Source organism: Molossus molossus, unplaced genomic scaffold (genome assembly GCF_014108415.1).
Source record: "Molossus molossus isolate mMolMol1 unplaced genomic scaffold, mMolMol1.p scaffold_m16_p_8, whole genome shotgun sequence".
Classification (NCBI taxonomy): domain Eukaryota; kingdom Metazoa; phylum Chordata; class Mammalia; order Chiroptera; family Molossidae; genus Molossus; species Molossus molossus.
In genome coordinates, this window is record NW_023425402.1 from 3,191,724 (window position 1) to 3,335,902 (window position 144,179).

Sequence of the window (144,179 nt, forward strand, 5' to 3'; positions counted from 1 at the left end):
TTGCCAAATTGTTTATTAAATCTAGCAGATTTGTGATGGAGTCTTTCGGGTTTTCTATGTACAATATCATGTCATCTGTAAATAAGGACAGCTTGGCTTCCTCCTTTCTAATTTGTATCCCTTTTATTTTTTCTTCGTGTCTGCTTGCTGTGGCTAAGCCTTCCAGTACTATGTTAAATAAGAGTGGCGAAAGTGGGCATCCCTGTGTTGTTCCTGTTCTTAAGAGAAATGCGTTTAGTTTTTGTCCATTGAGTATGATGTTGGCTGTAGGTTTTTCATATGTGGCCTTTAATATGTTGAGATATGATTCCTTTATTCCCATATTGCTGAGTATTTTTTATCAGAAATGGGTGCTGGATTTTGTTGAATGCTTTTTCAGCATGTATTGATATGATCATATGGTTTTCATCTTTCATTTTGTTTATGTGGTGTATCACATTTATTGATTTGTGAATATTGTACCAGCCTTGCATCCCTGGGATGAATCCCACTTGGTTATGGTGAAAATATTTTTAATGTATTGCTGGATTCGCTTTGCTAGTATTTTGTTCAGGATTTTGGCATCTATGTTCATCAGGGATATATTGGCCTGTAGTTTTCTTTCTTTGTAGTATCTTTATCTGGTTTTGGAATTAGAATTATGCTGGCCTCATAAAACAAGTTTGGAAGTCTTCCTTCTTGAACTTTTGGGAATGGTTTAGGAGAATGGGTGTTAGTTCTTCTCTGAATGATCAGTATAACTCCCTCGTGAAACCATCCAGGCCTGGGCTTTTGTTTGCTGGGAGAGTCTTGATTACATCTTCAATTTCCTTAGTTGTTATTGGTCTGTTCAAGTTTTCTATCTCTTCCCAGTTCAGTTTTGGGTGACTGTATGTTTCTAGAAATTTGTGCATTTTGCTTAGATTGTCCAATTTGTTGCCATATAATTGTCCAAAGTATTTGTTAACGATTCTTTGTATTGCTGTGGTGTCAGTTTTCACTTCTTCTCTTTCATTTCTGATTTTGTGTATTTGGGGTCTCTCTCTTTGTTTCTTGTTGAGTCTAGGTAAGGGTCTATCAATCTCATTTATCTTTTCAAAGAACCAGCTCTTTGTCTCATTGATCTTTTGAATTGTTTTTTTTTTTTTTTTGGTCTCTATGTCATTTACTTCTGCTTTGATCTTTACTATTTCTTTCCTTCTACTTGCTCTGGGGTTTTCATTTTGTTTGCTTTCTAGTTCTTTAAGTTGTGAGGTTAGATAGTCTATTAGAAATTTTTCTTGTTTCTTGAGGTAGGCCTGTAGTGCTATGAACTTTCCTCTCAGAACTGCTTTCGCTCCATCCCATAGATTTTGTGTTGTTGTGTGTTCATTTTCATTGTTTTCAAGGAAGTTTTTAATTTCTTCCTTGATCTCCTTTGGAGCCCATTTATTGTTTAATAACATGCTATTTAGTCTCTATGTGTTCAAATGTCTTTGCATGTAATTGTTGTAATTGATTTTTAGTTTCATGCCATTGTGATCTGGGAAGATGCTTGATATGATTTCAATCTTCTTGAACTTTTAGAGGCTTAGTTTGTGTCCTAACATGTGGTTTATCTTTGAGAATGTCCCACATGTACTTGAGAGGAATTTGAATTCTGCAGTTTTGGGATGTAATTCTGTGTAGATATCTATTAAACCCATTTGGGCTAGTGCATCATTTAGAGTCTCTGTTTCCTTGCTAATTTTTTGTCTAGAGGATCTATCCAGTGATGTCAGTGGGGTTTTGAAGTCCCCTGCTATGATTGTTATCACTGTCGATTTCTAATTTGAAGTCCTCTAGAAGATTTAAAATATATTTTGGTGCTCCTATATTGGGTGCATATATGTTTACCAAGGTTATATCCCCTGTTGGATAGATCCTTTCAATACTATGTAGTGGTGTTCTTTGTCTCTAGTTATGACCTTCATTTTGAAGTCGATTTGATCAGATATGGGTATTGCTACCACAGCCTTTTTTCCCTTTTCGTTTGCTTGGAAGATTTTTTTTCTTTCCTTCACTTTAACCCTATGTGAGTCTTCTATTGTGAGGTGAGTCTCTTGTAAACAACATATATATGAGTCATGCTTTCTTATCCAATCAGCTACTCTGTGTCTTTTTATCAGAGCATTTAGCCCATTTACATTTAAGGTAAAACTTGATATGCACTCATTTATTGCCATTTTTGTTTAGTGTGGATATATATTTTTTTCTATTTCTCCTGCTAATTACAGCAGTCCTTTTAACATTTCTTGCAGTGCTGGTTTATTACCTTAGCCTTATTTTTTGTCTGGGAAGCTCTTTATTTGACCTTCTATTTTGAATGCTAGCCTTGCTGGATAGAGTAGTCTTGGATTCAGATCCTTATTTTTCATGACCTTGATTACCTCATGCCACTCCCTTCTGGCCTGTAGTTTTTCTGTTGAGAGGTCAGCTGAGAGCCTTATGGGGGTTCCTTTGTAGGTAACCTGTTGCTTATCTCTTGCTGCCTTATTATTCTCTCTTTGTCTTTAATTTTTGGCATTTTATTTACTACGTGTCTTGATGTGGGCCTGTTTGGGTTCTTCTTACTTGGGGCTCTCTGTGCTTCTTGAACTTGAATGCCTTCTTCCTTCACCAAGTTAGGAAAGTTTTCTGTCACTATTTCTTCAAATGTATTCTCTAACACTTCCTCATTTTCTTCTTCTTCTGGAAGTCCTATGCTGCAAATGTTATTATGTTTTCAGTTGTCCCATAGTTCTCTTTAGCTGTCTTCCTGTTTTTCAATTGTTTTTTGCTTTTGGTTTTCTGATTGGTTGATTTTTTCTACCCTGTCTTCTAATTCACTGATCCAGTGCTCAGCTTCTTCTACTCTGCTGGTTATTCCTTACAATGTGTTTTTTATTTCTGCTATGTCTATTTTCATTTTCACTTGGTTGGTTTTCAATGTTTCTGTATCTTTACCCATGGTGTTGAGCTCCTTACTCATGTTGTTGAGTTTTCTCAAGGTCATGGCTCTGAACTCTACCTCTGATAACTTGCCTAACTGCATTTCATTTATCTCATCTTCAGTAGAGTTCTCTTGTTCTTTCATTTGGGATTTGCTTTTTTGTTTCACCATTTTGGCAATCTCAATGGGTTTTGGAGCCTCCCAAATTTTCCCTGTAGGTTTTGGTGTTCTGCTGTTTGTGGCTTCCTCTGCTGGGTTTAGATGAGTGTGGGAGGATCCACATTAAACACCACTGTCAAGTCTTACTTTTCTGGGTAGATTTGCAAGCTCAGGAAAGGTTCAGTCATCCTCTATTTGCCTGGTGGCTGTTAGTCTCTGTTACTTGATGAGCCTTGAGTTGTAGTCCCTAGTTGAATGAAAAATTCGCTCAGGTGTTCAGCATAAGAGGATTTCCAGAGGGTGGGGCAGATACTGGTTGTTAGTGAACCTCAACTTCCATTCCTCTGGCCCAGCTGGTTGGAGTCAAATCTTTGAGGGAGGAGCTACTGCTTCTCCCCAGGGCTCAGGGAAGGGGCTCTCAGAGCACGATGGTTCCTGTCCTGTGCATCTTTGACTCAGCAAAAACTCTCAGCATCCTCCAAATCTTGAGTCTCCCGACACAGTTCTAGTCCAGTCTGCCCTCCCTCTCCCAGAGCCCAAGGTGAGTGGCTATAGCTAATTTAGTGCTCTGTCCCAGCCCTCTGTGCTGTGGAGCTGGCTTGAAATTTTAACCTTGAGGGAGCTGCTCACAGCTAAAACAGCTGCTGTTCATGGGCTCCCACCCCACCCGTTCTCACCTCCGCAGACCTACCAGGCTCAATTCAGTGTTCTTTTTTCCTGTCCCTCATTAGATGGGTCCTCCCCAGCTGCTTTTCTGTTGCTTTTTCCTGACAATTTTTCTTTATTTTAGTTGTAATTTTGGTTTGGTTCTGGGAGATGGTCTGTGTAGCTTGCATTCACTCTGCTGCCATTTTGGAATTTGGGTCCATCAATCTTATTTATCCTTTCAAAGAACCATCTTTTTGTTTCATTGATCTTTTGAATTGTTTTTTTATAGTTCTTATGTTATTTATTTCTGCTCTAACCTTTTCTAGTTCTTTCCTTCTACTTGCTCTGGGTTTTTCTTTTTGTTTACTTTCTAGTTTTTTAAGTTATAGGGTTAGAAAGTCAATTGGGAATTTATCTTGTTTCTTGAGATAGGCCTGTAGTGCTTTGAATTTCCCTCTCAGGACTGTTTTTGCTGCAAACCCATAGATTTTGTGTTGTTGTGTGTTAATTTTCATTGGTTTCCAGGAAGGTGTTAAATTTCTTCCTTGATCTCCTTGGTAACTCAATCATTGTTTAATAACATGCTATTTAGCCTTGAAGTGTTTGAATTTTTTTTTTGCGTGTATTTGTTGTAATTGATTTCTAGTTTCATGCCATTGTGATCTGAGAAGATGCTTGATATGAGTTTAATCTTCTTGAATTTGTGAAGAGTTTGTATCCTAACATGTGGTCTATCTTTGAGAATTTCCTGTGTGCACTTGAGAAGAATGTATATTTTGCAGCTTTGGGATGAAATGTTCATAAATATCAATTAAGTCCAACTGACCTAGTTCATCATTTAAGGACTGTGTGTCCCTGTTAATTTTTTGTTTAGAAGATCTATCCAGTGGTGTCAGGCTTGATGCTTGGACTGGGAGCACCCTAGGCTGAGGCGGGGGGTGCAGAGCCTCAGCAATTCTCTTTGTCTCACCTAAAGCTGAATCAGACATTCTGTAACTGTGTAGCTCTGTAGCTCTGTAGCTCTGTAATTCTCTAATGAGAAGCCTCTCTTGTTTGTTGCCTGTCTTCTGGTGTGAGCCTGATAAGCTCCTGGTTGCAGGTGACCTCTCATGGTCCTCGCCTGGTCTTTGAATCCGAGCCTGATCAGTTTAGGGTCGAGGCATTGCTCTACATGCCACAGGGCATCCTATCTGACATTTTGTTTAGCTGTACAAGCAAAAGGGCACGGTAAGCCACAAACGTTTGTCTGTTTGTTGTGCATACTTGTAAATATTGTATACCAGGGTGGTTTTGTTTTATCTTGTGTAACTTTGCCTGTAATGTTGCTTAATTGGTTTAAAGGTGGGAGCATATACTTCTTAGCGAGGGGCCTCAGCTGCTTGTGGTGAGCTGATTCTGTGGCAGGGATTGCAGGCTCTTCCAAGCAGCTGCTGAGAGGTTTTTTTTTTTCTATCTTGGGGACTATCTCTGCTCTTCCTTTCAAGGCATCAGCCCCCACAAAACACTTAGCCAAAAAAAGAAAATAGGTCTGTTCTGTTTAAGAGCTAGTAAGAGTTTTTGTCTGTCTGTAACATAACTTTGGTTTTGGATGTTCTTTGCTCGCTTTCTTATCTGTTGGAGACTTAGTTTGGCCTTCGCTCTTTTATGAGCACAGGGAATCAAGCCTCTGTCTCTACTGTTTGGACCTTGTGCCACGTAGAGGGCCATTGTGCTGTGCTGGCTGGTGTGAGATGATTGTCTGAAACCAGTGTCCCGGCCCTTTCTTCTGAGAGCACTCATTTATTTACTTTATTGTTTCTGTTTCTGTTCGGAGGTAGAATCTCTTCTTACATGCAAGATTTCATGTTTTACATCATAAGTATTCTTCAGAAAGATCTAAATTGATGCTTCAAAGAAGGGGAAAAGGTCTCACTCACAGAGAATAAAAGAAAAATGTGATGAAATAAATCTTTTAAATACTCTAGATCCTCCTCCTGGAGGTCTGGGAGCTACAGTGGTTCCGGGAAGGATGAGGAAATTAACATCACCCCCAAACCCTGTGCAGGCTGTGGAAGCAGCAGGGGCCAGTGCCCCACCTCAGTGTGAGGGGGAAAAAAGATACTTTAAAATTCAAGCTGCTGGAGGCCTGGGAGCTGCTGTAGCCCCTGGAACAAGCCACGGGGCCTGTTATCTCACCCAGTTCTCTAGCCTCCTAGAAGCAGCCAAGGACACGAGATAAGAAAGCTTTTCAGTAATAATTATATATCTCTAAACATAGTTTTCCAAAGTCTTTGGTAACTTAAATTTGGAGGTTTACTGGGCTAAATGATTAAAATGTCAAATATCTAGGTTTTAAAAATAGCAGGATACTAAAATATTCATCTGAGTTTGCCTACTTTTGGCTGCTTATTACAGGAAGCTGAAGGATGGATTTAGATCTGTCAATGAATATCTTACATAAAAAAAAGTCTCTTGAAAATGTAAATGTATTTTTCAATGGGGAGAAAATCCTGTTTCTGAAAGTTACTAAGTGGGCTCATATATTTGCCAGTTCTTTTTTCTCTTTCAATCTCACTCTCGTGTGTGTGTGTGTGTGTGTGTGTGTGTATTTAAATGATGGAAGAAATTACATCCACATTTAACAGTGGGCAGGGGAGATACAATAGATCTCCCTTCTCCACAGATGCCTATATTTTAAGTATTACTCTCATATGCTAACGACATTTAAAGGTCATTACAAATGATTTCCCAAATGAGTGCATTTGCTTCTATGAGTAAAATTCTGTGGTGAACACACCAGAGAGTTTTCTTTTGGGAGCAAGTTTACTGGTACTTGCTTACTTCTCCCATTTCCTGCCCCACAGATTGGGAGCTGGCTTCAGGGCACTGCCTGCAAACCTGTTTCGATGAGCATCTCTTCTTGGCGCTGCCTTGTCAAACACCCATGGACCAGCCCTGCAGCCTTCAGGAAGGACACTTGGTGTGGGGTTCCCAGCGGACAGGGCTTCTTAGCCTAACAGTTGTCAGATCTAGCAAAGACGAGGAGGAGGAGGGTGGCCAGCCAGAGTCAGAGGCTGCTGCCGGAATAACCGTCCTTCTGACCCCTGCTTCTGGAGGAAGGAGTGGCCTGCAGCACCCCGCGGTCCAGGGGAAAGAGAGCATCGGAACCCCGCCCTGAGGAAACTCGCTGGAAAGCACCGGAGTGAAAAGGATCTGGGCGTTTGCCGGTCTCCGCTGGTCTCCAAGACCCGACTCTGAGAACGCACATCTTGTGGGATGTTAGAGCATTATCTCTAAAACTGAGACTCCACAGTCTTTGCTGTATTGTGGGAGAAAGCAAATCCCAAACATTGCTCTAGTCCTAAAAAAGGCAATTTTTATTATACTTCGTACTTGTGATAACTGGGTTCGTTTCATTTTGTCAAAATGTACTGACCACTAATATTTTAAATGTATGAGACAGCTTAGTCCTCACACTGGCCCTGTGAGTAGTACAGTTATATCCATTTTTCTTTTTATCCTCACCTGAGGACATTCTTTGCATTTATCTTCAGACAGAGTGGGAGGGAGAGAGGGGGGAAGAGAGAGAGAGAGAGAAACATCAATGTGAGAGAGTCACATCGATCGGCTGCCACCCACACGACCCCAACCGGGGCCAGGGCCAGGGACAGACTGCAACCGAGGTACATGCCCCTAGCGGGAACTGAACCAGGTCTCTCTGGTCCGCTAGCTGATGCTCTAACCGCTGAGCCAAACTGGCCAGGGCTTATTATGTTCATTTTTAACAGATGAAGAAGCGAGCAAAGAGGTTGAGTAACTTGCATGAGGTCCAATAACTGGAATAGGCAGACAGACCCATGGTTTTGTATTGATCTGGGAGAGTCTGGCTCCAGGGCTCTTAAGCAGGACATGGTCACTGCCTCTTGGTAAAGTTATTTTCTTACCTCAGGGTATCCTGCCATTAGGCAGGAATATATGATTATATTCTTTAAAAATCTAAAATTATGCCTCCCGTAAATTTTCTAAGTGTAGCCATTCCGTTCTTGAAGCTTTCGCAGCAACATGTTTATATATTCTATCGTGTTATCTGTTCTATAGTAACATTCATTATGTGTCTGCACACATCTCTCTCCCCACTAGCCTGTGTACTCTGTAGAGATGGGGACCAAACACCGTTTTTCTCAAGCTTCATTGCCTAGAACATAGTAGGTTCACCATCAATATTTGATGAAGAAATGAAAGCAGATGCTACATGGACAGTGATGCCTTTGGTGCTGGGCCTGGATCCCTCGGTCCACCTTGGAGGTCACCTGCAGGCAGCTCCTGTCCACCCTGAGGGTTTCCCACTTCTCTCTACCAGAAAGTGTCCCCTGGCTGCTGGGGAATGCCTGGCCAAATGCAGGGCAGGTAGACTTTACCCGGAGATCAATTCCCAGGGGCAACCTGCAGCCAGTGCGGGATTGAAGGTGGTGGACAGATGCTCTGCTTCCCTGCTGGGCTAAGTCCAAGGTGTGTTCTGCAGAGTCTCTCTGGTATTTGCTAATTCTCTGTCACAGGGCCAGAGGTGTGGCTCCAGAAGCTATTTAAGCTCTCCAAATCCTTTCACCTCCCCCCCAAACCTTCCAAATGCTTATAGATAATTGGCTTTATGAAACCAAGGTCTTAGAGGAAGCGTCAAGAAATCTTATCTGAGGCATCTTTTCAAATGTAAGTTTCTAGGAGGTAATTCTTATAGAAAGGAAAAACCTTAGCTAGCTGAGATCAGTTTACTTATTTCAGCTGTTAAACATTGATTGCTACACAAGTCTTAAGTAAACCTACTTTTGGCCTTTTATTACAAAAAGCTAGAAAATAGATACCAAAGTGGAATGGTCCAGGGAGCTCTCTGTTTGACTCTCCCCAACGGAACCCCAAGGTACAATTGAGAGTGGGGAACAAAATTAATAGATCTCTTATTCTGATATACTTTTATTCATAATTTGAGTGTTATCTTAAATGTTGTTACAAGATAAGCAAGTTTCTTTGTCAACTGTATTATAATAAAATCTATAACCATGTCATTGTAAGTTTTTTCGTCATTTACCAACAGTCACTGTTTTTGTTATAGTGCATTTGCAAAGATGTTACATCTTTTGAAAGATCTGACTTATTTTATTTTTTTCTTTTTAAACTTATCTTTATTGTTGTATGTATTAGAGACATTGCCCCTTTTTTTCTTCCATTGACCCCCTCTTCCTCATTCCTGCCTCCTCCTGCCTTCCCCACACTATTGTCTGCGTCCACTGGTTATGCATATGTGCATGTAAATTCTTTGGTTTATCTCATCCCGCCCTCCCTCCCCCACTTCCCTTTGAGGTTCATCAGTCTAATAACCAATTAGATTCAATTGCTGATAGATATGTATTAATTGCCATTTTATTGTTTATATTTTTCTTTTTATTCTCCTTCAAAATTTCTTATAATACTGGTTTATTGGTGATGAACTCTATCTAACTTTTTTTTTGTCTGGGAAACTCTTGATATAGATATCGATTCTAAATGATAGCTTTGCAGGATAGAGTAATCTTGGTTGTAGACGGTTGCTTTTCATCACTTTGAATATCTCTTGCCACTCTCTTCTGGCCTGCAAGGTTTCTTTTTAATTCTCACCTAGGGACATTTTTGCATTTATCTTCAGATAGAGCAGGAGAGAGAGAGGGGGGAAGAGAGATAGAGAAACACTGATGTGAGACAGTGGCCACCACCCAGAAAACCCCAACCAGGGCCGGGGACAAGCTGCAGCCGAAGTAGTGCCCTTATCAGGAACTGGACCTGAAACTCTGGTCCTTGGGCCGATGCTCTAACCGCTGAGCCAAACTGGCAGGGCCAAAGTTTCTTCTGAGAAATCAGCTGACAGACTTATGGGAGCTCACTTGTTGATAACTAACTGCTTTTCTCTTGCAGCTTTAAGATTCTCTCTTTGTCTTGAACCTTTTGCATTTTGATGCTGATGTGTCTTGGTGTGGACCTCTTTGGGTTTATCTTGTTTGGGACTCTCTGTGCTTCCTGGACATGTATGTCTGTTTCCTTCACCAAGATATGGAAGTTTTCTGTCATTATTTTTTCATTCTGGTTTTCAATTTCTTGCTCTCTCTCTTCTCCTTCTGGCACCCCCATGCTGTGAATGTTGGTATGCTTCAAGTTGTCCCAGAGGCTCTAAAAGGTCCGAGTTGGCGGGAGATCACATCCACAACACAAGGCCAATGTAGAGAAAATGGCTTTATTGCATGCACCTGGGAGCAGGTGGGCTGAGCTAAAAAGGGTTCAGCCTCAAATTAGGGTTGGGGTGTCGGTTATATACCCTGCTTTTAGTTTCTGGCAGTTCCTGCTGATGTACTTTGTCTGGCCCATTGTCCATCTTGCAGTAGGGCTGGTCTGGCATCTGCTGGGTTATCCATTGCCTTGCAGATGATCCAGATAAACCTTATCCATGCTCAACAGAAGGCTGAGCAAAGGTCATGCAAGCGACATAATTTCCACAGTTTCCGCCTTTGCACACTTTTACCTTTACCCTTTAAAACATTACTAACCCTTTTTATTCCCACCTTATAATGATGATAAAAAAGGAAAAAGGGGTGAAGTTTCTCTTTGTCTACTTCCTAAAAAGAATTTGTTAGATAACTTCCTGGGGAATGGTGTGAGAGGGTCCTTTTACCTGTGCTGGAACAAATTGTCTACTGTCTGGTTGACTAAAATTTGCAGTCGATTTTGTACAAACCTAGTAATCAAGCGCAAGAGGCAGGGACCGAAAAGCAATAATAAGAAGGCTACCACTAGGCGCCCTATGAAGGGGAGTAGCCAGGTTAGTGTAGGCAAGGCTGCTTCTACACTTGTCCAGGTAGATTGGGCTGGGTGATCCTGACTGAATTCCTTTAGCCACTGGGCATTGTCTAGAATTCGTGTGTCCTCTGCTTGACCTGTCCAGTTGAGTTAACATAGAAGCAACAAGATGTATTTGCTATCACGTGTATGCCCCCTTCTTTAGCTAGTAAATAGTCTAGTGCAATGTGATTATCTATTACCATAGAGGCAAGAGAGTCAAGGGTGTTAGCTCTAACTTCCATATTACTGCCCCGAGCCTCTTAAATCTTTTACTTTCATATTGATGCCCTAAGCCTCTCATTCCAGGAAACCAAAACCCATCACTCCAGTCAGGAGGAACAGAATGACAGAAGCACCCTAACCCACCCAAAACTGCAAATGGTCGCTCAACAAGAAAAACAAGTTTCAGGAGACCCCAGCCCTGACCAATCAAGGACGACCATGACTCTTTGGCTGAACGGCCACCTACCCTAGCCCACCCCAGCCCACCCCAGCCCTAAGTTTAAAAATCCTTAGTCTGGACCAGCCGGTTGCTATGTTCTCCTTAGAGGTAGCCTGGCAGGTCTTTCCCTCAATAAACCTGCACCCTTCTGGTTACTCAGCATCACCTCGTTCTTACAGAGGGATTTTGAAAGAAGCTTAAATTTTCACCTGCATCTCTACCTGTATTTGCCATGGTGGCCGTTATGTGTGTGCTGCTCCCGCATCATAAGTGATCCTCCCGCATCATAAGTGATCCTCCCGCGAGGCCGCAGTGGTGATTGCAGCTGTCCTCCTGCTATGCGGAGTCCGACTCCCCTTTTCGCTCGGTGATGGCCTCTGGGCTCAGGGCCTGATGAGGCTGAATGAGGGATGAAGGAAGGGATTAGGGTATTGGCTGAGGCGACATATCCTACTGCCCATAAGCCGCCCTGTTTTGCTGGGTTTAGACACTGAATAGCAATCCCTCTCCTGGGGGCAGAAATGTCTAGTGCCCCTAAAAACATCATTCCCTCTGGTAGGCAAAGCAGCCCAGTCATATTTGGGCCCAGGGAGGTGTTTGATAGACCCACAGTAAGGCTCGAATGATCAAACCTGATGGGGGGTGGGGGGCTAGTGCCACCAGAGGAACTGCTCCCTGGATAGTGACCAATTTCCCTGGTGTGATTTTTTGTTATTGCATCAAGTCCCTCTGAGCTTGCACATACAAACTCCCATTGCAGGGGTCAGACACATCATGAATAGTTGGATTACAGGTGCCCCTAGTGAGGCTATAGTGAGAGATATTATACGTGGTGCCTGCTTTCACGGTCTGTGTTCGTACTGAGAATCAAGATCAAGGGAGCTTTTGCCCTTCTGCTGCATGGGAGGTTTCTGTCCTCCCTGAGCTCGCCTCAGGACACCTGCGATAGGGACTGACAGGTGTACCGCCCCAGTCAAACTCCCCACCTGGCACTGTCCCCAGAACAGGTGTTGCCCAGCTGGCCCAGTGGAGCACTTGGCGCCAGAAGCGAGAGTCCCTCAGAGCCCCCCCCCCCCCCCACCTCACTGAGTCAGTGAAAAATCAGAGTAGTGGTATAGCCCCCGCCGGTTTGGCTCAGCAGTTATAGTGTTGGCCTGCGGTCCAGAGAGACCCGGGTTTAGTTCCTGCTAAGGGCACGTACCTCGGTTGCAGTTTGTCCCCGGCCCTGGTGGTTGGTCATGCGAGTGGCAGCCACTCGATGTGTCCCTTCACATCGATGTTTCTCTCTCTCTTCTTCTCCCTCCCTCCCACTCTATCTGAACAAAAAATGGAAAAATCCTCGGGTGAAGATTAAAAAAAAAATAGTAGTAGTATTTCACCAGAGGCCAGCAAGGTGAGCAGACCCTGCCCTGCCCCCTTGAGGGGATGGAGGGGTGCGGGAGGTTTATGTTAGGAGAGGAAGCAGATTCTTGGAGGAGACAAAGTAGAGAATGAGAGCGGTTGGTGGGGAGAGAAGGAGGAAAGGGTAAAGCACATGGAGTTTGGACAGCATGTCCCGCCCTAACCAGGGAGTGGGGCAGGCTGGTAATGCAAGAGGAGAGTGGAGAACGATACGGGGGCCTAAAGAGCAAGTGGGTGTCTGCTTGCCCTGGGTTGCGATATTTGGCCGTCAATCCCCACAACTGAAACCCCAGAGCGGTGAAGAGGTCCCCTGAACTCGGGGAGGGCAGAGTAGGTTACCCCGGTATCAATTAAAAATGAAATGGGCCTACCTGCTGCCATCAGAGTTACCGAGGTTCGGAGTTCGAGATGACGGTCGGGGCGTCCGGTCCTGGGCACCCTCAGTCTTCAGCCGCCAGGCCAATCAGACCCAGGCCTGGACTGCCTGTTCCGCCAGCCCAGGGAGGGAGGAGGACCGGCTCTGCGCAGTCCGTCCGCAGGCCGACTCCCAGTGGGGCCTCCGCATGGAGGACACGGGTTAGGCGGTGGTGGGGGTTGGGGCATTGTCTCGCCCAATGGCCAGTCTGATCACACTTAAAGCAGGGACCTGGGGGTCCACTCTGCTGACCCTGGTGGGTGCCCTTCTTCTGTCCCCTGAAGGGGTTTGCTGACCGCTTTGATTAATAGGCTCTGATGGCAGAGGCAGGCATCTGGGTTCTGCTATTTTTTGCTGTTTAGCCTCTTCATCGCGATTATTGAACCCTTAAAGGCTAGATTTAGAAGTTCCTGTTGAGGGTTTGAGGGCCATCTTCCAGTTTTTGTAATTTTCTCCTGATGCCTGGGGCTGACTGAGAGATGGATCTCAGGTTTACAATGACAGTCCCTTCTGGGCTGGTGGGACCTGAGTTGTTACATCTTCTCGCGGCCTGTGTAAGGGGGACGGAAAGGCTGCAGGGTGTTCACTCCTTTCCTGGATTATTTCGCAGTGAAGGATCCTAGTCTTTTATTTATTTGGGACAAATGTGAGAGAGAGAAGGGGACATGAACTCTGACAGTCCCTTCAGCTCCCGCTGCTTCCCTCAGGGGTCGTTCTAAAATGGGGGCCAACATAGGGGATGGGTAGGGACCAGAGATGGTTCCAGATTGCATGTGTGAGGGAGTCATCTGTGGGGGTAGAGGAGTCGGAGCCGGAGTAGGCGTTCAGGGTAGGGTGGGGGCCACAGAAGGGGCTGGAGGAGGAGGCTCAGGGTAGGGTGGGGGCCCCAGAAGGGGCTGAAGGAGGAGGCTCAGGGTAGGGTGGGGCTGCAGAAAGGGCTGGAGGAGGAGGCTCAGGGTAGGGTGGGGGCCACAGAAGGGGCTGGAGGAGGAGGCTCAGGGCAGGGTGGGGGCCGCAGAAGGGGCTGGAGGAGGAGGCTCAGGGCAGGGTGGGGGCCGCAGAAAGGGCTGGAGGAGGAGGCTCAGGGTAGGGTGGGGCCGCAGAAGGGGCTGGAGGAGGAGGCTCAGGGTAGGGTGGGGCCGCAGAAGGGGCTGGAGGAGGAGGCTCAGGGTAGGGTGGGGCCGCAGAAGGGCTGGAGGAGGAGGCTCAGGGTAGGGTTGGGCTGCAGAAAGGGCTGGAGGAGGAGGCTCAGGGTAGGTGGGGGCCACAGAAGGGGCTGGAGGAGGAAGCTCAGGGTAAGGGTGGGCTGCAGAGAGGGGCTGGAGGAGGAGGCTCAGGGTAGGGCGGGGGCCACAGAGGGGGCTGGAGGAGGAGGCTCAGGGTAGGGTGGGGGCCGCAGAAGGGGCTGGAGGAGGAGGCTCAGGGTAGGGTAGGGTGGGGGCCGCAGAAGGGGCTGGAGGAGGAGGCTCAGGGTAGGGTGGGGGCCTGCAGAAGGGGCTGGAGGAGGAGGCTCAGGGTAGAGTGGGGGCCGCAGAAGGGCTGGAGGAGGAGGCTCAGGGTAGGGTGGGGGCCGCAGAAGGGGCTGGAGGAGGAGGCTCAGGGTAGGGTGGGGGCCGCAGAAGGGGCTGGAGGAGGAGGCTCAGGGTAGGGTGGGGGCCGCAGAAGGGGCTGGAGGAGGAGGCTCAGGGTAGGGTGGGGGCCGCAGAAGGGGCTGGAGGAGGAGGCTCAGGGTAGGGCGGGGGCTGCAGAAGGGGCTGGAGGAGGAGGCTCAGGGTAGGGTGGGGGCCGCAGAAGGGGCTGGAGGAGGAGGCTCAGGGTAGGGTGGGGGCCACAGAGGGGGCTGGGGGAGGAGGCCCTGCTGGAGGGGCTGAGGGAGGAGGTGGAGCGAGATCACTGGGGCAAAGGAGGAAACAGGAGCAGGTAGGCGCTGTCTTCAGGAGTTCTGGAGGGTTAGAGCGCAGCAGGAAGATCTGGGAGGGGGAGCAAGAGTCGCATAAAGAGGGGTGTGATCTGAGTGCAAAGGGGCCTGGATGTAAGGAACCTCAGACCATTTTTCTTGCCTTTGACAGAAATTGTCTAGGTTGGTAGAATGTCGAAAGTGCCATTTCAGGCTATTGTGACCCATTGTATTGAGGCCACTCAGTGTTGCAGTAAAAAATGAGTCATTTGGGACGTAAGTCCTGAGCACGACCTAGGGTCTGTAGATTTTTAGGAGACATCGTAGGGGTGTTGTCCATGTTGTGGTGTGAGATGTCATGGCCTAGCGGTTAGGCAGATACACTAGAGGAAGAAGAAGGTGTCCCCGCTCCTCCCCTAGAGTAGAGAGATGTGCAACTCACCTGTACCAGGTGTCCCTCAATATATGATAAGCTGAGAGAACCTGGTTCCCGAGGAGCATGTCCTAACCAGCACTGAGTTTTTAGAAGAACAATCACACGTGTGTGACTGAGAGACCTGGCTCTCATGTCCCGGACAGGGGATAACGAGATAGCTCGGAGAATCAGACTGGTAGACAAAAAACACCCACCAGTGAATTAGTGTCCAGTGTTGATGCTGGATCGGCAGGAAAGGTTGGAGGTTCAGTATCTGGCTAAGGGTGTGATCCATCCCGGTCTGACAGGAGACCCAGAGGACTCCAGGGGCCACCGCTGCCCCCTGTGTGAAATCCTCACAGACCTCTCAGGTTTTGGCACCAAATAAAAGGTCTGAGCTGGCGGAGATCACACCCACAATGCAAGGCCAGTGTAGAGAAAAATGGCTTTATTGCATGAGTCTGGGTGCAGGCGGGCTTAGTCGAGGAGAGTTCAGCCTCAAATTAAGGTTGGAGTGTGGGTTATATACCCTACTTTTAGCTTCCAGCAGTTCTGCTGATGTACTTTGGCCCATTGTCCACTTTGCTGTAGGGCTGGTCTGGTATCTCGTCCGGCATCTGCTGGGTTATCCATTGCCTTTTGGATAATCCAGATAAACCTTATCCATACTCAACAAAAGGCTGAGCCCAGGTCATTCAAGCAACACAATTTTCACAGTTTCTGCCTTTTGCAAACTTTTACCTTTACCCTTTAAAACATTACTAACCCTTTCAGGCTACTTACACTATCTTCATTGTTTTGGATTCTTTTTTTTGCTTATATTTTAAATAGATGGTTTGCTTCTTAGCATCACCCACTCTACTACTGATTCCCTGTAAATTATTTTATATTTTCGTTATTGCACCTTTCATTTCTGACTGGTCCTTTTTTATGCTCTTGAAGTTCTCACCAAGTTCCTTGACATTCTCACTAAGTTCCTTGAAATTCTAAGTTCACTGAGCATTTTTATAACCAGTGTTTTGAACTCTGCATCTGTTAGATTGCTTCTCTGTTTTGCTTAGTTCTTTCCCTTCTGAGCTCTAGTTTATATCTATAATTACATTTATTTTCAAACTGAACAAACAACATATGATCTTTCTCTAGGTTTTCCTTCTATAAAAGGTGATTTCATTTATCAGTTGCCATGTGTCAACTGAGTCATCTGAGTTTCTCTATGTCACACACATTCTGTAAGTTCATTTCTCTTTCAAAATGATTCTCACATCTGTTCCTTTCATTTTATTCTCATTGCCTCCAAATTAGTTTCGGCTCTTGCCTTTTTATGGCTATATCAGTACAAAGTTTTCTAACTGACCTTTTAGCCTCCTTTCACTTGTGTAAAACACCAGATTACTGTTTCCGAAAGAGAACCCACTTTATATCTCTGCTGCTTATCAAATAAATAAAATAAAAGCTCAAGACTCCAGAACCCTGTTTTTTTTTTTTTAATTTCAAACTTATTTTCTTTTAATACCCTCAGTGTTTGGCAAAGTTAAACTATTCAGATACCACCATTTGTCATAATTTTTGCCATATCGAAATACAACCTGTATTATTTTTTACTTAATATTCTTCTTTAAATTGACTCACCTTTTTACTTAGTCTTATAATAGCTGAAATATAATGTACTTGAAGAGCTAAATACACTTTTTAATCTACTTCACATAAAAGTAAATATTAAATGTCACTATTAAAATGTTTACTTGGGTACCACTTGAAATCACCTTACGCATCAGTGGTTGTCTGGACACTGCACATGAGGGAACCTGGCTGCACACAGATCCTCTTCTCTGCTGTTGTTACAATACATTTTCCATGCTCCTGCCTTGTTTTTGGTTCCCTCATTTTTTATCCCAGTAAACTAAATTTAGTAAATTTTGTGGTAGGCAACAAGGATGGAGAATGATAAAATACCGATCTTCCTTCAAGGAGTTTGTAGTCCAGTAGAAGAATTAATAATCCAGGGGCCTCAAACAATACATATATCTTACCTGTCTTTTTCTAATGTCCAGTTTAAACTCTACTGCTTATAAATGTCCTATATAGATTATCTCTAACCAAAGAGATTTTTCTCTTCTGAAATTTTCTCTGTATTTACTGCTCTGAATCATTTTTGATGTTCAGATTTTTAATATTGTTTTAGTGTTCTCATTTATATTTATCTTCTTGATGAAGATATTTTTGCACTCTTCTTTGGATATTGCATTTAGTAGGGACTGAAAATACTTGTTTGGTTAAGTAGGTGTATGCTGTACATCTTTGAAAAAAAAAAAGAACTCTACATTTCTGTAATCAGGGTTTTATTTGAGAAAAATTGTATTTCCTGACAAGACATATCATGAACATACATTTTGAAAAACTCACATTTGGAAGCTGAAATTTGAGACTAATAGATCTAAAAGAATGACACTTTTGAAGGGTCTTTGGCCAGATTGCAAGCAAAGAAACAGGAACTTTGTGACTAAAGATAATGTAAAGAGGCTAGCATTTTAACTATACCACAAAGACTGGGAGCTGGTTTTGAAGTTGATGTGTTGGAGGAAAATTATTCAGTTCTATTTTGTTAGTTTGTAAAATCTGGTGCTATTTTTCTTTAATGTGACCTTATTTATTTTCCTTTTTCTCCCCAGCACCTCCACTTTGCGCTATGCCCTTGTCCACCTTTACTTCATCACTTTTTCCCATAGAAACTTCTTTTGTGTCCTTGCTCTCCTTTTTGTCTTTGTCTCCTTTTTTGTCATCACCTCCCTTCTTGTCCTTGTCCCCAACACCCTTCTTGTCCTTGTTTTCTTTCTTGTTCTCAACATCCTTCTTGTCCTTAACATCCTTCTTTTCCTTGTCCCCTGTCTTGTCCTTAACATCTTTCTTGTCCTTGTCCCCTGTCTTGTCCTTATCTCCCTTCTTGTCCTTCTCCCCTTTCTTGTCCTTGTCCCCTGTCTTGTCCTCAACACCCTTCTTGTCTTTGTCCCCTTTCTTGTCCTTGACACTCCCCTCATCTCTCTTCTTGACACTCCCCTCATCTCTCTTCTTGACACTACCCTCATCTCTCTTCTTGACACTACTCTCATCTCTCTTTATGACACTCCCCTCATCTCTCTTTATGACACTACCCTCATCTCTCTTCTTGACACTACCCTCATCTCTCTTTATGACACTCCCCTCATCTCTCTTCTTGACACTACTCTCATCTCTCTTTATGACACTCCCCTCATCTCTCTTCTTGACACTACCCTCATCTCTCTTTATGACACTACTCTCATCTCTCTTTATGACACTACCCTCATCTCTCTTCTTGACACTACCCTCATCTCTCTTTATGACACTACCCTCATCTCTCTTCTTGACACTACCCTCATCTCTCTTTATGACACTACTCTCATCTCTCTTTATGACACTACCCTCATCTCTCTTCTTGACACTACCCTCATCTCTCTTTATGACACTACCCTCATCTCTCTTCTTGACACTACTCTCATCTCTCTTTATGACACTACTCTCATCTCTCTTTATGACACTACCCTCATCTCTCTTTATGACACTACCCTCATCTCTCTTCTTGACACTACCCTCATCTCTCTTTATGACACTACTCTCATCTCTCTTCTTGACACTACCCTCATCTCTCTTTATGACACTACTCTCATCTCTCTTTATGACACTACCCTCATCTTTCTTCTTGACACTACTCTCATCTCTCTTTATGACACTACCCTTATCTCTCTTCTTGACACTACCCTCATTTTTGTCCATTTTCTTCTCCTTGTATTTTTTCTCTTTCATGTTCTTGTCCTCCTTTTTGTCTTTATCTCCCTTCCTGTCTTTATCCTCATTCTTATCTTTATCCTTCTCCTCATCTTTCTTTTTTTCTATGCTCACCCTTTTTTCACCTTTATCATTTTCACCATCTCCTTTCTTTGACTTGTCTTTATCTGTTTTCTTTTCCATGTCCACCTCTTTCCCAGTATCTTTAGTTTTGTCTTCTTTTTCACTCTTCTTTTTCTTAATCTGACGTGTCTCAGGAAACTCTTCAACATTCACTCCAGTTTCCTGTTTTTGTCCCTTTTCATAGGTTTCGTCAGGGCCACTTGGTTTTCCCTTGTGCATGTATTTAGGACCACTTAGGCCATTTTGTGATGGGACTGCCTGTTTTGGTGTAGTTTTCTTTGCTTCTATAGTGACACTTTTTGCCTCTGTCTTTGGACTTTCTCCCAGATTATCTGAAAATATAACAAAGCATATGATAAAAGTGCATAATTCATAATTTTATAATTTTTTCCGTTGTCATTTTTTATCAGACACGTTTACTTTGAATTGTTTGAGGCAATAATTTTACCCCCAATAATATAAAATTTGTGAAGCTGTATACACACAACAGATTAGATAAGAGGCCCTTGAAATACAGAGTCTTCAGGAATTGAACTGAGAAAAGGGAAAAATACAACATGTAGGAATTGGTAACTCAATATAAAATGACTAGAGTGTATGATTAAAATTAACAGAGCTATAGATTAAATAGGAGAACTTTTTCTGAGAAAAAATTATTAAAATATAAATTGATCTTAAATGTCTGCTTATATCATGTTTTAATGCCCTTTCCTAATTTAATCTAGAGCAAATAGTATCATGAGTTACTAAAGTTGACTAGGAACATACCCTAAGAAGCCTGAAACACCAATCAGAAAGAATATATGTACCCCCATGCTCGTAGCAGCACTATTTACAATAGCTAAGATCTGGTAACAGCCCAATTGTCCATCAGTAGATAAATGGATAAAAAAGCTGTGGTACATATACACAATGGAGTACTATGCAGTTGTAAGAAAGAAAGATCTCTTATTCTTTGAGACGACATGGAGGGACCTAGAAAGTATTATCCTAAGTGAAACAAGCCAAACAGAGAAAGACAAATATCATACGATCCCACTTATTTGTGGAATATAATGAACATAATAGTCTGAGGAATGGGGTAGTCCCAGAGACATGGAAGTGGGGTACAGACTGACAATCCCCAGGAGAGGGGATGGTGGGGGAGAGATAAACCACAGAACTTATATGCATGTATGCATGAACAATGGACATGGACAACAAAGCTGGGGACAGGGCGGAGAGGGAGTGGGAAGGGGGAATCAGTAAGGGAAAAAGGAGAAACATCTGTAACAAAAATAAATAAATTATTGAACAAAAAAAGAAAAAAAAAGTTACTAAAATTGAAAAAAATTATTTAAGCATGTAATGAGAGTTAAGATTCTCCCCAAATTGGGAGTGGGTCAAAAGTTTATCGAGAGCTCATGTTGGGCATTATAGTGGTACCCCTTGAACAAAGTCCCAGAAACCTGACACTGGACACTCAGATTTATTCAATTGGCTCTACCCACAGGTAGATGATAATTATTTTGTAATTGCATCTTCCCTTTGGCTGGAGTCTAGGTGGTTGTTTTGTGTTGGGTGTTGCAGTACCTGTAATGGGCACACTTATCCCTATTTCTCTCATCTATAGAATATTCTCAAAGAAAAGTTAACATGAAGATGGTGGAGGGCAGGACCGGAGGGAGGGTGAGTGTGTGAGAGAGTGAGCAAGTGTGTGAGAGAATGTCAGTGGACTTGAAGGTGGATGACCAAACCCAAGAAGTGCAGAGCCGCAGAGCAGAAAGTTCCTGTGCTTTGGACGGGAGCAGCCAGCTACCATGGTAAGTGGCCCTTCAGGGCACTTCTCCCTATGCCACAGGGACTTGCCACCATTTTGGAAGATCCTCGGTCTTTCCTGGGAGGAGGCAGTGGGAGTGGCTAGGGTTTAGCAACCTGAGCCCACCAGCACACCTGGCACCATCAGACCAGTGAACACTCTGTCAACACAAACCAGTGCACTGTAGTGGAGCTCCCAAAGTGCCGGTTGCAGAAGCCACAGACAGCTCGGAGCCCAGCACCATCCCCCATAGCAGCAGCCTAATCAGAGTCGAGATATACCCCCAGCAAGAGAGGCTGGGAAGCAGACATCCATCCCTAGACAACAGAAGCACAGACCAGCAGCTGAGACTCATCCCCAAAAACTACAGCCAAGGCTGAGCAGGAGTTGAGCCCCATGGGGCAGCAGCACTCCTCAGCCACCATCGGTGGGACCTGGGGCTCCACAAAGATCTGTGTGGTCCAGTAGCTTACAAGAGCAATGGGAAGCTGGGACCCAGAGAGACTGGTGTGATCCAGCTGCCCACCCTCGCAACCTGCAGGGTGCGGGGGCATTAGAAAGGCCTGTGTGACCCAGTAGGGACTGTGCAATCCAGTTACCTGCGGGACCTGTGGAGTGCTTAAGCACCAGAGAGGACTGTGTGACCCAGCAGGAACTGTGCAATTCAATTAGCTGCAGGACCTGCGGGGTGCTGAAGCACCAGAAAGGACTGAGAGACCCAGCAGGGACTGCACTATCTAGTTACCCACAGGGCCTGTGGTATGCTGAAGCACCAGAGAGGCCTGTGCGACCCAGTAGCTCATAACATAGGCATAGAGCCTGATCCCCCGAAGAGACTCTGCGATCTAGTTACCTGCAAGACCTATAGGGATCAGGGGCACCAGAAAGGCCTGTGTGACCCAGATGCACACAAGATAGGTGTAGAGGATGTGAAAATGGAGGCAGAGTGAATAGAAGCTATGCAGACGATCTCCCAGGACCAAACAAGAATTACAACTAAAATAAAAACAAATTCTTGGAAAAAAGCAACAGAAAAGCAGCAGGAAGGGACCATATAACCAGGGACACTGGTAGGATATGCAGAGGCGCGAGAGGGTGGCAGGCTGGAAGCCAACAGATAGCAGCAGTCTTAGCTGTGAGGAGCACCCTTAGGGAATAAAGACCAAGCCCGCTCCACAGCACAGAAAGAAAGGACAGAGTGCTAAAATACCCACAGCCACTCACCTGGGGGCTATGGCAGAGGGAGAGCACACTGGGCTCAAACTCTGTGGGGCCCCCCAGTATTTGGAGGGCACTCAGTTTTTGCTGAGTTTCGGCCACAAAGGACGGTGGCCAGTGTGCTCCTTCCCAGAGCTGTGGGGAAAAGCAGCGGCCCCATCTCTCAGAGATTCAGCCTTTCCCAGGTGAGGCAAAGAAATGCAAATTGAGGCTCATTAATAACCAGCATCTATCCCACCCTCTGGAAATCCTCTTATGCAGAACACCAGGGCTACATTCCAAGGCACTGAGTAACTGTGACTACTAGTCACCAGGAAAAAGCTAGAAGATAACTGAACCTTTTTAGGGCTTGCAAATCTACCCAGGAAAGTAAGACTTGACAGTGGTGTTTAATGTGGGCCCACCCAGGCTCATCTGAACCCAGTAGAGGGAGCTACAAACAGCAGAACACCAACACCCACAGGGAGTATTTGGCAGGCTCCAAAACCCACTGAGATACCCAAAACAGTGAAACAAAGAAACAAATCTGAAATGAAAAAACAAGAGAACTCTATCGAAGATGAGATCAATGAAATACAGCTAAGCAAGTTACCAAAGGTAGAGTTCAGAGCCATGATCATGAGGAAGCTCAGCAGCATGAGTAAGGACATCAGCACCATGAGTAAAGATATAGAAACACTGAAAACCAACCAAGTGGAAATGAAAAATGACATGGCAGAAATTAAGAACACACTGGAAGACCTAACCAGAAGAGTAAAGAAAGTTGAAAATCTGATCAGTGATTAGAAGATAGGGTAGAAAAAAATCAACCAATCAGATAACCAAGAAAAAAAACAATTAAAAAACAGGAAGATAGCTTAAGAGAACTGTGGGACAACTGGAAATGTAATAACATTAGCATCATAGAAGTTCCCAAAGAGGAAGATAATGGGTAAGGGTTAGAGAATATATTTGAAGAAATAGTGATAGAAAACTTTCCTAACTTGGTGAAGGAAGAAGGCATTCAAGTTCAAGAAGCACAGAGAGCCCCAAGTAAGAAGAACCCAAACAGGCCCACACCAAGACATAGTAATCAAAATGCCAAAAATTAAAGACAAAGAGAGAATGCTAAAAGTAGCAAGAGATAAGCAAGAGGTTACCCACAAAGGAACCCACATAAGGCTCTCAGCTGACTTTTCAACAGAAACACTACAGTCCAGAAGAGAGTGGCATGAAGTAATCAAGGTCATAAAAAATAAGGATCTGAATCCAAGACAACTTATTCAGCAAGGCTAGCATTCAAAATTGAAGGTCAAATATAAAGCTTTTCAGACAAAAAAAGGCTAAGGGAATATATTAACACCAAACCAGCACTTCAAGATATGCTAAAAGGACTGCTGTAATTAGTAGAAGAAATAGGAAAAAAAAAAAATAACCACACTAAACAAAAATGGCAATAAACAAGTACATATCAATTATCACCTTAAATGTGAATGGATTAAATTCTCCGATAAAAAGACACAGAGTAGCTGACTGTATAAGGAAGCATGACTCACATATATGTTGTTTACAAGAGACCCACCTCACAACAAAAGACTCACATAGGTTGAAAGTGAAGAGATGAAAAAAATCTTCCAAGCAAACGGAAAGCAAAAAAAGCTGGGGTAGCAATACTTATATCTGATAAAGTAGATTTCAAAATGAAGGCCATAACTAGAGACAAAGATAGCCACTACACAATATTGAAAGAATTTATCCAACAGGAAGATATAACCTTGGTAAACATATATGCACCCCATATAGGAGCACCAACATATATTAAAAATCTTCTGGAGGACTTCAAAGGAGAAATTGATAGCAATATAATCATAGCAGGGGACTTCAACATCCCGCTGACATCACTGAATAAATCTAGACAAAAGTTAACAAGGAAACAGAGGCTCTAAATGAAGCACTAGACCAAATAGATTTAATAGATATCTACAGAGAATTACACCCCAAAACTGCAGAATACACATTCTTCTCAAGTGCACATGGGACATTCTCAAAGATAGACCACATGTTAGGGCACAAACTAAGTCTCTACAAGTTCAAGAAGACTGAAATCATATCCAGCATCTTCCCAGATTACAGTGGCATGCAACTAGAAATCAATTGCAACAAGAACATGCAAAGACATTTCAACACATGGAGGCTAAATAGCATGTTATTGAACAATGAATGAGTTACCATGGAGATCAAGAAAGAAATTAAAAACTTCCTGGAAACCAATGAAAATGAACACACAACAACACAAAATCTATGGGATGCAGTGAAAGCAGTCTGAGAGGGAAATTCATAGCACTACAGGCCTACCTCAAGAAACAAGAAAAATTTCTAATAGACTATCTAACCTCACAACTTAAAGAACTAGAAAGCAAACAAAAAGAAAAACCCCAGAGCAAGTAGAAGGAAGGAAATAGTAAAGATCAGAGCAGAAATAAATGACATGGAGACGAAAAAACAATTCAAAGGATCAATGAAACAAAGAGCTGGTTCTTTGAAAAGATATTCTTTGAAAAGATGTACAAGATTGACGGACCCTTAGCTAGACTCACCAAGAAACAAAGAGAGAGAACCCAAATGCACAAAATCAGAAATGAAAGAGGAGAAATAATAACTGACACTACAGAAATACAAAGGATCGTGAACAAATATTATGAACAATTATATGGCAACAAATTCAACAATCTAAGTGAAATGAACAAATTTCTAGAAACACCTAGTCTGCCAAAACTGGAGCGGGAAGAGATAGAAAACTTGAACAGACCAATAACAACAAAAGAAATTGAAGATGTAATCAAGACTCTCCCAGCAAACAAAAGCCCTGGCCCGGAAGGCTTCACAGGGGAATTTTACCAAACATTTAAAGAAGAAGTAATACCCATTCTCCTCAAACTATTTCAAAAAACTCAAGAAAAAGGAAGACTTTCAAACTTGTTTTATGAGGCCAGCATAATTCTAATTCCAAAACCAGAAAAAGACACTACAAAGAAAGAAAACTATAGGCCAATATCCCTGATGAACATAGATGCCAAAATCCTGAACAAAATACTAGCAAATTGAACCCAGGAATACATCAAAAAAATTATTCACCATTAACCAGTGGGATTCATTCCAGGGATGCAAGCCTGGTACAATATTTGCAAATCAATAAATGTAATACACCACATAAACAAAATGAAAGATAAAAATAATATGATCATATCAATAGACGCTGAAAAAGCATTTGACGAAATCCAGCACCCATTTCTGATAAAATGCTCAGCAATGTGGGAGTAGAAGACATAATAAAGGCCATATACAAAGACCTACAGCCAACATTATACTCAGTGGTCAACAACTAAAAACATTTCCCCTAAGAACAGGAAGAAGACAAGGAAGCCTACTTTCACCACTCTTATTTAACATAGTACTGGAAGTCTTAGCCACAGCAATCAGACAGGAAGAAAAAATAAAAGAGATCCAAATTGGAAAGGAGGAAGTGAAACTGTCATTATTCTCAGAGGACATATTATTATACATAGAAAACCCCAAAGACTCCATCAAAAATCTACTACACTTAATAAATAAATTTGGCCAAGTGGCAGGATACAAAATTAACGTCAAGAAATCGATGGCATTCTTATACACCAATGATGAGCTCACCGAAAGAGAAACTATAAAAACAATCTCATTTACCATCATGACAAAAAAAATTAAGATACCTAGGAATAAACTTAACCAAAGAAATAAAGGACCTATTCACAGAAAACTACAGGTCATTGAAAAAAGAAATAGAAAAGGATATAAAAAAAAGTGAAAGTACATACCTTGTTCATGGATTGAAAGAATCAACATCATTAAAATGTCCATACTACCCAAAGCAATCTATAGATTCAATGCAATCCCCATCAAAATACCAACAACATATTTCACAGAACTAGAACAAATATTTCAAAAGTTCATATGGAACCAAAAAAGACCCCAAATAGCCACAGCAATCTTGAAAAAGAAGGACAAAGTAGGAGGGACCACATTACCAGATTTCAGGTTATATTACAAAGCCACGGTAATCAAAACAGCCTGGTACTGGCACAAGAACAGGCATATAGACCAGTGGAACAGAACAGAGAACCCAGAAATGGACCCAAGGCAATATGCTCAATTAATATTTGACAGAGGTGGCAAGAGCATACAGTGGAGTAAAGAAGCCTCTTTAATAAATGGTGCTGGGAAAATTGGACAGCTACATGCAAAAAAATGAAACTAGACCATCAGCTTACACCATTCATAGGAATAAACTCAACATGGATAAAAGACTGAAATGTGACTCATGAATCCATAAAAATCCTAGAAGAAACTGTAGGCAACAAAATTTCAGACATCATATGCAACAGAATTTTCACTGATACATCACTTAAGGCAACAGAAACAAAGAAGAAAATGAACACATGGGACTACGTCAATCTCAAAAGCTTCTGCACAGCAAAAGATACAATCATCAAAATGGAAAGGCAACCCACTGTATGGGAGAGCATAATTGCCAATGATATATCAGATAAGGGGTTTATTTCCAATATATACAGAGTGTTCATACAACCCACCAAAGGAAGACAAAGAACCCAATTAAAAAATGGGCAGAGGAGCTGAATAGACACCTCTCCAAGCAGGACATACAAATGGCTAAGAGATATGAAGAAATGCTCAACATCACTAATCATCAGGGAGCTGCAAATTAAAAGTAACAATGAGGTATCACCTCACACCTGTCAGAATTGCTGCCATCAACAAGCCATCTAACAAGTGTTGGTGAGGGTGTGGAGAAAAGGTTACTGTAGTACACTTCTGGTGGGAATGCAGACAAGTGCAGCCACTATGGAAAGAAATACGATGTTACCTCGAAAAATTAAAAATTGAACTTCCATTTGACCCAGTGATCCCACTTTTAGGAATATACCCTAACAAGCCTGAAACACCAATCAGAAAGAATATATGTACCCCCATGTTTGTAGCAGCACTATTTACAATAGCTAAGATCTGGTAACAGCCCAAATGTCCATCAGTAGATGAATGTATAAAAAAGCTGTGGTACATATACACAATGAAGTACTATGCAGCTGTAAGAAAGAAAGATCTCTTATCCTTTGAGACGACATGGAGTGTCTTGGAGAGTATTATCCTAAGCGAAACAAGCCAAACAGAGAAGGAGAAGTATCATATGATCTCCCTCATTAGTGGAATATAATAAACATAACAGTCTGAGGAATGGGGCAGTCCCAGAGATGTGGAAGTGGGGTACAGACTGACAATCCCCAGAAGAGGGGGTTGTGAAGGATAGGTAAACCACAGAACCTATGTGCATGTGTGCATGAACAATGGACATGGCCAGTAAAGCTGGGGACAGGGCAGGAAGGGAGGGGGAGGGGGGAATCAGTGTGGGGGGGGAGAGAAACATCTGTAACAAAAATAAATTTAAAAAATTTGAAATGCTTCAAGGACAAAAATATCACCCATATTCTCATCACTCAAGGCCTGCCCTTTTTTTTTTTTTTTTTACTTATTTTATTCTATGTTTAGATCCTTAGATTTTATTTTCAATTTTACTTTAAAAAATAATTTTTATTTATTGATTTTATTTAGAGAGAGAGACAGAGAAAAGAGAGAGAGACATTGATTTGTTGTTACACTTATTTATGCATTCATTAGTTGATTTTTGTATGTGCCCTGACTGGAGATTGAACCCACAACCTCGGCATATTGGGACAACACTCTAACCAACTACTAGGTAATTCTAATGTTACTTATTTTATTTTTTATAGTTGCGACCTAAGTATAATTATACTCTAAACAACTTCATGCCAGGTTTTAGTTAACATTATGAGTCTTTCTCCATATAATTACAAACTCTATGTAAAGAATTTTAAAGGTGCTATGATATTAATTTACATAGTAAATATATCATAATATTTTAGGTTTATATTTTTTAGAAGGAAAGAGTGTACCTACGTGGTAACTGAGTGTAAAAATTCAGTAACTACTTTGTCTATCTAGACATATTTGCAGTGTGTTTATGAGGCCCAGTTTTATATATACGCTAAGAAAAAATATAAAATTGAACTGGTATTAAACTGAGTGTCTGAGGGAAGCATTTTAGTGAGGCAATCTCTGTCTCAGGCATCTGTCCTGACTTGAAGTCATTTGTTTCTTTTATTCATTTAAGGGCTATATAAAGGCACATCTTACTATAGGAAATTTTATTTCAATTATAAAATTTCTATAACGTCATAATGAAGTGATTGCCCTAGTTGAAATCTCATTTATTATCTTTCAGGAATCTTTTTAATAAAATTGATATTATAGTTGACATGTAACACTGTGTAAATTTAAGGCATTGATTTGATACATTTATATATTGCAATTTGATTACCCCTGTAGTGTTTGCTAACACCTTTATTACTTCACATAATTATCATTTTTTTTGGTGTTGGAAACAATTAAGATCTAGTCCCTGAACAATTTGAAGTTTATAATACAGTATTGGTATAATCACTATGTTATGCATTAGACCTCCAGGACTTACATATTTGCAGGTTGCAAATTTGTACCTTCAAACATCTCTCCATTTCCCTTATCACTTAGCCCCTGGTAACCACCATTTTATCCTGTTTTTACACGTTTGGCTCTTTGATGTTCCACATATAAGTGATATTCCACAATATTTGTCATTCTCTTGAATGCATGTGTTTTTCAACAAATTATAAATACTGTGTATTATGGTCAATCCGAAATGCCCCCCATGCCCAGGGGGGAGATTGAGCCATGTGATTATCAGTATACCTTCATTCGGGGCTCTGCACTGAACTGTTAATACATTTAAATTAGATAAAATATTTCTTAATTTATAAAGCTGCCTTTCCATTCAACTTAGATAATTCTAAGGCATTTAGAATTTTAAGGCTTGACAGGGTGTTATGGTGGTCAAGGAATTGAAACAAGCACCATTCACCATCATTCAGATTTAATTTATATATATATCCTCACCCGAGGACAGTTTTGCATTTATCTTCAGATAGGGTGAGAGGGAATGAGGGGGGAAGAAAGAGAGAGAAACATCGATGTGAGAGAGATATATTGACTGGTCACCACCCAAACGACCCCAACTGGGGCCGGGGACAAACTGCAAGTGAGGTACCTGCCCTTAGCAGGAACCAAACCCAGGACTCTCTGGTCCTTGGGCCAATGCTCTAACCTCTGAGCCAAACTGGCCAGGGCTATTATTCATATTTTTAATCTCTCTTCCCCCTCCTCCTCCTCCTTCTCTTTCTCTTTCTTCTTCTGGGAGACCCTTTAACATTTCACGTAATATGGATTTGGTGGTAATGAACTCCTTTAGCTTTTTCTTGTCTGGGGAGCTCTCTTTTTACTTTTTTATTAATTAAAAATTTTTTTCTTTATTGATTTCAGAGAGAGAGGAAGGGAGAGGGAGAGAGAACATTGATTGACCACCTCCTGCATGCCCCGCACTGGGGATCGGGCCCACAACCTGGGCATATGCCCTGACTGGGAATTGAACCAGTGACCTATTGGTGCATGGGTTGACGCTCAACTGTTGAGCCACACCAAATGGGCTGAGGAGTTTTTTTTTTTTAAAAAAAATATTTTATTTACTTTTTAAATTTAATTAACTAATTTTTGTTCCAGATGGTTTTCCCTTTTCCCCCATTGACACCCTCCTCCTGTTCTGTACACCCCGCAGCATTGTTGTCTATGTCCATTGGTTATGCTGATATGCATAAGTTCTTTGGTTTAATCTCTTCTCTCTCTCCCGCCCCCTTCTCTGAAGTTTGTCAGTCTGGGGAGCTCTTTATCTCTTCTTCAATTCTAAATGATAGCTTTGCTGGGTAGAGTAATCTGGGTTGTAGGTCCTTGCTTTTCATCCCTTTGAATATTTCTTAACACTCCCTTCTGGCCTGCAAAGCTTCTGTTGAGAAACCAACTGACAGTTTTATGGGAGCTCCCTTGTAGGTAACTAACTGCTTTTCTTTTGCTGCTTTTAAGATTCTCTCTGTCTTTAACCTTTTATATTTTAATTATGATGTATCTTGGTGTAGGCCTATATGGGTTCATCTTGTTTGGGACTCTGGGCTTCTTGGACTTGTATATTTGTTTGCTTCACCAGGTTAGGAAAGTTTTCTATCATTATTATTATTTTTACATAGGTTTCTAATTTCTTGCTCTGTCTTCTCCTTTTTAAAATTTTTTTAGTTCTTTTTTTTTAAAATCCTCACCCAAGGATATTTTTACATTAATCTTCAGATAGAGCTGGACGGAGGGAGGGAGGGAGGGAGGGAGGGGAGAGAGAGAGAGAGAGAGAGAGAGAGAGAGAGAGAGAGAGAGAGAAACATCAATGTGAGAGAGACACATCGATTGGTTGCCACCCACACAACCCCAACTGGGGCCGGGGATGAACCACAACTGAAATACCTGCCCTTGGCCAGAATCAAACCTGGGACTCTTTGGTCTGTGGGTGACACTCTTAGTGCTGAGCCATACTGGCTAGGGCTCTAGTTCCATTTTTATATTTCCTATCTCTTTGTTGAAGTTCTCATAAGTTCATCTACTCTTCCCTTAAGTTTACTGAGCAATATTATAACCAGTGTTTTGAACTCTGCATCTAATAGATTGCTTGTCTCCATTTTGTTTATATTTTTTCCCCTAGACTTTTGTTCTGTTCTTTCATTTGGGACATGTTTGTATCCTCATTTTGGCAGCTTCCCTGAGGTTGTTCTATGTATTAGGTAGAGCTGCTATATCTTCCAGGCTTGGTAGAGTGACCTAATATATTTGTCCTGTAAGGTCCAGTGGCACAGCCTCCTTTTCACTTGAGTTGGGAACTTCAGGTGCACACCCCATGTGGTTGTATACACTCTTCTGTTGTAGTTGGGTCTTGATGGCTGTTGGCATGTCAATGGGAGGGATTTAGCCCCAGCTGATCAGCTGCAAGGACTGGCTACAATAACCATGGAGGATCACCTGTGCAGGGGCCTAATGCATGGAGCAAGATTTACTTCAGTGGGGCTCTGGTGTCTTCTGAGTCCACCCCTTAAGTGAGTCAGTCATGAAAGTGATTGGATGGGGCTCCAGCATGGGCTGAAGCTATCCACCAGGTGCGTTGGCTTTGAGATCTCCTGGGAAATGAAGATCAAGTTCAGCCACCACCCGTGTTCTGCCAAGGGCTTCCTGGCATGAGCTACAAGGTGATCAGCAGATGGCTTATACTTGTGCTGGGCTTGGAGGTTCCTAGGAGAGGCCAAGCTGTGAACCAAGGCTGGCTATCACTAGTGCCAGGCCTGGGGCCACTTAAGAGATATGGGGCATGCTGAGGCCAGATGCTGCTTGTTTGAGAGATTTTAAGAAAGTGAAGCATTAGCCAAGACAGGCCATTTGCATGGACAAACCACTGGAAGCAGCTTGTGTGTGCCTGCAAGTTGTGTGGGGTGGGGTCTCAGGGAATCACCAAGGTAAATAGTATTAGCCAGGTTGATGAAGATTCATAAATGGCACCTGCATATAGGCTATACTGGGGGATAGATCAGAAAAGGAACAATGACCTCTGTAGTACTTCTGTCTGAGAGAAAGTTGCCCCTCCAGGTCTCACCCCAATGCCAGACAATTCAGTTCCTCCCTCAAAAGGAACCAATGTCCCGGTTCCTTTTGAGCTGCTGCCTCAGTGTTGAGCTTGGAGCCAGTGAGTCTGAGTAAGCCTGTGTGTGGGTCCTTTAAGAGGAATTCCTGGGATTCTAGAAGTACTCTGTCTCACTCAACCACAATCCCCACTGGTTTTGACAAGAAGTTTTGGGGACTTCTCTTCCTGGCACTGTCATCTTGGGCTGGGGAGCTTGGTGTGGGGCTGGGACTCCTTGCTCCTCAGGGGTGCCTCTAGAGCCAAGCTATTTGTCCTGATTTCTATCTGCTACACGTGGATGTGGGACCAGCCTGTTCCATGTCTCAACCCCTCCTACCCATCTTGATGTGGCTTCTTCTTTATATCCTTACTTGTAGGACTTCTATTCATCTAGATTTCAGGTGGTTCTAAACTACGGTTGTTCTGTAGTTTAGTTGTAATTTTGATGTGGTTGTGGGAGGATATGAGTACAGCATTTACCTACCCTGCCATCTGACTGGAAGCCCAGATTTTTGCTTTTATAACTTGTACTTTTGGTGTCATTCCAAAAATCATTGCCCAATCTAATTTAATGTCAGGGAGTTTCTTCTCTATGTTTTTTTTTTTTTTTTTTTTTTTTGGAGTGTTATGGTATCAGTTCTTATGTTTAAGTCTTTTTTTCTTCTGGTCTTCAAACTTTTATTTGCATGTTAAAAATTGTACATTCCAGTAATTAAAGCCAGACATGGTTGCAGAGGAAGTGGAGCAAATGAGAGGAGTTAAATTTGCTCGGTGATCACAGCCAAGTCTATGTTTAAGTCTTTAACTCATTTCAAGTTAAATTTTGTGAGTGGGATAGGATAAGGATTCAATTTAATCTTTCTGCATGTGTTTATTCAGTTTTCCAACACTACTTATTTTTTAGGTAATATTCATCTGAGGATATTTTTCCATTAATTTTTTAGACAGAGGACAGAGTGGAAATGAGGGTGAGGATAAAAAAAAAAAAAAGAGACACATCAATTGGTTGCCTCCTGCACTACCCCGACTGGGGCCAGAGACTGCACCTGCAACCCAGGCACATACCCTTGCCTGGGAATCAAACCCGTGACCCTTTGGTCCGCAGGTTGACACTCTAACTGCTGAGCCAAACCGGCCAGGGCTCCAACACTATTTTTTGAAGAGATTAACGTTTACCCATTGAGTATTCTTGGCTACCTTGTCAAATAGTAGTTGACTGGATATGTGGGTTTTTATTTCTGTGCTCTCTGTTCTGTTCCATTGGTCTATGTGTCTATTTTTGTGCCAGTACTATATTCTTTTAATTACTATAGCTTTGTAGTACAGTGTGAAATGAGGAAGTGTGATGCCTCTGACTTTGTTCTTCTCTTTCATGATTGCTTTGGCTATTTGGGGTCTTCTGTGGTTTCACACACATTTTGGACTTTTTTTCTATTTCTGTGAAAGTGCTATTGGAATTTTGATAGGACCTGACCAAATATAGCAGGCTAATTTTTAAGTTAATAATTTTGTAGGACCCTTGAATGATGTTATAGATATCCAAGTAGCCCTTGTCAGTAAAAAGGTTCCCACCCCTGGTAGAGAAATGCAGCTGATTTCTGTATATTGATATTATATCTTGCACCATTGCTGAGTTTGTTGAATAGTTCCAACACTTTTTTTTTTTTGTTGAGTCTTTAGGACTTTCTAAATATAGTTTCATGCCATCTGCCACAGAGGCAATGTACTATTTCCTTTCTTCTTTGAATGTTTTTTATTTCTTTGTCTTGCCTAATTGTTTTAGCTAGAATTATAGAGTGATGAGGATAGGCACACTTTTCTTTTTCCTGACCTTAGAAGAAAAGCTTTCAATTTTTTACTGTTAAGCATAATGTTATCTGTGGGCTTACTGTATATACCTTTTATTATGTTAGGTATGTTCCATGTATAACCAATTTGTTGAGGGTTTTAATTATAAAAGTATGTTGTATTTTGTCAAATTTTTTTTCTGTATCAATTGAGATAATCATATGATTTTAACTTTCAGCTTATAAAGTGGTGTATAACATTTATTGATTTGTATGTGTTGAGCCATTCTTACTTCCCAGGTGTAAATCCCACTTAATTATGATGTAATGATGTATAGTTCCTTTACTGAATTTGGTTTGCTAACCTTTTGGGCATTAATGCTTCTTTAAATATTTGATATAATTAACCAGTACAGTAAACCCATGATTTTGCGGACCTCAATTTAACAGACAAAATTCCTGTCTGTATGTACCCTGTTAATTTTAAAATGCTTTTTACTACCCTGGCCAGTTTTTCTCAGCCTGCGGACCAAAGAGTTGCAGGTTTGATTCTGGTCAAGGGCACGTACCTTGGTTGCACTTTGTCCCTGGACCTGGTCAGGGTCGTACGGGAAGCAACCAGTCGATGTGTCTCTCTCACATAGATGTTTCTCTCTCTCTCTCTCTCCCCCTTTCTCCCTCCCTCCCACTCTATCTGAAGATAAATAAAAAAGTGTCCTCAGGTGAGGATTAAAAAAAAAATTAAAATGCTTTTAACAGATTTGCTTATAATTAGATTAACAGGTTATTTTTTGTTATTAATTCACTGTTATTTTTTTAAAACTCATCTTTATTGTTGACTGTATTACGGATATTCCCCCCTTTTACCCCATTGACACTCTCCTCCTCAGTCCCGCTCCCCTCCAGCCTTCCCCACACTATTGTTTGTATACATTGGTTTTGCATATATGCAAAGAAGTTCTTTGGTTTATCTCATCCTGCTCACCCTCCCCCCTTCCCTTTGAGGTTAATCAGTCTAACAACCAATTTGTACTTCTTAATTCCTTCCTCTTTTTCATCCATCTCTCCAAGCAACAAAAAGTTCTCAGTATCTATGAGTCTGTTTCTGTTCTGCTTACTTGTTTTGTTTGTAGATTCAATTGTTGATAGATACATATTAATTGCCATTTTATTGTTCATATTTTTATTCTCCTTCAAGAAGACCCTTCAACATTTCATATGATACTGGTTTAGTGGTGATGAACTCCTTTAGCTTTTTCTTGTCTGGGAAACTCTTGATATGGTCATCAATTCTAAATGATAGCTTTGCAGGATAGAGTAATCTTAGTTGAAGGTCGTTGCTTTTCATCACCTTGAATATCTCTTGCCACTCCTTTCTGGCAAAGTTTTGAGGAGTCAGCTGACAGTCTTATGGGAGCTCCTTTGTAGGTAATGAACTGCTTTTCTCTTGTTGCTTTTAAGATTCTCTCTCTGTATTTAACCTTTGGCATTTTGATGATGATGTGTCTTGGTGTAGTCCTCTTTGGGTTCATCTTGTTTGGGGCTCTCTGTACTTCCTGGACTTGTATGTCTGTTTCCTTCACCAAGTTAGGGAAGTTTTCTGTTATTATTTTTTCAAATAGGTTTTCAATTTCTTGTTTTCTCTCTTCTCCTTCTGGCACCCCTATGATGTGAATGTTGGCATGCTTGAAGTTGTCCCAGAGGCTCCTTACACTATCCTCTTTTTTTTGGATTTTTTTTTTGCTGTTCTGATTGGGTGTTTTTTGCTTTCTTATATTCCAAATAGATGGTTTGCTTCTTGGCTTCACCTACTCTACTATTGATTTCCTGTAAATTATTCATTATTTCAGTTAGTTATTCCTCATCTGTGACTGGTCCTTTTTTATGTTGTTGATGTTCTCACTAAGTTCCATGGAGGTCTCCTTAAGTTCTTTGAAGGTCTCACTAAGTCCCTTGAATGTCTCACCAAGTTCCTTGAGCAACCTTATAACCAGTATTTTGAACTCTGCATCTGATTGATTGCTTATCTCCATTTTGTTTAATTATTTTCCTGGAGTTTTTTTCTTCTTCTTTCATTTGGAACATGTTTCTTTGTCTCCTTGTTTTGGCTGCTTCACTGTGATTGTTTCTATGAGTTAGGTAGAGTTGCTATGTCTCCTAGGCTTTGTAGGGTGGACTATTGTTGTAGTTGTCCTGTAGCATCCAGTGGCACAGCCTCCCTGATCACTCCAGCCGGGCCCTCAAGGTGCACCCCTAGTGTGGACTGTCCACCCTTCTGTTGTAATTGAGTCTTGATTGCTGTTGGCACACCAATGGGAGAGATTTACTCAGGCTAATCAGCTGCAAGGACTGGCTGTGCCCACTGACCACTGACTATGTTGGAGGATCAGCTGTGCAGGGCCCACCACACAGAGCAAGATTTACTTCAGTAGGGCTCACTGAGTCCACTCCTTGAGTGTGTCACTTGTGGAAGTAGTTGGGTGGTGGTGTTTCAGTGTGGTCTGAAGCTGTCCACTGGGTGTGCTGGCTCTGGGGCAAGGTCAGCCACAGCCTGTGCTCTATCCAGGGCCACCCGGCATAAGCTACAAAGTGATCTGCAGATCTCTTTGTAGCTGCTGCTTCTTGTGCTGGGCTTGGAGGTGCCCAGGAAAAGCCAAGTTGTGAACCAAGGCTGGCTGCTTCTAGTGCCAGGCCTGGGGCCACTTAATAAGAAGTATGGGGCTTGCTGAGATCAGATGCTGTTTGCTTGAGAGATTTTAAGAAATTCTGATACAGGATTCAGGACAGGCCTACCCTATGGTAGAGCCTTTGGAAACAGCTTGGGTGGGTTGGAAAGTTGGGTGGGGCAGGGCCTCAGGGAACCACCAGGATGGGGCAAATAGTGTGAGCCAGGTTGCTGTAGTCCCAGATATGGTGGCTGTCTGCCACCCCAGAAAAGGGCTCAACAAAGGAACATCAGCCTCTGCCAGCACATCTGTCCAGGACAGAGCCACCTCTTCAGCCCTCATCCTGAGGCCAAACAGCTCTGTTCTTTTCTGTATGTCTCTGGCACCCCTCAAACTGCCTCCCCTCCAAGCTCAGAGGGAGCAAGTCAGAATAAATTCATGTGCAGGCCCTTTAAGAGGAACTCCCTGGGGCTCCAGCAGCCACAGCCTCCCTCAACCTCAGTTTCTGCTGGTTATTACAGCTGGAAATGATGGGGACTCCTCCTCCTGACACTGGAACCATGAGCTGGGCACCTGGGATGGGGACCCCTCACTCCTCAGGGAGAATGTTCCCAGCTCCTGATTTTTATCCGGCACACGGGTGTGGGATCAGCCTGTCCGTGCCTCTGCCCTTCCTACCAGTTTTGATGTGGCTTCTTTAATTTTGTAGTTGTAGGACTTCCATTCAGCTCGATTTCAGGCATTTCTGAATGATGGTTCTGTGGTAGTTGAGATGTAATTTTGATGTGGTTGTGGGAGGGGGTGATACCGCATTTACCTATGCCGCCATCTTGACCAGAAGTCTTTCATTCACTGTTATTTTTAACCAATTTTAGCGAATAGGCCATATGTTGGAAAAAACACTGTAGTAATTTCGCTAACATAAATAAATATTACACATCTACAACTATAGTCTACATATTTAAACCCAAGAGTCACCACTCATAAACAATGTTCAGCGAATGAAGGGCATGTGATCGCATGGTATCGTGCATGGTAATTGATTCTGTTGTCCTGTAGCATGACTTTCTGCAGCAGTTTTAACACATGCTCACTGGCTGATGTTCTGATGTGTGCAAAGCCATGCCCCAGCCATGTGCATTTGTTTACTCATGGTAACTGGTGAATGCACACATTTACTAGACTTATTCACTATAAATTTAAAATGATAGTAATGCATATAGAAAAATTTTCTGTGAAATTAAACTTTTCACACATAATTTTAAATATACAAATATGTCTACACAAGTAAAAACAGGTAAACTAATTTGTTAATATATACTTTTCTTTTTGTGGTACATGCCCCTAGTGGGAACCGAACCTGGGACTCTCGGGTCCATAGGCCGACGCTCAACTGCTGAGCCACACTGGCCAGGGCTTGTAAATATTTTTTTGTGCATTAGAAAAATCTCTTTTATTGTATAATGCCCAAATTAGTCTGTTATATTGAGGTTTTACTGTAAAGCCTCCTGGAGCTATGGTTTTCTGTGTTGGGAGGTTTTTGATTACTGAGTCATTTTCCTTATTGGTCATTGGTCTATTCAGAATTTATTTTTTCCTGATTCAATTGGTTAGTTATATCCTTCCATTATTAATCTCTTCTGAGTTATCCAAAATTTTGGTATGTAATTTTTCATAGTAGTCTCTTATGATCCTATGTATTTCTGTAGTATCAGTTGTTTCCTATTTCATACCTGATTTTATTTCTTTGTGTCTTCTTTCTTTTTTTATTAGTCTAGTTAAAATTTTGTTCATTTAAAAAATATATCTTATTGTTGTTGTTTTTTTTCTAGTCTCTATTTCTGCTCTGATCTTTGTTATTTTTTTTTCTTTTGTAAACTTTGGGTTTAGTTTTTTATTTTTCTAGCTCCTTGAGGTGTGAAGTGAGGTTATTTATTTGCAATCTCTCTTTTTTCCTAATGCAAGCATTTATCACTATGATCTTTGTTCCTTGGTTGAGCCCTACACTCATCCAGCCTGCATACTCAGATGGGTGCCAAATATGAGTCTCTAATTAACCTGGCTAACACCACTTGCTCCACTCAGGCGATTCCCTGAACCCGGCCCCATCCAACTAGCACACCTGACCAAATCTCTTTCAGCACCATTTTCACACAAGTGGCCAGCTTTCGCCCATGTTGCATACTTTACTGAAATCTCTCAAAGGCCTACAAACCCTCAAGAAGAGTGACTGGCTTTGTCATGCCCTCTGTGGCTAAGTGGCTCCAAGCCCAGCACTAGTGGCAGCTAGCCTTGGTTCTCAGCAGAGCCTCTTCCAGGTAACCCCAAGACAAGCACATGCAGCTTGAAACCACAGATCACTTTGTAGCTCCTACCAGGTGGCCCCAGGTTGGACATAGGCAATAGCTGACCTTGGTCGACATTGGAGCCTCTCCCAAGACATCCAGAACCAACACACCTACTGGCTGGCTTCAGACTATACCACAACACCTCCCAACTGCTCCACAGTGGATCCAAAGGGCAGACTCAGAAACCAGGGGCCTGCTAAAGTAAATCCTGCTTCACGGTGCCAGCCTCTGCATAACAGCTCTTCTGCTGTAGTCACTGCCATTTCTCACTACCAGTCAGCCTGAAGGTCAATCCCGCTCACTGATGTGTTAACAGCCATCAAGGCTTGACCATAACAGGAGGGCACACACAGTCCACACAAGGGACACCCCTGGAGCACCTTGCTCAGGTGACCAGGGAGCCTGTGCCATTGGGCTCCACAGGACACCTACTACATAAAACCACCCTATCAAGACTGGGAAATGTAGTAGATTTACATAATACAAATATAGGGAGGAAGCCAAAATGAGGAAACAAAAAAACTTGTTCAAAAAGAACAAGACAAAACTCCAGAAAAAGAACTAAACAAAATGGAGTCAAGTGATCTTTCAGATGCAGAGTTCAAAACACTGGTTATAAGGAAGCTCAATGAACTTAGGGGAAAAATAAATAAACTCAGTGAGAACTTGCACAAAGAAATAGAAACCATAAAAAAAACACACAATAGTCAGAAATGAAGAATACAATAACTGAAAGGAAGAATAAATTAAAGGGAATCAACAGATTAGATGAAGCAGAGGATGGAAACAGCAATTTGAACACAAGGTGGCAGAAAACACCCAATCAGGATAGCAAAGAGAAAAAAGAATAAAAAAATCAGGACAGCCCTGGCTGGTTTGGCTCAGTGGTAGAGTGTCGGCTCATGGACCAATGAGTCCCAGGTTTGATTCCAACCAAGGGCATGTACCTTGGTTGCAGTTGTCCCCAGCCCTGGTGAGAGTTGTGCGGAAAGCAACCAGTCAATGTGTCCCTCTCACGTTGATGTTTCTCTCTCTCCCCCTTTCTCTCCCTCTCTCTCTACCTGGAGATAAATAGAAAAATATCCTTGGGCGAGGAAAGAAAAAATAATCAGGGTAGTTTAAAGGATCTTTGCGATAATACAAAGCATAACAAATTCTCATTGTCGGGATCCCAGAAGAAGAAGAGAGAGAACAAAGGATTGAAAACCTATTGAAAACCTATTTGAAGATATAGTGACAGAAAACTTTCCTAACCTGGCAAAGGAAATAGACATGCAAACCCAGGAAACGCAGAAAGTCCCAAACAAGATGAATCCAAAGAGGCTCACACCAAAACACATCTTAATTAAAGCAGCAGAAGTTAAAGACAAAGAAAGACTCTTAAAAGCAGTAAGAGAATGACAGTGACCTATAAGGGTGCTTTTATAAGACTGTTAACTGATTTCTCAACAGAAAACTTGCAGGCCAGAAGGGGTTGGAAGAAAATATTCAAAGTGATGAAAAGCAAGGACCAACAGCCAAGATTACTCTACCCAGCAAGGCTGTTATTTAGACTCAAAGAAGAAATAAAGAGCTTTCCAGACAAAAAAAAGCTAAAGAAATTAATCACCACCAAACGAATGTTACAAGAAATATTAAAGGGCCTTTTTTAAGATGATGAAGAAGAAAAAAGGTAAAAATATGAATAATAAAATGGCAGTAACAACATACCTATCAATAATTATTTTAAAGGTAAATGGATTAAATGATCGAATCAAAAGACATGGGGTGGATGAATGGATAAGAAAACAAGACTCATACATATGCTGCCTACATGAGGCCTACTTCAGATCGAAAGACACACACAGACTAAAAGTAAAGTGATAGAAAAAGATATTTCATGTAAATGGAAATGAACAAAGAAAAAACAAGGTTGAGTAGCAATACTTAGACAAAACAGACTAAAAGAATTTTAAAATAGAACTACTGTATGATCCAGCAATGCCATTTCTGGGTTCTTTGCCAAAGAAATCCAAACAGAAACATAAAAAGATATATGCATTTCTATGATCATTGCAGCATTATATACAATAGCTAATATATGGAAGTAACCTAAGTGTCGACTGATAGACAATTGGATAAAGACACACACACACACACACACACACACACACACACACACACACACGAATATCACTTGGCCATTGAAAGAATAAAATATTACCATTTTAGAAAACATGGATGAACCTAGAAGATATGCTAAGTGAAACTAGTCAGACAAAGCCAAATACCACGTGATCTCATTTATATGTGCAAACTGAAAAAACAAAATAAATGAACAATCAAAACAGAAAGAAACTTATAGATACAGAGAAGAAACTGATGGTTGCCAGAGGGGAGGGAATTGGGGGACTGGGTAAAAAGGCAAAGAGATTAAGAAGTACAAATTGGCAGCTACAAAATAGTTACAGAGATGTAAAGTACGGCATAAGGAATATAGTCAATGATATTGTGATAACTATGTATAATGCCAGGAAGGTACTAGACTTTCTGAGGGGTACACTGTGTAAGTTATATAAATGCCTATACTGTACTGCATACCTGACACTAATATAATATTGAATGTCAAGTATAATTGAAAAATTAAAGAAAAACTAAAAATTAAAGAAAAAGAAATAAAAACATTTGGTTACAAAAAATGATTTGATTTAGTATGTACCTTGTTTTGATTCCTAGTATGTGCTCCGTTTCCTTAAGCAAACAGGCCAGTAAAATGATTTCCCCTTACTCACTTATCATCACTCCCCACCCACCCCTGGGAATTAGGAGTAAATGAGCAAATGAGAAGCAGTCCTCTGCTACTGATCTAATGACATTGAGGAAGAGTGAGCTATCCTGGGTATTAATGAACTGGGGTTTATTCAGGTCAGCAGGAGTTTATTCAAGATTATTCATTCAACTCTGATGACTTTCTCTGTTGATCAGACAATCAAAGTTGGGATCTAGAATAGTCAAGCCATGTTTTATAGGGATTCCTAGTATTATGTCTGTGTCACCCACATTCTTTCCAAGGGGTTATGCTGCAATCTTCTTTAATCATGAAACCCGAACAGCTGACCTATTTTCTATTTGAGATGTCTGGTTTTAAAATGACTCTAGCCTGGCCGGTGTGGCTCAGTGGTTGAGCATCGACCCATGCACCAAGAGGTCACTGGTAAGGGCACATGCTCAGTGGGGGGCATTTAGGAGGTGGTCAATCGATATTCACTCTGATCGAGGTTTCTTTTATTTTTATTAATTAATTAATTTATTTTTGTTACAGATGTTTCTCCTTTTCTCCCCACTGATTCCCCTCCCTCCCCACCCTGTCCCCAGCTTTGTTGTCCATGTCCATCGTTCATGCATACATCTATATAAGTTCTGTGGTCTATCTCCCCCTCACCCCCTCTTCTGGGGACTGTCAGTCTGAACCCCACTTCACGTCTCTGGGACTACCCCATTACTCAGATTGTTACGTTTGTTATATTTCACAAATAAGTGAGATCATATGATACTTGTCTTTCTCTGTTTGGCTTGTTTCACTTTGGATAATACGTTCCAGGTCCATTCATGTCATTTCAAAGGATAAGAAATTTTTTCTTCTTACAGCTGCATAGTACTCCATTGTGTATATGTACCACAGCTTTTTTTATACATTTGTCTACTGATGGACATTTGGACTGTTTCCAGATCTTAGCTATTGTAAATAGTGCTGCTATGAACATAGGGGTACATATATTCTTTCTGATTGGTGTTTTATGCTTCTTAGGGTATATTCCTAGAAGTGGGATCACTGGGTCAAATGGGAGTTCAATTTTTAATTTTTTGAGGTAACACCATATTGTTTTCCATAGTGGCTGCACCAGTCTGTATTCCCACCAGCAGTGAACTAGAGTCCCCTTTTCTCCACATCCCTGCCACCACTTGTTGTTTCACGATTTGTCGATGGTGGCCATTCTGACAGGTGTGAGGTGATACCTCATTGTTATTTTAATTTGCATCTCTCTGATGATTAGTGATGTTGAGCATTTCTTCATGTCTCTTAGCCATTTGTATGTCCTGTTTGGAGAGGTGTCTATTTAGTTCCTCTGCCCATTTTTTTAATTGGGTTTTTTGTCTTCCTTTTGTTGAGTTGTATGAGCACTCTATATATTTTGGAAAAAACCCCTTATCTGATATATCATTGGCAATTATGCTCTCCCATACAGTGGGTAGCCTTTCCGTTTTGATGGTTGTATCTTTTGCTGTGCAGAAGCTTTTGAGTTTGATGTAGTCCCATGTGTTCCTTTTCTCCTTTGCTTTCTTTGCCTTAGGGGATGTATCAGTGAAAATTCTGCTGCGTATGATGTCTGAAATTTTGTTGCCTACAGTTTCTTCTAGGATTTTTATGGATTCATGAGTCACATTTAAGTCTTTTATCCATTTTGAGTTTATTCTTGTGTAGGGTGTAAGTTGATGGTCTAGTTTCATTTGTTTGCATGTAGCTGTCCAATATTCCCAACACCATTTATTAAAGAGACTGTCTTTACTCCACTGTATGCTCTTGCCACCTTTGTCAAATATTAATTGAGCATATTGCCTTGGGTCCATTTCTGGGTTCTCTTTTCTGTTCCACTGGTCTATATGCCTGTTCTTGTGCCAGTACCAGGCTGTTTTGATTACAGTGGCTTTGTAGTATAACCTGATATCTGGTATTGTGATCCCACCTGCTTTGTTCTTCTTTTTCAAGATGGCTGTGGCTATTCAGGGTCTCTTTTGGCTCCATATGAACTTTTGAAGTATTTGTTCTAGTTCTGTGAAGTATGTCGTTGGTATTTTGATGGGGATTGCACTGAATCTATAGATTGCTTTGGGTAATATGGACATTTTAATGATGTTAATTCTTCCAATCCATGAACAAAAAGTATGTGCTTCCACTTTTTTTTATATCTTCCTCTATTTCTTTTTTCAACAACCTGTAGTTTTCAGCGAATAGGTTCTTTATTTCTTTGGTTAAGTTTATTTCTAGGCATCTTAATTTTTTTTTTGCCACAATGGTAAATGGGATTGTTTTTTCAGTTTCTCTTTCTGTGAGTTCATCATTGGTGTATAAGAATGCCATCTTGACATTAGTTTTTTTTTTTTTATCCTCACCCGAGGGTATTTTTCCATTTTTTGTACAGATAGAGTGGGAGGGAGAGAGAGAAAGAAACATCGACGTGAAGGGACACATCGAGTGGCCGCCACCCGCATGACCAACCAGGGCCGGGGACAAACTGCAACCGAAGTACACACCCTTAGCGGGAACCAAACCCGGGTCTCTACAGACCGCAGGCCGATGCTCTAACCGCTGAGCCAAACCGGCCAGGGCTTGACATTAGTTTTGTATCCTGCTACTTTGCCAGATTTATTTACTAAGTCTAGTAAATTTTTGATGGAGTCTTTGGGGTTTTCTACGTATAGTATCATGTCATCTATGGATAATGACAATTTCACTTCCTCCTTTCCTATTTGGATCTCTTATCTTTTCTTCCTGTCTGATTGCTGTGGCTAAGACTTCCAGTACTATGTTAAATAAGAGTGGTGAAAGTGGGCATCCCTGTGTTGTTCCTGTTCTTAAGAGAAATGCTTTTAGTTTTTGCCCATTGAGTATGATGTTGGCTGTAGGTTTTCCATATATGGTCTATATTATGTCGAGATATGATCCCTCTCTTCCCAGATTGCTGTGCATTTTTATCATAAATGGGTGCTGGATTTTGTCAAATGCTTTTTCAGTGTCTATTGATATGATCATAAGGTTTTTATCTTTTATTTTGTTTATGTGGTATATCACATTTATTGATTTGCAAATATTGTACCAACCTTGTGTCCCTGGGATGAATCCCACTTGGTCATGGTGAATAATTTTTTTTGATGTATTGCTGGATTCGATTGTTAGTATTTTGTTCCGGATTTTGGCATCTATGTTCATCAGGGATATTGGCCTGCAATTTTCTTTCTTTGTAGTGTCTTTTTCTGGTTTTGGAATTAGAATTATGCTGGCTTCATAAAATGAGTTCGGAAGTCTTCCTGCTTCTTGAGTTTTTTGAAATAGTTTGAGGAGAATGGATATTAGTTCTTTGAATGCTTGGTAAAATCCCCCCACGAAGCCGTCCGGACCTGAGCTTTTGTTTTCTGGGAGAGTCTTGATTACCTCTTCAATTTCTTTTGTTGTTATTGGTCAGTTCAAGTTTTCTATCTCTTCCTGGTTCAGTTTTGGGAGACCATATGTTTTTAGAAATTGGTCCATTTCGCTTAGGTTATGGAATTTGTTGCCATATAATTGTTCATAATATTTGCTCACGATCCTTTGTATTTCTGTGGTGTCAGTTATTACTTCTCCTCTTTCATTTCTGATTTTGTGTATTTGGGTCCTTTCTCTTTGTTTCTTGGTGAGTGTAGCTAGGAGTCCATCAATCTTGTTGATCTTTTCATAGAACCAGCTCTTTGTTTCATTGATTCTTTGAATTGTGTTTTTGGTCTCCGTGTCATTTATTTCTGCTCTGATCTTTACTATTTCCTTCCTTCTACTTGCTCTGGGGTTTTCTTTTTGTTTGCTTTCTAGTTCTTTAAGTTGTGAGGTTAGATAGTCTAATAGAGATTTTTCTTGTTTCTTGAGGTAAGCCTGTAGTGCTGTGAACTTTCCTTTCAGAACTGTTTTCACTGCATCTCATAAATTTTGTGTTGTTGTGTGTTCATTTTCAGTGCTTTCCAGGAAGTTTTAAATTTCTTCCTTGATCTCCATGGTAACCCATTCATTGTTCAATAACATGCTATTTAGCCTCTATATTTTCCAATATCTTTGCATGTTCTTGTTGCAGTTGATTTCTAGTTGCATGCTATTGTGATCTGAGAAGATGCTTGATATGATTTCAATCTTCTTGAACTTGTAGAGACTTAGTTTGTGCCCTAACATGTGGTCTATCTTTGAGAATGTCCCATGTGCACTTGAGAAGAATGTGAATTCTGCAGTTTTGGGGTGTAATTCTCTGTAGATATCTATTAAAACTATTTGGTCTAGTGCTTCATTTAGAGACTCTGTTTTATTGTTAATTTTTTGTCTAGAAGATCTAACCAGTGATGTCAGCAAGGTATTGAAGTTTCCTGCTGTGATTGTATTGCTGTTGATTTCTCCTTTGAAGTTCTCCAAAAGATTTTTAATATATGTTGGTGCTCCTAAATTGGGTGCATATATGTTTACCAAGGTTATATCTTCCTGTTGGATAAATCCTTGCAATATTATATAGTCGCCTTCTTTTTCTCTAGTTATGGCCTTCATTTTGAAATCTACTTTATCAGATATAAGTATTGCTACCCCAGCTTTTTTTTTTTGCTTTTCATTTGCTTGAAAGATTTTTTTCCATCCCTTCACTTTCAACCTATGTGATTCTTTTGTTGTGAGGTGGGTCTCTTGTAGACAACATATATGTGAGTCATGCTTTCTTATTCAGTCAGCTACTCTGTGTCTTTTTATCAGAGCATTCAAAGCATTCACATTTAACGTGATAATTGATATGTACTTATTTATTGCCATTTTTGCTTAGTGTGGTTTTACTTTTCTTCCTATTTCTTCTACTAATTACAGCGGTCCTTTTAGGATATCTTGCAGAGCTGGTTTGGTGTTAATATATTCCCCTAGTCTTTTTTTCTTGTCTGGAAAGCTTTTTATTTGACCTTCAATTTTGAATGATAGCCTTGCTGGATAGAGGAGTGTTGGATTCAGATCCTTGTTTTTAATGACCTTGATTACTTCATGCCACTCCCTTCTGGCCTGTAGTGTTTCTGCTGAGAAGTCAGTTGAGAGCCTTATGGGGTTTCCTTTTTAGGTAACCTGTTGCTTATCTCTTGCTGCCTTTAGGATTCTCTTTTTGTCTTTAATTTTTGGCATTTTAATTACTATGTGTCTTGGTGTGGGCCTGTTTGTGTTCTTACTTGGGGCTCTCTGTGCTTCTTGAATCTGAATGACTTCGTGCTTCACCAAGTTAGGAACGCTTTTTGTCACTATTTCTTCAAATATATTCTCTAATCCTTGCCCATTTATTTCCTCTTTGGGAACTTCTATAATGTGAATGTTATTATGTTTCCAGTTGTCCCACAGTTCTCTTATGCTATCTTCCTGTTTTTTAATTGTTTTTTCCTTTTGGTTTTCTGATTGGTTGATTTTTCTACCCTGTCTTCTAATTCACTGATCTGGTCCTCAGCTTCCTTTACTCTGCTGTTTAGTCCTTCCAATGTGTTCTTAATTTCTGCCATGTCATTCTTCATTTCCACTTTGTTGGTTTTCAATGTTTCTATACCTTTATTCATGGTGCTGATGTCCTTACTCATGCTGTTGAGCTTTCTCAACATCATGGTTCTGAACGCTTCCTCTGCTAATTTTCTTAGCTGCATTTCATTGATCTCATCTTCGATAGAGTTCTGTTGTTCTTTCATTTGGGATTTGTTTTTTTGTTTCACAGTTTTGGGTATCTCAGTGGGTTTTGAAACCCGCCCAATTTTCCCTGTGGGTGTTGGTGTTCTGCTGTTTGTGGCTCCCTCTACTGGGTTTAGATGAGCCTGGGTGGGCCCACATTAAACATCACTGTCAAGTCTTACTTTCCTGGGTAGATTTGCCAGCACAGGAAAGGTTCAGTTATCCTCTAGCTTTTTTCTGGTGGCTGGTAGTCTCAGTTACTCAGTGCCTTTGAATGTAGCCCTGGTGTTCTGCATAAGAGATTTACAGAGGGTGGGATAAATACTCATTATTATTATTATTATTTTTTTATCCTCACCCGAGGATATTTTTCCATTTTTTGTACAGATAGAGTGGGAGGGAGAGAGAGGAAGGAGAGAGAGAGAGAAACATCGACATGAAGGGACACATCGAGTGGCTGCCACCGCACGACCAACCAGGGCCGGGGACAAACTGCAACCGAAGTACGTGCCCTTAGTGGGAACTGAACCCGGGTCTCTCCGGACCGCAGGCCGACGCTCTAACCGCTGAGCCTAACTGGCCAGGGCTAAATACTTATTATTAATGAGCCTCAATTTGCATTTCTTTGCCTCACCTGGGAAAGGCTGAATCTCCAAGGGGTGGGGCTGCTGCTTTTCCCCACAGCACACTGGCCACCATCCTTTGTGGCCGAAACTCAGCAAAAACTCTGAGTGCCCTCCAAATCTCAGGTGTCCCCACAGAGTTTGAACCCAGTTTGCCCTCTCTCTGCCATAGCTCTCAGGTGAGTGGCCGTGGCTCATTTAGCACTCTATCTTGGCTCTCTGTGCTGTGGAGTGGGCTTGGTGTTTATTCACCAAGGGCTCTGCTCACAGCTAAGAGTACTGCTGTCCGTGGATTCCAGCCCGCCACCCTCTGGCACCTCCCCAGATCCTACCAGTGTTCCTGGTTACATGATCTTGTCCTGCTGCTTTTCTGTTGCTTTTTTTCAAGGATTTGTCTTTATTTTAGTTGTAATTCCAGTTTGGTCCTGGGAGATCGTCTGCGTAGCTTCTATTTATTCTGCCTCCATTTTTACATCCTCTATGCCTATCTTGTGTGCAGCTGGATTGCACAGACCTTCCTGGTGCCACTGCACCCTGCAGGTCCCGTGGGTAACTGGATCGCACAGTCCCTTTGGGGATCCGGCTCTATTCCTATGTTATGGGCTTCTGGGTCTCACAGGCCCCTCTGGTGCTTCAGCACCCCACAGGTCCCACGGGTCACTGGATGGCACAGTCCCAGCTGGGTCACGCAGGCCTTTCTGGTGCTTCAGCACCCCACAGGCCCCATGGGTAAGTAGATCGTCCAGTCCCTGCTGGGTTGCACAGGCCTCTCTGGTACTTCAGCACCCTGCAGGTCCCTCGGGTAACTGGATGGCACAGTCTCTGCTGGTCTCACATGCCTGTCTGGTGCTTTAGCACCCCACAGGTCTCGTGGGTAATTGGATGGCAAAATCCCTGCTGGGTCACACAGGCCTCTCTGGTGTTTCAGCACCACACAGGCCCCATGGGTTACTAGATTGCACAGTCTGTGCTGGGTCGCATGGGCCTCTTTGGTGCTTCAGCACCCTGGAGGTCCCACAGGTAACTGGATAGCACAGTTCCTGCTGGGTCACACAGGCCTCTCTGGTGCTCCCACATCCTGCCATTCCTGCAGGCAGACAGCTGGATCGCAACAGTCTCTTGGGCTCTGGCTTCCCACTGCTCTTGTGAGCTCCTGGACCGCATAGGCCTCTGTGGCGCCCCAGGTCCTGCCACGGGCGGCTGGGGAGTGGTGCTGCCCCATGGGGCTCAACTCCTAAGTTTTTACTGTAGTTTTGGGGGTTGGGTATCAGCTGCTGGTCTGTGCTTCTGTTGCCTGGGGATGGATGTCTGCTCCCCAGCCTCTTTTGCTGGGGGTATATCAGGACACTGATTGTGCTGCTACTATGGGGGATGGTGCTGGGCTCCCAGCTGTCTGTGGTTTCCACAACTGGCACCTTGGCAGCTCCACTACTGTGCACTGGTCTGTGTTGACACAGAGTGTCCACTGGTCCGATGGTGCCAGGTACACTGGTGGGTTCATGTTGCTGGGCCCTAGCTGCTCCCACTGCCTCCTCCCAGGGAAGACCCAGGATCTTCCAAAATGGTGGGACCTCCCCACGGCACAGGGAGAAGAGCCCTGAAGGGCTGCTTACCATGGTAGCCGGCTGCTCCGTCCACAGCACAGGAACCTTCTGCTCTGAGTCTCTGAACTGCTTGGGTTTGGTCGTCCACCTTTAGATCCACTCATACTCTCTCACACACTCGCTCACTCTCTCACATACTCACCCTCCCTCTGGTCCTGCCCACCACCATCTCTGCACTTTATAGATGTTTCCCTCTCTCTCCCCCTCTCCTTTTCTCTCTCTCTAAAAACCAAAAAGAAAAAAATTTAAAAAAGAAAAGACTCCAATTAGGTAGCCATGTATAGGTAGGTTAGGGATATGTGGATAAGCTGTTTCTTGATATTTCTATCAAGGTGAGAAGCCCAGAAGCCATCCACAGCAATAAAGTAGGAGATGCTCAGAACGTGGAAGCAAAATAAGGTGAAATACATGAATCTTGTGTCTTACCCAGCCCTAAGTAAAAAGACTCAGAGTTGATCACATAAAGCATTTATAGAAATGAAATTGGAAGGACACAAGGAACTTACCAAATGGGGTTGAAAAATGGATCAAAATAATATATTGGACTTTTAGTTTAATAATCTTATATAATCTTTGCAGGGGATCATTAGAAATAAAACAGACAGGAATTATCCACACCTCTGAGTCACTTAAGAAATGTCTTGGGGTATGAATGCAGTATTTTGAGCTAAGCATAGCTCTGAGAGGCAGCTTCTGTGCCGTGGGCAGGCTGCCGATGGGTCAGGACAGGCTTTTTCTTTCTCTAGCCTGTTACTTTCCCATTCAGGCCACAGCGTTAAGCCTTTTTGATCAACTTTTGTGTTGCACAATACAACTCATTTGTGTTTCTTTGTATTTTTCAGTCTCTTCTTTCCCTTTCCCTGTTCCTTGTTGTTATTTCTATTTTTGACTTTTTATGTCAGTACTGAATGACCTTTTTTTGGCCAATAAATCATTAAGACATTTATAAGAAAAATGTCCTCTGCCTACACTTTTTGTTAATTATGGAAAATTACTGTTTTTAAAATGTCATGAATAACCTAAGGGCATAATGAATAATGAAAAGAAATGAATATTAAGTCATCCAAAGTTAGATATAATTCTCTCAAAGAACATACATAATCACATAGCAGCAATAAAGGAGAAAGAAAAACCCATTGGATGGGCCGGGGCAGAAGGACTAGAGGTGGAAGAATTTTTACAGATTTTTTCCAAGCAAAACACAAACGTTTTAGTGGGCTTTGGCCAGGAGTCATTGATTGTGGTTGTTAATGTTATCCTGCTTAGGACAAAAGCAACGCCACCTTTGTATTTATATCAGTGGTAATTATAGTCTTATACAAGCTAGAGATTTTTGGCAGGAGGTAAGCCTACTTCATTTACCCTTTTCTCTCAGCCTCTAAAGACACTGTCATCTTTTGAAATCTCTTAAAATCTACTTTAAAAATTGCCTTCTTGAGTTTAATATATTCTCTTTGTCCTAAATGCCTTCTATTTTCTCTTCTCTTCTTTTTCTCTTTCCCTGGAGTCATTGCTGGTATATTTAATAGTTTTTGATAACTACTCAAATTAACCAGTCCCAGGATATCACGTTTTTTATAAAAATGTTTTCATTGATTTTTTAGGGGGAGAGAGAGATAGAAACATCAATGTGATAGAGAAACACTGATTGACTGCCTCCTGCACACCCCCCTACTGGGGATTGAGCCCCAAAACTGGGCATGTGCCCTGACCGGGAATCAAACTGGGACCTCTCAGTTCATGGGACAATGCTCAATCCACTGAGACACACTGGTTGGGTTGGATATCACTTTTTTCATCTTTCATCTTTCAGTTAGAAGTCCTCATTCAATTTAGGAATCACCAGTGAGCTATGACTTTTTGTTAAGTACGTACATTAGACCATGGCCATGCCTCGGTAGAGTTAAAAATAGTGTAAAAAATGTTTCTCAGATTACTTGGGACATCTGTGGGTACTAGAATTAAGAAACAGAGAAAAACTTACCTATGATCAGGGAAGATGATGCTAGGAAAGAAACCGACACAGCGCATTAGAATGCTTTTCAGTCTCAGTATGTAGTTCTTACTCATGGTGTTTGCAGAAGCACATCAGAAATGAGACCTTCAGAGAGGACCAACCCTCCATTTTCCCCAGGAGCAGTAAGACGTAAGAAGTCAATTTCCCTTACTTTCCTGTGTTTCACAATATGGTGGGTCTGGATATGTGATGCATGGAGTGTGGAAAGACCATTTTAGAACTTTATTTATTTTTAGTCCACAGCATTGAAATCTTTCAGTGATTTTTGTTTTGTTTTAATGTAATATTTGTTTGTTTTATTTGTCTGTCCTTGCTTATTTTTTTTCTAATATGGACTGATTTCCCATTATGGGTAAGCATTTAAACATTTACCAAAAGAGTTTCCCTCTGTTTGCTGTTTTTGTTTTTCCTATAACACCATTAACAAGTTGACAATGAGCAAACAAGGGGAGGTATAGGTATTGGATTTCTACAGTGTTAGCAATGATGGTACCCTTTAGGAACTATGAAAGAAAAACAAAATTGTAGGTTAGAGGAAAATAATGGGAATGATGTGAGTGCCTGGTTAGAATTTTACTTCATATTTTTGTAAAATAAAAACACAAGGGTGCCCGACTGGTGTGGGTCAGTGGGTTGAGCATTGTCCCATGGACTGAGAGGTCCTGGTTTGATTCCCGGTCAGGGCACGTGCCTGTGTTGCAGGCTTGATCCCCAGTAGAGGGTGTGCAGGAGCTGATCCATGTATCTCTCTCATATCAATGTTTCTCTCTCCCTCTCCCTTCCTTTCTTTCTAAAAAAATCAATAAAAATATTAAAAGCAAACAAACAAACAAACAAAACAGAAAACACACACAAGGGTGACTTCAGGGTGGTTATAGAGATGTTCCTCTTAGGAGAGCGACTCCAGCCCTCTGTGTGTCTGTGGAGCTATAGCCATGTCACAGGTCGTCTTAGGAGGAGGCAGAACACACAGTGATTTTTATCATCTTTTTTTCCCTCTCAGCCCCTACAAGAAATGCAAACCTATCAGAGACTGTTACGGTCTCTCCTTTTGAAAAATCTGCTGTGCTGAACTTTATGCATCCCCCTTACTTCCTGATTCCCTGGCATCCTCTGTTGCCCCTGAAACTCAGGTTGTGAACTTTGTAGTTTCTGCTTACAACTTACTAGACGCAGTCCCAGAAGATTACTTTCTTATGCTTTACTCTTAGGTAGGCAAGTTCTCTGTTTTCAGGCTTAATCAAGAAGTTAAGGGGCTTTTGGGTAAATAGCCAAAAATGAAAATAGTGAGTGTAAAAAATATTCCCAGTTCTCTTGGGAGACGTGTTTGAAGATGCTAGAACTGAGAATTAAAAAACTTACCAGTGGATACTGAAAGTTCTGTGGAAGGAAAACCCAGAATAATAAATTAATTTTTGGTTGAACAACCTAATTCATCTAAAGTATTTGCTGTAAGCTTCTGATATTTGACTTTTAAGAAGAACCAATCCCTCCAAGTCACTAAGTTGTACTGTACTGTGATGGGGAATTAAGAAGGTCTCTAAATGGTGTCCCATAGCCTTGATAGGGTCAGCCAACTAAAGTTGTGTGGGGTGAAGCTCTTCAAGTGTGTCTCTTCACCCCTTAGTCTAGAGGTGAAACTCTTTGGGAGATTGTTGTCGGTCACCCATTAAATACCTTCGTTCTCTAGTTCCCCTTAACTGTGCTTCCTCTTTCCTTTCCTTCACTTATGCTTCCTGTCAATAATATCCTTTAAAAACATAATCAATAACTTAACTGGACAGTGAATGAGGAGAAAAAGGGATAAATGGGAGCATCAATTTTTTTGAATATTAGAAATTGTATTTTCCTTCAGGAACTGGGAGGTGCAAAAAGCTGTATGTGTGGTTACTACTAGATCTTGCTAAAGTAGAAAAATTAATGTGGTAGTATATGAGCAGCAACATGGAATATGGTCTTACTACTGTTTTTATCCAAAGGGAGCCTCCACCCCCTCCTGCCTGTGTGTGTGCCTTAGTCGTGTTCCTTATAGCACTTTAGAAGAGGAAATGGAGGGGGACATGCTCAGTCTTCGCCTTTCCATCACTTTCTACTAGAATTAGAAACTTATCAGAACCCGTTAAGAGCTTTATTTAAACTTGCTGCCTTGAATTAATGAATCCTCTTTAAATTTTAAGTTTCTTTATGTACCCACCCCCTCAATTTTCTACTATTACTATAAACTCTGGTGTTAAATTGATTAGTTTTAGCTAATGACTCATTTTACATCACAGTAAATCAATTCTACCCTTTAGGGAATGCTCTTCCTTTCAGAATTCATCAGTAAATGAAGGAGTTGAGGGTGGGGGTAGGAAGGCAATAAATTTCAAGGTTTAAGAAAGCTAGAGGTAAAAACAGTGATTACAGAAGATGATGGGAGAGCTATGAACAGTGCAAATGACAACAATTAACTTACCAATGGACTCCAAGGAAGCTGGAGGAAAAAAAACCCCCCAAAACAGATACACACACACACACACACACACACACACACACACACACACAGAGAAAGAACAAAAGTATAAGTTAGTGTTTTGGGTCAAGAATCTAGTTCATCCTCTCAGATAGTATCAGAAATGAAACTGTTAGATAACACCTAACCCTTTATTTTTTTCAGTCACAGTAAGATGGTGTAATGTTCTTGATGTTTATGTTGCCCCAATTCACATGTTGAACCCTAACTCCAAATATAATGGTGTTTGGAGGTGGAGGAGGAGGTAATTAGGTTATGAGGGTGGAGTCCTCATAAATGGTGTTAGTGCTCTTATAAAAGGGACTCCAGACAGCTCTCTGGCCTTCTTTCTGTATACAACAAGGAGATGGCACTGTGTAACCTGGAAGAGGGTTTTCACCAGAACCTTGATATTGGAGGGAAGTATGCCTCATCTCTCCCCTTTGCTAGTGGGAGTAAGGTTCTTGGGGTATTGCTGGAATAAACATTTCCAGAGGTTCCCAAAGGAAGATGAGATATGGTAGAAAACTTTATTTTCATGGAATTATACCCCTGGGTTTCTAAAATCCCATTTCCCTTAGTCCACTCAGAGCAGCGTAGCTGCTGTTTCAGTAAAGCTAGAAGCAAAGCCAATGTCCAGAGTTTCCTTTCCATATTGGAGCTTGGTTTAGTTCAGCACCAGTCTAGTTACAGTCCATTAGTCCATTGTGTGTGGGGTCTGCATAGCCATGGGCCATGAGGGCAAATGCAAGGAAGCAGGAGAGAGAGAGAGAGAGAGAGAGAGAGAGAGAGAGAGAGAGAGAGAGTCCTACAGCCCAGTGTCACACAAATCCCAAGAGAGTCAAGAGCATAAGAGAGTGAACTCCTTTGTTTAGGGGGTTATGTATCTCAAATCTTCATGTCCTTGCAGTGGCCACATCCATTCTTGCCAACCATCTCTGCCCCCAGGTGTGACTGACAGGCAAATACCTTTCCTATGTCATCCCAACTTTACTGGGCATGCGTCTATCTTCCCTTTGCTGGATCCCTCCCCCAGTGTTTTTCAGAGAACATGCCTATAATGTCTGATCTTCCCTTTGCTCCTTTACTATGAATAATAACTAGGTTAATTACAGCAATATCAACCTGACTGTGCTCACCCTGATCTCAGACTTCCAGCCTTCAGAACTGTAAGAAATAAATTTCTATTGTGTGTAAGCCATACCGACCTGCCTACACATCCCAACATCCCTCACCAGGCCTAGAACTACCAGATGGCTAAAATGGTGAGACAGAGAAACAAACCCAAATGAAAGAAAAGGAGGCATCTCTGGAAAAGGAACTACATAAAATAGAAGAAAGCAATTTGTCAGATAAAAAAGTCAAAGCAATGATTTTTAAGAGTGCTCAAAAATTTAGTGAGAACAACAAGCATCGTAATGAGAATTATAAAGAGCTCAATGGGAAATACATTAGCTTAAAAAAAGAGGTAGAAGCTATGAGTAAAAATCAAGAGGAAATAACGAATGATATAGCTGTTATAAAAAATACCTTAGACAGATTCAATAGTAGATTAGAAGAAGCTGAAGACGGAATAAACAAGTAAGAAGACAAGGTAAGAAAAAATGCCCAAATGGGAAAAAAATTAAAGAGCAGAAGAGTTTAAGGAAGCTTTGGACAGTACAAAAATCTAGCAACATTTGCATCATAGGGGTACCGGAAGGAGAAGAATCCAAGAAAGGAATAGAGAACCTGTTTGAAGAAACAATGACAGAAAACTTTTCTAATTTGGTGAAAGAAAAAGTCACACAAGTCCAGGACACACAGAGAATGCCAAGCAAGATGAATCCCAAAAGACCCACAGCCAGACACATCATAATTAAAATGGCAAACATTAAAGACAAAGAATCTTTTTTTTTAAATCATCACCCAAGGATATTATTCTATTTTTCTTCAGATAGAGTGGGAGGGAAGGAGAGAGGGAGAAAGAGAAACATCGACGTGAGAGAAACACATCGACTGGTTGCCTCCTGCATGACCCTGACCAGGGCCAGGGACAAACCACAGCTGAGGTATGTGCCCTTGGCTAGAATCAAACCCATGACTTGGGCTGACACATGAGCCAAACCAGCCAGGGCCAAAGAAAGAATCTTAAAGGAAGCAAGAGAGAGACAAAAAGTTAGGAGCTCCCATTAGACTGTCAGCTGATTTCTCAATAGAAAAACTGCAGGCCAGAAGGGAGTGGCATGAAAAATACAAAATAATGAAAAGCAAGAGTCTGAATCCAAGACTACTCTATCCAGCAAGGCTATCATTAAAAATTGAAGGTGAAACAAAGAACTTCACAGACCAAGAAAAACTAAAGGAATTTACTACCACGAAACCAGCACTGCAAGAAATGCTAAAGGCACTGCTGTAAGAAGAAGAAGAAAGAGAGAGAGAGAGAGAGAGAGAGAGAGAGAGAGGAACACAGGCATAAAATAAAAATGGCAACTAATAAATAGCTATCAATAATAACCTTAAATGTAAATGGCTTCAAGGCTCCATCAAAAGATATAGGGGAGCTGATTGGATAAGAAAACGTAACAAAAAATATATACTGTCTACAAGAGACCCACCTCACAACAAAAGACTCACACAGGATAAAAGTGAAAGGATGGAAAAATTTTTCCAGACATGTGGAAATTTAAAAAAAGCTGTTGTAGCAATATTTATATCTGATAAAATAGACTTCAAAATGTGAGCCATTATAAGGACAAAGAAGGTCACTAATAATATTAAAGGAATCAATTCAAAAAGAGGATATAACCCTAGTAAACATATATGCACCAAATACAGGAGCACCAAAATACATTAAAAAATTCTGGAGGACTTTATGGGAGAGATCAATAGCAATACAATCATAGTGGGTGACTTTAACACCCCACTAGATAGATCTTCCAGACAAAAAATTAACAGGAACACTTCAATGATGAACTAGATCAGTTGGACTTAATTGATATTTACAGAACATTTCACCTCCAAGCTGAAGAATATACATTCTCCTCAAGTGCACATGGGCCATTCTCAAAGATAGACCACATGTTAGGACACAAACTAAGTCTCTAGAAATTCAAGAAGATTAAAATCATATCAAGCATCTTCTCAGATCACAATGGCATGAAACTAGAAATCAATTACAACAAAAACACACAAAAACATTCAAACACATGAAGGCTAAATAGCATGTTATTAAACAACAAATGGGTTACCAAGGAGATCAAGGAAGAAATGATAAACTTCCTATAAACCAATGAAAATGAACAAACAACAACACAAAATCTATGGGACATAGTGAAAGCAGTTCTGTGAAGGAAGTTCATAGCACTACAGGCCTACCTCAAGAAACAAGAAAAATTCCTAATTGACTTTCTAACCCTACAACTTAAAGAACTAGAAAGTAAACAAAAAGAAAAACCCAGAGCACGTAGAAGGAAGGAAACAGTGAAGGTCAGAACAGAAATAAACGACATGGAAACTGAAAAAACAATTCAAAAGATCAATAAACAAAGAGCTGGTTCTTTGAAAAGATAAACAAAATTGATGGACACTTAGCCAGACTCACCAAGAAACAAAAAGAGAAGACCCAAATAAACAAAACCAGAAATAAAAGGGAACTAACAACTGACACCATAGAAATACAAAGGATTGTTAACAAATACTTTGAACAATTATACGGCAACAAATTGGACAATCAGGTGAAATGGACAAATTTCTAGAAACACATAGTCTCCCAAAACTGCACCGGAAAGAGATAGAAAACTCAAACAGACCAAGAAAAATGAAAATGTAACCATGAAACTCCTAGCAAACCAAAACCCAGGCCCAGACAGCTTCACAGGGGAGTTCTACTGAACGTTCAAAGAAGAACTAACACCCATTCTCCTCAAACTATTCAAAAAAATTTAAGAAGATGAAAGACTTTCAAACTCATTTTATGAGGCCAGCATAATTCTAATTCCAAAATCAGATAAAGACACTACAAAGAAAAAAAATTACAGGCCAATATCCCTGATGAACACAGATGCCAAAATCCTTAACAAAATATTAGCAAATGAGCCCTGGCCAGTTTGGCTTAGTGGTTAGAGCGTTGGCCTGCAGTCCAGAGAGACCCAGATTCGGTTCCTGCAAAGGGCACGCACCTCGGTTGTGGTTTGTCCCCGGCCCTGGTTGGGTCGTGCAGGTGGCAGCCACTCGATGTGTCCCTTTCACATCGATGTTTCTCTCTCTCTCTCTCTTCCTCTCTCTCCCTCCCACTCTATCTGAACAAAAATGGAGAAATGTCCTTGGGTGAGGATTAAAACACACACACACACACACACACACACACACACACACACACATTAGCAAATGGGATCCAGCAATACATCAAAAAAATTAATCATTGTGACCAAGTGGGATTTATCCCAGGAATGCAAGGATGGTACAATATTTGCAAATCAATAAATGTGGTACACCACATAAACAAAATGAATGATAAAAACCATATGATGATATTAATAGTTGCTGAAAAAGCATTTCACAAAATCTAGCACCCATTTCTGATAAAAATTCTCAGCAATATCTTGAAATAATAAAGGTCATATATGAAAAACCTACAGCCAACATCATACTCAATGGGCAAAAACTAAAAGCATTTCCTTTAAGAACAGGAATAACACAGGGTGTCCACTTTTGCCACTCTTATTTAGCATAGTACTTGAAGTCTTAGCCGCAGCAATTAGACATGAAGAAAACATAAATGGAATTTAAATTGAAAAGGAAAAAGTGAAACTGTCATTATATGCAGATGACATGATATTATACATAGAAAACCCTAAAGACTCTATAAAAAATTTAGTAGATTTAATAAATGAATTTGGCAAAAGAGTAGAATACAAAATTAATGTCAAGAAATCAATGGCACTCTTTTTCTTATCCTCACCTGAGGACATTTTTTAATTTTATTTTTTGTTCAGATAGAGTGGGAGGGAGAGAAAGGAAGAGAGAGAGAAACATCAACATGAAAGGGACACATGAAGTGGCTGTCTCCTGCACGACCCAACCAGGGCGGGGGACAAACTGCCACCGAGGTATGTGCCCTTAGCGAGAACCCAACCCAAGTCTCTCTGGATCGCAGACCAGTGCTTTAACTGCTGAGCCAACTGGCCAGGGCTCAATGGCATTCTTATACAACAACAATGAATTCACAGAAAGAGAAACTAAAAAAACAATCCCATTTACCATTGCAGCAAAAAAAAAAAAAAAAAAAAAAAAAAAAAAAAAATTAAGATATTTAGGAATACTTAACCAAAGAAGTATAGGACCTCTTTGCAGAAAACTTCAGGTCATTGAAAAAAAATAGAGTAAGATATAAAAAAGTGAGAGCATATACTTTATACATGGATTGGAAGAATTAACATCATTAAATGTTTATACTACCCAAAACAATCTATACCAATGACATATTTCACAGAACTAGAACAAATACTCCAAAAGTTTATATGGAACAAAAAGAGACCTCGAATAACCACAGCAATCTTGAAAAAGAAGAACAAAGTAGGAGGGATCACATTACCAGATTTCAGGTTATACTACAAAGCCACTGTAATCAAAACAGCCGGGTACTGGCACAAGAACAGGCATATAGATCACTGGAACAGAACAGAGAACCCAGAAATTGACCCAAGTCATTATGTTTGATTAATATTTAACAAAGCTGGCAAGAGCATACAGTGGAGTAAAGATAGCCTCTTCAATGAATGATGTTGGGAAAATTGGACAACTACATGCAAAAAAAAAAAAAAAAAAATGAAGCCAGACCATCAACTTACACCCTACACAGGAATTAACTCAAAATGGATAAAAGACTTAAATGTGACTCGTGAATCCATAAAAATCCTAGAAGAAAATGTAGGCAACAAAATTTCAGACATCATACGCAGCAGAATTTTCACTGATACATCCTCTAAGGCAAAGGAAGCAAAGGAGAAAATGAACACATGGGACTACATCAAACTAAAAAGCTTCTGCACAGCAAAAGAAACAACCATCAAAATGGAAAGGGAACCCACTATGTGGAAGAGCATAATCACCAATGATACATCAGATAAGGGATTAATTTTCAAAATATATACAGTGCTCATACAACTCAACAAAAAGAAGACAACCCAATTAAGAAATGGACAGAGGACCTAAATAGACACCTCTCCTAAAAGGACATAAAAATGGCCAAGAGAAATGTGAAAAAAGCTCAACTAATCATCAGAGAGATGCAAATTAAAACAACTATGAGGTGTCACCTCACACCTGCCAGAATGGCCGCCATCAACAAATCATCAAACAACAAGTGCTGGCAAGAGTGTGGAGAAAAGGGGACTTTTCTGGTGCAGCCACTGTGGGAAACAATATGGTGTTTTCTCAAAAAATTAAGAATTAAACTGTCATTTGACCCAGTGATCCCACTTCTAGGAATATACCCTAAGAAGATTGAAACACCGAGACTTCCGGTCAAGATGGTGGGTAGGTAAACGCGGTATCGCGTCCTCCCACAACCACATCAAAGTTACAACTAAAGACCAACCATCATTAAAAACCGCCTGAAATCAAGCTGAATGGAAGTCGTACAACTACGGAACTAAGGGGAAAAAAAAAAAGCAGCTACATCCAGACCGGTAGGACAGGCGGCGGCGCGAGGGGGGGCGGCGGCGCAGTGGCGAGACGGGCTGGTCCCACACCCAAGTGTGGTGGATAAAAATCAGGAGGATCCCGCGTCTGGGAAGGTCCTTCCTGAGGACTGAGGGGTCCCCGTCCCACACCAGGTGCCCCGTTCAGGGTTCCAGTGCCAGGAAGAGAATCCCCATAACTTCTGGCTGGAAAAACCAGCGGGAACTGAGGCTCAGGGAAGCTGAAGCGGCTGGAACCCCAGGCAGCTCCTCTTAAAGGGCCCACGCACGGACTTATCGGACTCTCTCCCTCTAAGCTCGGAGGGGAGGCAGCTCGAGGGGCACCAGAGACACACAGGGAAGAACTGAGCTGTTTGGCACTGGAGTGAGCGCTGGAGAGGGGCCTTCCTCGGGGACAAACGTGCTGTCAGAGGCCTTTGTTCCTCTGGTGAGCCCTTCCTGGGGGCGGCAGACAGAAGCCATATCTGGGACTCCAGCAACCTGGCTCACACTGGTAGCCCCGCCCTGCTGACTCCCTGAGGCCCCGCCCCACCCCGCCCCACACAACTTTCAAGCTGTTGCCACTTGCTTAACCATAGGATTGGCCGGTCTTGGATCCTGCTTCAGGTTTTTCCTAAATTCTTTCAAACGAGCAGCATCGGGTCTCAGTGAGCCCCATACCTCTCATTAAGTAATACACTGAAACAAACACAGGGAGGCAGCCAAAATGAGGATACAAAGAAACAGGTCCCAAATGAAAGAACAGAACAAAACCCCAATAAAAGAACTAAGAGAAAGGGAGATAAGCAACCTAACAGATGCTGAGTTCAAAATACTGCTTATAAGGATGCTCAATGAACTTAGTGAGAACCTCAGTGAACTTAGGGAGGGCATCAAGAGCATAAAAAAGTACCAGTTAGAAATCATGGATACACAGTTAGAATTAAAGGAGGCATTAACTGAAATAAAGAATAATTTACACAGCTTCAATAATAGAGTATGTAGATCCAAGGAGCAAACCATCGATTTGGAATATAAGGAAGCAAAAAATCCCCAATCAGAAGAGCAAAAAGAAAAAAGAATCCAAAAAAATGAGGATAGAGTAAGGAGCCTCTGGGATAACTTCAAGCGTGCCAACATTCGCATCTTGGGGGTGCCCGAAGGAGAAGAGAGAGAACAAGAAATCGAAAACCTGTTTGAAACAATAATGGCAGAAAACTTTCCTAACTTGGTGAAGGAAACAGACATACAAGTCCAGGAAGCACAGAGAGTCCCAAACAAGATGAACCCCAAGAGGCCCACACCAAGACACATCATCATCAAAATGCAAAAGGTTCAAGACAAAGAGAGAATATTAAAAGCAGCAAGAGAAAGGCAGCTAGTTACCTACAAGGGAGTACCCATTAGGCTGTCAGCTGATTTCTCAAAAGAAACTTTGCAGGCCAGAAGGGAGTGGAAAGAAATATTTAGAGTGATGAAAACCAAGAACCTACAACCAAAATTACTCTATCCTGCAAAGCTGTCATTTAGAATCGATGGACATACAAAAACTTTCCCAGACAAGAAAAAGTTAAAGGAGTTCATCACCACCAAACCGTTATTATATGAAATGATGAAGGGTCTTTTTGAAGAAAAAGATAAAATGTATGAACAAACAAAATGGCAATGAATGCATATCTATCAACAATGGAATCTACAAACAAAATGAACAGGAAGAACAGAAACATTCTCATAGATACAGAGAACATTTTGTTGGTTGCCAGTTGGGAAGGGGATTGGGGGAATGGGTGAAAAAGGTGAAGGGATTAAGAAGCACAAATTCATTGCTAGACTGACAAACCTCAAAGGGAAAGGGGTTGGGAGGGTGGGAAGAAATAAACCAAAGAACTTATATACATAACCAATGGACACAGACAATAATGTGGGAAAAGGTGGGAGGGGGGCGGGAGGGGGGAGGAGAGGGTCAATGGGGGAAAAATGTGGAACATCTGTAATACATTTTACATCCAACAATAAAGATTTGGAAAAAAAAAAAAAAAAAAAATGAAACACCAATCAGAAAGAATATATGTACCCCTATGTTCACAGCAGCAGCATTTACAATTGCTAAGATCTGGAAACAGCCTAAGTGTCCATCAATAGATGAGTAGATAAAAAAGCTGTTGAGCCCTGGCCAGTTTGGCTCAGCGGTTAGAGCATCAGCCTGCAGACCAGAAAAAGAAGCTGTGGTACAGCCTGGCCAGTGTGGCTCATTGGTTGAGCTTCGACCCATGCACCAAGAGGTCACTGGTTTGATTCCCGGTCAGGGCACATGCCCAGGTTGTGGGTTAAATTCCCCATGGGGGCATGCAGGAGGTGGCCAATTGATGTTCTCTCTCATCAATGTTTCTATCTCTCTCCTTCTCGCTTCCTCTCTCTCTAAATCAATGAAAATAGTTAAAAAAATAAAAGCTGTGGTACATATACACAATGGAATACTATGCAGCTGTAAAAAAAGAAAAAAATCTCTTCTTTTTTGCAGTGGCATGGAAAGACCTGGAGGGTATTATCCTAAGTGAAACAAGCCAATCAGAGAGAGAAAATATCACATGATCTCACTTATTGGTGGAATGTAATGAACAAAATAAGCGAATGGACAAAATAAACCCAGAGACATAGAAGTAGGGTACAGACTGACAATATTCAGAAGAAGGGAACGGCGGGGGAGGGAAGAGATAAACCACAGAACTTATATGCATGTGTGTGTAACCATGGACATAGACAACAATGCTGGGATGTGTGGGGGTGTGGGATTGAGAGGAGGATGTCAATGGGGGAAAAAGGAGAAACAACTGTAACCACCACAACAACAAAGTAAAGGAAAGGAGATTGAGGTATGTGGATCTGAACTGAAATAGCCTGAATTGAAAATAGGCATTTTGTGCTCTGGTTGATTTGGCTCAGGGGTTAGAGTATCAGTTCATGGGTTCAAAGGGTTTTAGGTTTGATTCTGGTCAAGGGCAGATGCCTGGGTTGCAGGTTCGATTCCTGGCTCGATTGAGGTCATGCGGGAGGCAACCAAGCGATGTATCTTTCTCACATCTATGTTCCTATCTCTCTCCGCCCCTCTCTTCCTTCCATTCTATCTAAAAATCTATGGAAAAATGTGCTAAGGTGAGGATTAACAGAAAAAACAAAACAAACAAATAAAAACAGGCATTTTTTGACAAGTTCCCTGGATTTCAAAGGAGACTGACATAGACTAGGATTGAGATGCAAAGACACTTACTTGTGGGTACTGAAGTTGATCCTAAAAACGAAAAAGCAAAAATAATATAGTCAAAATCCAAAATGTCTTTTTTTTGTACAATATATAGTTTTTTTCCTATATTCTTCCAGAAAGAACATAAAAAAATGGGACATTTTTCAGATCGGTAAACTATCCCTGTTTGTATTTCTAAAGCAATCTGTGGGAGGAAAAAGGAGCCAATGAGTGACTCTGATTATTCCAAAGTAACTAATCCATAAAATGTAATATAAGTTATTTATTTGGTTTATTTCAGCTATTTGAGGTCACTTTATTTGGCACGTGTTGAATATAATTTATATTGATAATCTTATATCCCTTCCTTTCTTCATTCTGTCAATGGTTCATACAACAGTATTTATTAAACATGCACTGTGTTCCAGAACCTGGAACAGTGCAAGGGACCCAGGTCTGAGTGAGCGCCAGACTGTCTGCCAGGGGCTTCTAGACTGAAGCATAAGGCATAAGCTTTAGAATGTGTGCAGAGATGTTTCACTTCTATTTAATATACAATAAAAAATGAAAGTTTCAGAACCACAAATACATATTTATGTACCTTTAATTTACCGTTTGGCTGCATAAAAAAACATCAGTGGGATAACTAGCAGTATTTCAAAGGCACAAAATTGATAGCATTCTGATCTGGTTATAGAAATGGCCATGCACAGACAGCTGAATTTCTGTTCTGAGATCAGATCTGGTAGCAGATATGTTCTGGGAATCCAGGTTTGACTCCATGTCATCTACCTCTTTCCAGTGACAGATGAAAAGAACATCATTTTCTTCCTTTCATAAAACAAATGTTCAAGAGTCTACCATGCTGGAGACAGTACGTATCAGGAACTGGGGATAGAGGAATGAACAGAGGAATGCTGTCTGTCTTTGAAGACTTAAGAGTCAGGAAAGTAAACAGTCACATTAACAAGTAGTTAGGTCACTGTGGTGGATGTTTGGACTAAAAGAACTCTTAGTCACTATGAGGTATCAAAATCCTTTAGGAATTACTGAGATCTCTTTTTATGGAAGACAGCTTGGTGTGCTAGGAGAGCTGTCTTCAGTGCCTAGCACTGTGCGGAGGAAAAACATCTAGATTAAAATCATCAATGTGAAAATCAAAACTATAGATTTAATAAAAAATTTTTGGAGAGTACCTTCAAGGTCTTGGGTATAGGAGAGGCCTTCTTAAAATCCCCAAAGCACATAATGTAAAAAAATGTCTTTGACTACATGAAGATTGTTTCCACTTAACCAAGAAGACTATAGACCAAGTTCACAGATGTATAGGAAATTGAGGGAACATATTTTCTTTTTTTTTTTTTTTTTTTAAAATCTTTATTGAATGTATTACAGATGTTTCTCACTTTTCCCCCATTGACCCCCTCCTCCCCACTCCCGTCCCCCTCCCACCTTTTCCCACACTATTGTCTGTGTCCATTGGTTATGGTTCTTTGGTTTATTTCTTCCCACCCCCCAACCCCTTTCCCTTTGAGGTTTGTCAGTCTAGCAATGAATTTGTACTTCTTAATCCCTTCACCTTTTTCACCCATTCCCCCAACCCTCTCCCATCTGGCAACCAACAAAATGTTCTCTGTATCTATGAGAGTGTTTCTGTTCTGCCTGTTCATTTTGTTTGTAGATTCCATTGTTGATAGATATGTATTCATTGCCATTTTGTTTGTTCATATATTTTATATTTTTCTTCAAAAAGACCCTCATCATTTCATATAATAATGGTTTGGTGGTGATGAACTCCTTAACTTCTTCTTGTCTGGGAAAGTCTTTCTATGGCCATCGATTCTAAATGACAGCTTTGCAGGATAATCTTGGTTGTAGGTTCTTGGTTTTCATCATTGTGAATATTTCTTGCCACTCCCTTCTGGCCTGCAGAGTTTCTTTTGAGAAATCAGCTGACAGTCTTATGGGAACTCCCTTGTAGGTAACTAACTGCTTTTCTCTTGCTGCTTTTAAGATTCTCTCTTTGTCTTGAACCTTTTGCATTTTGATGATGATGTGTCTTGGTGTGTGCCTCTTGGAGTTCATCTTGTTTGGGACTCTCTGTGCTTCCTGGACTTGTATGTCTGTTTTCTTCACCAAGTTAGGGAATTTTTCTGCCATTATTGTTTCAAACAGGTTTTCAATTTCTTGTTCTCTCTCTTCTCCTTCTGGCACCCCCAAGATGTGAATGTTGGCATGCTTGAAGTTGTCCCAGAAGCTCCTTACACTATCCTCATTTTTTTTGGATTCTTTTTTCTTTTTGATGTTCTGATTGGATGTTTTTTGCTTCCACATATTCCAAATCGATGGTTTGCTTCTTGGCTTTACCTGTTCTACTATTGAATCTGTGTAAATTATTCTTTATTTTAGTTAGTGCCTCCTTCATTTCTGCCTGGTCCTTTTTTATGCTCTTGAGGCCCTCACTAAGTTCACTGAGGTTCTCACTAAGTTTACCGAGCATCCTTATAAGCAGTATTTTGAACTCAGCATCTGTTAGGTTGCTTATCTCCATTTCGCTTAGTTCTTTTCCTGGGGTTTTGTTCTGTTCTTTTATTTGGGACCTGTTTCTTTGTCTCTTCATTTTGGCTGCCTTCTCTGTTTGTTTCTATGTATTACTTAACGAGAGTTATGAGGCTAGCTGAGACCAGATGCTGCTTGTTTGAAAGAATTTAGGAAAACCTGAAGCAGGATCCAAGACAGGCCAATCCTATGGTTAAGCAAGTGGCAACAGCTTGGGTGGGCCTGAAAGTTGGGTGGAGCAGGGTCTCAGGGAATCACCAGGGTGGGGCAACCAGTGTGAGCCAGGTTGTTGGAGTCCCAGATATGGTGGTTGTCTGCCGCCCAGGGAAGGGCTCACCAAAGGAACAAAGGCCTCTGACAGCACATTTGTCCCGGAGAAAGCCTCCTCTCCAGCCCTCGCTCCAGTGCCAAACAGCTAGGTTCTTCTCTGTATGTCTCTGGCACCCCTCGAGCTGCCTCCCCTTCAAGCTTAGAGGGAGTGAGTCCGATAAGTCCATGCGCGGGCCCTTTAAGAGGAGCTGCCCAGGGCTCCAGCCACCTCAGCTTCCCTGAGCCTCAGTTCCCGCTGGTTTTTCCAGCCAGAAGTTATGGGGATTCTCTTCCTGGCACTGGAACCCTGAGTAGGGCATCTGGTGTGGGATGGGGACCCCTCAGTCCTCAGGGAGGACCTTCCCAGCCGAGGTGTCCTCCTGATTTCATCCGCCACACGTAGGTGTGGGACCAGTCCGTCCCCTCCGCCCCTCCTACCAGTCTGGATGTGGCTGCTGCTTTAATTCCATAGTTGTAGGACTTCCATTCAGATCGATTTCAGGTGGTTTTGAATGATGGTTGTTCTGTAGTTTAGTTGTAACTTTGATGTGGTTGTGGGAGGATGCGAGACGCGATACCGCGTTTATATATGCCACCATCTTGATCAAGGGAACATATTTTCAAGGTATAAAAATTACGAAGGCCCAGCCGGTATGGCTCACTGGTTGAGTGTCTACCCATGCACTAAGAGGTCGCCAGTTTCATTCCCGGGCAGAGCACATGCCTAGGTCGTGGGCCAAATCCCCAGTGAGGGGCATGCAGGAGGTGGCCAGTCAATGTTCTCCTTTGTCGATGTGTCTATCTCTCTCTCCCTCTCCCTTCCTCTCTCTCTAAAATCAATAAAAGAAAAAAAATTATGAAGGATTAAGACCCACACCACAGAAGAGTTGCCTGCCAAGTAACAAGAAAGAGATGGGAACCCAGATGGAAAAATGAGCAAAGAATATGAATAGGCAACTTAGAAGAGAAAAGCCTGAATGGCTAGCAGTCTATAAACAGATGTGTGGACTCATCAGTTAGCACTGAAAAGTGAATTACAATAATAACCAAGAACTTACTTGCATCAATCAGAATGCAAAATTAGGAAGCTAGATGAAACTAAGTGCTGTCCAGGAAATGAGGTGACGGGGACATCCCTCAACTGCTGGGGGAGTGTAGATGATTACTTTGGTCCTGGAAGGCAGTCTAGGAATTAATGACATATCTGCACATTGTACCTATCAGCACTACTGCTCGCAGGTGTACCTTCTAGATGTACAACTCACAAAATACAAAGAGAATGTGCTCTAGTCCTTTGGTCTGGATCCTTGATGTGAGCCAGAAGTTGCAAAGGGGTGGATGAGTACACTGTGGTGGATGACACTGGGCAGTAAATAGTCTGCAGTAGTTAGGAGCAAACAGTGATTTTAAGGTAAGATTTTGAAAATACAGTAATAAGTGAAAAAAGTAGGAAATTGAACTGGTACTTCATCAACATACATATATATATATATTTTAATGAACACACATATGGTTCCCAAACAACACTACACATTTTAAAGTGATGGGTATAGATTTAAGTAAACAGTCCAATTCATTACAGGATGGAGGTCATGGTGAAGTGACCAGAGGATTTATATATGTATAAAAAGAGTAGAAACACATGAGACTGATGGGTGGAGGAAAAAGAGGGGGGCAGGTTGAATATTCAGCAGAGTGGGGTGATGGATGGAGATAGATCCCAGAACCAATGAGAGGGGGCTGAATCCAGGTCCCAAGGGGAGGAGCTGATAGGAGAGACACCTTACTGGTGTAGCAGGAGGGAGGATAAACAAAAGGCATTCACCTGCAGATTATTTGGTGGCAGAAATCTGGTGGTCATAGGTGATATTTTTAAAGCTTTTGTCTTTCCAACATGATGCATGGCCTCTGTGCAGAGATTTTACATCTGTTTGCATCACAAAGATTTCAAATAGTTTCTGTGGAGAATGCAGAGCAAGCTAACATGAGAAAGTGAATTTTTCTTTCCTGTGATGAGTCAAGTGTCGACCTGAGGCTGGCGGCCACTAGTCGGTGGAGGCACGTATTGCATGGTGGGGGATGTTCTCCAGTAGCACCCAGCACAGGAAGTGCTCTGTGGGGATGGACAGTGGAATGCTGCTTCAAGAGAACATGCCAAGCTGTTGTGATAGAGGAAAAGTGGACCAGAGGGTTTGAAGATATTGTCCTATAAGGGGTTGAAATGACTTGACTGCCTGTGGAGTTTAACTGAATCAGAAGGGAAGGAAGTGAAGACCTACCTGATAGTGTTAAATAAAAAAGGAGGAATTAGACAAATTGAGACATTAAAAGTGTCAGTCAGTGAGGTCAGTAGCAGTGCTGTGGGGTGATGCTTGTGGCCAAGCCGGCTGGTTGCCGGGAGCTGACCAGAATATCAGGGTGTGGTTCTGCTGCTTCATCTCTGGGAGATGATTAGTCAGTTTGGTTTTAAAACTTTATTGTTTTCATTTGACTTTCCAATTAATTTTATTTTCTATTTTTTTCTCTTTCCATTCAATTTACTATAAAAAAAAATCTCATGCCTCACCAATCATGTCTGTTAATTTGTCAAAACCTGGGGTTTCTCCAAATATTGTACTGTCTTTTATTCACTTCTTCCTGCGTTGTCCAGCCTCCCAGGTACAACTCCAGGTAACAAGTATAAACTTTAGTTGTTATTTAACACATTCTTTCCTCATTTTACACCCTTTTATATCTTTATTACCCTCTTTCTGCTTCAATTCATTTAACTTAAAACTTGAGAAAGTGTTTCTCCCCATTTGATTTGGAATGATGACAGTATCCTTTTTAGGTTATTTCTCCTACAATTAAGTGGAGTATAATTTTCATAAATTCATTAAAATTCTTTGTTCCCCACTGAAAATGACAAGCAGTAAAGTTAATAATTGTCCCATGCACACTGTAATAATTTATTACATAAAACAATAACAAATATGACAATGTTACTTACGAGGAAGTGGTGTAGCTTTTGCTGAAATACAAGAAACATAAGTTTTGTTAGCCAATTATAGGTACAGGATCCTCTCTTTATCCCCCCTCCTCCACCCTTAATCTTTCCTGGGGAGTCTTATAAACGACAGCTAAGAAGCGGGAGGACTCTGTGTCACTTATTCTGATGCTGTGATGCTGGGCGAAGTGACCACTGATGAAGTTGGAAATTAGGTGCAGAACCAGAGAGCCTCATTGAACTACAATAACTATGTAAAATAACTGTGGACATATTCTCAGGATTCACTTGCTCTGTCATCCTGAACACTTTTCTTTTTCTAATATTGCTTTGATTTTAATTATTTCTTTTGTTGATATCCCTTTTGTGTTCATAGAGAAAACCTACCCAGTTAGCTTTCTATGAGAGTGAGCTTCTTCCTAGAGAGCATTTCAGCTTTTACTTTCCTGTTGCAGTGAATTTACATCATTTGGGCCCTTATTAGACCATTTAATTTCCCTTCTCCTTATTGCGCTTGCTAACATAATCTACCTTTTTGTCTACATTTGTGAATATCACATTGGATTCTGGTTTAGTACTGAAAAAATTTTAAACTACAGCTAGAATAATATTTATCTTAATATATGTGATTATTTTGTGTCATTTAGTCTTTTCTTAACATCATGACAGTGGGGACATATTGATATATACAACTGCTGAAGTTTTTCGCAGTTAAACTAATAATGGCAAATGTAATTTTTATTTATTTTTTTATCTTTACCTGAGGACATTTTTGCATTTATCTTCTGATAGAGCGGGAGGGAAAGAGGGAGGAAGAGAGAGAGAGAGAAACATCGACATGAGAGAGACACATCAAGTGGTTGCCACCCACACGACCGGGGACAAACTGCAACCAAGGTACGTGCCCTTAGAGGGAACAGAACCTGGGACTCTCCGGTCCGCGGGTCAAAGCTCTAACTGCTGAGCCAAACCAGCCAGGGCAGCAAAAGTAATTAAAAGGAGCTCACACTGTATTCAGAATTTGGAAAAGAACCCACTGATAGGTGGTGCAGGTCCTTTAAAATAAGACAAGTGAGGAAATAAATGAGTGAATTTTGCCTTGCTTACAAAAAGATATAATAAGGAATTTAATGAAGGTTTGTAAATCAGAACAAAGTTGTTATTTTTGAAATTTCTAGAGGATGCTTCAGAAAAGAGAAATCAAAGAATTAAATTTTTTTTCTCCTTTTATTGATTTTTAGAGAGAGAGGAAGGGAGAGATAGGAACATCAATGAGAGAGAACATCGATCGGTTGGCCACCTTCAGTGCCCTGACCGGGAATTGAGCTGGTGACCTCTTGGTGCATGGGTCAGCGCTCAACCACTGAGCCACACTGGCCAGGTAAAATCAAGGAATTTTTAGAACAGATGCAACCATGATAATACAAAATCATTTTAAGACTTGATGCATGTTGGAATTTTATGTTTTTCTTTATGAAAGAACTCTGTGGAGTCATATTAATTCCTTTTGTGGGTTGTTACTTTCCTGTGCAAATCAAAGAGAAAATAAAATGTGTTATAGGATGTTATTACACTTAACCTTTCTGGTCATCTTCCACCTTTTGGTAAAACCTGGCCGTTCCTGCTCGACAGAGTCCTCTGCTGTTTGATTGTATTTGTTCTGTGGCATTTGTTGTTTTGACCTTTTGTTGTAGTTAAACTTTCCGGCAAACTCTTAGGAATCTCCAAAATTGAGATTTGTAAGGTTTCACGGGATAAACTTTGGCCTCTCCTATAATTCTCAGGCATAACGCCAAGTGTTATAACATAATCTCAGTTATGATCATATTGGTTATATATTTACTGTTGTCTTTATAGCTTCACTGTCTCGCCAGAGAGGTTGTAAGAAGCTCCATGAGGGCAGGAGCAGCGTCTGTTTTCCTTTAGTTGTGTCACTGTGCCTGGCACACAATAGGCCCCAAATAGATGCTGAATGAGAACAATGTTGACCATAGCCCCGGAGTGAGAACTGCCCTTAACCTCCCACAGCTGGGTCTGCAGAAGAGGTTGCTCAGGCAGCTGGGGGAGGGAGGGCTCAGGAGAGAGTTCTGACTGTCAGGAGCACTTAAGAAACAGAAAGAGGAAGAGGAGAATAGCAGTGAAATTGATACACGGCAAAGGAGTTGGGAGAAAAACAAGGAGAGCGAAGTGTGGTGTCAGGGAGAGAGAGGGTTTGAAGAAACGGGGTGGATGCCTGGCAGGTTTCAGAGGTCAAGTGAAGATGAAAAAATACGAAATGGATTTAATACAAAGTGGTTTTAGCCCTGGCCGGTTTGGCTCAGCGGTTAGAGCATCAGCCTGCGGTCCAGAGAGATCCCGATTTGGTTTCCGCTGAGGGCACATACCCCGGTTGCAGTTTGTCCCCGGCCCTGGTTGGGTCGTGCGGGTGGCAACCACTTGATGTGTCCCTTTCAGATCGATGTTTCTCTCTCTCTCTCTTCCTCTCTGTCCCTCCCACTCTATCTGAACAAAAAAATAGAAAAATGTCCTCTGGTGAGGTTAAAAAAACAAAACAAAAGTGGTTTTGTGTGGTAGGTGAAGATGGAAGTCAGGTTGTGGTGGACCAAGAAGTGAAGTTCAAGTGGTGGAGGTAAGAAGTAAAGATGAGTCTTTGATGTAGTTTAGCTGTGGTGGAGAGGAGAGAGCACAGGGCTGGGCTGGAGGAGGTGGCTAAGTCACAGAAGGATTGTAAAAGAGAGAGAGAGTGACATTAACATGTTTAAATGTTAGTGGTCAGGAGCCAATAGAAAGGAAAGTTGAAGACATGGGAAAAGTGAGGTTTGAGGCCTGCAGGCCCTCTCAAGACCCAGAACCTGGTGAAATAATGCATTTCTGACAGATGGATACTACTGTTGTTGTAACAGGAAAGAAGAAATAAAAGTATTTCATTTGCAGATTATTTGGTGGCAGAAATTGAGGGGTAATATCTGATGTTTAAAAATTTCTCTGAGGAGGAAAAATGGCGGCGGAGTGAACGGAGCTACACAGACTGTCTCCCAGAACCAAACTGGAATTACAACTATAACACAGACAAATCGACAGGAAAAACCAACAGAAAAGCAGCTTGCGAGGACCATACAACGAGGGACACTGACTCCACCCCGGAAGGCTTGCGAAGGCGCGAGACGGCGGCTGGGAGCCCACGGTCGGCAGCTCGGCAGCGGCCTTAGCTATAAGCGGCGCCCTCGGGTCACACTCCCAGGCGGCTCCACAGCGCAGAGCCAGGACAGAGGCTGAAACAGCCACAGCCACTCACCTTGGGCTCCGGCAGAGGGAGGGCGGACTGGACTGGAACTGTGTCGGGACACTCGGGGTTTGGAGGGCGCTCAGAGCTTTGGCTGGGTGCAGCCACTCAGGACGGTGGCCACATTGCTCCTTCCCAGGGCTCTGAGGAGAGGCAGCAGCCCCTCCCTCAGAGATCCAACCCCACCCTGTGGGCCATTGAAGTGTTTTTTTTTTTTTTTTTTTTATTTTTTTTTTTTTTTTTTTTTTTTTTTATTTTATTTATTTTTATTTTTTTTTGTTACAGATATTTTACCTTTTTACCCCATTGGCACCCCCCACCCCACCCCCCCTCCACCCTGTCCCCGGCTTAGTTGTCCATGTCCATTGGTCATGCATACATGCATATAAGTTCTGTGGTTTATCTCTTCCCACCCCCCACCCCCCATCCCCTCTTCTGAGGGATGTCAGTCTGTGCCCTACTTCCATGTGTCTGGGTCTACTGTATTCCTCAGACTGTTATGTTCATTATATTCCGTATATAAGTGAGATCATGTGGTATTTGTCTTTTTCTGCTTGGCTTCTTTCACTTAGGATAATACTTTCCAGGTCCCTCCATGTCGTCTCAAAGGATAAGAGATCTTTCTTTCTTACCGCTGCATAGTATTCCATTGTGTATATGTACCACAGCTTTTTGATCCATTCGTCTACTGGTGGACACTTGGGCTGTTTCCAGATCTTAGCTATTGTAAATAGTGCTGCTATGAACATGGGGGTACATATATTCTTCCTGATTGGTGTTTCAGGCTTCTTAGGGTATATTCCCAGCAGTGGGATCACTGGGTCGAATGGAAGTTCAATTTTTAATTTTTTGAGGTAGCACCATATTGTTTTCCATAGCGGCTGCACCAGTCTGCATTCCCACCAGCAGTGTATTAGAGTCCCCTTTTCTCCACATCCTCGCCAACACTTGTTGTTTGATGATTTGTTGATGGCGGCCATTCTGACAGGTGTGAGGTGATACCTCATAGTTGTTTTAATTTGCATCTCTCTGATGATTAGTGATGTTGAGCATTTCTTCATATGTCTCTTGGCCATTTGTATGTCCTGTTTGGAGAGGTGTCTATTCAGCTCCTCTGCCCATTTTTTAATTGGGTTCTTTGTCTTCCTTTTGTGGAGTTGTATGAGCACTCTGTATATACTGGAAATTAACCCCTTATCTGATACATCATTGGCAATGATGTTCTCCCATACAGTGGGTTGCCTTTCCATTTTGATGATTGTTTCTTTTGCTGTGCAGAAGCTTTTTAGTTTGATGTAGTCCCATGTGTTCATTTTCTCCTTTATTTCTGTTGCCTTAGGTGATGTATCAGTGAAAATTCTGCTCCGTATGATGTCCGAAATTTTGTTGCCTACATTTTCTTCTAGAATTTTTATGGATTCACGGGTCACATTTAAGTCTTTTATCCATTTCGAGTTTATTCTTGTGTGTGGTGTAAGTTGGTGGTCTAGTTTCATTTTGTTGCATGTAGCTGTCTAGTTTTCCCAACGCCATTTATTAACTCCATTGTGTGCTCTTGCCACCTTTGTCAAATATTAACTGAGCATAATGTCTTGGGTCAATTTCCAGGTTCTCTGTTCTGTTCCACTGGTCTATATGCCTGTTCTTGTGCCAGTACCAGGCTGTTTTGGTTACAGTCGCTTTGTAGTATAACCTGATATCTGGTATTGTGATCCCTCCAACTTTGTTCTTCTTTTTCAAGATTGCTGTGGCTATTCGGGGTCTTTTTTGGTTCCATATGAACTTTTGAAGTATTTGTTCTAGTTCTATGAAATATGTCGTTGGTATTTTGATGGGGATTGCATTGAATCTATAGATTGCTTTGGGTAGTATGGACATTTTAATTATGTTAATTCTTCCAATCCATGAACAGGGTATGTTCTTCCACTTTTTTATATCTTCCTCTATTTCTTTTTTCAATGACCTGTAGTTTTCTGCAAATAGGTCTTTTACTTCTTTGGTTAAGTTTATTCCTAGGTATCGTAATTTTTTTGGAGCGATGGTAAATGGGATTGTTTTTTCAGTTTCTCTTTCTGTGAGTTCATCATTGATGTACAAGAATGCCGTCGATTTCTTGACGTTAATTTTGTATCCTGCTACTTTGCCAAATTCAATTATTAAGTCTAATAGATTTTTGATGGAGTCTTTAGGGTTTTCTATGTACAATATCATGTCATCTGCAAATAATGACAGTTTCACTTCCTCCTTTCCAATTTGGATCCCTTTTATTTTTTCTTCATGTCTGATTGCTGTGGCTAAGACTGCCAGTACAATGTTAAATAAGAGTGGCGAAAGTGGACATCCCTGTCTTGTTCCTGTTCTTAATGGAAATGTTTTTAGTTTCTGTCCATTGAGTATGATGTTGGCTGTAGGTCTTTCATATATGGCCTTTATTATGTTGAGATATGATCCCTCTATTCCTACATTGCTGAGCGTTTTTATCAGAAATGGATGCTGGATTTTGTCAAATGCTTTTTCAGCATCTATTGATATGATCATGTGGTTTTTATTCTTCATTTTGTTTATGTGGTGTATCACGTTTATTGATTTGCGAATATTGTACCAGCCTTGCATCCCTGGAATGAATCCCACTTGGTCATGGTGAATAATTTTTTTGATGTATTTCTGGATCCGATTTGCTAGTATTTTGTTCAGGATTTTGGCGTCTATGTTCATCAGGGATATTGGCCTGTAGTTTTCTTTCTTCGTAGTGTCTTTTTCTGGTTTTGGAATTAGAATTATGCTGGCCTCATAGAACGTGTTTGGAAGTCTTCCTTCTTCTTGAATTTTTTGAAATAGTTTGAGGAGAATGGGTGTTAGTTCTTTTTGAATGTTCGGTAAAACTCCCCCGTGAAACCATCTGGGCCTGGGCTTTTGTTTGCTGGGAGAGTCTTGATTACCTCTTCAATTTCCTTAGTTGTTATTGGTCTGTTCAAGTTTTCTATCTCTTCCGGGAATAGTTTTGGGAGACTGTGTGTTTCTAGAAATTTGTCCATTTCGCTGAGATTGTCGAATTTGTTGCCATATAGTTGTTCATAGTAGTTGTTAACGATCTTTTGTATTTCCGTGGTGTTGGTTGTTACTTCTCCTCTTTCATTTCTGATTTTGTGTATTTGGGTTCTCTCTCTTTGTTTCTTGGTGAGTCTAGCTAAGGGTCCATCTATCTTGTTTATCTTTTCGAAAAACCAGCTCTTTGTTTCATTGATCCTTTGAATTGTTTTTTTGGTCTCTATGTCATTTATTTCTGCTCTGATCTTTACTATTTCCTTCCTTCTACTTGCTCTGGGGTTTTCTTTTTGTTTGCTTTCTAATTCTTTAAGTTGTGAGGTTAGACAGTCAATTAGAAATTTTTCTTGTTTTTTGAGGTAGGCCTGTAGTGCTATGAACTTCCCTCTCAGAACTGCTTTCGCTGCATCCCATAGATTTTGTGTTGTTGTGTGTTCATTTTCATTGGTTTCCAGGAAGTTTTTAATTTCTTCCTTGATCTCCTCGGTGACCCATTCATTGTTTAATAACATGCTATTTAGCCTCCATGTGTTGAAATGTCTTTGCATGTTCTTTGTGCAATTGATTTCTAGTTTCATGCCATTGTGATCTGAGAAGATGCTTGATATGATTTCAATCTTCTTGAACTTGTAGAGATTTAGTTTGTGTCCTATCATGTGGTCTATCTTTGAGAATGTCCCATGTGCACTTGAGAAGAATGTGTATTCTGTAGTTTTGGGGTGTAATTCTCTGTAGATATCTATTAAATCCATTTGGTCTAGTGCTTCATTTAGAGTCTCTGTTTCCTTGCTAATTTTTTGCCTAGAGGATCTATCCAGTGCTGTCAACGGGGTGTTGAAGTCCCCTGCTATGATTGTATTGTTGTCGATTTCTCCTTGGAAGTCCTCCAGAAGATTTTTAATATATTTTGGTGCTCCTATATTGGGTGCATATATGTTTATCAAGGTTATATCTTCCTGTTGGATAGATCCTTTCAATATTATGTAGTGGCCGTCTTTGTCTCTAGTTATGGTCTTCATTTTGAAATCTATTTTATCAGATATGAGAATTGCTACCCCAGCTTTTTTTTGCTTTCCATTTGCTTGGAAAATTTTTTTCCATCCCTTCACTTTCAACCTATGTGAGTCTTTTGTTGAGAGGTGGGTCTCTTGTAAACAACATATAGATGAGTCATGCTTTCTTATCCAATCAGCTACTCTGTGTCTCTTTATGGGAGCATTCAATCCATTTACGTTTAAGGTGATTATTGATATGTACTTATTTATTGCCATTTTTGTTTAGTGTGGTTCTATTTTTCTTCCCATTTCTACTGCTAATTACAGCAGTCCTTTTAGCATTTCTTGCAGTGCTGGTTTGGTGCTAATGTATTCCCTTAGCTTTTTTTTGTCTGGGAAGCTCTTTATTTGATCTTCTATTTTGAATGATAGCCTTGCTGGGTAGAGTAGTCTTGGATTCAGATTCTTGTTTTTCATGACTTTGATTACTTCATGCCATTCTCTTCTGGCCTGTAGTGTTTCTTGTGAGAAGTCAGCTGAAAGCCTTATGGGGTTCCCTTTGTAGGTAACCTGTTGCTTATCTCTTGCTGCTTTTAGGATTCTCTCTTTGTCTTTAATTTGTGGCATTTTAATTATTATGTGTCTTGGTGTGGGCCTGTTTGGGTTCTTCTTACTTGGGACTCTCTGTGCTTCTTGAACTTGAATGCCTTCTTCCTTCACCAAATTAGGGAAGTTTTCTCTCACTATTTTTTTGAATATATTCTCTATCCCTTGCTCCTTTTCTTCTTCTTCGGGGACTCCTATGATGCGAATATTATTACGTTTCCAGTTGTCCCATAGTTCTCTTAAGCTGTCTTCCTGTTTTTTAATAGTTTTTTCCTTTTGTTTTTCTGATTGGTTGATTTTTTCTACCCTGTCTTCTAATTCACTGATCCGGTCCTCAGCTTCCCCTACTCTGCTTTTTAAACCTTCCAATGTGTTTTTCATTTCGGATATGTCATTTTTTATCTCTTCTTGTTGGTTTTTAATTTCCATTTGGCTTATTTTCAGTGTCTCTATGTCCTTACTCATGCTGTTCAGCTTCCTCAAGATCATGGCTCTGAATTCTATCTCTGTTAACATGCCTAATTGCTCCACATTGATCTCATCTTCGGTGGAGGTGTCTTGCTCTTTCATTTGGCTTCTGTTTCTGTGTTTCACCATTTTAGCTATCACTGTGGGCTTTGGAGCCTGTCAAGTTCTCCCTGTGGGTGTTGGTGTTCTGCTGTTTGTGGCTCCCTGTCCTGTGTTTAGATGAGCGAGGGAGGACCCGCGTTGAACACCACTGTCAAGTCTTACTTTCCTGGTTAAAGTTGCCAGCCCAGGAAATGTACTGTTATCCTCTAGCTTTTTGCCTGGAGGCTAGCAGTCTAGGTTAATTGATGAGTTTTGGGTTGTCCGTTGATTGAAAAACTCCCTCTGGTGCTCAGCCAAGGGGCTTTCACGAGGGTGGGGCAGATGCTGGTCGTTAGTGAGCCTCAATTAACACTTCAATGGCCCACAGGGTGGGGTTGGATCTCCGAGGGAGGGGCTGCTGCCTCTCCCCAGAGCCCTGGGAAGGAGCAATGTGGCTACCGTCCTGAGTGGCTGCACTCAGCCAAAGCTCTGAGCGCCCTCCAAACCCCGAGTGTCCCGACACAGTTCCAGTCCAGTCTGCCCTCCCTCCGCCGGTGCCCAAGGTGAGTGGCTGTGGCTGTTTCAGCCTCTGTCCCGGCTGCGCTGTGGGGCCGCCTGGGAGTGTAACCCGCGGGCGCCGCTTACAGCTAAGGCTGCTGCCGAGCTGCCGACCGTGGGCTCCCAGCCCCGTCTCGCGCCTTCGCAAGCCTACCGGGATGGAGTCAGTGTCCCTCGTTGTATGGTCCTCGCAAGCTGCTTTTCTGTTGGTTTTTCCCGTCGATTTGTCTGTGTTATAGTTGTAATTCCAGTTTGGTTCTGGGAGACGGTCTGTGTAGCTCCGTTCACTCCGCCGCCATTTTTCCTTCCCTGAAGTGTTAATTGAGGCTAACTAACAACCAGCATCTGCCCCACCCTCGTGAAAGCCCCTTGGCTGAGCACCAGAGGGAGTTTTTCAATCAAGTGACAACCCAAAACTCATCAAGTAACCTAGACTGCTAGCCTCCAGGCAAAAAGCTAGAGGATAACAGTACCTTTCCTGGGCTGGCTACTTTAACCAGGAAAGTAAGACTTGACAGTGGTGTTCAATGTGGGTACTCCCTCGCTCATCTAAACACAGGAGAGGGAGCAACAAACAGCAGAACACCAACACCCACAGGGAGAACTTGACAGGCTCCAAAGCCCACAGTGATAGCCAAAATGGTGAAACACAGAAACAGAAGCCAAATGAAAGAGCAAGAGACCTCCACTGAAGATGAGATCAATGTGGAGCAATTAGGCATGTTAACAGAGCTAGAATTCAGAGCCATGATCTTAAGGAAGCTGAACAGCATGAGTGAGGACATAGAGACACTGAAAATAAGCCAATTGGAAATTAAAAACCAACAAGAAGAGATAAAAAATGACATATCAGAAATGAAAAACACATTGGAAGGTTTAAAAAGCAGAGTAGAGGAAGCTGAGGACAGGATCAGTGAATCAGAAGACAGGGTAGAAAAAAATCAACCAATCAGAAAAACAAAAGGAAAAAACTATTAAAAAAGAGGAAGACAGCTTAAGAGAACTATGGGACAACTGGAAACGTAATAATATTCGCATCATAGGTGTCCCCGAAGAAGAAGAAAATGAGCAAGGGATAGAGAATATATTCAAAAAAATAGTGACAGAAAACTTCCCTAATTTCGTGAAGGAAGAAGGCATTCAAGTTCAAGAAGCACAGAGAGTCCCAAGAAAGAAGAACCCAAACAGGCCCACACCAAGACACATAGTAATTAAAATGCCACAAATTAAAGACAAAGAGAGAATCCTAAAAGCAGCAAGAGATAAGCAACAGGTTACCTATAAAGGGAACCCCATAAGGCTCTCAGCTGACTTCTCACAAGAAACACTACAGGGCAGAAGGGAATGGCATGAAGTAATCAAAGTCATGAAAAACAAGAATCTGAATCCAAGAGTACTCTACCCAGCAAGGCTATCATTCAAAATAGAAGGTCAAATTAAGAGCTTCCCAGACAAAAAAAGGCTAAGGGAATACATTAGCACCAAACCAGCACTGCAAGAAATGTTAAAAGGACTGCTGTAATTAGCAGGAGAAATAGGAAGAAAAATATAACCACACTAAACAAAAATGGCAATAAATAAGTACATATTAATAATCACCTTCAACGTATATGGATTGAATGCTCCCATAAAAAGACACAGAGTAGCTGATTGGATAAGAAAGCATGACTCATCTATATGTTGTTTACAAGAGACCCACTTCTCAACAAAAGACTCATATAGGCTGAAAGTGAAGAGATGGAAAAAAATTTTCCAAGCAAATGGAAAGCAAAAACAAGCTGGGGTAGCAATTCTCATATGTGATAAAATAGATTTCAAAATGAAGACCATAACTAGAGACAAAGAAGGCCACTATATAATATTGAAAGGATCTATCCAACAGGAAGATATAACCTTGATAAACATATATGCACCCAATATAGGAGCACCAAATTATATTAAAAATCTTCTGGAGGACTTCCAAGGAGAAATCGACAACAATACAATCATAGCAGGGGACTTCAACACCCCGTTGACAGCACTGGATAGATCCTCTAGGCAAAAAATTAGCAAGGAAACAGAGACTCTAAATGAAGCACTAGACCAAATAGATTTAATAGATATCTACAGAGAATTACACCCCAAAACTACAGAATACACATTCTTCTCAAGTGCACATGGGACATTCTCAAAGATAGACCACATGATAGGACACAAACTAAATCTCTACAAGTTCAAGAAGATTGAAATCATATCAAGCATCTTCTCAGATCACAATGGCATGAAACTAGAAATCAATTGCAACAAGAACATGCAAAGACATTTCAACACATGGAGGCTAAATAGCATGTTATTAAACAGTGAATGGGTCACCGAGGAGATCAAGGTAGAAATTAAAACTTCCTGGAAACCAATGAAAATGAACACACAACACAAAATCTATGGGATGCAGCGAAAGCAGTTCTGAGAGGGAAGTTCGTAGCACTACAGGCCTACCTCAAAAAACAAGAAAAATTTCTAATTGACTGTCTAACCTCTCAACTTAAAGAATTAGAAAGCAAACAAAAAGAAAACCCCAGAGCAAGTAGAAGGAAGGAAATAGTAAAGATCAGGGCAGAAATAAATGACATAGAGATCAAAAAAACAATTCAAAGGATCAATGAAACAAAGAGCTGGTTTTTCGAAAAGATAAACAAGATTGATGGAACCTTAGCTAGACTTCCAAGAAACAAAGAGAGAGAACCCAAATACACAAAATCAGAAATGAAAGAGGAGAAGTAACAACCAACACCATGGAAATACAAAAGATCGTTAACAACTACTACGAACAACTATATGGCAACAAATTCAACAATCTAAGCGAAATGGACAAATTTTTAGAAACACACAGTCTCCCAAAACTACTCCCAGAAGAGATAGAAAACTTGCACAGACCAATAACAACCAAGGAAATTGAAGATGTAATCAAGACTCTCCCAGCAAACAAAAGCTCAGGCCCAGATGGCTTCACGGGGGAGTTTTACAGAACATTCAAAAAGAACTAACACCTATTCTCCGCAAACTCTTTCAAAAAATTCAAGAAGAAGGAAGACTTCCAAACACGTTCTATGAAGCCAGCATAATTCGAATTCCAAAACCAGAAAAAGACACTACAAAGAAAGAAAACTACAGGCCAATATCCTTGATGAACATAGACGCCAAAATCCTGAACAAAATATTAGCAAATCAGATCCAGAAATACATCAAAAAAATTATTCACCATGACCAAGTGGGATTCATTCCAGGGATGCAAGGCTGGTACAATATTCGCAAATCAATAAACGTGATACACCACATAAACAAAATGAAGAATAAAAACCACATGATCATATCAATAGATGCTGAAAAAGCATTCCACAAAATCCAGCATCCATTTCTGATAAAAACGCTCAGCAATGTGGGAATAGAGGGATCATATCTCGACATAATAAAGGCCATATATGAAAGACCTACAGCCAACATCATACTCAATGGACAGAAACTAAAAACATTTCCATTAAAAACAGGAACAAGACAGGGATGTCCACTTTCGCCACTCTTATCTAACATGGTACGGGAAGTCTTAGCCACAGCAATCAGACATGAAAAAAAATAAAAGGGATCCAAATTGGAAAGGAGGAAGTGAAACTGTCATTATTTGCAGATGACATGATATTGTACATAAAAAAACCCTAAAGACTCCATCATAAATCTACTAGACTTAATAAATGAATGTGGCAAAGTAGCAGGATACAAAATTAACGTCAAGAAATTGACGGCATTCTTGTACACCAATGATGAACTCACAGAAAGAGAAACTGAAAAAACAATCCCATTTACCATCGCGCCAAAAAAATTACGATACCTAGGTATAAACTTAACCAAAGAAGTAAAGGACCTATTTACAGAAAACTACAGGTCATTGAAAAAAGAAATAGAGGAAGATATAAAAAAGTGGAAGCACATACCCTGTTCATGAATTGAGAGAATTAACATAATTAAAATGTCCATACTACCCAAAGCAATCTATAGATTCAATGCAATCCCCATCAAAATACCAACGACATATTTCATAGAACTAGAACAAATACTTGAAAAGTTCATATGGAACCAAAAAAGACCCTGAATAGCCACAGCAATCTTGAAAAAGAAGAACAAAGTAGGTGGGATTACAATACCAGATATCAGGTTATACTACAAAGCGACTGTAACCAAAACAGCCTGGTACTGGCACAAGAACAGGCATATCGACCAGTGGAACAGAACTGAAAACCCAGAAATGGACCCAAGGCAATACGCTCAATTAATATTTGACAAAGGTGGCAAGAGCATACAGTGGAGTAAAGACAGCCTCTTTAATAAATGGTGTTGGGAAAATTGGACAGCTACATGCAAAAAAAATGAAACTAGACCATCAACTTACACCATACAAAAAATAACCTCGAAATGGATAAAAGACTTAAATGTGACCCGTGAATCCATAAAAATTCTAGAAGAAAATGTAGGCAACAAAATTTCGGACATCATACGGAACAGAATTTTCAATGATACATCACCTAAGGCAACAGAAATAAAGGAGAAAATGAACACATGGGACTACATCAAACTCAAAAGCTTCTGCACAGCAAAAGAAACAATCATCAAAATGGAAAGGCAACCCACTGTATGGGAGAGCATCATTGCCAATGATGTATCAGATAAGGGGTTAATTTCCAATATATATAGAGTGGTCATACAACTCCACAAAAGGAAGACAAAGAACCCAATTAAAAAATGGGCAGAGGAGCTGAATAGACACCTCTCCAAACAGGACATACAAATGGCCAAAAGACATATGAAGAAATGCTCAACATCACTAATCATCAGAGAGATGCAAATTAAAACAACAATGAGGTATCACCTCACACCTGTCAGAATGGCTGCCATCAACAAAAAAAAATGAAACTTCAATGATGTGAATTTTTTGAAAATAAGGCTAAGACTTACACTGTAACTTATTATGTCCTTCTTGGTTAGGCTCTGCACACTCATCTGTCCCTTCCACTCCAGCCCCACACTGGGGGTCAGAGGAGGATGAAGTTCTAAGGACACTGGAGGTTTGTTTGTGTATAAATTCTTTTTAAATATATATATATATATATATATATATATATATATATATATATATATATATATATTTGAGTTAGAATAGGAGTTTGGTTATGACTGACTCATTATCTTTTTTTTTAGAGGAACTTTTTTTTATTGTTGTAAGTATTACAGATGTCCCCCTTTTCCCCTCATTGACCACATCCTCCTCTCCCCCCCCATTTCCCCAAACTAATGTCTGTGTCATTGGTTCGGCATATGTGCATATAAGTTCTTTGGTTTATCTCTTTCCACCCCTCCCATCACGCATCCCTCTGAGGTTTGTCACTCTGTTCCCTACTTCCATGATTCTGGATCTATTTTGGTTGACAGCTTATTTGTTTATTATGTTCCACAAATCAGTGAAATCATGTGGTACTTACCTTTCTCTGATCAGCTTATTTCACTCAGCATAATACTCTCTAGGTCACTCCATTTTATCTCAAAGGGTAACAGACCTTTTTTACAGCTGCATAATATTCCTTCGTGTAAACCGCCGAGACAAACTGGCCAGGGCTCACAGTCTTTAAAATTAGATGTATATCTGTCCATACGGCTGTTTCCTCATCTTTTATTCTTTTAAATTGCTCACTCACTCCAGGGTTTATAGCTTCAACAAGTTTTTTTATATCAGTGCTATAAAAATTTGAAGTCTGCCTTCTTAAAGTTCACATATCTGATAATTTTTAGCTGTTTCCTCTTCACTTATTACTATATCTAAGTTCATGTGATCCTTTACCAAGATCTTAATTACTTCCTCTTTTTAATACAACCCATCAAACAACAAATGTTGGTGAGGGTGTGGAGAAAAGGGGACTCTGGTACACTTCTGGTGGGAATGCAGACTGGTGCAGCCACTATGGAAAACAATATGGTGTTACCTCAAAAAATTAAAAACTGAACTTCCATTTGACCCAGTGATCCCACTTCTAGGAATATACCCTAAGAAGCCTGAAACACCAATCAGAAAGAATATATGTACCCCCATGTTCATAGCAGCACTATTTACAATAGCTAAGATCTGGAAACAGCCCAAGTGTCCATCAGTAGATGAATGTATAAAAAAGCTGTGGTACATATACACAATGGAGTACTATGCAGCTGTAAGAAAGAAAGATCTCTTATCCTTTGAGACGACATGGAGGGGCCTGGAAAGTATTATCCTAAGTGAAACAAGCCAAGCAGAAAAAGACAAATACCACATGATCTCACTTATATATGGAATATAATGAACATAACAGTCTGAGAAATAGGGTAGACCCAGAAACATGGAAGTAGGGTACAGACTGTCAACCCTCAGAAGAGGGGGTGGTGGGGGTGGGAAGAGATAAACCACAGAACTTATATGCATGTACGCATGACCAATGAACATGGACAACAAAGCCGAGGAAGGGGTGGGAAGAAGGGGGAGGAGGGTGCCAATGGGGTAAAAAAGGAGAAACATCTGTAACAAAAAAAAAACAAACAAAAAAACAACCCATTTTGTTTATATAGATTATGTTAGAGTAGAACTCCTATTTGCTTTTTCTACCCATAATAAGGTGAATTAAGTCAGTTTGATTTTAACTTTGTTGTTTGTTTTTCTTTCCCCAGGTGATTTTACTTTCTACTCCTCTTTCATTTTATTTAAAATATTATCCTTTTTAAATGATATCCTGGGAGAAATATAGGCATGACCAATTGTTTTATAAATTTTAAAAATTCCAGTTGGTATATAATATTATATTAGTTTCAGGTGTATGATGTAGTGATTATACATTTATATATCTTTTGAAGTGATCACCCCAATAAATCTAGTACTCATCTGACACCATACATAGTTATTACAATATTATTGACTATATTCCTTCCCTGTGCTGCACTAAACTACATCCCATGACTATTTTTATAACTGGCAACTTTATTTCTTAATCCCTTCACCTTTGGCACCCATCCCCCCAACCTCTCTACCATTTGATGCCCAATTCTTTTATTTACTTCATGTATTGTCTAAGCTTCTGACTTACTTTGGGGAACTAAGTATAAAGACATTTATAAATGTCTTTTATGATTTTCCTTCATATTATCACTCATTAATTTTGTTTATCTGTTTTCTATCTTCAACTCATTTCCTTTAATTCAATTCATTTAAATTTTTTGAATGTTTCATCATCCATCTTCCTAAGAATATTATTTGGTGTTTTGGCAAGTCAGCTAACTTGATACAATGGCAAAGTTCTCTGCTTATTCTTTTTACAAATCTGTGAGGTTTAGTTTGAAGGTAATTATCAATAACTAAATACAATTCTTCACTTACGCCCAAGTGGCAATGACAACCTTCAAAGTTAGTAGGAGTCCTGCACACTATAGTAGTCACTGAGCAGTAGAGTTACAAATAAAATAATGTACTTACCAATAGGTAGTGCAGCTTTTGTTGAAATATAAACACAAACAAATGATTATTTGTTAAACTATTGTTGAACACATTTTCCTTTTTTAAATCTCCCAGTGGGAATCTTATAAAATGATACCCAAACAGCACAGTCATAATAATCTGCCTTGATTATTTTACTGCAATAATTCCTGGCCAAATGGTTCTCTATGAGGTATGTGTTATTCTCAGTGCCAAGATAGAAGAGAACTGTGGAGAGGTTTTACTCTTATCACCCACTTGCTGTGGTAGCCGTTTTACAATATCCCTGTGAAAGGAGAAGCTTATGACTGAAACTCTTCATTGGAAGGGAACACATTCCTTTCCTCAGTCATTTATTTATTTATTTATTTATTTATTTATTTATTATCCTCATCTCAGGACATTTTTCTATTTTTTGTTCAGATAGAGTGGGAGGGAGAGAGAGGAAGAGAGAGAGAGAAACATCGACAAGAAAGGGACACATCGATTGGCTGCTTCCTGCACGACCCAACCAGGGCCTGGGACAAACTGCAACCGAGGTACATGCCCTTAGCGGGAACCGAACCTGGGTTTCTCTGGACCCCAGGCCGACACTCTAACCACTGAGCCAAACCGGCCAGGCCCTCAGTCATTTATTTTTTATCTTTGAACAACTATTCATTCTTTCTTCCTAGCTGCTCGTGTGTTCTTCTTCTTTTATCTCAAATGTTGATTCACTTCTATAGATTCTAGTCTACGTTATTGTTTTGAAAGTGGGTTTTATTGTTTTGAGGAATACATTCTCTTAGTTATTCAGTATATTTAAGCTTTCAACAATTCTCAGTAATCTCTAAAATTTCTCCCTAATGGGGGTGTATACCACAATTAGAAATACCAATAAGACATTTTCAAACTTAGGTATGCTAATTGCCAAAGTAATAAAAAGTCTTCATGCTCTTATTTCTCCAGAAACCACATATATTGAGAACAAAAAAGGAGCTTAAGGGAGTATCTCTCAGTACTTCCCAAACTATAAACAAACATGAAGGTGTGAAGTTTAATTTGTAGATTGCATTAGTCTGCTTCTTTGAGTTATTCCAATACCCAATTTCCTCAGAGAACCAAAACTTCCATAGAAGTTATTAAGGCCCACTAAGAAATCATATATTGCTTTGCCGTTTGCTTGCAGTTTAAAATAAAAATTTCCTACTAATTATCGCGATTTTGAGTATGGGATACATAATACCATTAATTTTAGCGATGTTGGATATAGAAGCAACCGGATTCAGCGAAAGCACACACACAGCTAAAGAGTGAAATGAGCATGGAGTGGAAAGGAACTTACGTCTGGCTCTCCTATCTGCTTCTGTAATAAAAGAGAAATAAATGAAGACTGAAGTTCTTGAATATAACATTTTCTTGAATATTAAATAACTAACAGCTAGTGATACTGATTTAACATCTGCCTAGGCATTGTTCCAAGTAATTTAACTCTTCTAATCCCCACAAAAGTCCTATGAGGTGGCTTCTATTGTTATCTTCATTTTACCAATGAAAGAACTGGAGACAGGTTAAGTAAACCGTCCATGATCAGACATCACTTAAAAATGGTGGAATCTGGATTTATGCCTAAACATCAAAGGGTCAGAGCCTATACTTCTATAGTCTTTTATGTGTATATTGTCCTGGCTCTTTATAGTTCCACAGTGGTTGCCCTGACACTATAATCCAAGACAGCAAAATATCTTTCAATATTAATTCCTTGACTTTTTCATACCCGATCTTCTCTTTTTCTTTATTCTTTGTTAACTGTCTTTAATATTCTTTTAGCAGAGAAGATTGTTAAATAATTTGCGGTCACTAAGTGGTAGATCTGATACTGGAATCCATGTTGTTTAACTTCCCATCATACCTTTCATATACGCATTAGTTTCTTTTGCCGTTACAACACATGTGTTCAGTAAGTGTCTGTCATATTTTAGGCATCATAAAAGGTACCTTCCTTAAAGACAGTAAACCTAGTGAAGGAACTGATCATGTTAACCAGTAATTGCATGATGTGGGAAGAACTCTCTAAGGCACCACAGGATATTGAGAAGTATCACATTTTCCTCTTTTTTTTTTTTTTCTCAGACTCTCCAAGGAATTCAAACCCTTTAGGAAATGTGAGCTCTCCTTTTATAAAAGACAATCTGCTGTAATGGGAAGATGTGTCTTTATGGGGTATGAAACAGTGGGAAAGAGCATGGACAGATGAATTATAGACCTCAGTGTGAGAGGTTAATGGGAAGAAATGACAACATCTTCAAGATCTTGTGTGTGGGAACTTCTTTAAACCTCCAAAACAAAACCATAATGTGAAAAACTGTCATGTTTGAGCATATCTAAATTAAGTATTTCTTGTCAACAGGAACATCATGACAAAGTTCAGAGATACTTAAAAGATTTGGAGAAGATAGTTCCAAAGCCTAAAGGTCACAAAGAATTAATATTAGAATATAGAAGATGATATGGACTAAATGCTCATGTTCCCCCAAATTTGTATGTTGAAGCCCAATCCCCTAATGTGATGGTATTAGGAGATGGGGACATAATTGTGTTTAGATGAAGTCATGAGGGTGGAACTCTCATGACAGGGTTAATGCCCTGGTAAGAAGAGACCTCAGAGAGCTTGCTTTCTTTCTCTTCCAGCAAGAAGGTAGTTGTTTACAAACTAGGAGAGGGCCCTCACCAAGAACGTGACCATGCTGGCACCTTGATCTCAGATTTTCAGCCTCCAGAGCATAAGAAATAAATGTGTTTTAAACCACCCAGCCTATGGTATTCTATTATAGCTGACATAGGCAGAAGGAACAATGATAAAACAATGAGAGAGATAGGAAACCAATTGGAGAATAAAGAGTATGTGAATAGGCAACTTATGAATGGCTATTCATTATATAACAAAACATGTGCACAAGGTATGTAAATTGAAGCCATACACTTTGAGCCTTGGCCAGGTGGCACAGTGGGTTGGAGTGTTATCCCATACACTGAAAGGCTATGGGTTTGATTCCTGGTTGAGGCACATACAGGAGGCAACAGATCAATGTTTCTCTCTCACATTGATGTTTCTCTCTCTCTCAATCTGTCTGTCTCCTTTCCTCTCTTTCTAAGGTCAGTGAATATATCCTTTAAAAAAAAAAAAGGACAACACTTTCAAACACTCTAAATAATGTAGAGTGGTACATGTTTATTTAAATGCGATCATCCAACATTGGGCTTAATTCTGGCTTTGCTTCCTAGCTACAGGAATTTAAGCATATTCTTTGACCTCAGTAAGTGTCAGTTTCCTCACCTGTAAAATCTGCCACTTAATACGCGTATCATGGAATTCTTATGATTAAAAAATAGACATTCATCTAACTTGCCTGGCACTTAGAAGTGCTCATAGTTATTTTCTTCTCTTCTCTCCCTCCCATTTTCTTCCTATGCATACCATCTCTGCTGCACAGGGTTCAAATATTTAAACTTAGCTCCCTGGACTGAAATTAAATACTAATTTTCCTCAAGCATTCTTTTTCTTCTCCATCTTCCTCTCTACCAAAGAGGCATTCTACTCAATTCCATGACTTATCTTTTTTTTCTATTGGCTTTTTTATTTTTGAAAAAATAATAGCTTTTGAGGAGACCAAAATCAGTGGAAACAAAATATTGTGCAGAACATGAGTCTCATGGTGAAAATAGCAACTGCAGGATGAGTTGACCAGACAGATTGGAGGACACAAGAACTGAAACTCAGATAACATCGCAGCAGAAAATGGGAGTACATAAAAAAAGAAGCAAAGAAAACTTTCAGTTATGTTTTCCAGATCAGTAACCATTTATCAATCAAGCTTGGCAGCCAAGACACCATACATTATCTCTTAAGAGAAAAACCCAGATTTCACAGTCACTCGGTTTTGATGTAATGTTTTGGATTTTCAAAATGCTCTGACTTAACCTAAGAGCAATGCTGGCTTTTTGGTTTATGTGAACTGTCAATTTGATAAGTCTTCAGGGTATGGAAAGCTAAAAATGTTAAAAAATTTATTTACTAGAGCATGAAGATAAGGGCCTCACATACCCATGTCTGATAGAGCTGACACAAACCAAATTCTCCTAACTCCTATTAGTTAAGCCTTATTCTTTTAAAAATGTAAAGGCTGCTCAGCCCAAACAGTCCAAGACTGCAGATTCAAAACAAATCCAGAGCAATGATTAGGAACAAAGAAACTAAAACATGTTAGATCCCTTCCTTTCACTTTATGCTAAGATGAATTCCAGATACATTAAAGATTAAATAGAAGAATAAGCTATCAGAATACTAGAAGAAACATGTGGTCATGTACTTTAGGGTGGAGAAGTGCGCTCTAACCATAGGCAGAGGTATAAAGGATTGTTAAAAACTTCAAACTTTTTGATATAAAATTATTAATTTACTGATAGTAGACGATAGTAGATTTGAAGGTGTTTATTTTATTATTATACTTATTAACATGCTAAATTAGTTGTAAGATCAAATATTACATAATTTAAAACTTCAAAAAAGCCACTGTAAAGATTCCTTAAGTAAAAAATAAACTAGGGAAAAAAAATCCTATGTAGACAAAGGGTTAGTATCCTTAAGAAATACTAAAAGCTTTTACAAATTAATAAAAAATCAACAAAACATATGAATGGGAATGTCACAAAATAAGAAATACAAGTAGGTAGCTTAGTTGGTTAGAACATCTTCCTGATGCACCAAGGTTTCAGGTTCCATCCCCCGTCAGGGCACATACAAGAATCAACCAATGAAGCATCAATAAGTAGAACAACAAATCCATGTTTCTCTCTCTCTGTCTCTAAAACCCTTGATTATTAACCATCTTGTAATAAATATTTCAATCTTGCAACATCAAAATTGGATGATTTGGACTCCAGCAGAAGAAATGACAGATGTACAATAGGGAGAGAGTTTAGTCATCGAGAACAACCATGTAAGAGTTTGATTAATGATGAAAAAAGTATGGAACTTCCAAATTAAAACAGTGGATTAAACACATGTACCTACTTTAACTTTTTCTCTGACTACCCTAAAACAATAGAAACGAGAACTTTTTAAAATGCATATGAGGCAGGATAGTAAGACGCTAGAGAAATTACTTGACAAGTGGAATAAGGGAAACAGACAAAATAATTAGACAAGGTCAAATAATTTGAGCAATTTACAGTCAACTGATAAATCTCAAAGTTTTATCTTCCCTAATCAAGGACACTTAGGAGCAAATGGTTTACACATTCCAGACCCTCCCAGGGCTGACTGGCCAGGGTCCCAGCCCCTCTTCAATAATGTTCTTTAAAAATAAAACTAACCAGAAAATAACCCTGGCCCCTCTACACACATTTTGATAAATCAGCATATTGAAGGATCCACCCGAAAAGCTAATGGATATTTTGTTAAGACGCTCCCCTGAGATGTCCCCTAGAATTCCAGTTGGCCAGGGACAGATGAAAAGCCTCCAGATCCACAGCACACTCTCATAGAGCACACCCACACCGTGTATCTTTGCTGTTTTTCTCCTAAACTCAAAGGGACACCATAAGACTTGCAACCACGGGAGCAGCAGCCAGGGGCAGCTCAACCTGGGCTAACCCCCCAAACCTGTCTCCAAAGCCCCTCTTTCTCTGACTTTCTCTCTCCTGTTGCTTCTCCTACCTTAAGCCCTTCCTTTATTGTACTGTTGCCAGCTTTAACAAACATCACCTGGACTCGTCTCATGAAATCTTTCCCACACAAAATCAAGAACCACAGTAGTCCACACACTACTGGAGGGCCCTGGGCAGCCCCGTCCTGGACCCAGATCCTGTCACCAACACATAAGCTTACAAGTAAAAAGACAAGAGGAGAGAAGATAGAACTTGGGAAGAGCGACTGGTTTTTTGTGTGATTTTATTTATTTATATTGTTTTAATACTTAATCTATTATTTTTTATAATAGATGTCCCTCCTTTCCCCCCCTTTGACACTCCACTCCTAGCTCCCACCCCCACCCCGCTTCACCGCACTATTGTCTGTGTCCGTTGGTTATGCATATACGCATGTAAGTTCTTTGGTTTATCTCTGCCCACCTCCTCACCCCTCTTCCCTCTGAGGTTTGTCAGTCTGCTGCCTACTTCCATGTCTCTGGATCTATTTTGTTCATCAGCTTATTTTGTTTATTATATTCCACAAATAAATGAGATCATGTGACATTTGTCTTTCTCTGATTGGCTTATTTCACTTAGCATAATATTCTCATAACCAGGAGACATGAAAAAATGCTCAGTGTCACTAATCATCAGAGAGATGCAAATTAAAATGACTATGAGGTATCACCTCACACCTGTCAGAATGGCTGCCATCAACAAATCCTCAAACAAGTGGTGGTGAGGGTGTGGAGAAAAGGGGTCTTTAGCATACTGCTAGTGGGAATGCGGACTGGTGCAGCCACTATGGAAAACAGTATGGTGTTTCCTCAAAAAATTAAAAATTAAACTGCTTTTTGACCCAGTGATTTCACTTCTAGGAAGAGTGACCATTTATCAGATTAAAGAAGGCTGAAACCTCAGTGGAGAAAGCCAAGAAGCAACTGATTTCACTGCAGAATCACTACCACCCTCAAAAAAGGTTCAGGATTTGGGACTTCCGGTCAAGATGGCGGGTAGGTAAATGTGGTATCGTGTCCTTCCACAACCACATCAAAGTTACAACTAAACTACAGAATAACCATTATTCAAAACCACCTGAAATCAAACTGAATGGAAGTCCCACAACTACGGAATTAAAGCAGCAGCCACATCCAGACTGGTAGGAGGGGCGGAAGGGCGGAGGGGCAGAGGCGGACGGGGCTGGTCCCACACTCATGTGTGGCGGAAAAAAATCAGGAGGATACCTCGGCTGGGAAGGTCCTCCCTGAGGACTGAGGGGTCCTCGTCCCACACCCCAGGTGCCCCGCTCAGGGTTCCAGTGCCAGGAAGAGAATCCCCACAACTTCTGGATGGAAAAACCAGCAGGAACTGAGGCTCAAGGAAGCTGATGCAGCTGGAGCTCCAGGCAGCTCCTTAAGGGGCCCGCGCACGGACTTATCGGACTCACCCCCTCTGAGCCTGGAGGGGAGGCACCAGAGACATACAGGGAAGAACTGAGCTGTTTGGCACTGGAGCAAGGGCTGGAGAGGGGGCTTTCTTCTGGACAGACATGCTGGTGGAGGCTGATGTTGCTTTGGTGAGCCCTTCCCTGGGGCGGCAGACAGCCACCATATCTGGGACTCCAGCAACTTGGCTCACACTGGTTGCCCCACCCTGGTGATTCCCTGAGGCCCCGCCTCGCCCCACCCAACTTTCAGGCCCACCCAAGCTGTTGCTACTTGCTTAACCATAGGATTGGCCTATCTTGGATCCTGCTTCAGGTTTTCCTAAATTCTTTCAAACAAGCAGCATTTGGTCTCAGCTAGCCCTATACTGCTCGTCAAGTAATACACAGAAACAAACACAGGGAGGCAGCCAAAATAAGGAGACAAAGAAACAGGTCCCAAATAAAAGAACAGAACAAAACCCCAGGAAAAGAACTAAGCGAAATGGAGATAAGCAACCTAACAGATGCTGAGTTCAAAACACTGCTTATAAGGATGCTCAATGAACTTAGTGAGAACCTCACTGAACTTAGGGAGGGCCTCAAGAGCATAAAAAAGGACCAGTCAGAAATGAAGGAGACACTAACTGAAATAAAGAATAATTTACACAGATTCAACAGTAGAGTATGTAAATCCAAGAAGCAAACCATCGATTTGGAATATAAGGAAGCAAAGAATGCCCAATCAGAACAGCAAAAAGAAAAAAAGAATCCAAAAAAATGAGGATAGTGTAAGGAGCCTCTGGGACAACTTCAAGCATGCCAACATTCGCATCTTGGGGGTGCCAGAAGGAGAAGAGAGAGAACAAGAAATTGAAAACCTGTTTGAAACAATAATGGCAGAAAACTTCCCTAACTTGGTGAAGAAAACAGACATACAAGTCCAGGAAGCACAGAGAGTCCCGAACAAGATGAACCCCAAGAGGCCCACACCAAGACACATCATCATCAAAATGCAAAAGGTTCAAGACAAAGAGAGAATCTTAAAAGCAGCGAGAGAAAAGCAGTTAGTTACCTACAAGGGAGTTCCCATAAGGCTGTCAGCTGATTTCTCAAAAGAAACTCTGCAGGCCAGAAGGGAGTGGCAAGAAATATTCAGAGTGATAAAAAGCAAGAATCTACAACCAAGATTACTCTATCTTGCAAAGCTGTCATTTAGAATCGATGGCCATATAAAGAGTTTCCCAGACAAGAAAAAGTTAAAGGAGTTCATCATTACCAAACCGTTATTATATGAAAAGATGATGGGTCTTTTTGAAGAAAAAGATAAAATATATGAAACAAACAAAATGACAATGAATACATATCTATCAATGATGGAATCTACAAACAAAATGAATAGGCAGAACAGAAACATTCTCATAGATACAGAGAACATTTTGTTGGTTGCCAGTTTGGGGGGGTGGTTGGGGGAATGGGTGAAAAAGGTGAAGGGATTAAGAAGTACAAATTCATTGCTAGACTGACAAACCTCAAAGGGAAAGGGGTTGGGGGGTGGGAAGAAATAAACCAAAGAATTTATATGCATAACCTATGGACACAGACAATAGTGTGGGAAAAAGCAGGAGGGGGACGGGAGTGGGGAGGAGGGGGTCAATGGGGGAAGAATGAGGAACATCTGTAATACATTCTACATTCAACAATAAAGATTAAAGAAAAAAAAAGGTTCAGGATTTGGCAGCAGCATCAAGCACCATTTCTTAGGATGAATACCTGGTACTGGAATTGCCAGGCAAGTATAGGCATATCTTTAACTTCACTGGATAATGTCTAAATGATTTCCAAAGTGGTTTTGCTGATAACTCTGTTATACTGGGCAATATCTCTGTGCCCCCAACCCCCGCAACCTTTTTAAAGATTGGTTCTTTTTTTGTGCTGCTATATCATCAAGGATGATATTATAAGGTATTCTAATCACTGAGGCAGAGAATTTTACTCACCTCTCCTGGGCTTTGCTGTATCATTGTTCCCAGACTAAATAAAAATTAAGAGCTACATATCTGCATAATGTCCCGGCTCCCCCCTTCCTCTGTTATTTTCTATTTCCCCAAGTAAAGATCTAGAGGCCTCTTTCCTTCAGTCTTCTATGAAGACCCTGTGATAAATGAAACCTTGAAATTTGGAATTTTCAGCATAGGGCAAGGGGTGCAGGTAGTTTGGTCATGGTCTACTTTGAATGGTATCACTTGAGACAAGGCCTTTGGATGAGATGAAATTAGAAATTTCTCATTCTTCCCCACATGGTCATCAGAGGGAGATGATACTGGGAGGAAACTAGAAGACATTTCATTTATATGACTTTGTGAAAGCTTCTTTGTCCCCACCAAACTTGAAACCAACATGGCCCCTGATGTTTTCATGTATAAGATATTCATTGTCAATAAATCTGACCCACTTTTGACCAGATGGACTAAGCTTTCTGCCTTTTTGCAGTGTTGTTATTTTTTTTTGCTTAGTCCCTTCAACTTTTTCACCCAGCCCCACAACCAACCCTCTTCCCCTCTGACAGTTGTCAGTCTGTTCTCTATATCTGAGTCTGTTTCTATTTTGTCTATTAATTTAATTTGTTCTCTTTTAAGTTAAATCATATGGTACTTGCCTTTCTCTGACTGGCTTATTTCACGTTGCATAATAATATTCAGGTTAATCCATGCTGTCATAAAAAGTAAGACTTTCTTCTCTTTTATGGCTGAGTAGTATTCCATTGTATAAATGTATGCCAGTTATTTTTATCCACTCATCTACTGATGGGCACTTGGGCTGCTTCCAAATCTTGGCTATTGTAAATAACGCTACAATGAACATAGTGCATATGTTCTTTTGAATTGGTGTTTGGGATTCTTATCCATGTACATGATATATACTTCCATTTATTTGTCTCTCCTTCCATTCCTTTCTTCAGTATCTTATAATTTTCCAAGTACAGGTCTTTACCTCCTTGGTTAAATTTATTCCTAGGTATTTTATTATTATTATTATTGTTTTCCAATTTTTATTAATTAATTAATTTTTCCTTTTATTTTATTTTTTAATTTATTAATTTGTTTTTGTTACAGATGTTTCTCCTCTCCCCACTGACACCCTCCTCCCCATCGTGCCCCCAAATCCCCCAGCATTGTTGTTTATGTCCATTGGTTATGCATACATGCATATAAGTCCTTTGGTTCATCTCATCCATACTCCCACTCCCCTACTCTGAGGTTTGTCAGTCTGAACCATACTCCTTTCTGTGTCTCTGGATCTATTTCGTATATCAACCCACCTTGTTCATTATATTACACAAATAAGTTAAATCATGTGGTATTTGTCTTTCTCTGATTGGCTTATTTTACTTAGCATAATACTCTCCAGGTCCCTCCATGTCATCTCAAAGGATAAGAGATCTTTCTTTCTTATAGCTGCATAGTATTCCATTGTATATATGTACCGCAGCTTTTTTTATCCGCTCATCTATTGATGGACACTTGAGTTGTTTCCAGATCTTAGCAATTGTAAATAGTGCTGCTATGAGCATAGGGGTGCATATATTCTTTCTGATTGGTGTTTCAGGCTTCTTAGGATATATTCCTAGGAGTGGGATCACTGGGTCAAATGGAAAATCAATTTTTAATTTTTTAAGGAAACACCACATTGTTTTCCATAGTGGCTATACCAGTCTGCATTCCTACCAGCAGTGTACTAGAGTCCCCTTTTCTCCACACCCTCGCCAGCACTTTTTTTTTTTTTTTAAATCCTCACCCGAGGACATTTTTTGTTCAGATAGAGCGGGAGGGAGAGAGAGGAAGAGAGAGAGAGAGAAACATCGATGTGAAGGGACACATCAAGTGGCTGCCACCCGTACGACCAACCAGGGCCGGGGACAAACTGCAACCGAGGTACGTGCCCTCAGCGGGAACCGAACCCGGGTCTCTCTGTACCGCAGGCCGACGCTCCAACTGCTGAGCCAAACCGGCCAGGGCTCGCCAGCACTTTTTTGATGATTCGTTGATGGCAGCCATTTTGGCAGGTGTGAGGTGATACCTCATAGTTGTTTTAATTTGCATCTCTCTGATGATTAGTGACATTGAGCATTTCTTCATATGTCTGTTGGTCATTTGTATGTCTTCTGCCCATTTTTTAATTGGGTTCTTTGTCTTCCTTTTGTTGAGTTGTAGGAGCACTCTATGTATTTTGGAAATTAACCCCTTATCTGACGTATTGTTGGTGATTATGGTTTCCCATATGGTGGGTTCCCTTTCCATTTTGATAGTTGTTTCTTTTGCTGTGCAGAAGCTTTTTAGTTTAATGTAGTCCCATGTGTTCATTTTTTCCTTTGTTTCTGTTGCCTTAGTTGATGTATGAGTAAAAATTCTGCTGTGTATGATGTCTGAAATTTTGTTGCCTACATTTTATTCTAGGGTTTTTATGGATTCATGAATCACATTTAAGTCTTTTATCCATTTTGAGTTTATTCTTGTGTATGTTTGAGGGGAGGGCTCTGCACTGGTTGGGTGTGAGGGGAATATAGCCACTGTCTAGAGCCACACAACTCAGTCTGTGTCAGATTCTGCGATGAACCTGATCTCAGTGGGGCTGCCGGGAGTCAGGAAGATGAGGCTAGTGGATCTCCCATGAGGAGGAGGTGCTGGTCAGGCTTGGAGGAAATTGAGGGGAGTGGCCCCCAGTCCAGAACCACATAACATAATCATTGACACCTCCTGAGTACTCCCAGACCTCTACACCCCAGCCCAGGCAGATGACCCCTTTGCAGGGTGAAAGCTCTGCAGGGTTGGGTGACAGGGAATGTAGGGGAGGGGCTTATTGCTTCCCTCCAGGATGATGCCATATGCAGGGGAGTGATCCACCCCAAAACGATAACATCTGCAGATGGGAGTGACTCAGCACAGGGATCCTGGCTGCTGTCCCTTCAGCTCTCTCCCCCAGTCTCTCCTCATGGGATTATAGTTTGCTCTGTCCTCCCTCTGCTTAGTCCAGGGTGAGTACCTGTGAAGGAGTTTTGTGCATTGGCCCTTCTGGGGAGCCCAGCTTGGGGTTGAGACCTCATGTTTGTCAGGGGGGACCTTTGCAGCTAAGATATCCCTCTGGAATCTCAGCTGCCTCTTGTGGGAGAGAAGCCAGCCGTTCTCACATTGCTGTCCTTCCTACCAGTCTTGATGTGGCTTCTTCTGTAAATACTTGGTTTTAAGACTTCTCTTCAGCTAGTCTTCATTTGGTTATTCAGGTTGCTTGCTCTGTTTTAGCTGCAATTCCAGTTTTGTCTTGGGAGGAGGTGAGTGTAGCATCCACCTACTCCTCTGCCATCTCCTTTTTTTCTCTGCAGTGTTCTTAAGTGTTTCCTTTTTACTGAATGGATTGTAAATTTTTATAGCTATGGTAGTCTTCTTATTTGTAGAAAATCCTCACTCAAGGATGTTTACTGATTTTAGATAGGGGAAAGGAGAGAGAGAGAAAGAGAGAAAGAGAGAGAGAGAGAGAGAGAGCGAGCCTGGGAGAGGGGGAGAGAGGGAGAGAGGGGGGAGACAGAGAGAGGGAGAAGGAGAGGGAGAGAAAGAGAAAAACATAAATGTGAGGGAAATATCAATTGGTTGCCTCCTATACATGACCTGACTGGGGATCAAACCCACAACCTAGGTATGTGCCCTGATCAGAAACCCACAACTATTTGGTGCATGGGATGATGCTCCAACCAACATAGCCACCTGGCCAGGGCTTTTCTCAGCTTTTAATAGGAACTTTTGAAGTTGGTTTTCCTAAAATTTAGTCTAGAATATCTGACAATTTTTAGCTATTTATCTTCAGTTAGAACAAAATCTATGCTCATGTGATCTGTTACTTTTTAAAATTGCTGTTTCTTATCAGTACTATTCTTTTTGTTAGTGTGAATTGGGTCAGTGGTAGCTGTACTTGCTTCTTCTGAATAGGACTCAACCTAGTGAGTTAGAGTCTTTTCACTTTGCTGTTTCCATTTCCCCACCTGATCTATATTTACGTTTTAGGGATATCTCTTTCCATCCTATTTGTTATATTAATCCTGACTGATTATATTTTATAAATTTTGATATCCTAGAAGAAATATAGGTATAGTCCATTCTTTTATTCTATTTAATTGTTCAGACTTCCAACTAAGTTTTTAAATTCTGTGTAGAAGGTTCATCTAGGTATTTAAAAAAAAATTATACTTCTTCCTTGTATTTCTCTATTTTTCTTTCTCAGCCTCAATTTGCTTTTTCCCAATATGAACATTCTTCTTTGTTACTGGCAAATCAGTTGACCTGATTGATTAATAATGTATTCCTATGTTTATTTTTTCTGTATCATTTGGGTTTATTTTTCAGACAATTGTTAGTAACCCTTCACTGAAGAATAATAACCATAGAACTTAGTAATATTCCTGTGCATGCAGCAGCAGACAATAGCAGTACAAATATAAACAAATTATTGTACTTACGAGGAAATTTTGAGACTTTTGCTAAAGAAAAAACACAAACACAAATATTACTATTATTTTTTAGTTATTAAATATACAACATATTTCCTTTGGGAAGTCATAAAATAACACTAAGAAAGCATAAACAATTCTGTATCAGTTAATCTGATGCTTTTATTCCCAGCAAGATGGATCTTTATGAGACATGTAAGATATACCGTCTCAGGACTGGGGAGAATCTTAAGGCGTGGGATGTAATATATAAAATGGTGACTGTAGTTAATAGATGGATGTTAACTAGACTTATTGTGGTGATTATTTGGCAGTATACCCAAATATTTAATCATTGTGTTAAACACCTGAAACTAATATAATGTTACATGTCAATTATATGTAAATTAAGAACTATAGACATATTTTTCAGACTGTTATTTATCTTTATTGAATTTTTTTGGGTGACATGGGCTAATTAAGTTATACAGGTTTCAAGTGTACAATTCTACAATACATCATTTGTATATTATATTGTGTGTTCACCACCCAGAGTCAAATCTCTTTCTGTTATCATTTATCTCCCCTTTATCCTTTTCTACCCCCCAACCCCTTTCCCTCTGGTAATCACCATAGTGTTGTCTGTGTCTATGAGGTTTTTTTTTTTACTTAATCCCTCCACCTTTTTCACCCAGTCTCTCAATGCCCCTCCCCTCTGACAGCTGTCAATCAAGCAGCTATTATTTAAACTAAGATATAATTGTTGAGAAAAAGAAAGACAAACTTACCAACCGGTTTAGCAAATTCTGATTCAGAGAGAAAGACAATTGTCAGTTCTAATTATAATGTCATATATTATCATATTAACAACCAGTTCTACTGTGGTTAAGTATCCGGACTCTTTTCTAGATTTTAGCCACGATATTTACTTAGCTGTAAATGTATTTTTACAAAGTGTTTTCTTTTCCTTTGTTTTATATTCTTAGTAACTCCAAAATTGGAAGTATGAGCTAAAGCACATAAATAATTATTTTGGAGAGTTGTTACCTTTAAATCTAAAGGTAACTAAATCTAGAAATACATGTGAACAACTTTTTTTTTACTAAAGCATCACTGATTTTGCTTATGCTCATGTAATACATATTACAAAATATATTACAGTAGTTAAAAGCTGAAATTCATTTCATGACTATTGAGACTTAAAACTTCAAGTGTTTACTGTTTGAATTTTATGTTGGGTGAATTAACTGTTCATGTTCTTCAACCATTTGTCAACAGGACAGCTTTGACCTATAGAAATGACCCAAACATTGTTGGTGGGTCAAACTTGCACTGGCATCGGTCCTATCATGTCCACTCTGTTGCTTTGAAGGAATCAGTGTTACAAGTTGGTGTGGTTGATGTCTCTGTTGCATTCTAAGTGAAGACTGAGGTGGTTGGGACTAAAGCTCCCTTACTCTGGTAGAAGAGAGAAGCAAATCATCTTCCTGCAACCTGTTAGGCTGTTACGTTCTTGTCCACTGCAACCGGTTTTTACCGTTTTTGGACCTGGCAAGAAGTCATACTACCTAATCTTTTTTTTGTGCTATACCTTTATTAACTTTCCCCGTCTCTTTGTTTATACTTATGAATATCACATTGTATTTAGTATCAAAGACTGGTTTGATAATATTTTTCATAATGGGTACAATCTATTAGCTGTTGATTCTTAATCTTTCACAATATCATAAATTATTTATCTGTGTCACACAGAGAATATAGAGAGATACTAGCACTGAGGCTTTAGACCATTTGACATTGTAATAACAATAGGGAGTCAAATTGACTTGTATCCTACGGATTTTAGGATTTGAGAAGGACCTTACCGACGGTTGATGCAAGTTCTTTAAAACAGAAAGAAAAATAAAGATGTGAGTAATGTGCAGTATATGAAAATATATCCAATAAAGACATTTCTCTAGGTTTGTGACTTAGAACAAAATTGTCACGCATGCAGTTTTCAAAGGGTGCCTCTAAAAAGAAAAGTCAAGGAAATTTCATAACAGTTGAGACTATTTGTATTTAATGAAAGATTATTTTGATATTTGCTTAACCCTAGAAATTTTAATGCTCTATTTGAAGGACTTCTGTTGAGATAGGCTAATCTTGGTATACTTTACCGTTCTTATCCGGGGCAAAGAAACAGTCAAACCTTTTGGGAAGGCAGATGATGTTGCAGTCAAGTTTTACTTCTTACTCTATACTTTGCTTTCAAAACTGAAATTTTGTCTTCTACATATATTCCTTCTAAATTTTGTTTTAAAAGGGATTTTATTTGTTTTGTGGTATTTAGTCTTATAATAAGTGATTCTCAGCTTCCCTGCAAATTGTCAGTAATCTCTACAAAAGACTCACTAATGTAAGGGGAACATATAAAGTAAAATAATAAAATTGAGATTTGCAAAGTTGATTACACCATGGCTGGACTTATCTATCATAAGATCTTCATGCATATATTTCTCCAGACACTGCTCTCAGAACAGTACTTACTGGAAAGTGTCTCAAAAGTTTCTGACAAATGAAAATAAACAAGGGAGGGTGGCCTGACCTATTATCTTAGGCCTATGCAAAATACTTCTTTGTGTTGTCTTAATATCTAGCTTCCAAACCAGCAACAAGTACTTTTATTTTGGAAGGCCAACAGAATCACTGGTGTATGAATCATTCTTGCTTTCACTTCCTCCTCAATTTTCTATCTATTAATGACACTGAGTATACTCTGTATAAAGTTTAGATATTTCTTTAATTAGTTCCTTCTCTCTTCCCCCTCCTTTAATTCTATGACTAATTTTCTTCCCTGCTTCCATCACATTTCATTTAAAATGTTGATATTTATCTTAGTAGGGACATTAAAAAATTTAAAAATAGACAAGTCAGTTCCTTTGATATAACAATGTATTTCTCAGTTTATTCTTCTTATAAACCAGTGGTGTTCAATTATAAGTTAATTACCAATAACTGTAAATTAACTTTTGACTTTTTGAAAATGAAAAAGCTATTAATAAGATCTTATGCACTTGGTCTAGTATATACTAGAGTTATAAATAAGATAGATAAACTTACTGGTAGGTGGTACAGGTTTACCTGAAATGTAGGACAAATAAACCAATTAGCCTATTCTATTAGTGTTTTATTGGACTTAAACTGTTAATTTTCATCTGGGGAATCTTTTGAAGTCATATGCAAGGAATACCAAAACCACAGTTATTTTGTTATTATAAACCTATACAAGGAAGCCCTTTATTAAGGGTATAAAATGTGTAGTACTAGGATGGAACATAATTTTAGAAGGACCTAAGCAAAACTATCCAAAATAGTTTTAATTATTCTTACACACACACACACACACACACACACACACACACACACGGTGTTTCGGTTCTTCTTCCTAGCCTGTGTGACCATTTGGAGACTGGAAAACACCTGTTTATTTAACCTTGGTTGTTTGTTGTTTTCCTATTTTTATCTTCTTTTTCTTTTCTCTCACTTGTTTTTTTTCTTTTCCTTTGTTACAGGTGGTATTCATAAGAAAATCAAACCAATACTAAAATTCTTTTAGTCTGTGTTTCATCTCTCCTTTTAAAAATTAATAGGCCTGACTGGATGAAAGAGGTGAAGAGATTATCCAAAGAACATATATGCATAGCCCATGAACACAGACAACAGTGTGGTGATGGCCAGAGGGAAGGGGGGCAGGGCTGGGTGGAGGTGGGCAAATGGGGGGTGAATGGGGGGACATCTGTAATAGTGTCAACAATAAATTTTAAAAAATTAATAGACTTTTCTCTGTCAGGAAAAATTCAGTGAGCGATATTTGGAAGATGGAATGAAATTCAGTGAAAATCAGATCAAGTTCTCTGCATAATAGACTAGAAAAACACAGCACCATAGAAATCAGTTCTAGACTGTTTTAGATTAAAGAACTCAATAATTAAGAAAAAAAAGCCCAAGCCCTGGCCAGTTTGGCTCAGCGGTTAGAGCGTCGGCCTGCGGTCCGGAGAGACCCGGGTTCGGTTCCCGCTAAGGGCACGTACTTCGGTTGCAGTTTGTCCCCGGCCCTGGTTGGTCGTGCGGGTGGCAGCCACTCGATGTGTCCCTTCACGTCGATGTTTCTCACTCTCTCTCCCTCCCACTCTATCTGTACAAAAAATGGAAAAATATCCTCGGGTGAGGATAAAAAAAAAAATTAAAAAAAAAAAAAAAAAAAAGAAAAAAGAAAAAAAAGCCCAAGAAGTGACTTACTGACTGAGTCAGCAAATCTTAATTTACAGAAAAACAATTGTCATGCATTATTAAAATACAATACTTTATTAATAGTTGATATTATCACGACTTCTTCTGAATTTGATGATTTCATGCTTGTTTGTGGAAAAAAGGTGAATTGTGTCTCTGGGGACTATTTAATTCTTCATCTTTTGCAATGCGTGAAAACCATTTAGGAACCCAGGAAAAAATCCTCATCCTTTCATTCCAACCTCTTCATTTAATTTTTATGGTTTAAACATTTAATGCATTTGCACATAGCTTGCTAAAAATTTTTTTCTTTTGTATTTTTTTTTTGGCCATGTCCAATGTGTAGTTTACAGGTTAATTAATCATTCTAAAATATCATCATTTACCTGAAGAAAAACCATTTGTTTCTTTCCTACTCCTGCAACACTTTTAGTTTCACTCATCTAATAAGCACTCAATTATAAATTATTGAGGTTATAATTTGCATTTACTTGAGGATTAATGTTTATTTATTTTTTTCACTGATTTTTAGAGAGCAGAAGGGAGGGAGGGTTTGGGGGAGAGAAAGAGAGCGGGAAGAGAGAGAAATGTTGATTTGAGAGAGACACATCGATTGGTTGCCTGTGGCACCCCCCCAACCAGAGCAGGTAATCAACCTGCAACCCAGGTCCTTGCACTTGGCTGGAAATTGAACCTGAGACTGTTCAGTGTGTGGGCTGATGCTCTAACCACTGAGAAACACTGGCCAGGTCTTAATGTTTATTCTTGAAATTTTCTCCTGTGTGATTTCAGTGTTCATGTTCTTTAAGTAAATGCGCTTGTTGATCTATAATGACAACACAGATATTTGAGATTTCAAATGAACTATATCTAATTTATCTTAGTTATCATGACTTCTTCTGAATTTGACGATTTCATGCTTGTTTGTGGGAAGAAGGTGAATTGTCTCTCTGGGGATTATTTAATTCTTCATCTTTTGCAATGTGTGAAAACCATTTAGGAACCCAGAAAGAAATCCTCATCCTTTCATTCCAACCTCTTCATTTAATTTTTATTCACTTGACTTGCATATGTGCATGATTACCACTTTGAATTGAGGATTACATTGTTTGATATTGACACAAAATTTAGATAATTAGGAGAATTTCTCTTATATCATGTAGTAATCAGTGGGCTTAATTCAGAAAATGAACAGACTTAGGTGTTCAGGACCTTTTCAGATACAAAGACAAGATAAAGAAAAATTTAAGATTTGTCTAGGACATGGATGGCATCAGACATATTGCAGTAGTTTTCCTGGATTAACACAAATGTTACGTTTGCACCTCCTAGAGGATGCCTCGGGAGACAGCTGGGACTCGCGTGAACACTCATTTTAATGTTTGAGCCACATGGTTGACTTCAGTGTTCTGTGTTGGTGGGCATCTGCTGAAACCTCTGTACAAGTGGACACCATCCTTTGGGTGCCTTCATGTTCCCATCTAGTGCCAGCAGAGGTGGAAAAGCTTTTAGGAAAGTGGAAAATTATTTAAGCATTTCAACTTGAAACTTTAACAACTCTTTTCTCTGCTCTCAAATTGTACTCTCCTTTATACAGATTCCAGCCCATCACAAGGCATTTTAATTTTTATTTTGCATGTATGTATGTTTCTTTTTTTTTTTTTTTTTCATATTTTGTTCAGATAGAGTGGGAGGGAGAGAGAGAGAGAGAAACATTGACATGAAAGGGACACATCGAGTGGTTTCCACCTGCATGACCCAACCAGGGCAGGGGACAAACTGCAACCGAGGTACATGCCCTTAGCGGGAACCAAACCCGGTTCTCTCTGGACCGTAGGCCGACACTCTAACCGCTGAGCCAAACCAGCCAGGGCTACATATTTATTTTTATTTATTTATTTATTTATTTTATCCTCACCCGAGGACATTTTTCCATTTTTTGTTCAGGTAGAGTGGGAGGGAGAGAAAGGAACAGAGACAGAGAGAGAAACATCGATGTGAAAGGAACACATTGAGTGGCTGCCACCCGCACAACCGACCAGGGCTGGGGACAAACTGCAACCGAGGCACGCGCCCTTAGCGGGAACCGAACCCGGGTCTCTCAGGACCGCAGGCCGACGCTCTAACCGCTGAACCAAACCGGCCAGGGCTATGTATGTTTCTTTTAATTAACCAGGGTATCGAAACCCTCTTGCCAACCATCACCATCTAAAATGTTCTGATTAATGCATAGGGAATCTAGAATGGGAAACAAGAACATTATGCTTTGCAAGTGATATTAAATGGTCTTCATGCACTGTGTCTCCTAAAATATTCAGATTAAAATACAATAAAATAACTCACTGGTAGGTTTCTTGAAGATTCCTAAAATACAAAAACAAATAGATGAGTGAGGTTGTTTAATACGAGACCAATGGTCTCTGCTTTTTTAAGCTGAACTTTAATATCCAATTCCTTAGTGCTCTACAGCTTCCATTCCTGCTGGGATAGCCAAGCAGGGAAAGAAATATTGCCTTAATATTTGGCTGTACTTATTAATTTTATGTTAGCCATTGTTAAAATTTCTTACTAATTAAAAAATCTTAGTATGAGAGAAAAGGGCAAAGAAAGAGAAATAAAATATGGATATTTATAAAGCTGGATATCGTAGAAGCCAGTATTACCAAAAACAACCCATATAACTAAGAGTTAATTCCAAGTGTTTTCAGCTGTTTCTAAAGTTAGATGTGATGGGGTTCCTCACAAAAGGGAAGACCTGAATGGCTACCAAGTGTATGAAGAGAAGTGCTGAACCTCAGCAAACTCAGGGAAATGGGAATTAAAAATTGGCAGGAGGAAGTGCCATCGAATGGCAGAAGTTAAGGACGATGTGTTTCTGCACCTGGTCTTTCCCCTTCTGACCACCAGACTCCTGTATTTCACTGGTTATACGCCTGAAGCCGTCCCAGAGGGCACTGAGGATTTATAAGGAAGTGAAAAACCCAAGGAGAACATCAGCAGTCCCCTGAGAGTACTGGAAGTTGCTGACAAATCCACCAGATCTGGGAAGGCTGTGCGGCGAAGGGCACTTGCCTCTGTAGCTGGAGAATGTGTAAGTCGGTACATTCTGCACAGCAAATGCAATGAAAATAAGGGTGTCTGGGGTGTCAATTGTAGAGAAGTCCCTCTGGGCTTATGAAATGACATGGGTGGGTGGTGGACTTCTGTGCTGTGTGGGACTCCAGGGATTCGGAGCCACCTGAGGAGGCTCTCATCTATGGGGAAGGGCAAGGATAGGGGTTGGCAGGTGCGCCCTCCTTACACACTTCCATGCACATACGGGCTCGGGTGCTTGTGGTAAATTTCAGCATTGCACATTTGTATTTATTTCTTATTTTCTTACTAATTCATTTATCTAACCTTTTAAGTTTTTGTACACCATCAATGTTGCTCTTTATTTGATGTGGACCTTATATATGTTACTGACCTACTATATAATGTTCCTCTCTAAAATCAATATAGTTTGTATTTTCCTCAAAAGCAATAATAGATTCTGTGACATAGGGAAAGAGAGGGATTGAATAATATGAACTTGGCTGGAAATGAAAATTCCAGAGAGAGGGACCAGTATTTCAGTCACTGGGGAAGGTAAAGGAAACCAGAAATTGGAAGCTGAAAAACAGCTGATTTTTATATGCTGGACCTTCTTGTGTAAAAGAAAGACAAAGAAACAAATCCCCCCTTCCTCCCTGCTGTTTGGGGAATTTGTCCTTGATAGCTCTCCAAGGAAGGGGCTAGTATCCCTCTGTTAGCTGAGACAACGCCTTCCTCTTTTCTCTCCCAGATTCTAGTGGCAGAGGTGTTTCAGAACCTGGTCGGAGCTCACTTGGTCTCCACCTTGCTTTGCCTCTTATGTGATCCTCTTCCTGCACTCTTACTCCTCTCTAATAATGTCTGAGTACTTTGGGAACCCTGGGGGGTGGTGGGGGGAGGGAAGAGATAAACCACAGAACTTACATGCATGTACGCATAACCAATGGACATGGACAACAAACCGGGGATGGGGCAAGGGGGATGGGGAGGAGGGTGTCAATGGGGTAAAAAAGGGGAAACATCTGTAACAAAAATAAAATTAAAAATAAAAATTAAAAAAAAATCCATTTCCTCATCTACTGTCTAGTTTTCCAATAATACATTAGGGTGCTACATTTAGAGTTTAGAGGTTGCTTTCACAGTGTACTTTTCATGGTTCCTTTCTTGCTTCTTGCCTCTTCTCTGGCTACCTTCTTTTTCCTGCTTCCAGTCTATTTCACTAAAAATATCCTGGTATGTACCTTCTCCATGGCTGAATCTCTTTTATTTTGGAAAGTTAGTTGACTTAACAAAGTCCTCCTCGGTTTATTCAGTAGGGTTAAATTTCAAGGACATTATCAGCGATTGGGTAAAATGTTAGCTTTTGCACCATTGAAAAGGAAAATTGTCCATTTAATAAAAGTCCTCCAGCCTGTATTAGTACAATATATATGAAAATTATAAAAAATGATAATGAACTTACTTAAAAGTGGAGCTGCTTTTGCTGAAATACAAGTAAAAGCAAATAATTTTTGTCAGCCTTTTGTGTGTACATTTCCCCATCGTTAATCTTTACCCAGTGGTCTTTACCCATACGCACCAAAACTGCTGCGTCAAGTACTTGGATTTTTAACACCGGAGAGAGAGTCTTTCATGAGGAAGATACTCAGTCTGGGGCCTCTTAGGACTCAGGGCAGCCACTAACCCCTGCCACCCCCTCCGGAGCTTCTCCCCTGGGTGAGACCCACGCTTGCAACTCTGGCAAGGGAAGGTCATCCCACTCCAGGTCACCATTCCTTCTTAGGCCCAGTCTTATTGTCACAAAGGTCATAAATACACACCGGGGTTTCTTTCTATTCTCAGTAGGACTCGGAAGCCTTTCATAGTCAGGAATCATTGAAACGTGACCCTTCGCCCCACCCCGCTCCGCGCCGTTTCCCGTCTCCCGCGTTGCTTCTCCAGCTGCGGTTCCTCAGCCCTCTGGGCACTGACGCTCCGCAATGCCAGCGGCGTCAGCGTCCGTCTTTCCGAGCTTTCTTTGCACTTAAAAAACAACGGTAGTCTTTTGATCTTAAAGTTTATGAGTTGATTTTTGTTATTTGGAATGAAAGGCAATTGAAAAGAAAATCAGGTTTTACACTAGAGTAGGGAGACCTAACTGTACAAACATTTAGGGGTTCAACATGCTAAGTGATATTACACGTGTAACATACAACATATGTGTTAATCGACTGTTTATGATATTGCTAAGGCTTCCAGGTCAACAGTAGTTACGTTTTTGGGGAGTCAAAAGTTATATGTGGGTTTTTGGTCAACTACATATTTTTCATGCTCTACAGAGTGGTAACACTTGGAGAACAGTAAGTGCTGAGGATTTGGGCAAAGGGTACTTTTCCGGTAGGTTGTAAGGATGCAGACTGGTTTGGTTTGAAAAGTTATCCAGAAGTGAAACTAAGTAGGTGCCAGTCCTATGAGCCAGGGATCCCAGTACTTTGATCCTGTCTTAGAGATCCTTTCAAAGATGCATAGGACGACATTCCCAAGTGGTTATTCACTATGTGCTGCAAAGCTGTTTCAAATTTTGCTGGGATATTTTCTCTATATATCTGTTTTCCAGTCCATTAGAGTAGTTTATACTTTCTAAAATGTCCTTAGTAACCCATCAGGAGAGAAAGAGAAATTTTAACTCCAACCTTTTGCTAACAATGATAGCTTCTTCTTTTTTTTTTAAAAATTTATTTAATTTATTTTTTTTTAGAGAGAGAGGAAAGAAGAGGGGGAGAGAGAGAGAAACATCAATGAAAGAGAACATTGATTGATTGCCTCCTACATGTCCCCCACTGGGATTTGGCCCACAACCTGGGCATGGGCCATGACTGGGAATCAAACCAGCGACCTCTTGGTACATGGGTCTATACTCAACCACTGAGCCACATGGGCTGGGCTAATGATAGCTTCTTATACACTGTGCAAGACCAAAGCATTTTACAATAAATCAATAGAAAATAGTATTCAGAGTACCTACATATTTTTAAACAGTAGACATATTTTTTTAAAAAAATCTGTTTTTCTTACTTTGTACATGGTGCAAATATTTAATGTGGATAATTTATTTTATTATTATTTTTTTATCCTCACCTGAGGATACTTTTTCCACTTTTTGTTCAGATAGAGTGGGAGGGAGAGAGAGGAAGAGGAGAGAGAGAGAGAGAGAGAGAGAGAGAGAGAGAGAGAGAAACATCGACGTGAAAGGGGCACATGGAGTGGCTGCCACCCACACGACCAACCAGGGCCGGGGACAAACTGCAACCAAGGTACATGCCCTTAGCGGGAACTGAACCCAGGTCTCTCTGGACCGCAGGCCGATGCTCCAACCGCTGAGCCAAACCAGCCAGGGCTGGATAATCTTTTTTAAAAGACATGACTGGCCTGGCTGGTGTGGTTCAGTGGATTGAGCATTGTTCCATGGACTGAGAGGTCCTGGTTCGATTCCTGGTCAGGGCACATGCCCAGGTTGTGGGCTCTATCCCCAGTAGGAGGTGTGCAGGAAGCAGCCGATTGATGTTTCTCTCTCACACTGATGTTTCTATCTCTCTCTCTCTCCAAAAAAAATCAATAAAACATAAAAAAAAATAAATAAAGGACACGACTGGTCTGGGTCATAGGGCCACCAAATCCTTCATGACATGCACTGTGGTATTGCACCCCAGCTCAGGAAGACCTCGAGATGGCTGGAAGGAGGCCCCCTCTCCTCTCCTGCAACTCCCTTTCTCTCAGTTTCTTAACGGGAGTTTGAAAACCTTCATGGATCATTAAAAGTTACTTCACTTTAAAATGAATGACCTAAATTCCTTCTTTTCTTTCATGTCTTTAGTTTCACCTCCTCCCTCCTGCTTATTTTGGAATGTTTAATGTTTTGGTTGATTATTAAATCAAACTCCAGCAGGCACTTCTCTTTTGTTTTGCTTTTTGAGGAGATGTTAAACATTTTGCTTTCCAAAAATTCTTCAGTAAAATCAGGGGATTCTGTGTAATATGTAAGCAGAAGAGATGGAAAGAGATCAGTGTCAGGGCACGCTGAGCCCAGACGGAACATAGCTTCTTTGTGGAAGTTCCCAGGGCTGTGTAGGACACTGATGGTCACCAACACTGAGAAGAATCAGGAACTTACTACTGATGGGTCTCACAGGCAAATTTGAACATCAAAAACTAAAATGACATAGACACATCCCCCACAGATATTTATTTTCTGAATTAAATGCCCTATTTTCACTTCAGTAGTTCTCCAGGGAGATCATTTAAAAGGGGGTATTTACAGGACACCCGATCTTCTCCCTCAGAAGAATGTTGTCTGCTGGAAGACCAGCACTTACATGATTCTAAAAGAACCCCATTTTCAAGCAGCCCCTCAACTTGGTGTATCTGCAGGAAGTGTAGGGTATCTGGGGCCCATTCCATGTTTGCTTTTGTTTTCCCAAATGCCCATAGTTGAAAACTTTTGGGGACACACAGTGTGTTTCAACTTGATAATTTCTTCTCAGTCTCTGTGGGCTCCTCCTTATCTTAACCTCTAGCTTAGATTGCTTGAGTTTGGTCATCCACTGTGCTTTTGCTTTTATGTTCTTTCTTAGGCAACTTCATCTAGTAATGTCTATATGCAGATGACTTCCAATTTTATTTCTCTATTTCTGGCCACACTATTAATAATAAATGCGTATTTGACATTTCCACTTGGACATTTATTAGACATGTGGAAAATTACATATCCAAAGACAGAATCATGACTCAAAAATTGTTAAACGTAGGTTGACTGAATAGATACTTCTATCTGCTCTTACATCCAATCCATTAGGAAGTCCTGTGGGCTCTCCCTCCAAAATATATCTGGTAATCATTAACTTTTGTTCATCTTCCCTACTACTACTTCAGTCAAATCAGCCATCATCTGTTGCTAGAATTATTGCAATACCCTCTAGTCTGTGAGGAGGATAGCTCCAGGCCAACATCCTATGTGAGCTCTTTTAGGCTCAACCATAGGCAATGACAAAGGCCTTGCTTAGCAAGCCTCCTGGTGGGAAGCTGCCCACCCCTGACTTAGTGCACAGCCCTGTGCACTCTCTGCAGGGTGTTCAGCCAGGGACTCAGGCCCCACCACTGCGTCCCACTGCGCTCACACACAAATCTGCATTCTATCTCAGGCATGGTTATTTGGGTGCCTCCTTAGAGTGGAGAGTGGGGTTCTTGGGCTCATACTGTTTCCAGGTGCCTCTGCAAGACCTTATCAGGAGCCTTGACTAAAATACTCTTCTCCACCCTGACTCTGTACTTCCCCACAGTTACCTCTTTGGCCTCCTTGCCACCTGGTCCACAAAACAGCAGGGACATTTTGTTCATTGTTCTTCAGCACCGAGCTAATTTCCCTAGCCTGTCCTACAAGCCATAGACCCTTGCCTGCTGCTGTCCCCAGAGACAGATGGAGAGGGTCGTGGCAGGGAGAGCCCACTCTTGTCTGCACTGTTGTAAGTGAATAAAGGCTTGATTGTTACTCTTAGTTTGGCTCCTTGTCCTAAGTGACCATCTCAACCCCTGGCAGCTTGACCCACTTTTGCTCTTGCTCGTCTGCAATATGTTACCCACACAACTGCCCGAGTGACCTTCTCAAAACATGAACCAGGACCTGCAACCCCCTGCTTGACACTTTCTAATGAATCCCCACTTCACTGGAATAAAATCCCAATTTATTTTCATGACTCACAAGGTCCTTACTTCTCTGACCTCTTCTCTACTCTACTCTCTGTTTCCTAGGCTCTGATCATACTGGCATGTTTCTATTTTTCAAGCTCATTCCCACTGCAAGGACTTTGAACTTGTTGCCTCTCCCTGGAATGCTTTCTCTCTAGATATTTATATGATTGACTCCTTGTTTAGGTCTCAGATCAAATGTCACCTCTTCATACCTTCTCCATCAAGATGAATTAACTCTCCCCAGTTACTGTGTATTATCCCACATCCTTTATCTGTCTTCATAACAGTGATCACTATTTGAAATTATCTTTTACATTGATCTGTTCCTTGTTGTTTGTCTCCTTGTTCAATGTAAATTCTATGAGAACAAGAACCTCATCTGACATCTTTTACCATCAAGTCCATAGCATATAAAATACTACCTGGCACCTATACATACTTTGATCATATTTATTTATTTAGTTGTCTTTATTGCTTATTAGATTACAAGTCACTTGACAGGAACAGCGTTTTATTTATCTTGGCAGCCTTGTTACTTAATACAGAGACAGTATTCTAAGAACTGTTCGTTGGGTGAATTGGAGGAATGAATAAAAATAGTTACCACTCACACTTCTTTTGGGTGTTGGGGTCAAGTCAATCAACCATAATTATTGAAGGGCAGTAAAACATGGAGAAATAGCTACACTTGTGTTCCAGGAGCTGGAGGAGCCTCATGCCTTTAGTGTGCACCTCCTGATGATGAGAGATTTTGGTAGGTGCAAACACTCCTACCTCACTTTCTTACACAAGCACAAAGTGGGAGAAACTGATTTGAAATGAATTTGTGCCTTAGTAATTTTTCCTTTCCTCTTTAATCTTTAATTCACTGGCTGCTTTCTTCAGTGTTTGTACATTATTCTTGTAAATTTCATTGTTATTACTGATTAAGATAATGTTCTTCTCTATCTACAATATAAGTCAGACGGTCCTCAAACTCACTAATAGAAAGTACCAAGGCAAGAAAGGAGGGGGTTTTATTAATATGAGCATAGCTGGACACGAAAACTGCCAGGCTGAGGAACAACCTCCCAGCCACTGTGGAAACCTGAAGGAAACCAGAATTTGGAACTTTAAATTTTTTTCCCCCCACTGATTTTCCCCTCCCCCTCCCTCCCTACCCAGTACCCAGTTTGGTGTCCATGTCCACTGCTCATGCATACATGCATATAAGTTCTGTGGTTTATCTCTCCTCACCAAACCCTCTTCTGGGGATTGTCAGTCTGTACCCACCTCCACGACTCTGGGACTACCACATTCCTCAGACTGTTATGTTCATTATATTCCACAAATAAGTGAGATCATATGATACTTGTCTTTCTCTGTTTGGCTAGCCTCACTCAGGATGATACTCTCCAGGTCTCTCCATGTAGTTTCAAAGGACAAGAGATCTTTCTTTCTTACAGCTGCATAGTACTCCATTGTGTATATGTACCACTGCTTTTTTATACATTCGTCTACTGATGGACACTTGGGCTGTTTCCAGATCTTAGCGATTGTAAATAGTGCCGCTACAAACATGGGGGTACATATATTCTTTCTGATTGGTGTTTCAGGCTTCGTAGGGTATATTCCTAGAAGTGGGATCACTGGGTCAAATGGAAGTTCAATTTTTAATTTTTTGAGGTAACACCATATTGTTTTCCATAGTGGCTGCACCAGTCTGCATTCCCACCAGCAGTGTACTAGAGTCCCCTATTCTCCACACCCTCGCCAAAACTTGTAGTTTGATGATTTGTTGATGGCGGCCATTCTGACAGGTGTGAGGTGATACCTCATTGTTGTTTTAATTTGCATCTCTCTGATGATTAGTGATGATGAGCATTTCTTCATATGTCTCTTAGCCATTTGTATGTCCTGTTTGGAGAGGTGTCTATTTAGTTCCTCTGCCCATTTTTTAATTGGGTTCTTTGTCTTCCTTTTGTGGAGTTTTATGAGCACTCTCTATATATTAGAAATTAACCCCTTATCTGATATATCATTGGCAATTATGCCCTCCCATACAGTGGGTAGCCTTTCAGTTTTGATGATTGTATCTTTTGCTGGGCAGAAGCTTTTGAGTTTGATGTAGTCCCATGTGTTCATTTTCTCCTTTGTTTCTGTTGCCTTAGGTGATGTATCAATGAAAATTCTGTTGCATATGATGTCTGAAATTTTGTTGCCTACAGTTTCTTCTAGGATTTTTATGGATTCATGAGTCACATTTAAGTCTTTTATCCATGTTGAGTTTATTCTCGTGTAGGGTGTAAGTTGATGGTCTAGTTTCATTTTTCTGCAAGTAGCTGTCCAATTTTCCCAGCACCATTTATTAAAGAGGCTGTCCTTACTCCACTGTATGCTCTTGCCACCTTTGTCAAATATTAATTGAGCATATTGCCTTGGGTCCCGTCCTGGGTTCTCTGTTCTGTTCCACTGGTCTATATGCCTGTTCTTGTGTCAGTACCAGGCTGTTTTGATTACGATGGCTTTGTAGTATAACCTGAAATCTGGTAATGTGATCCCTTCAACTTTGTTCTTTCTTTTCAAGATTGCTGTGGCTATTTGAGGTCTTTTTTGGTTCCATATGAACTTTTGAAGTACTTGTTCTAATTCTGTGAAGTATTTCGTTGGTATTTTGATGGGGATTGCATTGAATCTATAGATTGCTTTAGGTAATATGGACATTTTAATGATGTTAATTCTCTCAATTCATGAACAGGGTATGTGCTTCCACTTTTTTTATATCTTCCTCTATTTCTTTTTTCAATGTCCTGTAGTTTTCTGCGAATAGGTCATTTATTTCTTTGGTTAAGTGTATTCCTAGGTATCTTAATTTTTTTGCTGCAATGGTAAATGGGATTGTTTTCTTAGTTTCTCTTTCTGTGAGTTCATCCTTGGTGTATAGGAATGCCATTGATTTCTTGACGTTAATTTTTTATAGTGCTACTTTGCCAAATTCATTTATTAAGTCTAGTAAATTTTTGATGGAGTCTTTTGGGTTTTCTACGTATAGTATCATGTCATCTGCAAATAATGACAGTTTCACTTCCTCCTTTCCAATTTGGATCCCTTTTATTTTTTCTTCATGTCTGATTGCTGTGGCTAAGATTTCCAGTACTATGTTAAATAAGAGTGGCAAAAGGGGGCATCCTTGCCTTGTCCCTGTTCTTAAGGGAAATGCTTTTAGTTTTTCCCCATTGAGTATAATGTTGGCTGTAGGTATTTCATATATGGCCTTTATTATGTCTAGATATGATGCCTCTATTCCCACATTGCTGAGCATTTTTATCAGAAATGGATGCTGGATATTGTCGAAGGCTTTTCCGGCATCTATTGATATGATAATGTGGTTTTTATTCTTTATTTTATTTATGTGGTGTATCACGTTTATTGATTTGCAAATATTGTACCAGCCTTGCATCCCTGGGATGAATCCCACTTGGTCATGGTGGATAATTTTTTTGGTGTATTGCTGTAGCCGATTTGCTAGTATTTTGTTCAGGATATTGGCATCTATGTTCATCAGGAATATTGGCCTGTAGTTGTCTTTCTTTGTTGTGTCTTTTTCTGGTTTTGGAATTAGAATTATGCTGGCTTCATAAAAGCAGTATGGAAGTCTTCCCTCTTCTTGAATTTTTTGAAATAGTTTGAGGATAATGGGTGTTCGTTCTTCTTTGAATGTTCGGTAAAACTACCTCGTGAAGCCATCTGAGCCTGGGCTTTTGTTTGGTTGGAGAGTCTTGATTACATCTTTAATTTCTTCTGTTGATATTGTTCTGTTCAGTTTTCTATCTCTTCCTGGTCCAGTTTTGGGAGACTATGTGTTTCTAGAAATTTGTCCATTTTGCTTAGATTGTCGAATTTCTGGCATCTAATTGTTCATAGTAGTTGTTAACGATCTTTTGTATTTCTGTGGTGTCAGTTGTTACTTCTCTTTCATTTCTGATTTCGTGTATTTGGGTTCTCTCTCTTTGTTTCTTGGTGAGTCTAACTAAGGGTCCATCAATTTTGTTTATCTTTTCAAAAAACCAGCTCTTTGTTTCATTGATCCTTTGAATTGTTTTTTTTTTTTTGGTCACTATGTCGTTTATTTCTGCTCTGATCTTTACTATTTCCTTCCTTCTACTTGCATTGGTGTTTTCTTTTTGTTTGCTCTCCAGTTCTTTACATTGTGAGGTTAGTCTATTAGAGATTTTTCTTGTTTTTTTTTGAGGTAGGCCTGTAGTGCTATGAACTTCCCTCTCAGAACTGCTTTTGCTGCATCCCATAGATTTTGTGTTGTTTTGTCTTCATTTTATTGGTTTCCAGGAAGTTTTTGATTTCTTTCTTGATCTCCTCGGTGACCCATTCATTGTTTAATAACATGCTATTTAGCTTCCATGTGATCAAATGTCTTTGTATGTTTTTTTTGCAATTGATTTTTAGTTTCATGCCATTGTGATCTGAGAAGATGCTTGATATGATTTCAGTCTTCTTGAACTTGTAGAGACTTAGTTTGTGCCTTAACATGTGGTCTACGTTTGAGAATGTCCCATGTGCACTTGAGAAGAATGTGAATTCTGTAGTTTTGAGGTGTAATTCTCCGTAGATATCTATTAAATCCATTTGGTCTAGTGCTTCATTTAGAGCCTCTGTTTCCTTGCTAATTTTTTGTCTAGAGGATCTATCCAGTGATGTCAGCGGGGTGTTGAAGTCCCCTGCTATGATTGTATTGCTATCGTTATCTCCTTTGAAGTCCTCCAGAAGATTTTTAATATATTTTGGTGCTCCTATATGGGGTGCATGTATGTTTATCAAGGTTATATCTTCCTGTTGGATAGATCCTTTCAATATTATGTGTTGGCCTTCTTTGTTTCTAGATATGGCTTTCATTTTGAAATCTATTTTATCAGATATGAGTATTGCTTCCCCTACTTTTTTCCTTTCCCTTTGCTTGGAAGATTTTTTTTTTCATCCCTTCACTTTCAACCTGTGTGAGTCTTTTGTTATGAGGTGGTCTCTTGTAAACAACATATAGATGAGTCATGCTTTCTTATCCAATCAGCTACTCTGTGTCTTTTTATGGGAGCTTTCAATCCATTTACATTTAAGGTGATTATTGATATGTACTTATTTATTGCCATTTTTGTTTAGTGTGGTTCTATTTTTCTTCCCATTTCTCCTGCTAGTTGCAGCAGTTTTTTTAACATTTCTTGCAGTGCTGGTTTGGTGCTAATGTATTCCCTTAGCCTTTATTTATTTATTTTTTTGGTCTGGGAAGCTCTTTATATGACTTTCTATTTTGAATGATAGCCTTGCTGGGTAGAGCAGTCTTGGATTCGGATCCTTGTTTTTCATGACCTTGATTACTTCATGCCATTCCTTTCTGGCCTGTAGTGTTTCTTGTGAGAAGTCAGCTGAGAGCCTTATGGGGTTTCCTTTGTAGGTAACCTGTTGCTTATCTCTTGCTGCTTTTAGGATTCTCTCTTTGTCTTTAATTTTTGGCAGTTTGATTACTATGTGTCTTCGTGTGGGCCTGTTTGGGTTCTTCTTACTTGGGGCTCTCTGTGCTTCTTGAACTTGAATGCCTTTTTCCCTCACCAAGTTAGGGAAGTTTTCTGTCACTATTTCTTTGAATATATTCTCTAACCCTTGCTCATTTTCTTCTTCGGGGACTCCTATGATATGAATATTATTACTTTCCAGTTGTCCCACAGTTCTTTTAAGCTATTTTCCTGTTTTTTTAATTGTTTTTTCCTTTTGGTTTTCTGATTGGTTGATTTTTTTCTACCCTGTTTTCTAATTCACTGATCTGGTCGTCAGCTTCCTCTACTCTGTTGTTTAGACCTTCCAATGTGTTCTTTATTTCTGATATGTTACTCTAGAACTCTTCTTGGTGGTTTTTAATTTCCAATTGGTTCATTTTCAGCATCTCTATGTCCTTACTCATGCTGTTGAGCTTCCTCAAGATCATGGTTCTGAATTTAGCTCTGTTAACTTGCCTAACTGCTCCACATTTATCTTATCTTCGGTGGAGGTCTCCTGTTCTTTCATTTGGCTTTTGTTTTTGTATTTTACCATTTTGGCTATCACTGTGGGCTTTGGAGCCTGCCAAGTTTTCCCTGTGGGTGTTGGTGTTCTCCTGTTTGTGGCTCCCTCTCTTGGGTTTAGATGAGCGAGGGAGGACCCATCTTAAACACCACTGTCAAGTCCTACTTTCCTGGTTAAAGTTGCTAGCCCAGGAAAGGTACTGTTATCCTCTAGCTTTTTGCCTGGAGGCTAGCAGTGGAGGTTACTTGAAGAGTTTTGGGTTGTCAGTTGATTGAAAAACTCCCTCAGGTGCTCAGAGAAAGGTGATTTCCCGAGGGTGTGGCAGATGCTGGTTGTTAGTGAGCCTGATTAGCATTTCAATGGCCCACAGGGTGGGGTTGGATCTCTGAGGGAGGGGCTGCTGCCTCTCTCAGAGCCCTGGGAAGGAGCAAGATGGCCACTATCCTGTGTGGCCGCAACTCAGCAAATGCTCTGAGTGCCCTGCAAATCCTGAGTGTCTGCACACAGTTTTAGTCCCGTCTGCCTTCCCTCTGCCATAGCCCAAGGTGAGTGGCTGTGTCTTTTATAGCCTCTGTCCCAGCTCTGCACTGTGGAGTCACTTGGGACTTTAACCCAAGGGTGCTGCTCATAGCGAAGGCTGCTGCTCTCTGTGGGCTCCCAACCCCCCTTTCACGCCTTTGCAATCCTACCAGGATCGAGTCAGTGTCCCTGGTTATATGGTCCTTGCAAGCTGCTTTTCTGTTGCTTTTTCCCGTTGATTTGTCTGTGTTATAGTTGTAATTCCAGTTTGGTTCTGGGAGATGGTCTGTGTAGCTTCCGTTCACTCTGCCGCCATTTTGGAGTCCCTTATCTGGTTTTGGAATTAGGATTATGCTGGCCTCACAAAAAGAACTTGGAAGTCTTCCTTCCTCTTGAGTTTTCTGGAATAGTTTGAGGAGAATAGGTGTTAGGTCTTCTTTGAATGTTCAGTAAAATTCCCCTGTGAAGCCATCTGGACCTGGGTTTTTGTTTGCTGGGTGTTTGTTGATTACAGCTCCAATTTTCTTAGTTGTTATTGGTCCGTTCAAATTTTCTGTCTCTTCTCAGTTCAGTTCTGGGAGACTGTGTCATTCTAGAAATTTGTTCATTTCACTTTGGTTGTTCAATTTGTTGGTATATAATTGTTCATAGTATTTTCTAACAGTCTTTTGTATTTCTGTGGTGTCAGTTGTGACGTTTCCTTTTTGTTTCTGATTTTGTTTATTTGGGTCCTCTCTGTTCTCGGTGAGTCTGGCTAAACATACATCAATCTTGTTTATCTTTTCAAAGAACCAGCTTGTTGTTTTGTTGATCTTTTTATTTATTTATTTATTTTAGTCTCTATGTCATTTATTGCCACTCTGACATTTACTCTTTCTTTCCTTCTACTTGCTCTTGGTTTTCCTTTCCTTTTTTTTTTTATGTTCCAGTTCTTTAACTTGTAGCATTAGATAGTCTATTAGATATCTTTCTTTTTTCTTGAGGTAGGCCTGTAGTGCTATTTCCCTCTCAGGACTGCTTTTGCTGCATCTTATAGATTTTGTGTTGTTGTGTATTCATTTACAGGAAGTTTTTTATTTCTTCCTTCGTCTCCTTTGTAACCCATTCATTGTTTAATAACATGATATTTAACATTAATGCATATGAATGTTTTAGAGTGTTTTTTTTAATCCTCACCTGAGGACATTTTTTGATATTTGTTCAGATAGAGTGGGAGGGAGGGGGAGAGAGAGAGAGAGAGAGAGAGAGAGAGAGAGAGAGAGAGAGAGAGAAACGTTGACGTGAAAGGGACACATCAAGTAGTTGCCACCCACACGACCCAACCAGGGCTGGGGACAAACTGCAACTGAGGTATGTGCCCTTAGCGGGAACCGAACTCAGGTCTCTCGGGACTGCAGGCTGATGCTCTAACTGCTGAGCGAAACCGGCCAGGGCTGAGTGTTTTTATTGTAATTAATTTCTGGTTTCATGCCATTGTGATTTGAGAAGATGCTTAATATGATTTTAATCTTCTTGAACTTGTAGAGACCTAGTTAGTGTCCTAACATGTGGTCCATGTTTGAGAATGTCCTTGTGTGCACTTGAAAATAATGTGTAGTATTTAGTTTTGGGGTGTAATTCTCTGTAAATATCTATAAATCCATTTAATATAGTGCATCATTTAGAGTCTCTGTTTCCTTGTTAATTTTTTGTCTAGATGATCTAGCCAGTGATGTCAGGGGGGTGTTGAAATCCCCTTATACATTTACCAAGGTTATATCCTCCTGTTGGATAGATCCTTTTAATATTATGTAGTAGCCTTCTTTGTCTCTTGTTATGACCTTCAGTTTTTTTTAACTTATCTTTATTGTTGAATGTATTACAAATGTCCCCCTCCTTTTCCCCCTTTGATCCCCTCCTCCCCTATTCTGACCCCCTCCTACCTTCCCCACACTATTTTCTTTGTCCACTGGTTATGCACATATGCATAGAAGTTCTTCAGTTTATCTCTTCCTGCGCTTCCTCCCCCTTTCCCTTTGAGGTTTATCAGTCTAACAACCAATTTGTACTTCTTAAATCCTTCATATTTTTCACCCATCTTTCCAGCCCCCTTTCATCTGGCAAGCAACCAAAAATTCTCTGTGTCTATGAGCTGTTTCTGTTCTGCTTATTTATTTTGTTTGTAGATTCAATTGTTGATAGATAGGTATTGATTTCCATTTTATTGTTCATATTTTTGTTCTTCTCTTTCAAGAAGACCCTTCACATTTCACATAATACTGGTTTGGTGATGATAAATTCCTTTAGTTTTTTCTTGTCTGGGAAACTCTTTATATGCCCATCTATTCTAAATGATAGCTCTGCAGGATAGGATACTCTTGATTGTACATTGTTGCTTTTCATCACTTTGAATATCTGTTGCCATTCCTTTCTGCTTGAAGTCTATTTTATCAGATATGAGTATGGCTACCATGACTTTTGTTTCCTTTCCATTTTCTTGGAAAAATTTTTTTCCTATCCCTTCACTTTTAACCTATGTGAGTCTTTTGTTGTGAGTTGGGTCTCTTGTAAACAACATATATATGAGTCATGCTTTCTTATCTATTCAGCTACTCTGTGTCTTTTGATTGGAGTACTTAATCAATTTACACTTAAGGTTACTACTTTAGTTTCATTTTTTATTTATTATGGCTATGTTACTCTCTCTATTTCTTCTGCTTATCACAGCAGTCTTTCTAAACATTTCTTGCAGTGCTCTTTTGGTGCTAATATATTCCCTTAGCTCTTTCTTTCTTTCTTTCTTTCTTTCTTTCTTTCTTTCTTTCTACCCTGTCTTCTAATTTGCTGATCAATCCTTGGCTTCCTCTAATCTTCTGCTTATTCCTTCCAATGTGTTCTTTATTTCTGCTATGTCATTCTTTATTTCCATTTGGTGGTGTTTCATTTCTAATTGGTTTATTTTCATTGTTTCTATATTTTTACTCACGTTGTTGAACTTCCTCATAATCATTATTCTGAACTCTACCTCTGATAAGTTGCTTAACTCCCTTCTTCTGTAGAATTCTCTTGTTCTTTCATTTGGGGTTTGTTTCTGTGTTTCACCAGTTTGGTTGTGTCAGCAGGGTTTGAAGCCTGCTAAATTTCCCCTGTGAGTGTGGATGTTCTGCTGATTGTGGGTTCTTCTGTTGGGTTTGGATGAGTATAGAAGGGACCATGTTGAACACCAATATCTAGTCTTACACTCCTGGGTAGAGTCATAGGCCAAGCAAAGATTCAATTATCTCATAGTGTTTGCCTGCAGGTTATTAGTTGCAGTTACTTAATGAGCCTTAGGTTGTAGCCATCAGCTGAATGAAATCCCATAGATGGGTAGGGTAAGAGGATTTACAGCAGGTGGGGCAATTCCTTTCCCCTGAGCTAAAGTTGCTTTGAACAGAAAATGGTTTCTGCAGTGTGAGTTAATGCCTCAGTGCAGGGACCCAGGTCTCAACCCTCACAGCTTAGTCCATAGAGCCATGGCACCCAACACTGAGAACCAGTTCCAAGTATCAAATCCTTCAGAATCTTGTCTCTGCGTACTGGCTCACAGGTAGTCTCTGGCTGTTAATGAGCCTCATGTTGGTCTTCTCCTGGTATTAAATTCCCAAGAGAGGGGCAGTTGATCTTCCCCCTGCTTAGCTGCTCTGATGTGAAGGGGAATCTTGAGGAATATGACTATTGCCTTGTGGGGGAGTGACTCAGCATAGAGCTCCTAATGGCCTTTTTCCAAGCTCTCTCCACAGTGCCACGAACCCCCGACTCTCCTTACCCAGCTCCAGGCCAGTTTGCCATCCCTCTGCTGGAGCCCAGGGTGAGTGGCTGTAGCTGTAAGATAGTGCATTGGCCCTTTAGGGAAGTGCCAGTATTCCTTATACCTCTTCCAGCTGGACAAAACCTCTGCTCCAGTGACTTTCTCAGCCAGTTGTTATGTGGGCACCTTTCCCCATTCTGTCACTGTGTTGGGGAGCCGGCTTGCAGTTTAAACCTTGAGTTCTCAGAGGGGACTGCTCATAGCTAAGATAGCCTTTAGCTATTGCCCAAGGTCACCCAGCCAGCCCTCTCACACCTCCACAGCTCCGACCAGTCTCAATTTGGGGTCCTCTTTACACTCCTGGTTATAAGACTTCTCTCTAGCTGCTCTTCAGTTGGTTTTTCCAGATGACTTGTCTTTATTTTAGTTGTAATTCAAGTTTGGTCCTGGGAGATGGTCTGTGTAGCTTCCATTCACTTCACCGCCATTTCCCCCCAGCCCCTCTCTGCATTCTTATACCTTTTCTCACTAGCATAACCAGTTATGCTGAAAATTTATATATTTTTCTTGAGTCATTATAACTAATCCAAGGAGATTTTAATCCCAAACTTTTTTTGTGTCATAACCAGTGGCATTTAGATTTCTTCAAATTTATCAGCAATCAAGGCAATAATATGGAAGTAAAGGAGCTCAAGAATTCAAGAATCATAGGTTATTAAAATCCTGCCTATTCAGTAGTAAAAAGACCTATTTTAGGACTTTAAAATAATCTCTGTATTCTTTGATAAATCAAAGGACACTCAAACTGACAAATGAACATTATTTCTATGTAGTACTGGGGTTACTACCAAAAATAAGTCATTTTCTGGATCAAGAGAACCTTATTCACACTATTATAATAAATGTATCCACTGTGTTTTCTGGACTCCAGTCTTGCCAAGATGATCTGCATTGTACTTTCCTACCTTTAATATTTTACAGGCCTGTGTCATTTTCTGTGAGAACAATAGTTGGTAGCTTTGGCAATGTGTTCTCTGGGAAGATTGAAGCCCACAGATTTTAGATGCTGAATAGGAATTTACTGATGGACCTTTTTTACAAGGCATACTCAGAAATCAACAAATACAACTGGGGATTTCACTGTTCTGTTTGGAGTAATTTTCTGGAGGCTGGTAAATTGGTTTATACACTTTCACTTTCTCATCCCAGGGCACAGAGAAGATTGAAAACATTTAGGAAAATGCAAGGTAATGCAGTATTTTTTTTTTATTCTTGTCCTTTACCTTCCTCCCATTTCTCAATTTAGATTTTTTCTCTAGATTAACTCCAATCTTTTTAAAAAATGTTTTATTTAGTGTATGATATTCATTCTCTTAGTCCCACCACCTTTCCTGTCAATAATTTCAAAATTTTGATTAATAGGAAAGTAACTATGAATGATAAATCAGAATACTAAGACTTTCAAAGCTGAATATCTCCATGCATTTAGGTATCCATAAATAACTCAAAATGAGAAACAGAAGTTGAACTTACTGGTAGCTTTTGTGCCAGTCCCTAAAATAAAAAACAAAACAGTGTGACTTGACTGGTAAGAGCTTAAGACTAAACTTACTGTTCTGAGTTGTTTCAATATGTAATTTTCTAAGATCCCCAAAATGTCCATACCTAATACTGTAGATAAGCAGAAAAAAGATACAGGGTTTCAGTGTTTGGTTGTATTTGTTTATTTGCCAGTGATTAAAAAATTTCCCTGCTAATTAATAGGACTGTGAATATGGGAGAAAGAGTACCCATGGGGGGGGGGTGTCAGTGCTGTGGCATCACGCCTTTCCAACCCACTGTGGTGCCTGGCAGGCTATCACACCCCCTCTCCCAGCTTTCCCTCCCTTTGCTCTGGGCACCGCTCTCCTCCCGCACTTGCTGCTTCTCCTGGCTTCCTCTACTTTGAGTGCTCTTTCTGGATGATGGAAAGGCTCAGGGCCCAGTCCTCTTCTCTTCTCTATCTATACTGATCTCCTACACGTCTCATCTTGGTCTCAGGGATTTAAATACTATTTGTATGTTGACAAATTCCAAATTTATATTTTCAGCTCAGACATCTTCCTTGAATTCAAGAATAGAAAAATGAACTTACCTGTAGATTTTACAGCTTTTCCTAAAATAAAATACAAAGACATGAGTATGGAAGTGCTTACCTCTGGGGAGACTAAAGATCTTGACATTGTCCTTGCCTGGGCTCTAACGCACATAGAACACTCAAACATCCAATACTCATACCAACATTTGGTATTCACAAATGATTATATGGCAGATGTTGTTCCAACTATATCTGATCATTCAACTGATTTAATCATATGGGTCTGCAACTTTTATTACCCCAATTTTATAGAGCAAAGAACTGGACCCTGAAAAATGAAGTACTTAATCTCTGACACAACTTCTCTTATTCCCTCCCCATTTTGCCGAGCAGATAAATGGGGAGAGAATGTTATAAGACATGTAACCAAGCAGACATGCACTGGAGGTCACCTTAACCTCAAATGTCATAGAACAAATGTTGGCTATTTGACACTGGTGTCCCAGATATTAATCTAAGTTTCCTTCTTTAAACTTAACTTTATTGACTGCTTTTCACATACCATTTTATTCTCATTTCCTTTATTTTTTTTCATATTGTCAACTATTCTCTGAGACAGAGCAAAGTTTTAATTTGGTCACAGTCCCAGAGTTTGTAAATGGCAGATCTGAACTGGAATCAAAGTTTATTTGACATTATGGCTTTTGTATTAGTCTGCTTTTCCCTAGACATATAAAAAAGGTGAGATTGATATAACAAATGTTTCTTAATACATGAAATTATGGGGTTGGAAGGATAATAAAAAGAATACTTTGCCAGACTCGGAAAGATTTAACTGTTTAGGAATTGGTCATATAAACTGTAATTGCATGGATGCAAAACAAATGAGCACTTATTACAAATTGTTCTTATGTTTCTTTATAAGATACTGTACAGTATATGGCAAAAGCCTGATTTTTTCTGAAAAAAGTATTAAATGTGAAAAGTAAAATTTTAAATGTAATGGAAGAGAAGACAACACAAAAATGTATGTTTATCAAACTGTTTGTGGTGCTTAAGAGAGGGAGGCAGCAAAGGGTAGAGTGGATGGGCAGTAACACACTACGGGAAAAAGTAACACACTAGATAGATACATAGGGAAATTAGAAATACAGGTAAGTATTAAAAATATTCTTAAATTAGAAAGTAAGAAATAGAACATGGTCTAAAGCACAAAATAAAGATGTAATTAAAAACACAGACACACAAAATAAGACTAGATATTTTTTTATTTTTTATTTTTTTTATCCTCACCCGAGGACACTTTTTCATTCTTTGTTCAGATAGAGTAGGAGGGAGAGAGAGAGAGAGAGAGAGAGAGAGAAACATCGATGTGAAAGGGACACATCGAGTGGCTGCCACCCGCACAACGAACCAGGGCCGGGGACAAACTGCAACCGAGGTACATGCCCTTAGCGGGAACCGAACCCGGGTCTCTCCGGACCGCAGGCCGATGCTTTAACCGCTGAGCCAAACCGGCCAGGGCAAGACTAGATATTTTAAAAGGACAGAGGCACACTCGACTGTGTTTCATGCATTTTAGAGTGTGCCCCAGTGGTGGGGAGGGTGTTGGGAGTGGAGGAAAGGATGAAGTAGAAAAATAACATTGCAAAATAGACTGACAGCATGCCCTTTGGATATATTTTGTTCTGAGTTTTAAGTTGTTTGCTTGCTGTTCATAATTTTTTTACTCTAAGCAGTGCCTGGTTCATAGAATTTTTCTGAGTTAAATAAAAAAAATATATGTGACCTCTTTGGAGAAGTATCTAATTTAGGTTCTCTGCCCATTTTTCAATTGGATTGTTTGTCTTCCTTTTGTTGAGTTGTATGAGTACTTAATATATTTTGGAAATGAACCCCTTATCAGATGTATAATTGGCAAATATATTCTTCCATATAGTGGATTCCTTTTCTTTTTTTTTTTTTTTTTTTTATCCTCACCCGAGGATATTTTTCCATTTTTTGTACAGATAGAGTAGGAGGGAGAGAGAGGAAGGGAGAGAGAGAGAGAAACATCGATGTGAAGGGACACATCGAGTGGCTGCCACCCGCACGACCAACCAGGGCCGGGGACAAACTGCAACCGAAGTACGTGCCCTTAGCGGGGGCCGAACCCGGGTCTCTCCGGACCGCAGGCCGATGCTCTAACCGCTGAGCCAAACCGGCCAGGGCTGGATTCCTTTTCATTTTGATGTTGATTTCTTTTGCCGTGCAGAAGCTTTTTAGTTTGAGAGGACATATGAATGGCCCAGAGACATATGAAAAAATGCTCAATGACACTAATAATCAGAGAGATGCAAATTATAATGACAATGAGGTATCACCTCACACCTGCCAGAATGGCTACCATTAACAAATCACCAAACAACAAATGCTGGTGACGGTGTGGAGAAAAGGGAATCCTAGTACACTGCTGGTGGGAATGCAGACTGGTGCAGCCATTATGGAAAACAGTGTAGAGTTTCCTCAAAAAGTTAAAAATGGAAATGCCATTGGACCCAGTGACCTACTTCCAGGAATGTATTGTAAGAATCCAAAAATACCAACCAGAAAGAACATATGCACCCCTATGTTCAAAGCAGTGCTATTTACAGTAGCTAAGTTCTGGAAATAGCCCAAGTGCCCACTAGTAGATGAGTAGATAAAATAGCTGTGGTACATTTACGCAATGGAATACTGTGCAACTTTTAGAAAGCAGGATCTGTTTACCCTCTGAGGGATCTGGAGATGATTACGCTAAGTGAAATACGCCAGTCAGAGAAAGACAAATATCACGTCATCTCACTTATAGGTGGAATCTAATGAACAAAATAAACTGATGAATAAAATAGAACCAGAGACATGGAAACATGGAATAGACTGATGAATCTCAGAGGAAACGTGGGAGGCGGGAAGAGATTAACCAAAGGACTTATATGCATATATGCATTGCCTGTGGACACAGACAATGGGGTGGTGAAGACAGGAACCATGTGGAGGGGGCAATGGGGGAGTAAGGTGGGAGCTGGTGGACATCTGTGATACTCTCAACAATAAAGTTAAAAAAATGTATGTGAAGTGTCTAGCAATAAGAGATGCTTGATTGGTGTAAGTTTCCATTTCTACCTCTGTCTTTCTTTTCTGACCCCCATCACCTCTGTTGTTCAGCTTTTACATTATTTAGACACTGCTATCTGGATTTTCACTTAACCTCATTTTAAAAATTATTATTTCCACCTTCACTTTCACTCTCTAGTTTTTGGGTGATGGATTGCAATAACCATTCCCAGAAGACTGCTGAAATAAAGTCATTATTTCTCCCCTGTACACCTCATGCCCCTCCCCTGTCACCATAAGGACTTGAAATACACAATTCTCAAATCTATAAATAGAAATAAAAAGAACAAGTTCAGGAAAGGGTCCTGGACATATCTGAGGACACTAGAATTAAGATAAAAAGTACTTACCAGGGATTCGAGAAATCACATCTAAAAATAACAATGAAATAATAATCCAGATTAATAACTCAATTCCTAGTCATTTTCCCCCCTAAAGTAACATTATAAATGATTTTTTAAGGTGGAGCCAAAGCTCCTGTTACAGGTTTTGGGTGGCCATGCTGGAGTGTCAGCATTCTCCACTTCAGCATCCAAGAGCACCTCTGGTTCTTTGGTTTCTGTGCTTGTGCAGAACCCCCCACTACAATCCCCCCCCCACTGTTTCATTTCGTTCTTTCGTTCTTTTTCTGGGGCTTGCTCCTGTTTTTTCATTGAGGTACATTTCTTTGTATCCCCATTTTGGCTGCCTCTCTGTATTTGTCCCTATGTATTAGGTAGATCTGCTGTGTCTCCCAGTCTTGGCAGGGCGGCCTATTAAGAGGTGTCCTGTGGGGCTCAGTGGTGCAGTCTCCTGGTCACCAGTCTTAGGTGCTTGTCCCGTGTGGGTTATGGGAACTATCCTGTTGTAGTTGAGTCTTGATTGCTCTTGCCCTGTCCTCCGGCTGGATGACTATGAGGATTGATCTCAACCATAGTACGGGGGGCTGACTTCCACGAACTGAACTGGAATTCCCCCCTGCAGGGTCTGGTGCCTGCCCGAAGAACCCTTTGGGTGTGCTGCTTGTGTAGCTAATTGGGTTGTGTTCTGATGTGGTTTGAAGCCTGTCACTGGGACTCTGATGCAGTTCAATGTCAGATGCTGCCTGTGACTGGCCCTGGGCTACCCGTTAGGAGCTACAAAGTGATCCTCAGTCTGTGGCTGCCTCTGCTGGGCATGAGTGTGCATGGGAGGGGCTGAGCTACACACCTAGGCTGCTTCCACCATTACAGAGCAAAAGGTCCATGTCACCCTGAAATCCACCTCTGCCTGCATGCTGCCTGTGAGGCCCAGTCACTAAAAGAAACTCTGGTGACACATGAGTTGTGTGAGGTAGGTTCTCAGTGAGTCACCAGGTAGGGGTGAATGGTTCACTAGGTTGATGGAGATTCAAACTCAGCACCAGTGCTAGGTCCAAGGCCTCTCAGCAAAGGTTCCAGGGTTCACCAAGGCCAGCCACCACCTGCCTGGGGCATGCACACCTTTGTGGTGGAGTGGGTTCTCAGGGAGTCATCAGGATAAGATCAATATAATTCATCAGGCTAAAACAAATTAAGATTTGGCCATTTGGAGGGAGGCCTGTGCACAGAAATGGTCTCACCATTTGGGGCTCGTGCATTTTCCCGGGCTTATGTAGCATTGTGAGGAGTGCTGACTCAGTGTCTCTGCCAGTGTGGGAGAGGGACACAGCAGGGGGACCCTGGCAGCTGTTCCTCTAACCCTCTTTTCAAAGCCACACAACCCAGTTTCTTCCTGTAGGACTCCAATCTGATTTGAGCTGCTGTCCCTGTGCTGGAGCTCAGGGTAAGGGCCCACGAACTAGATTTAGTGTGTTGGTCCTTTAAGAGGGTGCTTGAGTTTCTAGCAGACTCTTGTCTCCTCCTGGTGGACAGAATCTGTGCTGATTTTCAAAGGCAGATATTCAGGCTCCAGATGTTATTCAGGCTCCAGATGCCATTAGCTCTGGTGTTCCAGGCAGGACAGTCCACGTGTGGTTGAGACCCCTCGCTGTTCAGGGATGATCTTTGCTGCTGAGATATCCCTCCAGATTCCCAACAGCTGCGTGTGGGTGTAGGGCCAGCCCTCTTTGTGTCTCTGTCTTTCCCACCAGTGAGAAGGCAGCTATCTGCAGGCCAGGAGGGAGCCCTCATCAACTCCCCACTATGCTGGCACCCTGATCTCAGAGTCCCAGTCTCTAGCAAGTGAGAAAATAAGTTGCTACTGTTTGAATCACCTAGTCTTTGATATTTTTTTTCTTTTATCCTCACCCGAGGACATTTTTTTGTTCAGATAGAGTGGGAGGGAGAGGGAGGAAGAGAGAGAGAAGGAGAGGGAGAAGGAGAGGAAGAGAAGGAGAGAGGGAGGGAGGGGGAGGGGGGAGGGAGGGAGAGAGAGAGAAACATTGACATGAAAGGGACACATCGGGTGGTTGCCTCCCACAGGACCAACCAGGGCAGGGAACAAACTGCAACTGAGGTACATGCCCTTAGTGGGAACCGGGAACTGAACCCAGGTCTCTTGGGACCACAGGCCGACACTCCAACCGCTGAGCCAAACCGGCCAGGGCCACATATATATTTTTAAACATAGGGTCAGCTGAGACCCATTTACCACAATGTCATTGGACTGGACCAACTAAGATTCCTACCAGAAATGCATATGAGTCTTAATTTTCCATATCCCTGCAAACATTATCCAATGCCTTTTTTTTCTTATTGGGTGATTGTTTCAAATTTATAATTTTCAAATAATTTTTGATTTATATGAGTTGCAAATAGTACAGAGAGTATGTGTACGCTTTATCCTGCTTTCGTTAATGTTAACATCTTATATAAACTGGTCTTATTTTGAAAGGCCTGCTCAAGACTTTTTTTCCCTCTTTGGTTGTTTAACATTCTGTAATTGATTTGTAGGAACTGTTTATATGTGTTATTATTATTATTATTTTGTTAATCCTCATCCGAGGACATTTTTTCCATTTTTTTTTGGTAGAGAAAGTGGAAGGGAAGAGGGGGCCAGGGATCAAACCTGCAACCCAGGTATGTGCATTGACTGGGAATTGAACCTGCGACCCTCTGGTGCGTGGGCTGATGCTCTAACCACTGAACAGTGCTAGCTGGGGCTCTTCATATATGGGCCAGTTTTTGTTCCCTTTATCATTTGTTGTTCAGTTTTTCAACAACTGTGCATAAGACATATTTGTTCTTCTCAGTTTCCTTTTTAAATTATTTATTTCCCTTTACCTGTGCCCGGGTCCTGACTCCACCCTGTTTCTTTAAGTACTTTTGTGTAGTATGTTTCTTCTTAGTAAAAACATTCTAAATTATTGACAAATGAGTTGACAGAATTCCCAATGTATTCTTTCTGTAAATCACTTGGGTTAAATATCAAAGACATTATCAGCAACTCATTAAAATACTTAGTTTCTGTGCAGTTATAAATGAAAATAGCCAGAGTGAATAAAATAAGAGGGCTTATACTTGAAAAGTTGAACTTACTTAAGATGGAGTTTATAAAAGTTAGGTAAAGGGCATTAGTTAATGCATGCAAAACTTACCTCTGGTTACTGAATATCTTTCTAAAATAAAACATAAGCCAAGTGAGTATGGTGTGGTTTGCTAAAATGCTTGTAGGAACTTTGTTTAGGCTTGATTATCATGGAGCACTAACTAATATCAGATCATTTATATGGATAAATTACCATGTACAAGCACTTGTCTAAGGGCCTTATGTGGTTCATTTTATTTAATCCTCACAACTCTATCATAAAGTTCTGAGCACAGAGATTACTCAAGGTCACACAGCTAATAATTAGCGAGCCAGCATCTGCCCTAAGCACTCAGGATTTAGTCTTGCTTTAAAAACGACGTTTGGGACAGTCTGGCTCCATCATGTCAGTTTTGGTCTAAGGTTCTTAGACTTGTCTTTTTGTAATGTCATACTGTCATTTCCTTTGTTTTCTTTAAATGGTAGACCCGAAACTGGAATCCAGGTTTGTTATACACTAGAGTCTTCATGTAATTCAACCTTTTGACAATTTATTTTTTTTAGAAAAGAGAGGAGATGATCTACTTTCCACTTATGTGTATTGAGCATCTATATGTTCCAGACACTGTACTAGGTGTTGGCAATAGAATTCAAGATGGGACACAGAGCTGACTTTGAAGAATTCAATAGTCTACAAAAGGAATCAGCCATATTAACTAATGATTGCATCAGTGGAGTAATCTCTCAAAAAGAGGTGTGGACAAGGTGTTTTACGAACACAGAGGAGGAATTACCTCTCTTATTCCCTGTTCTCTCAGCCTCCCCAAGGAGTTGCTACATTTTGGGAATTTTGAGCTCTCCCGTTACAGAGGACAGTCTGGTCGTAATGGAAAGCTGTTTCTTAAACCAAGGACAGGTAGGACATAGAGCATGGTACAACGGGAAGGAAGGGTGCTGATAGACACATTAGAGAAAAAAGTGAAAGGTAAAGGTAATATAAAAGTAATAAAAAAAATTGAAGAAGAATATCTTTCTGAGGTGAAGGTTGGGCAAGAACTCAAACCTCTTAAGCCAAACCACAATGTGAACAACTGCTGTATTTATTTGATTAAATAAAATTCTAGGCTTTCTGTTCAATGAAGCACACAATACACAAATTTTAATTTAATTTCTTTGTAGAGAGTGGAAGGTAGGGAGGGAGAGACAGAGAGAGAGAGAATCATTGATGTGAGAGAGACATCACCTGGCTGCCTCCCGCATGATCCCGAGCAGGGCTGGGGATCGAACCTGCAACCCACGTGTGTGCCCTTGACCAGAATCAAACCTGTGACCCTTTGATCTGTGGGCTGACACTCTAACCACGGAGACACACCAGCCAGGGCCACAGTACACAGATTTTAGAGGTAAATGACAAAGTGGGAGAAGATATTTGCAATATCTAAAGCCTGGAAAACACTGAGATGTATGAGTGGTATCTGAAAATCAGTAAGAAAAAGACCAAAAAATCCATTAGAAAAGTGGTAACTGATGGATTCAAGCTCACAAAAAAGAAAACCGAATGGTTAACAAGTATGCGATGAAGTGCTCAAACCCATTGGAACCGGAGAAGTGCAAATTAAAGCATCAGTGATATACCCTTCTTCCACCCAAACAGCAAAACTGGTCAGTGCTGACACAAGCTGCTGGCAGGACTGCGGGTCGCCAGCCACGCACCGCAGGTGGGAATGCATGTTGTACAGCAGTTGTGGACATTATCTGACATGCTGTATGAGATAGAAATACATTTGCTGAACATATATCTCAAAAATTGAAAAGTTGTTTTTTTAGTTTTCAAGGAATTTTAACTTGGATTGCTAAGGACACATATCAGATTGTTCAATTACAATGTATCTGTGACATTAGGGCATTGGGGGTCACTAATGTGTTTACTACCAGGAGTATTCATTATGCTTTACAGAGCTGGAAGCAACATATGCGATGTATATATAGCAACACGGATAGATCTTTAGAGGTATGAGATGCAAAAAAAAGTGAGATACAGTTGATGAAATTAAACACACACAACTAAATGCTACAGTTATTTAGGCATAAAAATACTTAAGGACAAACATTAATCACAGAGTAGTTGCATATACTTGTGAAAGAAATGAGACTGAGGACTTTGGATAAGGGTGAAAAAACATGTAGAAGAGAGTAAATTTCTTTCTTTCTTTTATTTATTTATTTATTTTTTTATCCTCACCCGAGGATATTTTTCCATTTTTTTTTTTTTTTTTTTGTACAGATAGAGCGGGAGGGAGAGAGAGGAAGGGAGAGAGAGAGAAACATCGATGTGAAGGGACACATCGAGTGGCTGCCACCCGCACGACCAACCAGGGCCGGGGACAAACTGCAACCGAAGTATGTGCCCTTAGCGGGAACCGAACCCGGGTCTCTCCGGACCGCAGGCCGATGCTCTAACCGCTGAGCCAAACTGGCCAGGGCTCTTTCTTTCTTTATTTATCCACTTATTTATTTATTTTGGAGAGAGTAAATTTTAAATTCACTTTGATCTGTTTTTAACCCTGGCATTGCTTAGTAGTTGTATGGATGTGAATACATTGTTTATCCTCAAAATGCATGTTTTCTTGACTAAGATGGAGCAAATGATAGAAATATATTGAGTTTAGGAAAATAATATATGCAAAGTTTTCTTATTAGGTGGTCAATGCATATCCTTTCTTTTTCTTCTTTCTCTCCAACCCTCTCTTTCTAGGGACTCTACTGCTGAATGGCTTTTGTTCAAACATCATTACATTAACTTTTATTTAATCTTTATCTTCTTCTTTTCCTCATCTTGTTTTGTTCTCTTCTATTTTTCTCTGGACTCCCATTGCCCCTCAGAGACATGTATACATTTATTGTTTTGCATATTAGACACTATAATCATTCTAATGGGATTGCTAATTAAATCCTTTCCTCTGTCTCTGGAACTATTTATTTACTATGAAATGTATCATGCATAGAGAACTTCTTAGATATGTTCATACTTATTATGAAGAGTAATATTTATCTACCCAACATTTAGGTGCCTCCAGCTGTGTGCCCGCCATCACTGCATCTTGTTCTCCCACGACATCTGTCAAATTCTCTCCTTTAAATTTTAAAATCATTTTGTTGAATTTATTGGGGTAACATTTGTTAATAAGATTATGTGTTTCAGTGTACAATATTATAACATATCATCCGTATATTGCAGTGTGTGCTCATCACCCAAAGCTTAGTCTCCTCCCATCACCATATATTACACCCCTTTACCTTCTACCTCCCCCGCCCTCTGGTAACCACAATGCTGCTGTCTGTGCCAATGTGTTCTTTTTGTCTGCTTGCTTGTTCTGTTTGTTTTCTGCTTTTTGTTTTATATCCCACATATGAGTGAAATCATATGATTTTATCCTTTTCTGTCTTTACACCCTCCTTTTATGTTTGTTGTCACAAATTATCCCTTCTTATGCTGTATGAGTTTATTTCCAACTGATAATAGACATTGTCTTTTTCTTCAAAAAATTTTTTACCTCCTTTAACTTTTGTTATATTTCAGTGTTTGATGCCCTATTCTGAGCAAGTGTTGTGATTTCCTGCTTTTTCAGCCTGTTAGTGATCTGGCTCCACAGTTTTGTATCTTTCTGTCTTTCCTGTAATGCAGTTATTTGGGTGGTAAATTACTTCAGCTTCTCTATATCTGGAAAAGTCTTAGTTCTCCTTCATATTTGCAGGATAACTTTGCTGGGTTTATTAGTCTTGGCCTGGATTTCTCTTTCAATAATTTGAATATTTGATGCTGCTCCCTCCTAGACTGTAGGATTTCTGCTGGTAAAATCAATGATAATTTCATGGTGTTCCCTTTACAGGTCTTCTTCATGTCTTCTTTTCCTTGGCTGCCTTGATAATTTTTTTTTGTCATTAATTTTTGAACAGTTTTAATATAATGTGACTTGGAGAAGGCTCTTTTGGATTGAGATAATTAGGTGTTTTTTAGCTTCTTATATCCGAGGATATAGCTCTTTCCAAAGGTTTGGGAAATTTTCATCAGTTATTTCTTTGAATAGGCTCTCTGTTCATTTCTCCCAACTCTGTGCCTTCAGGTACACTATTTCTCTCATTAATTAATTAATTAATTAATTAATTAATTTTTGTTACAGATGTTTCTCCTTTCACCCCCACTGATTCCCCCCTCCCCCTCCCTCCGTGCCCTTTCCCCAGCTTTGTTGTCCATGTCCATTGTTCATGCATACATGCATATAAGTTCTGTGGTTTATCTCTCCCCCACAACCACCTCTTCTGGGCATTCTCAGTCTGTGCCCCACTTCCAAGTCTCTGGGACTACCCCATTCCTCAGACTGTTATGTTCATTATATTCCACAAATAAGTGAGATCATATGATACTTGTCTTTCTCTGTTTGGCTTGTTTCACTTAGGATAATACTTTCTAGTTCCCTCCATGTAGTCTCAAAGGATAAGAGATCTTTCTTTCTTACAGCTGCATAGTACTCCATTGTGTATACGTACCATTGCTTTTTTATCCATTCGTCTACTGATGGACACTAGGGCTGTTACCAGATCTTAGCTATTGTAAATAGTGCTGCTACAAACATGGGGGTACATATATTCTTTCTGATTGGTGTTTCAGGCTTCGTAGGGTATATTCCTAGAAGTGGGATCACTGGGTCAAATGGAAGTTCAATTTTTAAATTTGAGGTAACACCATATTGTTTTCCATAGTGGCTGCACCAGTCTGCATTCCCACCAGCAGTGCACTAGAGTCCCCTTTTCTCCACACCCTCGCCAACACTTGTTGTTTGATGATTTGTTGATGGCGGCCATTCTGGCAGGTGTAAGGTGACACCTCATTGTTGTTTTAATTTGCATCTCTCTGATGATTAGTGATGTTGAGCATTTCTTCATATGTCTCTTAGCCATTTGTATGTCCTGTTTGGAGAGGTGTCTATTTAGTTCCTCTACCCATTTTTGAATTGGGTTCTTTGTCTTCCTTTTGTTGAGTTGTATGAGCACTCTCTATATATTGGAAATTAACTCCTTATCTGATATATCATTGGTAATTATGCTCTCCCATACAGTGGGTTGCCTTCCCATTTTGATGGTTGTATATTTTGCTGTGCAGAAGCTTTTGAGTTTGATGTAGTCCCATGTGTTCATTTTTTCCTTTGTTTCTATTGCCTTAGGGGATGTATCAGTGAAAATTCTGCTGCATATGAAGTCTGAAATTTTATTGCCTACTGTTTCTTCTAGGATTTTTTATGGATTCATAAACTCAAAATGGATAAAAGACTTAAATGTGACTCAAGTCACATTTAAGTCTTTTATCCATTTTGAGTTTATTCTTGTGTAGGGTGTAAGTTGATGGTCTAGTTTCATTGTTTTGCAGGCAGCTGTCCAATTTTCCCAACACCAGTTAAAAAAGAGGCTGTCTTTACTCCACTGTATGCTCTTGCCACCCTTGTCAAATATTAATGGAGCATATTGCCTTGGGTCCATTTCTGGGTTCTCTGTTCTGTTCCACAGGTCTATATGCCTGTTCTTGTGCCAGTACAGGGCTGTTTTGACTACAGTGGCTTTGTAGTATAACCTGAAATCTGGTAATGTGATCCCTCCTACTTTGTTCTTCTCTTTCAAGATTGCTGTGGCTATTTGAGGTCTTTTTTGGTTCCATATGAACTTTTGATGTATTTGTTCTAATTCTGTGAAGTATGTTGTTGGTATTTTGATGGGGATTGCACTGAATCTATAGATTGCTTTGGGTAGTATGGACATTTTAATGATGTTAATTCTTCCACTCCATGAACAAGGTATGTGCTTCCACTTTTTTTATATCTTCCTTTATTTCTTTTTTCAATGACCTGTAGTTTTCTGCAACTAGGTCATTTATTTTTTGGTTAAGTGTATTCCTAGGTATCTTAATTTTTTTGCCGCAATGGTAAATGGGATTGTTTTCTTAGTTTCTCTTTCTGTGAGTTCATCCTTGGTGTATAAGAATGCCACTGATTTCTTAACGTTAGTTTTGCATCCTGCTACTTTTCCAAATCCACTTATTAAGTCTAGTAAATTTTTAATGGAGTCTTTGGGGTTTTCTACGTTTAGTATCATGTCATCTGCGAATAATGACAGTTTCACTTCCTCCTTTCCAATTTGGATCCCTTTTATTTTTTTTCTTTCTGTCTGATTGCTGTGGCTAAGACTTCCAGTACTATGTTAAATAAGAGTGGCAAAAGTGGCATCCTTGCCATGTTCCTGTTCTTAAGGTAAATGCTTTTAGTTTTTCCCCATTGAGTATGATGTTGGCTGTAGGTCTTTCATATATAGCCTATATGTCAAGATATAATCCATCTATTCCCACATTGCTGAGTGTTTTTATCAGAAATGGATGCTGGATTTTGTCGAAGGCTTTTTTGGCATCTATTGATATGATCATGTGGTTTTTATTCTTCATTTTGTTTATGTGGTGTATCACATTTATTGATCTGTAAATATTGTACCAGGCTTGCATCTCTGGGATGAATCCCACTTGGTCATGGTGAATAATTTTTTTGATGTATTGCTGGATCTGATTTGCTAGTATTTTGTTCAGGATTTTGGCATCTATGTTCATCAGGGATATTGGCCTGTAGTTTTCTTTCTTTGTAGTGTTTTTTTTTCTTCTTGTTTTGGAATTAGAATTATGCTGGCTTCATAAAACGAGTTTGGAAGTCTTCGTTCTTCTTGAATTTTTTGAAATAGTTTGAAGAAAATGGGTGTTAGTTCTTCTTTGAATGTTTGGTAAAACTCCCCCGTGAAGCCATCCGGGCCTGGGCTTTTGTTTGCTGGGAGAGTCTTGATTACATCTTCAATTTCCTCTATTGTTATTGGTCTGTTCAAGTTTTCTATCTCTTCCTGGTCCAGTTTCAGGACACTAAGTGTTTCTAGAAATTTGTCCATTTCGCTTAGATTGTCAAATTTGTTGCCATATAATCGTTCATAGTAGTTGTTAACGATCTTTTGTATTTCTGTGGTTTAGTTGTTACTTCTCCTCTTTCATTTTTGATTTTGTGTACTTGGGTTCTCTCTCTTTGTTTCTTGGTGAGTCTAGCTAAGGGTCCATCAATCTTGTTTATCTTTTCAAAAAATCAGCTCTTTGTTTCATTGATCCTTTTAATTGTTTTTTTTTGGACTCTATGTCATTTATTTCTGCTCTGATCTTTTCCTCTAATTGCACTGGTGTTTTCTTTTTGTTTGCTCTCTAGTTCTTTAAGTTGTGAGGTTAGATAGTGTATTAGAGATTTTTCTTGTGTTTTTTTTTTTGAGGTAGGCCTGTAGTGTTATGCACTTTCCTTTCAGAACTGCTTTTGCTGCATCCCATAGATTTTGTGTTGTGTGTTCATTTTCATTGGTTTCTAGGAAGTTTTTAATTTCTTCCTTGATCTCCTTGGTGACACATTCATTGTTTAATATCTTGCTATTTAGCTTCCATGTGTTCAAATGTCGTTGCATGTTCTTCTTGCAATTGATTTCTGGTTTCATGCCTTTGTGGTCTGAGAAGATGCTTGATATGATTTCAGTCTTCTTGAACTTGTAGAGACTTAGTTTGTGTCCTAACATGTGGTCTATCTTTGAGAATGTCCCATGTGCACTTGAGAAGGCTGTGAATTCTGCAGTTTTGGGGTGTAATTCTCTGTAGATATCTATTAAATCCATTTGGTCTAGTGCTTCATTTAGAGTCTCTGTTTTCTTGCTAATTTCTTGTCTAGAGGATCTACCCAGTTCTGTGAACGGGGTGTTGAAGTCCCCTGCTATGATTGTGTTGCTGTCGATTTCTTCTCTGAGGTCCTCCAGAAGATTTTTAATATATATTGGTGCTCCTATATTGGTTGTATATATGTTTATCAGGGATATAGCTTCCTGTTGAATAGATCCTTTAAATATTATGTAGAGGCCTTCTTTGTCTCTAGTTATGGCCTTCATTTTGAAATCTATTTGATCAGATATGAGTATTGCTACCCCAGCTTTTTTTGCTTTCCGTTTGCTTGGAAGATTTTTTTCCATCCCTTCACTTTCAACCGGTGTGAGTCTTTTGTTGTGAGGTGGGTCTCTTGTAAATAACATATAGATGAGTCATGCTTTCTTATCCAATCAGCTACTCTGTGTCTTTTTATGGGATCATTCAGTCCATTTACATTTAAGGTGATTATTGATATGTACTTATTTATTGCCATTTTTGTTTAGTGTGGTTATATTTTTCTTCCTATTTCTCCTGCTAATTACAGCAATCCTTTGAACATTTCTTGACGTTCTGGTTTGGAGCTAATGTATTCCCTTAGCCTTTTTTTTTTTTTGTCTGGGAAGCTCTTTATTTGACCTTCTATTTTGAATGATAGCCTTGCTGTGTAGAGTAGTCTTGGAATCAGATCCTTGTTTTTCATGACCTTGATTACCTCATGTCATTCCCTTCTGGCCTGTAGTGTTTCTTGTGAGAAGTCAGATGAGGGCCTTATGGGGTTTCCTTTGTAGGTAACCTGTTGCTTCTCTCTTGCTGCTTTTAGGATTCTAACTTTGTCTTTAATTTTTGGCTGTTTGATTAGTATGTGTCTTGGTGTGGGCCTGTTTGGGTTCTTCTTACTTGGGGCTCTCTGTGCTTCTTGAACCTGAATGCCTTCTTCCTTCACCAAATTAAGAAACTTTTCTGTCACTATTTCTTCAAATATATTCTCTAACCCTTGCTCATTTTCTTCTTCTTCGGAGTCTCCTACGATGCAAATGTTATTACGTTTCCAGTTGTCCCACAGTTCCTTTAAGCTGTTTTCCTGTTTTTTAATTATTTTTTTCATTTTGTTTTTCTGATTGGTTGATTTTTTCTATCCTGTCTTCTAATTCACTGATCCGGTCCTCAACTTCCTCTACTCTGCTATTTAGACTTTCCAATGTTTTTTTTCTGATATGTCATTCTTCATTTCTTCTTGGTGGTTTTTAATTTCCAACTGGTTGATTTTCAACATTTCTATGTCTTTACTCATGGTGCTCATGTCCCTACACATGTTGTTGAGCTTCCTCAAGATCACGGCTCTGAATTCTTGTTCTGTTAACTTGGTTAACTGCACCTCATTTATCTCATCTTCAGTAGAGGTCTCTTGTTCTTTTATTTGGCTTTTGTTTCTGTGTTTCAGCATTTTGGCTATCACAGTGGGCTTGGAGCCTGCCAAATTTTCCCTGTGGGTGTTGTTGTTCTGCTGTTTGTGGCTCCCTCTCCTTGGTTTGGATGCGCCAGGGAGGACCCACTTTAAACACCACTGTCAAGTCTTACTTTCCTGGTTAGAGTTGCTAGCCCAGGGAATGGTAGTTATCCTGTAGCTTTTTGCCTGTAAGCTATTAGTAGCGGTCACCTGAGGAAACTTGGTTTCTGAGTTGAATGAAAATCTCCCTCAGGTGCTTAGTGTAAGATGATTTCCTGAGGGTGGGGCATATGGTGGTTGTTAATGGGCCTCAATTAGCATTTCAATGGCCACGGGTGGGGTTGAATCTCCTAGGGATTGGCCACCGCCTTTCCCCCCCGGCCCTGGGAAGGAGTAAGATGACCATAGTTCTGGGTGCCTGCAACTCAGCAGAAGATCTGAGCACCCTCCAAATCCTGAGTGTCCCCACACAGTTCCAGTACCGTCTGCCCTCTTTCTGCCTGTGCCCAAGGTGAGTGGCTGCTGGTAATTTAGTCTCTATCTCGGCTTTGCGCTGTGGAGCAGCTTTGGACTTTAACCCGAGGGTGCCGCTGCCAGCTAAGGGCGCCACTCCTAGCTAAGGCCCTCCTTCCCGGCCGAGGCTGTGGAGCTCCCAGCAGAGAGCCTAGCACCTAGCCGAGGGCACATCTCCCAAAGTCGCAGGTACCAGCCAAGGCCGCAGGTCCCAGCTGAGGTCGCTGCAGGTCCCAGAAGAGGCTGCAGGTCCCAGCCGAGGCCGCTGCAGGTCCCAGCCGGGGGTGCATGTCCCAGCCGAGACCGCAGGTCCCAGCCGAGGCCGCTGCAGGTCCCAGCCGAGGCCGCAGGTCCCAGCCGAGGCCGGCAGTGGGCTCCCGGCCCCCTCTCGCGTCTTCGCAAGCCTACCAGGATTGAGTTAGTGTCCCTGGTTATGTGGTCCTTCAAGCTTCTTTTCGGTTGCCTTTTCCTGATGATTTGTCTTTGTTTTCATTGTAATTCCAGTTTGGTCCTGGGAGATGGTCTGTGTAGCTTCCATTCACTCCGCCGCCATTTTCCTAGTCTCCACTATTTCTCTTTTAAGCACTCTTTCTGATGGAACCAGATAGCCCTCATAGAGTCCTTTCATTTCTTAGCCTTGATTCTGTCTCTTCTTCCACCTGAGTCATTTCTAGATTTCTATCTCCTATGTCCTAACCTTGATTGTTCATTCTTCATCTCTTTTGTTGAGTCCTTCACCTCCAGAATTTGTTTGATTTTTAAAAATTTTATTTTGGTTAATCCTCACCTGAGGATATTTTCCCATTGATTTTTAGATAGAGTGGAAGGGAGAGAGGGATAGAAAGAGGGAAACATTGATGTGAGAGAGACATTGATTGGTTGCCTCCTGCACAGCCCTGACCAGGTCTGGGATTGAACCTATAACCCAGGTACGTGAACTTTACTGGGAATTGAACATGCGACCCATTGGTCCACAGACCTATGCTCTAACTGCTGAGACAAACTGGCCAGGGCTATTTGATTTTTTTTTCTTGATTACTTTTAGAGAGAGAGGAAGGGAGAGGGAGAAAGAGAGAGAAACATTGATGAGAGAGAACATCGACTGGCCACCTCCTGCATGCTCCCCCCCTGCCGGGGATTTGGTCCACAACCTGGACATGTGCCCTGACCAGGACTCGGACCGGTGACCTCTTGGTGCATAGGTCGACACTCAACCACTGAGCTACACCGGCCAGGCTATTTGATTCTTTTTTATAGTTTCAGTCTCTTAGGTGAAGTGCTCCTTTTGTTCACTGATTTTATTTCTGAGCTTATTGAATTGCCTTTCTGAGTTTTCTTGAATCTTATTGATGTTTTCAGATCTGTAATCTTGAATTCTCCACCATTTAAAGAACATATTTCCATGTCTTTAAGTTCATTTTCTGGAGATTTTCATTTTCTTTCTGAGTTCTCTTGTTATATTGGTTATTCACTGTGTTTGATGGATTATTTCTTGGCCTGGGCACTTGTGGAAATGAAAGGTGCTTTTACAAAATGAGCTCTGGTTGATAAGTACAGGTTTTTCTTTTGCTTTCCAGTAGGTGGCAATGAAGCATACATTTTTATTTTATTTTTTTCTCTTATGTGCATTATTGGAGCTTCTGGGATCTCTGAGGGCAGTGCCACCTTGGTTGTGGAAAATGCTTCTTGTTCCCCAGGAGGTGGGTGTTCCCTTCATGACTTGGTGTATCTTGGTCTTAGGGACCATACCCATGGATTGGAAGGGCTGAACTTCGTATCTCCTGAGGGTGCCTGGCACTACCTTCCCATAACCAGAAGCCCCCGCAGGGCTGGTCTGAATCCACCCAGCTGCTTTTACTAAACTCTGCCAAATGGGTGGTGGGGTGGGGGTGGGGCAGGAGGAAGCGCATTAGTGGGTCTATGGTTCTGCACTTTCTCCTGGATTTTGCCAATGAATACAGATCACTAGGTTGAAAAGGTTTTTTTTTTTAGCCCTTTTGCAATCTGCCAAGAGAGGATTTTGCTGCCTGGTGGGCCACAGGGCAATAACATGGGTGGATTCCTGGTTCTTAGGAATTCTTTGTTCCCGGGAGGGCTTTGGAACGCTGCATTTTTTTGCACTGTTTCTCTGCCCCAGACCTTAGGTCCAAATTCAGTGTGTGCCAACCACCTAGGCCCAATTGCTGTCTTTGCCCCTCTGGTCGGTTCTGCCCAGTGGGTGCTGCACACAGCCCTTCACTACTATCACCTCTGAAGGAGCGGTGGTGTGACCGGCTGGGCACCACTTCTCTGTGCCTCGAGCAGGAAATCCTCTGCTGAAATTTATCTGGCCCACTTGTTGTAACTTCAACGGGAAAGACCTGACGTTCTCTCATGAAGACACGCTTCTGATGCAGTTCCCAGGTTCTTGCTTGAATTAACCATGGTCCTGAATTTTTGTTTTAATTCTTCCTGATTTTCTCCCTATTCTTTTTATTAATACACTCTTTAATTGCTAAATGTTTCTAAATAAACCAATGAGATACCCTTTATGTAAAATTAAAAGAGGTGAACAGAATGACCGTTGTCAGAGGGAAGGGGATATGGGGGTCTGGGTGAAAAAGGTGAAGGGATTAAGAAGCACATATTGGTAGATACAGAAGAGCCTTGGAGATGTAGATGATAGCATAGGGAATATAGTCAATAATATCATGACACATATGTATGAAGCCAGGTGGGTACTTGAAGCAGATGAGGCCCCCTCTGTAAA

The 144,179-nt window shown here is 40.6% G+C and overlaps 1 protein-coding gene and 1 long non-coding RNA gene across 2 annotated transcripts; both read right to left on the reverse strand.

Annotated features, from left to right (window-relative positions):
* Positions 1-17,789: 17,789 nt before the first annotated feature.
* On the reverse strand, positions 17,790-18,935 carry LOC118621309 (cylicin-2-like). The gene has a single exon (XM_036248632.1). It carries the CDS (start codon positions 18,933-18,935, stop codon positions 17,790-17,792), a length of 1,146 nt encoding a protein of 381 aa, XP_036104525.1.
* A 385-nt stretch (positions 18,936-19,320) lies between these two features.
* On the reverse strand, positions 19,321-52,649 carry LOC118620903. The gene is made up of 3 exons (XR_004957581.1): positions 52,628-52,649; positions 51,233-51,253; positions 19,321-19,402 (listed from the first exon to the last, which is right to left on the reverse strand). It is a non-coding gene; the product is annotated as an uncharacterized LOC118620903 (long non-coding RNA).
* Positions 52,650-144,179: the final 91,530 nt, after the last annotated feature.

What these genes read in the sequence shown, in the direction of transcription:
- LOC118621309 (XM_036248632.1), bottom strand. Translation starts at nt 18,935, where the DNA reads ATGGACAAAAATGAGGGTAGTGTCAAGAAGAGAGATAAGGGTAGTGTC.